The 144179-nt window shown below is 45.3% G+C and overlaps 3 protein-coding genes across 10 annotated transcripts; all 3 read right to left on the reverse strand.

Moving 5' to 3' along the window:
- Positions 1–14498: 14498 nt before the first annotated feature.
- LOC100117267 (zinc finger protein 768) lies at positions 14499–77257 on the reverse strand. 6 transcript variants are annotated; one of them, XM_032596131.1, is made up of 4 exons: positions 56915–57544; positions 47901–47955; positions 37942–37997; positions 14499–22108 (listed from the first exon to the last, which is right to left on the reverse strand). In XM_032596131.1, the coding sequence occupies exon 4, from the start codon at positions 22007–22009 to the stop codon at positions 20348–20350; it is 1662 nt and encodes a 553-aa protein (XP_032452022.1). In that variant the 5' UTR covers positions 22010–22108; positions 37942–37997; positions 47901–47955; positions 56915–57544; the 3' UTR covers positions 14499–20347. The 6 variants fall into 6 exon arrangements, with proteins under 6 accessions (XP_032452022.1, XP_016844419.1, XP_016844420.1 ...); XM_016988930.3 differs by lacking the exon at positions 37942–37997; XM_016988931.3 differs by lacking the exons at positions 37942–37997; positions 47901–47955; positions 56915–57544 and adding an exon at positions 76777–77257.
- A 16372-nt stretch (positions 77258–93629) lies between these two features.
- On the reverse strand, positions 93630–96182 carry LOC107981960. Of its 3 annotated transcripts, none has more exons than XM_016988907.3 (4): positions 96036–96182; positions 94410–94498; positions 94182–94325; positions 93630–94085 (listed from the first exon to the last, which is right to left on the reverse strand). In XM_016988907.3, exons 1-4 carry the CDS (start codon positions 96088–96090, stop codon positions 94083–94085), a joined length of 291 nt encoding a protein of 96 aa, XP_016844396.1. In that variant the 5' UTR covers positions 96091–96182; the 3' UTR covers positions 93630–94082. The 3 variants fall into 3 exon arrangements, with proteins under 3 accessions (XP_016844396.1, XP_016844395.1, XP_016844397.1); XM_016988906.3 differs by having other exon boundaries at positions 93630–94082; positions 96036–96172; XM_016988908.2 differs by lacking the exon at positions 96036–96182 and adding an exon at positions 95767–95806 and having other exon boundaries at positions 93630–94082.
- A 1263-nt stretch (positions 96183–97445) lies between these two features.
- Positions 97446–98268, reverse strand: LOC100302045 (venom protein U). Its single transcript, NM_001161698.1, has 4 exons — positions 98206–98268; positions 98008–98139; positions 97776–97940; positions 97446–97706 (listed from the first exon to the last, which is right to left on the reverse strand). The coding sequence occupies exons 1-4, from the start codon at positions 98266–98268 to the stop codon at positions 97446–97448; spliced, it is 621 nt and encodes a 206-aa protein (NP_001155170.1).
- Between the last annotated feature and the right edge of the window lie 45911 nt (positions 98269–144179).

Consider the following 144179-nt stretch of genomic DNA (forward strand, 5'->3'; position numbering starts at 1 on the left):
TTCTCCAAAATTTGCTCAGCTTTCTCTCGTAAAAAGCGTCCTCGCGGTTATCGTGCACGGCGACACGCTCCAGAATCGCAATAGCGGCGCAGTCTCAACAGCCTGGCGGCGAAGACAGCTCTCGGAGCGCGCGCGCGCGCGCGACCAAATAGAGCACGCGCCAATAGGCCTTAACGCATTAGCGGCGATAACGCGTCGCGTCGTAGGCGGTCGAGCGCGACACATAGGGTCCGGTTTACGCACGCGGAATTATTACCGCACCTCTTCGTTCTTTTCTCTCTCTCTATCGATCTCTCTCGCACTCTCTTCATAGGTATACACATCGACGGCCGAAGCCGTATCTCACTCACGGCTGCCCTTTAAAGTGGCTAATTAGCCTTTTTCTGCGAGAGACTCGGCGCGCGCGCTTGTTCACGACAGCCTTTTAAGGCCGTATAGTTGCGCGAGTTTCTGATACGTTATATATACATTGGGGAAGAAGGAGACGCCACCGCCGCTTTCGGGGACGCACGCGTGTGCAGAGGCCGCGGGTTTTTCCTTTATTTATAGATCTCGCGCCAGGGGGTTTTCGCGGGCTTTTATAACGAGGGCTGGCGATTTACCGATGATCGACGTGTGCCGCTGCGAGGGAAATTTTTATCGCCGTTTTCAGTATCACGTGCGGAGGACGATCTGGTACATTGGGTATAAGCAATGAGGACGTCAGTATGCTGAATGATGAGCGGCCCGATTTATAACTGCTTGTACTTATATTTATGAATTTGAGTTATTAATGCCTTGCTTATTTCTGTCTTCAAACAACTTCAAAAAGATAAGTGATCAAGTTAGCGTAATACTATAAAGAAACAACGCGCGCTTGAGAGTAAGACGAGGGAGAGATCCCGCGCAGGTTCACCGTCCTACACGAGGCTTCGCCGTTTAAAAAAAAGAAAATCAATTTTCCGAACTCGCCGATTCCAACAATAGCTGGAGAGCACTCGTCTGAGCGCAAGCCGGCGATTCTCCGATATTCTCCTCATCCTTAAGTCATAAAGCCTGAGCTCCTCATCCAGAATTCTCGGCGTTTCTCTCTGGTATAACAGCCGCTTCGCCGACCCAGATTCACACGGCGGCAAATTGACGAGCGACGTCCGGTTGATGCTACTCTGCAGCCGCCGCCGCCGCCGTCGCTATCCGATTATCCGTCGCGCGCGGTAAATTTCGGATGACAGATATCGTCGCTCTCGAAGCGCGACCTGATGTAGCTGCCCGCCGTCGCTGCCGCTGCATGCATGATAGGGGTTACTGCGGGACGTCGGCGCTGATCTGCCCCAATGATAATATAGGATGAGCAGAAAGCAATCTATGAGGGTGGTTCTTGGTACTGCTGCGACGTGTTATCGAATATTTCAAAATCCACTCCTGAGTTAGCGTTAAGCGAGAATGGAGTGAAAACTTCCGCGCCGCCATTACATAATTCAGCCGCGATAAAGGTATAAACCGTTACATGGCCAACCACTTTCAATTCAACGAAAATAGCGGCGACAACAACAACAGCGAACAACAAAAAGCTTCCGTCGACGCAAGCGCTTTTTTCCACTTGAAATCAGCAGCACCGGATAATCCCCGAACATAAATATACATTTTCCTCTACACCTCAGCCTACATATCGCGCGAGCGCGAGCGCTGCACCTTTCATTCAACATCAGCTTTAATTATTCCTCGGCGCAGTGGCAGCAGCTCTCCGGAATATAATTTGCCCCCCCCCCCCTAGCTCCCCTAAAATGGGTCGGTGGGCTTTATATTATTCAGCGAGTCGCTCGGTTCGTTATCCTGCGCGCGACACTCGCGAGCGGGGGAGAGACGGAGGAGTAACCGACTGACTCGTCCATGCATTTCGATTATCGAGTTAGGCGGGTGTATTTTTGAACTCGGTCGAACTCGCATCCTGATGGGATTATAGCAGGAGTGAGTAAGATATTTGATTAATTTTTCTTTCGATTTTAATTGGATTTGCTTCGCCTTGCGTTATATATACGTGTGAATGTTCAATATTATATTGATACCGGATGGATATGAATAAATGCATCGCATCGATGATTCTCCATGGATACAAGTATACCTCATGTGAGAAATCACACGATGAATGGTAAATGCAATTAAAGCACTTCATTCAAAAGCAACAACCATATTTCTACAATATCTAAAATTACCATAAAGTTCATTTCGCTCCGAGAGTGTTCTGCGCTTGAACAAAGCTGGGGTAAATCTAGGACCGCAATGGTAATCAACGCAGTTAACTGACGTGAAGTTATATAGCATGAGTGCCTGAAGCAACGGGCCCAACAAGGCAGTTTTGGACTTCAAAATAGCAATCTTAAATGAAATGTCTGATTATATTATGAATTATGGAGTGCGAATCTATAAAATATATTTGCACTCTTATTCGAATTCAATCTAATCATACCAGAATTACGAAGATGCATCTCTTCCGCAAAGGCATTGTGGAGAAAGCCATCGGGACCTCGATCACCTGATATGGGATTGTCCTCTCTTTTCTGATCCCAGAGTCAAATTTGTTGAATGGTGTACATAAAAAATATGAACAATTGTAAAATGGATCTCTAAAGTTCTCCCATTCCAAATAGCTTACTTTCTGTAACTTTTTAACTTTATCTATTCAAAAACTCAAGAATCAAGAGCTCTTTATAGTCACTCGAACCCTGTACGATAGCACGGAGCAGACCATCGAGGATCCACTATTAAGACAGTTTTGACGCAGGTGGCCCACCGCTGTATGATACGCAGTGTGTAAACAGTTAAGGTAGAAGGAGGACCTGTATTCCCTGCAGTAACCTACCTCTCAGCTCAATCGCCCAAACTCAATTAAACCAAAAATTTCTCCCAGTAATACCCTCGCTCACCTCGCTCACTCTCTTTCTCCAATATCATTGCGCGGCTGCATTATCTAATAACGTTCGATCCCCTCGCAGACGCATAAATCACCGAAAGGAAGCAGCCATCCGACTACCGTGCGCGCCTTAAATCAAAGCCGCGTGTATGCGCTAAAATGCGAGTAGCTCGTATATACAGCACAGCCCATCGCAAACCAGCTCCCACCCGAAAAAAGAAGAACCGAACGCGAAAAAGCTCCTCGAGAGCCACTTACAACGCGCACGCCGAGAGGGAGCAGCCTCGCCCGTTCGTATCTCTCCGACCGGCGCGGGCCCGTTGGATAAGAAAGCCGATGTAACGAGCGATTTCGCGCGAGCGCAGTAACGTTAGCACGACGTTATTATCATCGAGAAGCGATAAAGCAGCTGTGCGAGCGCGAGTATAGAGAGGACGACTTAACGCTGTATTTATGTGCATCGCGTGGGCGCGAGACGGCGCGCCAATTATGTGCACGGCCGGACGAGTGTAGTCCGAAAAAGAAAGCGCGGCGTGTCCTCTTGTAAATAAGAGCTGGAGATCGGTTCATTTGAAATCGCTTACGTTTTTAACAAACTTGGCTTTTTAAAAACGGACCGTACGAATAATTTCAATGCGCGCCGCGCAGCATTGAAATAAAAATTGCCCTCGAATCAGAAATACATAAAAGAAGTATCCGAGGCGAATTAAGAAGCCAGAACACGAAAGAGCGGAGAATTTTTATATCCATTAATTTTTACGCGGAAGGAACATCGGCGAGCGAGTTCGCGGTATCTCCGCACGTAAGCGGCGGAGGCGGTGCTCGCTTTTCCCGAGCGCATCCTCGTAAAGTCGCGAAGAAATACCATCCATTCGCCTTGATTATGTTCCTCATTTATTGTCGCTCTCCGTTCGCGCGTCGGCTTCTTTCTCTATCTCTCTCTATCTCTCTTTCTTTTTATTACACGTTTGATGCGATGCGCGTATCTTTTTACTCTCGCTGCTCCGCGTGACGAGGAGGACTCGATCGGACTCGATCGAAAAATATACTCAGCTCGAGAACAGTTAGGAGGAGGATATACGGAATTAATTAAATGGAGCTGATCGTGCCGATGATTGCAGTACGTGTGGTCTCAGCCGAGTTTCGGTCGTTGCTTGTATTTTTTTGCCCGATCGCGCGAGCGCGATTGCCTTTGGATCTTAATTTCGTCATATTTTTTCTATGCGTCATGTACGCGGATAATACAGTCACTCGATATTTGTAGATATGCGTGGCTTTTTATGCTTCTAATTGAAGGCTCTTTAGAATATGGTTTCAGCGGATTCGTGTAATTTGAGTGTTTTTCTTTCTCGTAACGAGGGATCAGTATTGTATAATCGGTTTGATGCTTCAACGGTGAACCCTTATTCTATTGAAATATTCTCGCGTCCGTTTGTATTTTTACGGATTAAAATTTAATCACTGAATTTATGCACTTGCGTGTAAGCGGGTGCGTTGAATTTACGCAGGATTGATTTTTAACGCATAAACCGGCGTGTATACTGCCACCGATTTTTCGACTGCTCGCGCGGCATGTATCAAAGAAGCACAATCAAATAATTTTACGCCTACTACCTTTCACTTTCTCTCTGTATGTACTATTACATAATTTGTGCTTTATGCTCATTGCTCCTACAGGCGTATATAACAGAGAAGCTATAAATAATCGATAATGGATTTATAATTAAATTTATCAAACTGTGTAACCATCGGGGAATAGTGCAACCAGATTGTTGTAAAAATTAAATATTAGTTCATACTACACGGCTATTGCGCATAGACTAATTACATCGCTAATTAAAATAAATGCAATTAGCGCCTGAGTTATGGGCGTGTGTTATATTTTTTATTGCGAAAATTCAAATCAAACTTCTTCGTAGCAATACTGATTTTCATAAAATAACAAATATAGGAAAAACGCCTCGATACGAAGGTCTAATAAATCAATGAATTTCAATAAAATATACCTCGCTCGCGCAGAAATGTACCTTGATTTTATTCACAATTCAAAATATCAATTAGCAGTAGCATTCGCCGCGAGATTTATGATGATTTCTCTTGAGCAAATTTTGAATTCTTGAGTGTATTGATGGTACTAAGCACAAAAATCTCTACGCACCACCTATCGTCGCTAGTCAGAGCCTATAGAGTACTGAGACGAGTTCAAACAGTTCAGTTCAGTTGGTGGGAGAGCGACCAGTCCAAAAGGCTCGGTGCTGGTGTGGTAGTTCAATATTCAACTGCGCATCGATCGTTGGCCGGCAAAACGTACCGAAACCCAGTTGAAAATAAAAATTCATACCGCACCCAAAGCGAAAAAAAGGACCTACACCTACCTGTCCACTCGGCAACATCCCCGACACTTTTCAAGCCGGCACTTACAGGCCGCGCGCCGCAGCGCGTCGTCCCGATAACCATCGATAAATCCTGCTCCAGGCGCAGCGCGTCGCACCCACGCGCTGCTCGGCATTTAATCGCGCTATTACGGCCATTAGCTCTCGGGGCGACGATGATTATATCAATTGCCCCGGCGCATGTACACCGCGTGCATTATTTATAGAACCGCGTCTCTGCTCTCGTTTTTTCTCGCATCCTAGACCTGCTGGCGTGGGTGTGGACTGTCAACCACGCGGCGGATTTCCAATTGCTCGATTTGCAGAGGGCGGCGTGTAGAGAGTAGCAACAGCTTCTCGTGATAAAGGCGAGCAATAATTTCAGTCGTGAGAGAGCGTGGGTGATGTATTTTTGGAACGACGGTCATCGCGCGTGTTTCGCTGCAGCGCGAGAGCGTCGCATAACGAGTTTTTAATAGCGCACCGATGCGTGAGCGCATCGGATCCTCGTTTTTCACTCGCCCGAAGGGGCTGATTAATAATAGCAGGATTAATGTTATCTTTAACGGTCGAGCGTGTAGAGTACGATAAGCCATTTAAGTTCGGTTAGCTTCTATTTATGCGCCGACGAGCTGCGCGCGCGTACTCGCGTCGATTATTCATAACTCGATCGAAGATTCGGAAGAAGGAGCTGTCGTTCACTACGCGCTTCGGGAAATCAAGTAAACACGATCAATCGATGGCTATTGGCTTTGCGTGTATAGGTACATTTTAATTCCCGAAACGCGATTCTCAGCCGCGCAGAAGAATAAATCCATCCCAGAGGCATATCGACGCGCTGCAGCTATAATGCGCGTAAGAACGTCCTCCCGAAAGAATCCACATAATTCTTCATCACCTGCGCGGCCTTATCAGGGATCGCGGCCGACTCGCAGTAGCCGTGAAAAGTGCGGCCGAGATACACACGGACAGTGCGCGCAAAGTGCCGGTGAGTCTCCCTCTCGGCACTTGGCGCGGCATTCGAATCATCTGGCCGCTCCGATATGCCAGGGCCGCGCGCGTATGTGTGCGCACAATCTCGACTGAGGCTTTTCTCTCTCTCTCTCTCTCTCTCTCTCTCTCTCTCTCTCTCTCTCTCTCTCTCTCTCTCTCTCGGGTGTAAGTGTTCGCAGGGACTTGAGCAAGGCTGGCTTTATCTCGGGCGGAGCTGTTCCGGATTTTTAGGGGGATGGTGTGCGCGAAGTATGCGTAATGAGGGTTTCGGAGGAGAGAGAGTGAGTGAGTTATGTTAAAGGTGATTTTTGGGGCAGGATTGTAGTACTGAAATGTTCCGCGGGAGAGCGCACATAATTCACAGGGCGGTAGGGGTTATGCGATTCTCGAGGCGCGAAACAATATTCGAGAAGAATCAATAAGATTTCGAAAGTACTGTTATTACTGCAGCCGGGGCGCGATAATACATTATTAATTCACGGCGATTGCGAGAGATGCAGGATCAGACGGCATTATTAACCCGTAAAAATTATTAATAAATCTTATCGACGATCCGCCGCTCAGCTCGCTGGAGGAAAAAGATACAGCTATTTCTAGCACTCTGCTCTCGCTTCTTGTTTCTCTTGGGTACTTTACACCTTATCGGTTATCCTTTCTGCGCCTCCTTCTGTCATTATTATCTATATACTCCAGAGCGGCTGCTGCTGGCGTTGCATCTCGCGCCTTACAGCTTGATTTTCTCTTCACTCGTGTATTTGAAAAATGACAGCGCTATCCAATAGATTGCCATCGGTTACACTTCCTTCTCTCGGCCTCTTCCTGATGCTGCAATGCGGCCCCGCGCAGAGAGTGCACGGTTCAGACAGTTATATCGCGGGGTCTGGCTTGCCACATCCTTTGTGAAATAGAAGAACAGGATTATCCGCGCTGATGGACTGGGGTATATTTGTAATTTTCGCTCGTAATGTGCGCGCGCAGGCCGTGCACGCGCGAGAGTAAATTACTCGACGTAGAGGCATGTTTCGAACTTTCATCCGAAATGAAGCGATAACGAATAGGTCCGAACAGAAGATCTCTCCCACGCGCATGTAACATATAGCGTATCGACAGGCCATAAAGGCGAGCGAGAAGTGGGTATATCCCTCGTTAATGATTTGTTGCCTCCCGTGTAGAAACATTAAGGGACCTCGCTTATACACCTACCCATCTCTTGCTCTCGCGCGGACACCGCTATCAACAGCCACTATATATGCTCCTCAGCAAAAGGAGCAAATCGCGAGCAGCGTAGCAGCAGCGGCAGCAGCGGCACAGCCTCGGAAGAAAGAGGCTAAACGAAGCAGCTCGGGAGCAGCAGCCTCTGAATGCGCTGCGCGCATATAACCGCGCGATCATAGATCCCTATCTCTACTCTCTCTCTCTCTCTCTCTCTCTCTCTCTCTCTCTCTCTCTCTCTCTCTCTCTCTCTCGCCGCCTACGCCGCGGCGCATTCCGGTTAGGCTGTTATACTCTATCGAGCGATGCCAGTGGAAATCGCAGGAGCTACTACTGCCGTAGCGTATCTATCCCCCTCGGGGGGGGGGGGGGGGGCGAGTTTTTCGTCAATGCGAATTTCAAATGCGACGGCGATTGTTGAATGGCGCAAGTCGTTAGAGAGAGAGAGAGCGAGATGATCGTCCCACTCGTTTCGCGCGCGAGGATCGGCTAACGGCTTCGGCTGGAGGTTTATGGGATTGGCGGCAGCTACTGTTGCTGTCGCTGCAAATTACGAAGGAGGAATTTCTCTGCTTTTGAAGAAGGTAGGTGCTGCCGGTATGGCAGGAAGTGGAGTGTGGCCAAGTGTAGGCGCAATTTTCGAATGTTTTGAATAATGAGTGGAGCCTGGCGCTTACAGATCGCTGAATTCTCGAGGGATAGAGAGAAAGAGAGGAACCGGTTGGATTCCCTCGCAGCTTTCAATTTTCTTTGTTGTGCCTATCCAGTTTCCGTTATATTCTCTCGGGGGGAAATAAAAATTCGATCGAATTAATTATCGAGAGCTGTGTAGCGCGCGAAACCGATCCGGAATACGTCTACGTCTACTTGCCTATCTCGCGATTTCTCTCGTACCAACACATATATACGTATTCCCTGGATATACATCGCTGCGGCGGTCCACTAGACGCGTACACAGATGCCGCAGTAAATCGTCGCGCGAATTCTTCGCTCTCTTCTCTATTGCATCCGATGCCGGATGTGTAACAAGGATATACGTACGGCGGGCAAGAAGCAGGAGCTTCGTTGTTTCCACCAAGCAAAGACGCTCCGAAGAGCGGGTTTTTTTCACTATCGAAGATTAACGTAAAAAATATTTTCATACAGTATAAAGCAAGCTATGCTAATCGCAGCACCCCCACCGTCCAGCGCAAAACTCTCTCTTTTCCGCGAGCGGCCGAGGAATTACCCGATTGCCGATCCTTTTTCCATCGTAATCTTGGCCGTGTACGCTAAACATCCAACCCATTCAGTCCCTTCTTCCTCTCCGCGGCCCCATTCATTGTGCCCGTACTCGCGCGCGCGTAACTCGCTCTCGGCTTCTGCAGCGCGCTGCGCAGTGTCTTATACCGTCTCGCGAGCGCGCGCTCCGCTGATTTATAGCGCGGAGCTATCGGGGAGTCCTTCTCCCTCTCCTTCCCTCCGCATCGTGTGCACTTTTCGCCGTATAGCACGAAGAATGCTAATTTCTCATCGTCGATCGCACCGATCGATCCTCTGCGCATGTATGGAGAGAGAGAGAGAGAGAGAGAGAGAGAGAGAGAGAGAGAGAGAGAGAGAGAGAGAGGATGCGCGCATACGCGCAGCGAAGAGTATAATACGCCCGAGGTATTTCCTGTTTTGCGCGATTCAAGAGTGTGCGGTGGCGGCTTCATTTTTTTCACGGTGTGTGCAAGACCTGCGCTTGTATGTAGATCGATTGGTATATGAGTGATATCGAGACGATTTTTTAGGGGAACGCTCGAGGCCGGGATGTGTATTTTATGCGGTGCTCTCGGAAGCTACTGCGTTCTCCATTTTTAGAAGGCGCGCGTTACAGTTAGTTTTTGATGATTTGATTTCGATACCGATTATCTTTAGTTAAAGAATTAAAAAAAAAAAATGAAATAGACCATACTTACTTACTAGTAAACAGTTACAGTATGAGTGGTCAACTGGTACAAGTTTAAAAAGGTAATTTGGCATACTCGGCACACCGATACATCTATATAGACTCGGCGCGCAGATTGAGATGAGGAAAACGAAAAAGTTCCTATACGCCACCTGTCGTTGCTACCCAGAGACTATACAGCCTGGCAGTTTAAGCTTCAAGACTCAAGCAGTGCGGGATTAGAGATTTCGTACATCGCGCACTTCATTAATTAATAACAATTTTATCCTACTAGACACACGCCGCGGAGATTCTCCAATAAAGAGGCGGCTAACTGTGCTTGCTTCCCATAGAATTTATTAACAATGAAAACTAAATATCTCATAAACAAGCCTAGTATCAAACCAGAATTCGCACAAATCGCGCCACAAAAAAAACAACAGCGCCGCGCAGGATCCCATTCAATCACAAATCGCTCGCTGTGGTATTCCTCGGCTCACAATTTCATTCATTCATAGCGAGCTGCATCCCCGCTCGTAAATCCCCTCTAACAAACCTGGCAATCGTCAGCGCGCGGAAAGAATTTCGTTTTTCCCGCCACGCGCCGCGATCGTATAAACGCGCGCGTACATCAGCCGATCTCCGTTATCGCGACGGCAGCGTCGGCGCGTGCGCGCGCAAACACAAAAGAAAAATCCCCACAGTCGCCGCCGCGGAAAAAGAAGGGAGAACTATCGGCAACCGCTGCTCGTTTTGTAATGGTAATACACTCGCGGCGATTGCGACCGAACCGGATCGATCCGAGTGGCCGGCAAGAAGCTGTATACAGAGTGTAGAGAGGGAAAAAGTAGCCCTCGAGCGCTCGATGGAACGACAGCGCGTCGGCCACTTGATGAGGTAACCACCGTGTGTGCGTGGGCGTCGCTACGAGGCTTTTCGCTTTATCGTACGTGCCGTATGCATTGTTCGAATGTGAAGTAACGGGTATATAGTTGGAATTTTCCGATAATGGCTGCGATGAATCGGGATTTGATTGAGATCCAATTAGATTTTACACCGAAATAGCATTCATAAAACAAATGCGTTTTTCCTCAATATCAGCCGCGGGTTTTTGTGTTTTTTGTGTTTTCAGTTTCAAAGAAACTACGGTCATTATGCTGTACGTTAGCGGGCAATAAAGGAAAGGAAGAGACGCGGAAAAGCACGGGGCTATAACTTATTTCGTGATGCACGTGCGTCGGCGTGGAGAACCTGCCGCTCGTATCCTATACGAGAGATCCGGCTCCGATAAAGAGGATCGGCGGAGAAACCTTCGGAGATCCAGGAAAATCGGGAGGGAGACAGAAAAGAGTTGAGACGAGATGAAATATAGTGGTGGTCGAACGTGCGGAGAGTGTCTTAAAAATGGTCGGATGGTATCTGTTACGCGCGCGTGTGTGTGTTTGATAATAAATTATAATGGTTTTGTGTCTTCATTAGCACGAGCCCGACATAAGCCCACTTTTCGTGTTTAAAAAAAAAATGAGATGGGGCGTGATACGGTCGCAAAAGTATCGAGATATGTCGTCATGTCGAGAACTCTAGACTCATCTATGAACTGAGATCGCAAGACTAATTTGCGAGACAATCGACACGCCAACCATATACATGACGTTAATTCACTCAATGATAGTTTTCAAAACAATTCGACAGTATAGTCTGTTATATTGGCTTCTTTTAGAGTATTTTCTAGAATAGGATCGATCATTTGCTGTTTTACGAATAACCTTTGGAATGTCTGAAAATGGGTTGAAAGGCAATATTTTATTGTTAATAAACGAAACGAAGTGCCGGAGAAGCCACCAGCACATGAAGAACTCTTTTTAAAACGAGCTGTATTAATATTTCTTGAGTGTATCCTGGTTTTGGGCCAATGTTTGACCGACATTTTTACATGAAATCGACCTATTTGAAGATATGAAATCCAGTTATCTCGATTTTGGCGAAAGTGGAGCAATGTGATATTTTAGTTATCGGTCACAGAATCTTGAGAAAAAAGCAGTCGCACAGTCGACTAAAGTGACTATAACATGAGCGGCTCAGCCAGTACGCTTAACAAAATACAGTATTGGCATAGGTATGGACCACCACATATATGCAATGTACAGACCTTATAGTGTCAGGGAAATAAGAAATAGGCTACGCGCCACCTATCTTCGCTAGCCAGAGACTTAGCCAGAAAGTTCTAGCGATGAGGCAATGGACAGTCCAAAACTGTCTTATAATTGCACGGTTATAGGTACTAATAAACTTATGTACAAAAAGCTGCTATGAATAAGTACTAATAGGCGAGTTCAGAGGAAAAAATATTCAGAATCATCAGCAAATCGAAAAAATGCTGAAAAATTAATAAGCCCGATGAGTAAGTCAAGATGAAGAGCATCAAGCGACGAGAAAAAGTCCAAAAAAACAACGACGGTGACTAGAGGCAAACGCGTTCGATAAATCGTCGCTCTCGGGACGACGAGGAGCATACGCAAGCGGCATATACGTGCCCACGCGAGAGATGACGGATAAGCTCGAGCGGATAAAAAAGGAAAATTTAAGGGACAAAAAGACTCCGGCGCAGGGGACACACATAGTTTCTTCAAGCGCTGACCGGTACACAGTGCAGGCGGTGAAAAATTCACGCCGCGATTTGTCGCGAGGATTAAATCGTTCGCCGTCGCTCGATGGAATGCGCGAGTTTTTTCCTCCTTCGATGTATACAGGTATATGGCTCCATATATACTATTCGGAATGAATATTACATCAGCGCGTGTTTGCGCGGGATCGATTCTGCAGCCGAGCGCGCGAGCGCGCGAGAAGCCGAGATGGATATGTACCGCGAAGGTATATATATATATATATATATATATATATATATATATATATATATATATATATATATATATATATAGAGAGAGAGAGAGAGAGAGAGAGAGAGATGGTGGACGCGAGTTATTTATCAAGCTTTCAATCTCCGCGTTGACACATTTGTCGAATCTCCCTTTTGCGCGCGGGGCATCGTATCGGAGGATAAATTATTCGATGGAGCTTTTTAATTCGTTATATCTTCGTGAGTAATTGGTCGCTTTCGAATGTCCCATTACAATAATAGAGTTTCATTATTCAGCGGGATGTGTACAGTATGCTGCATTTTCATTCATCGGTTGAATAATATAAGCCGTTTATTGACGTTTAAATAATATAAAATAACACGATGCGTGACTTCCAACTTGATTGCCCGTAGTTAAAATATTGGGAGAGTGAAAAAATACTCGAGAGCGTCGAGCCCTCCGCGAAAATAGCACACGTTACCTCTCACACAACAACAATAAACGACGAAGGTGGTCGAGCAGCAGCAGCAGCAGCCTCCCGCAGTCAGCTCTTTTTCTGTCTTTCCCTCCGCTGACCAGCTCATCACGTCCTCCGGGCGCACCGCGAGAGAGAGAGAGAGAGATAAGGCCGCGCGCAGATATATCTCCCGACGTGCAGCGCTCTTGCCTCTCCCCCTCTCACGAAGATAAGCGCATCTTGGGAAAGCAGCGTGTGTAGACGCGAGGCATGTTGTTGCCATTGCGAGCATCATCATCATCGAGTGCCACGAGCGCATACTGACACGTTCGCGTAATTACGCGGGCATGAGATATGCACGCGTATTGTGTATGCAGGAGTGGCTGATGCTGCGACGCGCCTGAACAGTAGCGGAGGTGGATTGTAGCCTGTATGTGTGTGTGTGACGATTTTGTAAAACGAGATTGGGGAATCCTGTCACGCGATAGCCGAAGGAATTTTATATTGCACACACGCCGTTCGATATAGAGCGAGTGTGTCACGAGTGCCATCTCGCGCGGCAGCGTAATATTGCTCACTGCACACACCCGATCGGCCACCAGTATGAATCATCGCCGAGTTATTTTTCATCATCCTCGATGAAAATAGTGTAATTGTGCTGTAAACAATGGGAATCAATCACATCCGAGTAGTGATGCAAATCTGAATTTCTCAGCAGCGGCGCATTATTATACTCCCGCGAGATTATCTCGTATCTTGCCATCGCTCGAATTGGAGGTGGATACAGCTCGACGGCACGGGTCGAAAGGTGAGAGGCGAACGCCGCGGCAAGTAGTTGCAGGTAGGAGGAGGTTCGTACCTTATCGAGTTAGTCAATCGTCTATATCTGACTGAGATGTAGGAAGATTATTTTCAGATCGTGTGCGAATGCTCTCTGCACCGCGCACCGGTGAGCGCCGATGACTGTGTGAGTAGAGCAAATTACCGGTAATTTGCCTTAGAGAGGCTTTTTCATAATGCAAAGTGCACAGACCGCGTCTAGCTCAGATGTGATTTGCCATAATTGATGATATTCTTAAATCGATTCGATGCTTTTTCTTTTACCATTAAATCACTGTATTGTAACCGAAGCTTTCCAGCGAGGAGAAGAAAAAATAAAACTAACTCGGCCTTCGATCCGCGTTGCCTTTTCAGTTCTTCAAAGGACGATTCTCGTCAAATCGCGGGCAATAAAATTGATTGAAATTTTCAAGCGTTTTGGAACGTTAATATGCTTTTTGATCGCGAAGGCGCGCGCGACTCCTCCATGAATTAACCACTTGGAAAGGAAATCGATCGTAATAAATCTTTACTTTCAGCGGATAATTTCTGGGACAGTTCACGGAATTTCAAACGACGAGCTTGCCGAGAATTCAATCGACTTTTCAATGCCCCAATATGACGTTACCAGCAAGTTACCGGCCTGGGAGTCGCCAAAAAGTTCACGATACTCCAGACTTTTATGTAGTTTTTAGTATATAAGTTTGGCTTTTTAATTAGACTTCATTTCGACGAGTATACTGTATTTGATTTCACAGCATTCGCGGCAAAGCACAGTACACGAAACTTTAATTAATTTAAACGTCTCCCTTGTCGAGTTTTGAATTCAACCTCCAACTTTGATGTTCATTAAAGTGCATCGATCCAAATTCAGTTTAAGTATAGTGCAATAACAAATTAAAGTACCGCACATGTAACTTTTGGAAACTGAAATAATAATGGCATTATAAAAGTAACGAAGATGAGTAATGAAAGAGACGTATCGCAGTTTTTTAAAATTATATATATTTGCAATATTCATTCCCTTTGGGAAATGTAATACATTTATCTGTTTATTTATACCTCATGGGATAGAACAGGTAAACAAACGTCAACTCTCTTGTAAGAGAGACATCGTTTTACAAGAAACATCATATGTTATTATTTTTCAGCGTTTTACGCATATACGGTATATTATAGTCTAGTTTGTATGTCGCAAAGGAAGAAAGTTAATGCATCTTTAGAAAGGAAGGCTGGAAGAAAGTGATATTGCCAATTCCCGCTTCAACTTTGTGCTAAACTTGTATATAGATTATGGACTAAATTATAAGTAACTTTATGGAAATTTATTTTCCGTAAGTAATATATAGTCTTCAACAAATAGTCAATCCTTCATTTTGATGTTTTTTTTTACTACATAATACGAAGGAACGTTTATTTTTCTAACTCCTGATCAGAAAACTCGTGACTCGACGTCCAATGTTTCTACCCGATACCTGCTATTTCCGAGTAAATCTAACGGTAAAAGTAATTGACACTACGTTTGCTATCATCTCACTTTTTCTGTCTAAAATTTGTCTAATTCCAATAGTATAGACACAGATTGAACGATTTAATCCAAGTTCTAAAATCCTCTATGTTTTCATTCTAAATATGATGGATATCCTACTACTGAAATTCAAGAAGGCTCCCTTGGAACCAAAAACATGAAGCGGAAACTTTCAGTATCAGTTCCTCTCTCTCTCTCTCTTTCTCTCTCACTCGCAAAGAATTCCGTTTCCCTCTCGTTTATTATGCTTATACTCTCGCTTCTCTCGCAGGCAAACAGCGCTTTATACACACCGCATCTACATATGTATCTACAACCACATGCGCGTATGTATGTACACCGACATCCTTTTTGGAAGTTTTGGTGCGTTTACCCCGCGAGCATTTTATTCCGAAATAAATGAGCTGCCCGCGTTTTTACACCTTCTCTCTATACTCCCTCTTTCGGAATGTTCAAATGACGCGCGCAAACGCTCGACTGTCTCCCTTGCTTTATTGTCGATGATCAGTGGGTTTCAAATCGAGTAACGGTACAAGATATTTTGTAATAAACGGTTTTAACGTATGTATATTATATGCTTTTAGCTTTTTTAGTGCAGCTTTCCGCTTGCCATTGTGTGCACAATGTTGTAGGAGAGACTGAGCTTGTAATTGACCCTTAAACCGGGCGCTGCGCTGCGCTTGATTTCGAAAATGGGACACCATCCTCGGGAGAATGTGTTTGGGATGCGAACGTAGCATTCGAAGAAACGTACTTTCGAGATTTACCAAGAGAGCGTTTTTATTTTGTAGTCTACCCTAAACGTTTTTTTCGAACTTCTGCTTTCTCAAAATTACAAAAACATTTGATGACATGGCATCCGTCTTATAAATATTGCTAAGGGCAATTATTTTCTTTCGACATATTGAACAATTGAGCAAACAACGTTACATATATCCAATCAATCACGTTATGAATTTGTTTACATATTTTCCGTTTTGGTAATAATAAGGACAAAGCGTTAAAGTATATCTTCTATCATTGAAGGTAACGTGCTTCTCAGTCTTTCCTACATTATACAGCCTATGTACAACGTGACTTCAATTTCAGTATACACAGATACAGCGAATAATTTAATATATAGTTTCTTAAAAACGACAGAAGCTCGAGTTCGAGTAGTAGGTGTCCAAACGTTGTTTGAATCACGAAGAAGATTCTATATTTGTATTAGACACGTATATTTCTATATTGACTAGGTTTCTTTAATCATTCTTTTTTAAATGGTTACCATTTCCATCATCATCTCATCGATCTATGTATGCAATTGTGTTATACACATTTATCAACAACAAAATGATATGTCCCAAGCGACGGTTCGATGCACCACGTAAGTCCATAATTCGTCATTGTTCAAGGCACGATGTTTCCTTTCCTCGTACATTTTTCTACGTGTAAAGCCAAAATAAATCGATCGTAACTAAATATTAAATGAAGTGGGCATGTGGATGGATGGTGTATGGTGGCGAAACGATAAATAAATAAAATTCAAATAAACAGAAGTTCGTTTAAAAAAATTATATTTTTCAATTCTGGCACATGTTGTAAAAAAACAACATAATTTTTCTTTTATAAATAAACTTACACATTGTAGTCAATATTAATAATTTACAAAGGCATTCGTATCTTCGCTCTCATCTCTCGAGAAATGGCATATGTATTTTTTTGTCTTTCCTCTCATCGACGCCAGTCTCTCTCTCTCTCTCTGTCCACCTTTTCGCAGCAGCTTCGCACTGACTCACGCGCAACGACTTCGAAGTGCATTATTTCATGCGAAGGTTAAGGGAGGAACTTAATATCACGACGAAAAAACGACGTAAATGCATTAACACACAATTTTTTCATTCATTAATTACAAAAAAAGAGTTAACCATGACTCATGCGCGCCGCTGCGAGCTGCGAGGGAAAAAAGAGAGTCAGACTGGCCGTCGACGACAGATTTTACAGTATCGTTTTATTTAATAGTAATCGTAATAATAATAGAAAATAGTAATGATGATCCGTTGGAGGATTAAATGGATGGGCTGCACAAGGTATATTCTTCGGGATGCGGTTTGATTTATAAACGGGATAACAAAATAAATAATAGAAGCATACAACATTGATTAATAACGTTACTAAATAATAATAATAATGATAATATAATAATTGTAATAATAATTAATAATAGTAATAACTAATAATGAAAATAGTAATGATTACGTCACGAAACGTATTCATGGCTAAGTATCGAGATGATAATTACAAAAAAAAACGGATTGTCTGTCACGCTAATCGTTAACTGCTTTATATTCCGCTCGCATGTGTCTCGCATCGTAACTTGTTGAATTCTTCATCTTTTTTGCTCGTTTCGTGAGGGATCGAGGATCGATTGAGAAATATTACAGAAGAAACCTTACAGAATAATAATATTTATACCACAAAACGTCAAATTTAAAAAAGAAAAAACTCAGTTCAAGCGCGCATACTCAACACATCCTCGAGCCTTTTATGATATAATTATAAACACAGCGTAATTTTGCAAACAAAAAACGATATAATTCACAATAATAATAATAATAATAATAATAATAATAATAATAATAATAATAAAGGAAAAACTTGTACAATAAGCGTTCTCGGTATTTCGCTCTCGAATCACACTGTCGGTCGTGTTTCGCTGGCTTTAATCCTCGTTAACGAGTTACGGTGCACTGATGCTGGGATATATAGAAGGGGCAAGTAAAGTGGCAAGCATTTTTTATTTCCATTATTTTACAAAGAGAGAAAGAGCGGAAGTAAGTACTCGGTAAATAAAACAAGCTCTTCTTACCACCTTTGTTTCCTATACTTAAAGAGTCCTCCTTAAAAATCTATCACTCGGCGTCTCTTAAACACTTAGTTAAGGTACGTACTAGAAAAACATTTCTGTACAAAAATATACAGATAGAGATTCGACTCGCTCCCGCGCAATATTAACCAATTGTGTGGTCTTCTTCGATATTAGAAGAGCTCACAACTTTTCTCTATATATAACGACGTCACTGGTTCTGCGGAAACTTTGAGTATACTCGCGGCATTGTTCAACATTTTGTTTTTGTTTCGTTTTCATTCTTCATCATCATTTGTTATCATTATTATAATAATTATGGAACACGCACATCTTACGACGGAGAGGTGGGACACAGTAGTGGTGAAAAGATTACTTTTCATTTCACAGTTAGAAGATCGTTAAGGTCCTTTGGACGCCCTTTGAGGTTTTGTTTTACTTTTGCTTGGTCCGCGGTTACAAATTTTTGTCATGCGTCTCTCGTGGATTTCATCTTCTTTTCATTTACGCTTACGTGGTCATGGCCTGCCTTGACCGAACTACCTAACAAACTTTTTCTTCTATATGATAGGGATTTTTCATAATTTTTTTTTCTGCACTTTTATCGTTTTCTAAATAGGTAACCTTGCTCACTGAATAATTTCGCAAATCCTCTTTTCCGCATCTCCTAATATTGGTATAATAGAGCAACGACAACCTTAAAGTACTAATATTACAAAAAAGTAACTTTCACTCATTAACAAACGCTCGGTCTCTTGAAGTGATTTTTTAAATTGTGTTAGCACAATTTTTTGTTCATTTCGCAGGTACATGTTTTCTCGCAAAGAATAGTTTCGTAAAAGAAAGCAACTTTCAAGTATCGAACTTACGATAAAAAAAGATTTTTTTTAATTTTTACAAAAAAGTAAATAGTATTTATAATAATAATATATCAATAAATAATTTTCAACGTGCATTCGCATTTTTTGTTGCCGAACGCCGGTTAAAAGGCAAACAAATAAATAAATTTTTTAGCGTTTTGAATTTTTCCCCATTAGAGAGCGGCCACTCGCGTACTTAAGTCTTCCAGGTTCATCAAAAGTGAATCGACAGAAAAACGTCTGGAAGAAGACGACATTACACGTTTTTATCGCGCGTGCGTGTATATATATATATATATATATATATATATATATATATATATATATGTGTGTTGTTACATTATATATAAATGACAATCGGAGAGTTGTGGTTAGGTTAGTTCGCCTATAGACTGACCTTCAAAATTTGGCACATAATGGATACTTTCGCGAGATCCGCGATAGGTAGGACTGCGCGCTTCTTTGTGTGTGTCTGCATACGTATATCTTTATACACGTATAATATATAAGTATGTGTATGTATACGTGTGTGTGGAAGGCAAACAGCAGAGAAATGTAACAACGAGTATACAGCGAAGGTGTTTCCCAAGTATCTCGCGAAGCTTCACAAATATTTACATTTCTTGAATTAACACTAAGCCTTTAAGCACCGTTTTTTTACTTTTCACCTTTTCACTTGAGCGGAAATGCCTTTTGCTCTTGCGCAACTTAAATTTAAGTTTTTGCTGTTTTTAGAGAGCTTGACCCTCGTTTTTATAAAGAAATAAGCTACATAAGAAACAACCTACGCGAGTTTTCTACTCTATACGTCAATATAATAATTTCGCAAATTTGCCAATTTAAAATTGCCAATTTTCCTTTTTTGTTTCTTCGTCGATTAAACCTATGTTTCACTCAGTTTCTCGTATGTTTATATAAATAGTATAAAATTCAAAAAATCTAATAAAAGCTTCGACACCCTGTCGAATAATTCCACCTTTTTATTTTGTTCGAAAGGTTACTTTTTATTATTTTCCACAAACGTGTTGATAGAGCGTCACAAAGATCTTTGCCCCATCGGAAGAGCAATCTGTCTTTACAACTAAATAACGCACGTCTTGAAAGAGAAAAAAGTCTACTCGTCTCCTCTCTCTCTCAACGAAATGGCATAGAAGTGAAAAAAAAAACGAACGATAGTCGTGAAGAAACAACGAGTACAAAATAGCAATAGTAATAATGATAATAATGTAGAGAGCAAAAACAAAAACCATTCAGAGAGACAGACTCGTAGGCGTACAGAGATGCGATAATACTGATCGACGCTGCTTCCACGCTGTGTGTGCATGTGTGTACACACGAGTCCGGACCGCGGAAATTCCGGGACCTTCGCGTAAAAAGTATCTCGTGTTCGCAAACTCCTCGCTGCTCAGCCGTCAATCTTGTTCGCAATAAAACCGCGCTCGTCGTCGCGTTGCCCCGCTTCAATCTCGCGCGTATCCGTCGGCGATTCGATCGTGCGGAGACCACAACCAACGTCGTCGTCAGCGACGAGAAAAGAACGTTCTCGATCTTGAAAATTACAGCAGCTGGGACCTCTTTCTAGCGGATCATCCCGCGGGTAAGCGTCATTCGGTCTTGATCATCGGCGACTGCTGCCCGTTGCTGTAGCCGGTCGGGCTCTCGGGCATTTCAGACTTGGCGTCCTGCTGTCGGCCCATCGAGCTGTCGGAGTACTTGCTGTGAATCCTCATGTGCCTGGTGATCATGTCCCTTCGGCAGGCGGCGTAGATGCACTGCGGACACTTGTACGGCTTCTCGCCGGTGTGGGTGCGCTGGTGGGTGCTCAAGTGATCCGACCTGCTGAAGACCTGCCCGCAGGTCTTGCAGGTGTAGGGCTTGTCCCCGGTGTGCAGCCGCGTGTGCCTCGTGAGCATGTCCGACCTGGCGAAGCTGCGATTGCAGACGTTGCAGAGGTAGGCTTTGGCCGTGGAGTCCTGGGTGCCGTGGCGCCGATGCCGCGAGGCCATGTGCTTGGCCAACCGATCGTGAAGGCTGAACATCTGTCCGCAGACCGGGCACACGTAGGCCATGTCCGCGCCCGGCGGCATCTCCTCCACCACCGGTGAGACCTCCAGGTTGTACCGGATGGCCACGCTCTCCTTCGTCGTGGGCGAAGCCACGTCACCCCGTACCACCGGCACGCTCACCGAGCCCCGGGACATGAGACCCGGAGGCAGGAGCTGCAGTGCCGGCGGCCTGGCCATGCTCACGGCCGGGAGATTCTTCATGGACAGGTCGAGGGGCGAGTCCTGGGGACTGGACGTCGTGTCGGACTCGAGGGAGCCGCTGCGCGGTAGGTTTCCGATCAGCGACGATATGGAGATCGAGGAGGGCGGCCTCTGGCTCTGGTGCGTCTGCTGCTGATCCCAGCTGGGCTCGTCGGAGTCCGAATGACTTCGGTTCCGACTCAGGTTGGGCAGGTACTTGGTATGAAGGTAGTGCTCGAAGCTGAAGCTAGATGGCGAGACCGGCGTCGCGAGGGGCGTGAAGCTCAACGGCGTTAACGGCGTCAGAGGCGTCAGCGGAGTCAGCGGCGAGGTGGGCGAGGGCATCATGATGGGCGAGGACGAGCAGTGCATGCAGCTGCAGCCCGAGTAGAGTGGCGGTGGTACGTGACTGTTGCTGCCGTTGTGGTTGTGGTGGTTGTTACGGTGCTCGTGCTGGTGGTTGTGATTGTGATGGTTGTTGTTCTTGTGACTGTGGTTCCGGTGCTTGGTGGGCGGCTCGTCCTCATGGGAGTCGAGTCTGGAGTTGGGTCCGTTGGGCGTCGTCGTCTCGTCCTTGGACCTGACGGAGGGCATGAAGCCACTACTGAGCGGCCCGGGGCTCTCTACGTTCGACCTGGACGACGACCTGGGAGAGGAGCCGAAGACGTCCTCGTCCTCACCTTCGGATGGCAACGTGCTGTTGCTGTCGTACCTCGCGTTGGCCTGGCTGCTGCTAGTGCTGTTGGCGTTGGGAGTCGCGACGCTGGGGGCGCTGTTGGAGTACTTGGCCGTTTCGCTGGGCGAGCCGCCGCGGTGCTGCAGGATGTCGACGACCTGGGAGAGGCACTTGCGCTTCCTGGTCTGGGACGAGCTCGACGAGCTAGAGAGGCTGCGGTGGTGGTGGTTGCGGTTGGCCGTTGCCGCCAGAGTGTTGTTGTTGGTGCAGGAGGGTGGGGGCGGCTTCGCCGGGCCGGGTGGCGCTGCGGCGGCGTCCTCCACGGCGCTCTCGGCCATCGTCATCGAGGTAGCGCGGCACCCGCCGCCTGGGCCCCCTATGACGCCGCCTGCTGCTCCTCCTCTCTCCGCCTCGGCTACCACCGTACTGCCGGCTGCTTCCTCCTGAAATCACAAGAGCAAAGGTAAAGGTTAAAATCTTCGCTGGTAGACAATAATTTGAAAATATTTTTAAAAAGCACGTTGTACAAGCAACGAATATCGCGAGCCGATATAACCTCTACGCGATGTGCGAATACAGATTGCTTTACAGGCTGATTCGTCTCGCGCGAGAGAAAAAGTAGGAAAGTCATAAAACTCTTACGAAGTTGATTGCATCGAGAAGAAAGTAAAACTTTGCAAGCGCGTGTCGATCCATCATCGAGACTCGTGCCGCGGGCGAAGGCTAAACTTTACGTGCGATAGCGAGGAAAAACAAAGTGAACTAATGTCGTGGTGTAGCGCAGTTCACCCACCCACGGCGAATCAGCGAAATAAAGGAGCGACGAATCGGACGGTTACGTGTCTTAATGTCGGATCTCGCGTGTACCGATTTGACTCCTTCATTACGCGACGTACAAAAATCGCAACTCTATACTCTAAATACCGTTATTTTTCAAACGTTCATTCAAAAGACTCATTGAAAAACAATCAGGTAACCTAAAAAATAAGTTTTCGCGCAACGTTTCCGGGAAAATTCATTCGATGTCCAATTGTGAAACCCGCGAAGTGACTAACAGAAATTCAAATTGCAGTGGAGGGCAAAGAACGCGAAATTAATTAGTGCAAAATGAGACGTATTGCAATGCGTATGCGAGCACTGATTCAGTTTTAATCAATACACGCGGAGAGACATTTTTGCCGCCGATATGACACAGACGGAAATTGAAATTGCGAAACAGCCGCGGATTTTCGTTATCAATTTAAACTGCTTGTTATTGGTTTTAAACGAGTGGAAAAACTGAGGGGAAAAATAGACGCGCGAGCTGAGCGAGGCATTGTTATAAATCAACGTTTGAAGTAATATGATTTTTAAATAATTAATCGATAACGCGATGCATTATTTATAACCGCAGCGGAGAGTGCAGCTGTATAATTAACTGATAACAAAGTCATTTAATAATTCATCTGTCTGACGGCGCGTTCGAAAAATCGCTTCTGTCCCGCGCGCTGATCGCTGGGCTCCGGTGTTCGACACGCGCGCAGAATTCGCCGACCCGTCGGTACGCAGTCTAAACTAGTCCTTTGCACTTTTACGCCGCGCCATGTCCATTTATTATTCATTTCAGTCTGTCAATGAGCGCCCGCGAAAAGAACATTGGAAAGGAAACGGCACGTGAGCTGCTGCAGGTGCCGATAAAAACGCAAATACGATACGAGGTAAAAAGACAGTCTCGAAACGCGGCATTAACGCCTTTCAATAATATATTCTGCGTAATCTTATTAATTTCATCAACGATATCGGCGTCCCCCAGAAGACAAATTTTCGTACAAACAAAAAACCACCGATCGCACCTCCATCAATCAGTTCCCTTACGAAATGCTGCTTGACGCTGTGCGAACAGAAAAAGTAAATCCGGCCAACTGTAACAACGCGAAACGATCAAAAAAAGAGCGCCGAATCAAGTCGCGCGCACACGTGTCCAATCGCTTTATAATCCGCGGCGCATACGTGGGAGGCACGTGTGCCGGGGCTTACGTGCACGCGCTCGGCAATTTCCTCCTGTACCTGTGCTCACTGCGCGGCTACCGTACACGCCGGCATTACGAGATCATTGGAGCAGTTAATGAGCGCTCGCCGGTTATTAGACGGAGAGAGAAACAGAAACTATCCGGAGGAAACGCGAGCGAGCGATGCTTTATGGCCGGAAATTGCGGTGAGGTGCGAGTTAAAAAATGCGCGCGTTTTTTCAACTCGGTGGTATATCCATTCGAGAGCTACGCAGAGAGAGAGAGAGAGAGAGAGAGAGAGAGAGAGAGAGAGAGAGAGAGAGAGAGAGAGAGCGAGAGAGAGAGAGAGAGGAAAGTCGAGGTGGGATTGAATTTCTTCTAATGCCCGAGCGTATTCGTAGGTATATACACGCCGATTGATCTGCAGTAGCGAATATTCACTCCGCGTGCGGGAATATGGGGCGAAAGTCCGTTTGGTGGATGCTTGTAAGCCGAGACGGCATAAATAGCTCTCGCGCGACTGCAGGAGTTTCTATGGGAGTGTCGCTGTTGTTCTTTTTCCATGCTTTGCTCTCCGGCGAAATTATATGAGCGCAGAGAGGAGCTATATAGTGTTACCGTTTCGCTGCGAGCGATGATAAATACGTCGGGCGACGGAGAGAGGCCGCGGAAAAAATCGTAAACTGTGTTTCGGTCTCCTGTTACGCCGAGGGAGGGAGCGTTAACATTCACTTTGTATTTCAATGGAGTTTTTACGCCGAATCGACGATTCCACCTCCTCCCCGGCGCACACAACGCGATCGTCCAATCTGAGCCGGCGCTTGGAATTCTCCAGTATGCCGAGGGCAAAAAAGGCCGCGCGCGCTGACTGACGCATCGAGCCGTGAAAATTCATGCGGCTTTTCCTTGATCGATGGATAGGTGCGCGGGCGAGTGAAAAAGCGGAATATGGAAGACGATCTCCTCGGGTGCAGGCCACGTGGAGGAGAAGATCGATCGGCAAGCTCGGCGATTTATCGATCGACCAAACGCCTCCGGTGATCTTCCACGGGATCGTTCTCGCGGAAGGCAGTGCGCGGTCATTTGTATTTGCAGGCAATATCATATGCGAAAGGAAAAAGGGGCGATGGTACAGCTCATTAAGCATTTCTCGTTATCATCGCGGAGCTGAAAAACCGCAGCAGCAGCAACAGAAGCGACGAATGGAGACGAGAGATCGACAAACAAGCAAACAGGTGCCCATACGCAGCGAGTGCAGGCTGCGAGAGTTGAGAAAAAGCTATACGTAGCCAGAAGCGGGAGCTGCGTATAGGTAGAGAAAAACAGAGCTATCGATAGAAGTAATGAGGCGGAATGAGCTACACCGACGTACGCATAACGCAGACCCAGAAATAGAAAGAAGACGACGGAGATAAAAAGCTCGCGAGGAAGGTCGAGGACTCGTTAAAAAAGACATCGCGACCTAATTGGCCGAAGGATGCGCGCAGCGATTTGAAGAAAAAAAAAGCCGGGGCAAAGGGAGCAGCAGCGTCACGTTGCCGATTCGCGATTCACGATCGGATCATTAACGATCGCGAGCGTAAGGACGCAGCGGCGCGGGCGATCGAGAAAGGCGATCGATGCGAACGCCTAAAGATCGACGCCGCCGCCGACAACGACGTAATTGGTAAATGGAGCGCGAGGCCGCGATCGCGGATTAGGAGGATGCGTGCGAGACAAATTTAGACGAATACCGATCTCTCCGCGACTCTCCGTGTAAACAAACCAAGAATACTACATCTGATCGAGTTTTCGAGCATGTAATTATGTACTGAGCGAAGGGAAAAGCGACTCGAATTATATCGTTACGTACGTCGGTTTTTTTACGTAACCGATCGATCGATTTTTTCCCGGGAGCCCGAACGTGCGTTTTCTTTACGTGCGTATGCACACAGGCGTCCGTTTTTTCGCCCGATTGGCCGAGTGTAATAACAGACGGGTAATTCGTAAATTAGATATATGCGCGCCGAGCTACCTGCAGTACGCGCACGCGTTCTCTCTGCATGCATCGTTAATAAAATATGAATGATCGCGCGGCTGCACTGATTCATGCCGTAAGTGCCAACGATTAACGAGTGCCTGACCCAATTACCGATATTTTTGCTCTCGATATACCCGCGGAGTGTCGGCCTTTTTTCGCGGCGGTAACCAATCGGGTATTATGTATCTCGGTGTGTGTATACGCGCTGTTTATGACAACCGTTAGACGCAATTCCTGCAGTCTTTTGTTTTTCACTCTTGAATTCGCGGCTCGATTTGAAAAATTCGTTACATCTTGACAGCAACTACGTACATGCGGAGAGAGCCCGAGGTCTCGAGCAATTTTTCTCTGCCCCCTCACTCCTTAAACGCGGGTCATTCTCTCGATAGCTCTCGTAAAAGTTAAGGAGTCTCTCGCGCGTATAAAGGAAACAGGTCCAGCGCGGCGTGGGCGTCAGTTCACACAGCGGCGGTGCTAGTTCGCAATACCGCGCGCGCACGGCTATACAAGCCAAGAAAGGCTTGTTAACGAGGCGGCTCTAATTTTAAATAATTTCGGGCAATTAAAGCGTATATTTCTGGCGGCATGAGAGTCGCGGGGTATATGGAAGAGGGAGAGAGAGTTAGGCGGGTCTATACCGAATGTTGCGCACTATATATACTCCTTTCCCATTCGCCTGACCTACATGTTGCCGAGCACCTGATTAAGAGCGGTGTGTCTATTCTATATAATGGGCTTTTTTTGCTAGATTTTTTTTGGCTCTCGAGACGAAGTACGTCTTTAGGTTTTCCCAAGATCTCTGACCTCTGGAAGCCCGATATCCCTCGTTCCAGAGGAAATCGCCCGGAGAGCAGTAGAGAGACAAACAGGGACAGCAGTGCAGACCCCCGGAGAGAAATTCGCGTCTGCCTACGGTCTCGCGCGTAAATGTATACACTCGAGGAATGTCTCTCGCGTCGGCCGAGAGCGAGCGCACCTGTAGCCTCGACGCAGGAGAAGCAGAGAACAGGTTGAGGAGCGCGCGTGGGTGGGGCGGTTCATCTCGAGGACGAGAGAGACAGAGAGAGCGTTCGTGTAGAGAAATGATCAACGAGGTACCCTTTTTTGTCCGCTATTTTCGAGAAGGATACTCTTAACGAGATGTATTTTAATTGCCGAGTACAAATGATATTCCCCGCTAATCGAATGATCGTAATTTCCGAATCGCCAATCCCGCGCACTCGAGAAATAAAAAACTCGCAGCTCGCGATTTTTACACTCGAAACCGCAAGAGAAGCCGCGCGCGCCCAATTGAAATGCAAGACAGCGCGTAAGTTCAAAGCCGTCGCTCTCGAGCTGACACCAGCGAGCTACCACACACTCCTACCTTACATTACCTCTCTCTCTCTCTCTCTCTCTCTCTCTCTCTCTCTCTCTCTCTCTCTCTCTCTCTCTCTCTCTTTCTCTCTCTCCTCCCTCGTAAAGCAGCAGCAGCAGCAGCAGCTCCGCCTCGGGGCAAAATATCGCTCGCGCGCCGCTATATACGAAACACTGTGTGCCGCCGCAGACTACCAAAAAAACCAGACGCTGCTGCTGGGCTACCGAAGGGCCGCTCGCGTATATAAACCACGAGAGCGAGAGAGCGAGCTGAGAGGCTTCAATCGCAAACTGCTGCTGCTATATACGCGCGCTTTTTGCGCGGGGAGGCGGCCCCTCGAGCGCAAACGTAACGATCGGCGAACAATGTTGGCGAGAAAAACTGGTCCGGTTGGAATGTTGATTTTTACGTTGTTATTCAATGTTAAGGAGCTGCACGCGCGAGTGCAAGCGACGAGTCGGGCCGAGTCTATACTGCGTCTGCTCCGGTACGTGGGAGTGTACGATTATTAAAAAAAGTAGCGACAATCGTCGACGGTTTTTCGAAAGCTCGCGGATAGTCGGAAACGCGCTCGTTTCACTTCCACGCGTGCGTAGGATCGATAGATCACACGGCGACGAGAGCGAGGAAAAGAAAAGATTTCCGCGAAACGGGCGACGACTGATTTCCGCTACGTGACGCGATGCGACGGGAGGATATAATCGTCGTAGCGGTATATACGTATGCTCGAGACGCCTAATGCGCTTTTTCCGCTGCTGCTGCTCGCTTTTATGGAAATTATTCGCGCGGTAAGTGAGTTATGTGCGACACCGCGGCGAACACGCTTTTTTCGGCCCGACGATCGGACGCATTCACGCGCTTATAAAAATTTCGCGCGCTTTTTTTCGGACGAGGAGGAATTTATAAATCAAGCGGGGTATGCGATCAAGCTCGTTATTGAAGCTTTACGATTGTTTAACGTTTCTCGGAGTCGGCGAGAAAAAACGCGCGGGGGCCTTTATCGCCGCCTCTGTTATGGCAAATAAAAAGGAAAGACGCGACTCGCGCGCGCAGTGTAATAACGAAGGAGTGCACGCTCGCGAAAAATTATTGTCGTCTCCGGACTAATACGACGGCGGCGTCAGCCTACTTTTTATCCGACTGTGTGTGAGCAGAGAGTCGGTCTGCGGGTGCGGCTCATAAATGCCAGTCATAAAGTATAATTCGAGCTATCATTACCTCTGAGTAAATAGACTGAAAAAGGGAAACAGGCGCGAATTATTTTCCCGTCTAATTGCCCGCAGGTGGAAAAAAGATCGATACCGTTTTACCATCCCCGAAATCCCCAGCGCATAAATCTCGTCTCTCGCGTTTTCCGCATAAATCTATCAGAGCCGCAGCCTGCACAGAGAGGACGAGAATAGAAGCAAGCCGCCGGCCGCGGGGCTGCATAATGCCGCAAGTGGGCGTGTTTTCGCAATCGCGGTAAATTCAAAAGAAGCTTCACTCCGCCGCGTGAGACAAGTGGACCGGGCGAAAGTTTTATTACGCACGTGTGTACACGCGCAGCGAGTATATTACGGAGAAGGCGTCTTATTTCGGGATGAGTCATCCCACGATTTATCCGCGGAAAAATTAATTTCAGACAATTAATGGGTGGCGTCGCTCCAACTCGCGGAACTTGGCAAAAAGCGTTAATGGTCCCTCGGTCGCGTCGCCATAAATTTCATTGTACTTAGCCATGCGCCCTGCCGCCGCAACCGCAGTAGGTACGCAGTGTACAGTAGTACGCTTTCTCGCGCTGTCGTGTAGGCACGTCCACGCGCATGCGCGCACGATTTATAATTATAATTTTCCGTGCGGCTGCGTGCGACCTGTGACATAAGACTGCGCGCGCATTCCTGCGTGTTTTGCGCGAAGTTTCGGCCGAACGATTTCTCGCCCATCGCGTATAAATCCTCGCTCGACTTCGAATACGCCCTATAGGATAATTACGCGCGAATTCAAGGTTCGCGTTATATCTTGGAAAACTTTACGCGCGTACTGTATGAACAGTGTGTACGCAGAGACGAGCGCGCAAAAGTTGGGAAACTCTCGGGGATTCAGCGCCGCCGCATCGGAAGAGTCATGGCATCTGCAGTGCGCAGCGGAGTAGCCGGGGGAAGCTCCTCTCTCTGCAGCGGCGGAGGATGAAAACACGCGGGCTTCCTATGCAAATACCGCGGGCGATTAATGCCTTTGGCATTGAATGTTCAGCAAGTTTAGCCCATTTCTATACGAGCGCGCGAGTAGAGGCGTACACTACACGCGCGTATACTGGCGTACAATGCTAAACGAGGCTAAACTGTTTAAATCGTCCGCCAGACAAGGAGGAATCGAATGCGGGACTTTTGCAGAATTTATTGCCCGCGTATTTCAGGTCGGGCGTTTTGCAATTATGCGAGTTCCGCGAGCCCGATAGAAAAATCTCCGATTGACGCTGAATGCGAGCTTTTTTCCGACTTCGGTCTTAGATAACTGTATGTAATACGCAATAATTGGCCGGGCGAATGCTTCTCTATCAGAGTATAGCAGCGGTGACGACGACGACGAGAGAGATCGGCACTCGACGCGTCGTCCTTCTGCGAAATTCGCCGCGATCAAAGCCGAGACACTGCGCAGTCGGCACGACTTTTATACGTTGAGCAATTGCGCCGGGTCAACTCGAGGCAACGACGCGTGGGCGGCGAGCTTTTGAGCTGCGCTTTTTTTCGCACGCGAGCCTTTTCTTCTAGAGGTCCTTCACTCTAGCCTTTTGGGAATTCAATCTTCGCGGATCGATGCATATTATCGCACAGGTCTGTTACGCTTACATTACATAAGCCTAATTACACGCCTCCCGCGCAAAGCGGCCGACATCACGGCTTAATTGAGATTCAGCAAACACACACAGGCTCCCCCGACTCCGATTATGCGGACATCGTAAACACTTCGCTAAGCGCGCGCGGCGCGCGTATGCAAATGAGCCGTATAAGCTCGCGAAGAAGAGGTGGCGCGCGCGCACGCCACTACCTTAAAGAACGTCGAATTTCATCGGTGCAGGCCGCCCTCGCACGCAAGGTGCGCGCCATATCGCCTCCGGGGATCTGCTGTCCGAGCGATGTGTGTGCATTGTTATTCCGGACGCACGTATCCGAGGGGGCGTAAGGGATTTTTTCACGCCTCTTGAATCCTGACGACCTAATAAAGGTCGTTTGTTTTTTCTTACTTCATACTTTTGAAGGGGAACGCAGTAGCGCTTTTTGGGTCGACTCGCGGCGACGTTTCCCACGTGAAGACGTACAACGCGTGCACGGCTCTCGGAGAATATGAGGCGACGACACGCGACGCGTCTTCCAGTTTCCAGCGAATCTCAACAACGCAGGGGCGGTTGATTAACGCGGGGCTTGCGGAAATTCATACGCGTGCGAGGGACACTCTTCATCCGTGAAAGCCTTCTGCAATCGCTCTGCGAGCAAATAGATCATCGCGCGCGAGGAGAGAAATCAATCTAGTTATCCTCAAGGACTATCCGTTTCCGTTCCTCTTCTCTCTCCCTCTAATAACCGACATTCGCTGTAATCCCGTGTCGGATCCGTTGCGAGTGTATAATCCGGCATTGCATGCATATATTTCTGCATGGAGGTGTACTATGCGGTTGACGCACTTTATTTTCGTTTGCGCAAGGGTTAATTCCACGCGAGAGCTTTTAGGCCAAATTTCGCGGAACGATCGATTTGTTATCATGCGAAGCTAGACTTGTCAGGACGATTGCGAAGAGAGAGATTGGCTCAATGCACAAGACGCCGCGATCAGACAGACACACGTGCTCCACGAGACACGTGGTGCGCGCAACATCCCGCCGACGAGAGGCACAGATCTCAGTGCAGCGCGAAGTGCATTCATTCATAAAGCGTTCATTGACGCATGAACTCGTCGGCCGCGCTTTTCGCGCGCCGCCACGTGAATGGGCCACTTTACAATTCAAATCCTGATCGTGACTTGCTCCGGTTCTCTTTTTGTTCGAAAAATGCGCGTATAATACGCTCGCGCGGCTTTTTTCTCTCTTTGTTCAACTCGCATCGCGGCAGATAAATCTCTCGAATTATCCCTCGATGCCCGTGGAAGTGGCCGTTTAATCCTGGATGTAAGAGAGAGAGAGAGAGAGAGAGAGAGAGAGAGAGAGAGAGAGAGAGAGAGAGAAAGAGAGAGAGAGAGAGAGAGAGAGAGAGAGAGAGAGAGAGAGAGAGCATAAACGTTACAGGAGTCACTTTATAATCGAGTCGAGAGAGCGTTTTACGGGAAAAATTATGTAAGATATAATAAATGAATAACGTTTATAATGGAGCGCGAGCGAAAAACTTTCTAAAAAAACTCGAGCGATCGGTGATTGCCACCGCCGTCGGATACTCGCAACAGTTTCAAAGGCCCGCGAGGGGTCCCGATAATATCGCTCAATTTCTCTCTCCCGCGCGCTGTATCGAAATCTTCGTTGTATTCACGGCTGATGGAAACTCTATATTTTACCGGCGAGTCGGCGTAACACGCCGAGGGAAATCAATTTCACGGAAACGATATTTTATTCTTCGAAGCCTTATCGAGCAGTGATACATCGATCCGCATGAAACATAACCGTTCGAAATTCCTCGCAAACAAATCACGCAATCGTTAACAAGCTGTGCGCACTAGTCTCCGAAATAATCCGCGGCGTTATCTCCCACGGAACGATCGTATACTCTTATCCCAACGAACAAAAAAAAAAGAACAACGGAGCTTATTTAATTCATTGTGTGCATCGTGAATTCTTCACGTTATCTCCGCATCACACTCGCATATAATATATAACGGCTGCTCGACTGCGAAAAGAGCGAGTCGAGGGCGAGCGAAATAATTATGGAACAATCGTATTAGCGATAGCCGCTTCTGCGGTGGCACGCGAAAAAGGCAAATGAGACAATGAGTACCGCCGCCCTAACAGCCCACGCGCAGAAGAGTAATATGCGCCGCAGCGCGCGCGCGCGAGAGAGAGAGAGAGAGAGAGAGAGAGAGAGAGAGAGAGAGAGAGAGAGAGAGAGAGAGAGGAATCCCTGAAAAGGGCCCCGCAGCGATACTACAGCAGCAGCGCGGCGGTGTACATAATGGTATACAATCGAGATGAGGGATAGCATTGTACATAATATTATTAGCCGCCGACGCTGTAGCCCGCTTCGGAAAACGTGTCGCCCACTTCCGTTCGGGAGCATTAGTTTTGGCATCGAGCGCGAAAGGAACCGTTACTTATATTCTTATGACTTGGTAAAAACCGTGAGGTTTATATATTCGCGGCTTATTATTGCGCTACAGAAGCGCTCTATATCCAGGCGGATAACTATACACTGCACCAAACGCAGCTAGCAGAGAGCGCCTCGAGGAAAGCCGCATTACGTAAAGGCAGCGCGAGCGACAAGTGCGATTAAACGAGCATGTAAACGCGCCCGCGTATAATATAGACTGGAGAACGCGAGCGAATGTCCGGTAAATCAATCCGCGAGCGCACCGCGTTTGACATCCGATACACGAGTAAGTACACTCGGCGTAAATATGCTTTTGCCGCTATGCTGTCGGACTAGACTGTGCAGCTGTGCTCCCAGGGAAAAGAGATTTCTGCCGGGAGATCGATTCTTACGTCAGCTTTATGTGGCGCAGTATTGAATGATCTATGCACCGCTCGTGCAGCAGCTTCTTTTTATTCTCCGGGAAATGCATATAGGTTATAGTCTTTTCGGTTGCTTTTTGTTCCGCGCGCAACCAGGTAGGCTAATTAAAAATTCAGCGGCGATAAAAATAGGTCTGCCGACGTTAAATAAGTACTCTCGCTACTTTGGAATTCCTCGAAGGAGTTAATTTTAGCCCAGCTGCCGAGCTATATGTTCACGCGTGCATATTGTAACATATTCGTGCCGGTTAAAATAGTCAGAGTCGCAGTTCGAGAGTTTGTATATGATGAGGATCTTAGCGCTCCTCGCACTGGCAATATAAGTAGAGCTCGCGTTCCGAGGGATCGGTCCGCGGAAAAACTTCGCCCGATAAATATTTATGCGAAGCCTCCACCTTTCGAATCCCCTTAAAGCCTCGAATTCATTATGCACCTGAACTAAGCACGCGCAATTATGCGATAAAATAACAATCATCGCCATATACACGCGCGGGTATACAAGGTTAGTACGTGTATATACATCGCGCAGAGCTTTCATTCCGCTAATGACAGGCGCTTTTGCGTTTTCCGCGCGAAACGGAAAAAAGACGAGGGAATATAAAAGGGGGGCACATACTCTGCAGCGCGCGCCGTATAGAAAGTCCCTCTAATGAGATCCAGTTTTAATTAGCTGAATATGGCCGTCTCCTTGTCAACGCATACATGTGTGTGTGCGCCCATATGTGTTCGCGTAAACTTTTGTCACAACGCATGATCGATAAAGCGGTGCGTGTGTATAGGCGATCAGGAAAGCTAGATCTGCAGTGCAGGCGTGTAGGTATAGAGGGAAGTCGAGGGTTTTGCAACGCTGCTCGGTGGAAATTCGCGGATCAGTCCTTTGCGCGATTCCGCCGCTGATTCGAAAGTGTAATATGCGTATAGCTCCCGGGCCCAGCGTGTGTTTCTGCGGCATTACTCTTTTTCGATCGAATTCGGATAATTGCAATCTGTCCGCTCGGATCGTATCATTGCTGCCCGTTCGAAAACCGCTAATGTCTCGTATAGAAACGAGACAATAATGGACTTCTCGGAACCTTGAAATACGCGAGATTTTTTCAAATAAGTACTTCAAAATGCCACCTGTATCTCGAAAAATCATCTCGACCACCTGGAAAAAAGTCCGAGCACTGCAGAAGATGAAACGCGATATAGATATGCGGGAGAAAAAAACGACGCGGAGGGTGGGAGGAACGACGGCACACAGGTATACCATACACTCATATTATACGGCGCGCTGCTGTTGCAGAATAACCGAGAAGAGGAAGACGCTCTATCCTCGCTCTCCTAAGGCAAGTTTTTATCGCGACCGACATCTGCCCAGCCGATCGTCATTACCGTGCTAAGTAATCCTCTGCTCCTCGTTTCTCTCTCTCTCACTCGTCCCTTTTCCCTCTGGGGCTAGCTTTCCGAATTCATCCTGTGCAGTGCGCGCTTCGCGCTGTCGTTTTTCTCCGGAGCCACAGAGATGAGTGGATGAATTTTTGATTTTTTTTCCGCGAGGGGGGAAAACTGGTCGGTAATTAACGTAATATAATGGGTTTTGCGCGCGCGCGAGAGAGTGCAGTTTTGATTAATGAGAGATTGATAGAAGAATATATACGAGCTGCGGAGAGCGTTTTACGAGGAACTCCGGGGCGGTTTTATGGGAGGAAGAAGAAGAAGCGGAACGTTTTTAATAGAAATTGCACACACTCGGAAAATTAAATGTCCCGGTATGCTATACTCTCGAGGAAAAGTTCTTGCCCCGTATGCTGGCTACACGCCTGATCGTAATTAATCGGATTGATTAAAAGTCGAGAGGCGGAATAAAAAGTGCGATATGGACTCGAAAGAGGAGCGCGCACCTGATGAATGCACTTCTAAATCAATCCTAATACACTTATTCCACTCAATTAATCTGCCAAGCCCTCTGCTGCAGCCTCTCGACCGCACAATTAATCCGCGGGGAGAAAAAAGACTCGGCCGCAGAGTGCACTCGATTTCGCTGCAGCAGCAGCTCTCGAAAGAAAGTATAAATATAATAATAATAATGGCAGCCGCTGCGCCGTGGCTCGCGCGCTGCTATATAGCTATATAACGGAAATTGATTTATGCTGCTACGCGCATCATTACGGTCCTCGCTTTACGGCTTCATCGCCTCGATGTGCCGCAGATTAGTGCTACACTCGCCCGCACGCGCGGAAAATCGCGATTATGCCCGCGCCGGAAACGACTCTTATTGCCTTCTCGTCTCTCTCTCTCTCTCTCTCTCTCTCTCTCTCTCTCTCTCTCTCTCTCTCTCTCTCTCTTTCTTGCGCTCACGCACGTGCACGAGAAACTGTCAATTTCATAAAGAGAGGCTACGCGTGCGCGCGGAGTTTTTTTCATATCCGCAGCATTATATGTGAAATGATTCGGTTTGTGATTAGCTCGGAGGATTTTCATGCGCGTATAGAGTCGTAAAGCGATTCTTTTTGGATTTTCATTTTCGCAGATTGTATCTCGTTCTTGTGTAAACACAGCTGAACTTTCTTATGTAATATTCTTTTAGCCCGTGATTACAAGACGCACAAAACGCTTTGAAACTAATAGACAGGTGCTGAGTAAACATGCTAGCAAATCGTATAGTTATTATATAGATAAACCCAATTTACCAAAGTAATAAAGTTTAATGAGCCCCGATATACAGCCATGACTTATACGCCCAACTATGTCCGCCGAGCTAGACCGATTCGTTTCCAAAACAGTTTAAGAATCGAGAATCAGATCCTCCTCTTCTCCGCTGATTGGCTCCGCATCTTTTTCATTATCTCGACTCGGCCACGCATCCGAGTAGAGGGCTCGTTAATTATCGGTAGATTCGATCGAATCGATCATATGCGCGCGGATTGGTCGAGCCTGATTGCACCGCGGAGTGAGAGAGGGCGATTTAAACGAGTCAACAAGCCTCGTTATTGTCGGCTGCCGCTGTGTGTCTCTGCGGCCTTGGCAGATTGAAAATCTATAATTTCGGGCTGCCTTGAGTACAGTTGTGGGAATTACTGTGTATGTGTATCAGGAGAGGGTTCGTTTTATTGCTCCTTTGCTGCTGCGGATGTACGAGAGCATCCGCTGCTTCGGTTTCGAAATCAAGGATAAAAATGATTGCCGTACGTACAGTGGCTTTCGTGGGAAATTCGTTTGACAAACGTTCGGCCAATTAATACTGCTACGTAACGCACGCGAGCTTTCTATGATCGTATATCGGTATACAATGCATAGTCATTTAGATTGATTTACAATTTTTGGACAACTTTTACGAGACACTGGGATTCTTTCCCGAACCGCGGAGTAAAAGTACACAGAGCGTTTTGAAACGCGTCATAAATATTGATTCACTCGAGAAGATATAGCCACGAGCCGTTCGTCGTTGCTTCTTTTTCATCGACAATCGCCGCGCTATGCGGGAGAAAAATCAATGCTTAATTGATCGTTCAATTAGGAATAAAAGGCTCGTCGAGCGATAGCCGAGCTAATCTGATTAGTGATTGGCGGGACAATCAAGTGGTATCGATCGATTTCATCGCCGTTCGCGGGAGGAAAAAAAGGAGTCGCCGCGCGGTGTGTGATGCGAGGCAAGATTGCGCACGCGATAGAGGGAGATCATTGTTCGCTGATAAATTAGTACATTTCGTACGAATTTCGCGCAGCCGCGAGAGTTTCGATCAATTAAGCGTCTAATCGCTCTATTGTACCTTTGACTTATTGCATCGTTGGGCATTAGAATCGATTAATGCGTCGAGAAAGTTTCAATTAAAACGACCCGAGAATATCGCGATTGAGGAATTACATCGAGTGTGGAGGCTGTAAAACTGAGTTACATTTTCGCGAAAACCCTCGATTCGCTCATTTCTTACAAGGCATTGAAAATCCAGCGTTATGTTTACATGCAAAACGAATTTATCGCGAGTCTAAACAATGAGACCTCGCTTTTCCACTCCCGTATTCAACGTCGAGCCAGTATTTTCGTTCTGTCAACGCGCCATTGTCCGCGAAATGTTTATTAATCCTATATGAGCGCCGCAGCCGAGGAGAAAGAGTACAGCTGCGGAAGAGGGGGGGGGGGGAGATGGGGGAGTCGAGAAACCAGTCGCCGCAAATTGAATCCCGAGTCGGGCCTCAAGAAGGTTCTCTCGCCACGTATATAAATATCGAAGAAAGTATATACTCGCACGAAAGCGCTTCGAAATAATCCGAAACCTCCGAGCTGATTACACTCGAATGCACATCGCCGTTAGAACGCGCTTGGGAGCACAGAATCTCTCCGACGCTGCGGCGGCGGCGCAGATCAGTTCTCCGAAAAATTCACTCGCGGATGCTGCGGTATTTATGAACGTAATAACGATTTTTACCCCCGCACATGCACCGGCGATACTTCTCGAGCGTTAACAAGAAAACTTTCGAAAAATTCATTAAACTGTAAATAACATCTAAATACGCCGGCGAAATAACAACTCCGTTAAGTTTCCCTCTCGCGAGCACAGAGGAAAAGCGGCAACAGGTGCTCGCGGCTGCCGGCGTTCGCCGCCACCTTCTTAAGAAGCCGAGTCTCTCTCGCACTCGTCCGTTTAATGGGCCCGCGCCCTTGCGCGCGTCACGACGATAATCGGCGCATAAAATCCGTTGCTAATGGCGCGGGAAAATTCAAAAAGGGAGGCGCCCCGCGATAATAAACGCGAGTCGACCCCACGCAACGGGCTTATCGCGAGATGCATAAACGCGCGTAACCTGGCGATGAGATGCGAGCGAATTTTACGTCGGTATTTACAATTTTCTGTTTCAACGCGGCTGCTGTATCATACGCACGGAGAGTATAACGTACGCGCGATTTTTGCCGAGAGATTCTGCGATTTTACGGTCGGGTGCGGATGCCTCTCGCGCGCCCGAGATGAAATACGATTCAGGCCTTATGAGATAATTAGATTATATTTCGTTTAGCGGCGGAGCTCGCGATTTTTAATGCGCTAACTGGGCTAATTTATTGTTTAGACTATGCCCGAGGATGAGAATGAACTAACCGTAATTTTGCCGAGACGATGCAGCTGGGATTGTGGATCGCGCTTGTTTTAGGGATTATTTACGCTAGTTAACAGTTCACTACTTCCGCGATCGTTTTCTTATTAATTAAAATTATGAGCGTTCGAACTATACGGGCAACGTACAGACTTCTGGTAGAGGCTCCCGTAGCGGTTCAAGGGCGTTTCCCTCGGTAACTTACCTGAAACAGAAAAAAATAAAAGATTATAAATCTATTGCAGAAAAACAAACCTCCTAAGTATATCCCTTCATTGCAAAACAGCTAGCCCATAACGATGCGCGGATATAAAGAGCGTCGCGCTGCTGCTGGCAACGTCATTCCAATTTGTATCTTGTTCTGCACTCAAGTCGCGAGATATTCGCGGCGGGCCCTGCTATACTGAATCTCTCGCGGCGAGTCGAGCCTTTTAAAGGGGCTCACCCCGCGTGCAGTTCTCTCTCTCTCTCTCTCTCTCACTCTCGCGCGCGCGCGAGAATGAGATTCTCGCGTTCCTCACGAGATTCCAGGAGTGTCTCGCCCCGAACAAAGGGCATTAGCGCTTCTCGGCCCTTTTGTATTTTAAAGACTCCATTTCACTAGGTATTTTCATTATGCGTGATCCCCCCCCCCCCGCCGCGTGCGCTCTCCGTCTCTCTGTATATTACGGATTCATTGTCGCACGTTTTTTTTTCGTTTTGTCCTCTCGAGATAATGCACGCATGAGCTGATTCCAATTGCCGACGTGATTTAATTGGATTTTTTTTCTCCCGCTCGCATCGTTATTTATTTTCCGAGCAAGGATTCAATTACGAAGCTTTAATTGAAACGCAGATATGTCCCCTGCCGTGATGTTTGCTTCGAACGCTATTATAATAAAAATCGCCAAGGTGCGAGGGAAAAGAGCCAACTCTGCTGTGTCCTTTCTCTCCTCGAGAAGCATCGAAGACCCCAGCCCGGCAAAAAAGTGCGAGGAGAGGCGAAAAAGTCTCTCCCATCTTATCAGAGAGGGCCGACAGCGCGATTATAACACTCGAGCGAAGTCGAAAGAACTTTCCTCCTCGGCTCGCTCGCACACGCGTGTAAGAAAAATAAAAGGACGAGAGCCCGGCGCACACGCACTTGCTCTCTCTCTCTCTCTCTCTCTCTCTCTCACTCTCTCGAAACAAGCTGCGGTTTTCTTTGAACGCCGAATGGAATCCGCGATAATCCGCGAGAAGTTGCCGCCGCTCGTGGGAGTCGTGTCGCCGGTCCTTTATTTCGGCGCGCGAGAGAGCAACATCACAGGCCACCGCCACAGAGCTTTATCTCGGGAAGATCGCGCCGGTCGTGTATATACCTATATACTGACCGGAGAGGGAGAGAGAAGTGGAGGTGGACAGGCTTTCTAAATCACCGGGTGCCTTCTTTTCTTCTTCTGGGCCGAGCGCGGAGAGAGGCTTTTTTCGGGACTTAAGCTACTGCCGTGCGATGCTGGACCGGAGGCGGCGAGCTTGAGAAAGGGATGCGTGAAAATTAGGGCTGTACTGCGCAACACCGGGGATCCCGTTTTTGCCGAGAAACAACGCTCTGTTTTTAACTCAAAGATGAATTCTGGAGCAGCACTCCGATCGTTTGCTCGAATGTCCATAGTTGCATAAGAGATATCTAACAGGAAAAAATCCTAGAGCCGACATTTACGTAAATCCGAAAGACACACATAGATAGAGATAAAGATCACTTCTACCGCACGAAAGCTGCTGAGCAGCAGCAGCAGCCGGCACAGAAGAGAAATAATTTTCAAAGACAGGAGGAAGCGTGACAATGTCGGTTTAGGCTACACGGAGCGCCGGCCCGGCCCGTTGTATTCCATTATCGAGTTGGTTTTACGAGCCACGACTAACTGGGTTATACGCGCGCGGCGAAGGTATATTCACCGGGCGGCGACACCTTGTTTAACTTATTATACGATTTCTCCGCGAGACGCCGGCCTATTTATTGTCTTTGCTCTCTGCCTTTTCGGCTTGTCGGCTTCAATGATGAGCAAGGCGGCTCTCGACTGGCGGAAAATGTATACGAACGACGGCGATATAAGCTGTACTAAGCGCCGCCGTCGCCGCTGCATCTTTGTGTGTCACTAATTTATTGGCCTTTAAATTCGGTGTTTTCGGGAGAGATTCGAGGAGGCTCGGCGTTTATGGGGATTTTAGTGCGCGGGAGATTGGGAAAATTGGATTTTTCCAGAGATTTCGAAAGGATTAAAATTCTTGATTCTTCCGATGCGGTAACGAATTCTTCGAGAGCTGAATCATTATTTTTTAGAAGAGCAGAAATCGCAGACTTTGCCTAAATACACCACACTCGCCCTCTGCGAAAAAAGCTCCTAAATACCGTATGCAAAACACGAGCGGGTCTTTACCGCGCGCACACACTATACGTATTACGAAACCGGCGCCGGGTTGAGTAACCGAATTACTAAGCTAAGGTCACCCATTTTTTTTTATCTAAGAAGGGCCGCCGACCCTTTTTCGACAACCATCGGAATGTTGTTCTTTTTTCAGAAAAAATTCAGCCATAATACGCTACGTATTATATACATTCTTGCAGGAGAACAGCTATAGATAAACACGCCGAAGTGGGGGTGGAATGAGAGAAGAGCGATAGACTCTCGGGGGAACGTCGCCAACTTTACCGCCGAGCCACTTCGTGTAATTAACAGGGGCCACCGTTTCGAAGCAGGTGAGCTGCCGCCGCCACCGCTGATGATCGTCAGTCCACAGTGTTTCTCAACGCAACAGTTTTCACTGGCTTCGGATTATTTCGATCCTCGCTGAATTATCGTTATTACTCACTCGGAGTATTTGGAATTTTAGGTCAAATCCGCCCATGCAGCTGATGCAGTTTCACACATTGCGCACGTAAACTCCTATGAATAATAACCAACGTCCACGATCGTAATTGCAAGCCAGTCATATGTGCTGCAAGTCCACTGCGCGGAAAGAGGCATTTAAATCGAACGTCTAAGCACGGAGTATCCGGTGTAGGCAAAGGCACGCATGCGCCGCTGGACTTCCGGATCTGGTTAGCCGCATCCTCTCGCGAGATTAACGCGACTCCGGTCCATGCGCAACGAGAAATTGCACACGCTCGCGCTTTTTTTCGCTATCGCGGAAGGACGTGGTTAGAAAGGACGTAACCGAAAAAGCCGCAGAAACTGTATATAGCTGCGCTCTCGACGTATTCCAACGCGCTTTCTGTTTTGATCGGCACCGGCGACCTAAACAGCATCAAATTGGCAACTTCTTTCCGAGTCTCTCCCGAAAGATTGAGAACCGTTACAGAAGCCCCCCGATCCTAGGAAGCCGATAGTCCCAGAAAAAAGAAGACCTGCGCGTAACAGCAGAGCAGTAGGTAGTGGGCGGCGAGGGCGTCCCTCGCACGCACATGCCGCATAGCTGCGCGTCTCGCGGCTCGTCTCTTTCGACTTTTTTCCTATACGAGCAGATTTCTTCCTCGCTTCGCTCGCGCGAGCGCGCAGGTGAGCCGCACAAAACACACGCACTCACAGGCGCGGTGACGCAACGCAAGAAGAAAATGCTACTGCCGCATGAGGCATTCCGCGAGCGGTGTGACGAGCGAGAGACAGATCGGTAGACGTGAGAGCACGGGAAGTGTTTCGTTAGCGCAGTTATACACACACACGCGCGCGGGGGAATGCAGCCGGCTTGGGATCCGCCAGTGTTTTGACGAGAGGGTTGCTGTCGGCTCACTTCGCGCAAGAAGCTGTATATCCGAGAGCCATACACAACACGGGGGAGTCGAGCGCTGCACATCAATGAGATGCGACGTTCTCCCCGGCGCGATGTCATATCGAGAAACTCTCCCGCGCGGTGTGAGTGTCAGCGGCCGCTCTCGCCGTAAATTTCGCAGCCGCGTGAGAAAAAGTGCGCGCGCTCTCTCGAGTTTTATGCGCTGGTATTCGCACGCGCGCACAACGACAAAATGGCGCAAACCAAAATGTTCCGCGGCCACCTCTCGGGAATGTCGCTCTCTCGAGTGCGTGCCGCCGCCGACCAGGACTTATTGCGCGCCTCGGTGTAAAGTGCCGTGTACGCGTGTGTGTATACCAGTCGCGCGAGAAGAGCGCGCGAGTGAAGGGATCCACGGGTTCTGGGGAATTTTTCGCGCAGTTTCTTCTTTTAATTCGCCGGGAGGGCTTGCGAGGACTGTGATTTGTTGTCAGAGAGAGAGAGAGAGAGAGAGAGAGAGAGAGAGAGAGAGAGAGAGAGAGAGAGAGAGAGAGAGAGAGAGAGAGAGAGAGAGAGAGAGAGAGAGAGAGAGAGGGAGCAATAAAAAGACGCACTCAACTCAAGCGAGAGGCTTTTTTTGTGAGACAAAGCGACGATCGTTTCGTAAATCACCAATTTCGACGAGCACACCGCCGACAAGCCGAGCCATTATTGAATTTAGTTATCACCCTTGTCGTCGGGCCCTTTACTCTCGGCGGCTATATATATAGCTTTCGACTCGATAAGAGACGGCTCCATAAATCAGGCTAAAAAGATTTTTCGAATTCCAGCCTCTCGGAAAAGCCTCGGGATATAATACGGCGTGAGCGTGTGTGTGTGAGTGTACGCGCTCGGAGGCAGTAGTCCCTTGCGCAACGCATCCGTCGTTACACCATTTTCAGAGAGTCCGTCTGGAACACCTGCCGCTGCTGCGGCCACGCCGTCGTCGGACGATCAAACAATTTTTTTCGTTTCTTGCGACGCGAGAAAACTCGTACCTGCCTGAGAATTTAACGCGCGCGAAACTTAATTCGAGTTTGATGAGCGAGAGGTCTGTTCTTTCTGCCGAGCGACGCGCGCGAGAGGAAAGAGTCTATCGAACATTGTCGAGGCTTAGAACAGTCGTTGGATATTATTTGAATGAATATTGGCAATGACGCGCGATTACCATAAACGAATGATTCGAATACAAGCCAGGCACGGCTTATCTCTCGAAGTGTGTTTGAGCAAGAGCTGGTCCGACGATCGTTCATCAGGTGCAGCATCTGCATATAAACTGCGTGAGAATCCAGCAAAGCGACGGTAAACAAGAAAAAGCATCGTATCGACACATAAATATGCATGTACGTCCCTCCCGCGTATTAACACCGAAAAGCTAGAAACTTCATAACTCACTCTTCGTTTCTCCATACCCGCGCAGCGATCATCAACGCTGCACCCATATTATATAAAAAAAAAAGACCATTCGTCAACGGAGCGTCTAATGTAGAGAGGTATATCGCCATATCTAAAAAGGATTAAATCCCGAAGAAAAATTCAAGCCGAGAGAAATTTGAATGAAGCCTCTCTCCGGCACAGGCGTGGGTGGACAGCGCACTAACAAATGAGACGAGAGCGACCGCAAAAAGAAGAAGCACCTTGCGCTCGGCGGCTCCTCTCTCTCTCTCTCTCTCTCTCTCTCTCTCTCTCTCTCTCTCTCTCTCTCTCTCTCTCTCTCTAGAAAAAAGAGAAAGCGAGAGATAGGGAAGAGGGACACCCACCAACAGGTGTACACTGTGCGAGCGAACCGCCGCCGTTGAACCTTGGACTCGCTCCTCTCTTTCTCTTTCTCATCGTCCGGAGGCCACGAGGACGATCCGATCGGCCCGATAAGACGAGGGACTTACAAGCCGCGAATGCGCGCTAATGGCGCCGCTGCCGAAGATGAGGGCGACTTCTCTTTCTCTCTCATTCTTTTGTTTTCCTCCTTCGGCTTCTTGCGACTTGCCTGTGTGTAGGTAGGCAGGCCGCTTTTTTATTCACATAATAGCGCGCTTTCGACAAATCTTTACAAATTGATCGAACGCTGCGCGGCGCTGTTTACTTTAGAAGGAGACGACTTCTCGATAATCATTGCGTAATGTAGACTAAAAGCGAAATGACGCATGACTAACACTCGGACTGGAAGAATAAGAAAAAGGAAAAACGTTGGACGAGTCGTATAGAAATAAAGCTATCTCTCGGATTGAAAATAAACGTCATGATCCGCGGATGAGGCGGCCGCGATAAGAGTGACATCAGCGCCAGCGTAATTATGAAAATAAAAAAGATAAGCATCTGGACATGACGACGAGCGTTCTATTTTCGCTTTTGCAAAATAAAACGAGCCGCCGCGACCAGAACGCGTATAATACACAACGCGCGCGTATGGAGGAGCGTAACTCGCGCGATACGTGCATCATTACCACTGCAGCTGACTTCTTATCCGCGCGACTCCGAATGAGGGGGAGAGATAAACTGTCAATCATAGGCGGCTATTTTTACGTGACATTCTCGAAGAAACGATCGACAATCAGCGACGAATCTCAAACATTCGATTTGTGTTTTGCGATCGTCCAGTTGCAGTGACGGTCGTGGAAAAAAGCGAGGGCGTCGCATTCTATGGTCGACGGGTGCGGTGAGTTAAAGCTGGATATGACGAAGGGAAGATCTCGACGGCGCAGCTTTAATACACTGTAACGTAAAATCTGATTCTAAAATGAGCGATACTAAGCCCACTGATATTATTCGTTGCCGAATTGGCCATGAGTCAGCGAATTATTCAGTTGAATACCAAGTGTGCGAACGTGAAAAAAATGTCATAGCATGAGCGGCTCACGACGCTGTTTGGAAAAAAAGGCTATACATACTTTCTGCGCGCAGATAGTGATAAAGAAAATAGGGACAGTGCCTGTGCGCCACCTATCGTCGGTAGTCATAGAGACTGGAGAGCCCGAAAGTTCAAGCAGGGAGAGAAATGTCAGTCCGAAACTGCTTTGTTAGCTACTACAAGTCCGGTCAGGAGTATTTAATAAAGTATATACCTATAAAAAAGAGAGCAATGGAGCAGGTTTATATAAATATTCTACAATTCTACACGATTGCATTCAATTTTATTCATATTTCGTCAAGGTTTCGAACACCTGGTTTTCCAATCAAAATACCAAACAGCATCGCATATCGAGGTTTGTCAATACACAAGAATCGAACGGCAATACGAAGAACGTTTTACGCGTTTCAATAAAAAAAAAGTTAAGCTGCAAGAGCCAGTCTCCTCAACAAACGAGAAGAAAATCCGATCGATAAACCCGAGCACGAATCCCGCAAGCTCAAAAAGCTCCCGCAATTAACCGGGGAAAGAAAAGCAAGCTCGCAACTCTTCCGCGAAAAGTCTCTCTCAACGCAAAAGCGAGAAAAAATATAGCTATAAAATTAAGTAGAAAGCGCGCGACCTCGAACTTGGCTAGTCGCGTCTCGGAAAAGCGAACGTCCAGCCTCGAACTTGGACCAGAGCAGCAGCAGCAATAAAAGCAGTAGCTCGAGGGGTCGATCGATAAAAACCGCCACGCGCGGCGCATCTCTTGTGTGTCTGTGTATATCACTGAGAGAAAAGAATCCTTGTCGTAAAGGATTCGCGACTTAACCACAGCTTATTTTTCATATATTTGTTGCAAACGAAAATTTCTTCATAGTAAGAAAAGAATTCTTAACTATTAAGGATTTAGGAATTTTTGAGCGATTGTAGCGCACTGTCGGTAAAAACTTATCGACCGAGTGCAGCAACAGCGCGACTCGTCGGCACGCGACTACGTGAGGTGTCCAAACGTGTCGGCTGCAATCGGAGACCCGTACATGCGTTTATACTATTTCACGCGTGATATGCTTTTTTACGTACCTGGAAGAAAGCATATTGATGCACAACATTTAAAATATCGTAGAACTTGTTCGATGAAGTCGAAGATTCTGTATGCATAAATACTTTTGTGATAGTTTTATATACACAGAAAAGCGGGGTTATGTGTAAGGTTATATTCGTATGATACCTATTGTGCTATCATTCGAATATATTTTGCAAAAACAAAGAATCTTTCAACATCGAATAGTCTCAGTGCGATACTAAATGATAATGAGAAGTGAAAACAAGTAATTATAAAGTGCTAGTGATTTTACGTCGATGGAAAGAAAGTTACGAAAATTAAAAAATCTGAAAACCTAACTGTTAAGACGCTTGGATTTCTCCATATTTTAATCCAATTTTCTTAACAGTTAAGAATTCTTCTTTGTGTCAAGGATTCTTTTCTCTCAGTATACACACGCGCGCGCTCGCACACACATACACACGTACAGGGAGGGAGAGTGAGAGTGAGTTTCGCCGGGAACGCGCACGTTAAGGGGGGGGGGGTCACCGGGAGAAAGCTCAGAGAGCTTTAAAGCTCTCCCGGAGCGAGAGAGGGAGAGCTTTAAAGTTGCACACGCGCACGTGTAGAGTTGACGCTTTTTATGCTGCACTTTTTTTCTCGCGAGCGCGTATACATCAGGAGATATGGCGATATTTTATTTACGACGCGCGAGGTGAGCGTGTGTCATCCTCGGGATTGTGCTGGATGCCGCAGCCGCGTGATGTGTGCGGCTGAGCTTTTTTATTGGGCTTTTTGCGCCGAGCGCCATGGATTATTTATTGGGCGAAACGCGGAATCGGCTTACGGCGCGAGCTGATTTGACGAAGCTGGAGGCTCACTGTGGTAATTGACGTTAATTAACGCGATTCTAGATCGAGAAAGAAGTTTTGCATAAAGCAAACAACTTTTTGCATTTCTTTTTTTTACTTTGTAGGTGTAGTTTGGAGCGACCTAGTTGGAAGGTTGTTTTGTCAAAGCTAACCTGCGTTCTCTAACGAAACTAATTTGAAGAATTTTTGGTGATTTCGCATTACTTCAAGCATTGTTTATCAACGAACTGTCCCGATTAAAAATAATTCGAGCTGATTTATTTATAGGCAGACTCGCGACGAAGCTACGTCAATAGCTCTTTGCGAGTTTAATAGTGTAGCGTAAAATGTAACAACACACGTGCGACGCGTTTTATAAAAAGCAGTCTGCAAACTTTATTTTGATACGTGGAAAGTGAAATATTGGCACGTGCTTAAAAGGGTGTACATATCGAGAGCGTTAGCAAACAAATAGCTGTGCAAAGTAAGTAATAGCTTTAGAGAGAAAAAAGGCATATGTTACAGGCTTTCTCGGCGCATAAACTGTACACCGAAAGATTTTGACAGTTTCACACATCGATTTGTGGATTAGTCATGCGAGAATGAATTTTTATGCAATGTTGATTAGCGATATATATATATATATATATATATATATATATATATATAATGATGAACGTGTAAAAGTAACGAACTAATAAGTAACCTATCGCAGCAGCCGCTTGCAAAACAAAACACATTAGCCGGAAAGCTCACCTCGGTTAAATTTGCACACTCGGCAGGAAGCGAATAATCACAAGCTCAGCATCCGCCTCGAACTGTACGCCACACACACTCGCTTACACACCAGTACAACTCGGCTCCGTCACTCTCCTCTCGACGACTGGCCGCGCTCTCGGCACCAAGGTCGGAAGATCCTTTGAAGCCACCCACCCCTCGACCCTCTCTCTCTCTCTCTCTCTCTCTCTCTCTCTCTCTCTCTCTCTCTCTCTCTCTCTTCCTCGCGGGATGAAATCAGCTGGTCTCCTCTCTCCCGGAGCGGCGCAAACACTCACAGACACCCGCACGCGCACACACACGAGCGCCCTGTATTAGCCCGTGTCAGTGTGTCCGGGGTTTTCGCACACGCTGCGCGCAACCGCGCTATTGATTTTTACCGGCGGCGACCCCCACGTGCTGCATCTCTCACCCCGTACGTCGAGGGTGGAACGAGATTCACGGTCAAGGTCGCGCGCGAGGCTGTGTACCGCTACTCTCGCTTGGCACGCGCGCGAACTCTGTACCAGATGGGCTGAGAGGTGAAGCTGCTCGGGTTAATAATTTTGTTGCCCTGACGCTGTCGCTGGTATGTACCTGATGAGTTTTATGCGCGCGCGGATGAAAGTCTCTTCGAAGTTGTTATTTATCGGTGAACGCTGGAGTGGAGTAGCTCGTTACGAGATGCGCGGCTTGTTTCAATTTTTACGCTTCTTTCGCTCTGGGCTTTTAGCGCGATTAATTGATTCAATCGAATTTCGCCGCCATGGCCGCGTTATATTCCCCGAAGAAAATTTGTAAGCGAGAAGAGCGCTTCTGTATCGAAAGCCCATTACTCATTTAATTGCTTTAACTTACGTGGGTTGTCAATGCCGTATTAAGTGTCGGTCGATTTTGCGTTTGTCAAACTCACCTGGAACATACAGGAAAAAAAGCACGATTAAAAACGTATAACAATAACAGCTGATATCGTGAAGCAAAAAAGCCCCATTAAAATTCAATTAAAACATCAATTCCACTATCACGATCAAGGCCAGCTCACCCCCCTCGAGCAAAACAGCGGCAGCAGCTCGTCATGCCCTCGGAGCGAAATACTCTCGGAGTATACGCACCCACAAAGAGAGCCAGTCGGACCAGTCTCTATTTCCTCAGACCGGCGTAGGTGGCTCTTCTACAGCCGCAGGTGTAATTCAGCGTAATTAACGGCCCAACCGCTCCGGCTCATATCTCATCCAAGTCGCCGCGTACGTACACGCCGTGTGTGTATGCGTGTGTGGGGAGAACTGACGGAGCAGCGGGCTGTGAATTTTATCGATGACACAAGGATACGAAACTCGTTTTTTTGCGCCTCGCGCTGCGGGATATTATATGCGCGCGCTCGGCTCTTCTTTTTTTCTTCTGGTGGATACGACGAGGATGACTAGCCTATACAGCGCAAGGATTCTCGGATATTCGCTATAGGACCGTTATTTTCCGAATGGACTTTAAATAACGCCGGGATGGTATTATAATTAGCCGATTGTCCTTGCGTCGCTCGATTCTTTATTAGGTAAAAATAGTAAATTGAGCCTATTCTAGGCCGCGCCGTGTAGCCAAAGTCCCCAGTCACGGTATTAATTTTTACGCTGCATCGTTTCGTTTCATGACGAGAGCGTCTGTAAAACTTTTTTTATGAAATCTAAATTATACGTGTGTGTGCATGAGACAGGAGAGCTTCGAAGAGCTGCGTGCGCATAGATCGTGCACGAGGTGTATGGTGTAGAAAGTACGCCGACTTTTAATGGACGACGTTTCTCAATGTTTATACATCTGGAATTTGATTTCTAGCCTCTTCTCTGCATTCGTATTCATCGTTTTTATTATTCAAGACCATCATATTCCAGCTGGGATGATGATTGATTAACGTCGTTCGTTTTGATGGGACTCGAGCGCGGAAGCACACACACACACACACACACACACAGACGCGCGCATACGGCGTTATTAAAATCGTATTTACTCTGACAAATAGCACGTTTAAAAATTTCATAACTTTGTCACGCTTTACTTTTCCTTGCATAATATAAGAGACGCCAACCTGTTCTCAGAGTATGCATAATCGAAGAATTTATCGACGATTTTGTTAATTTGACGAATAAAAATAAAACGAGATTTTATACTGCAGGCCGTGTGTTTTGATTTTGAGGTCGCGACACAAAAGGCCTCTCCCGGACTTTCCATCCTCGTTTCGTGCGTGCATACTTTTTTCGATTCCCGAAGCTTTATTCTCTCAATTATATAAATGTTATCGCTATCTCGATGCAATAACTCAAGACACGCTGAAACGTCCATCCTCCCTCTTTCTCTGTCTTGAGTGAATAAAAGGAAACCCCGTGGTGTGACGCGCCGCGATTTTTTTTCTACACACCGCCTTTTTCCAGGAAACGCTCTTCGGAAACCGATATATTCCACCTGCGTCTTTCTCTCTTCGTCATACATATTCATCGATCTTTATTAAAGTGGCCTGGCTTACAAATTTTCGATTGATTAAGGCCCATAAATAACTCTTTCCCTCTCCGGGGCTAGAATGAGGATGATCATCCTCGCGCGGATTTATTCCGGGTGTATAATATAATGAAAAGGGAAGTCGCCGAGCGAGGGTGGGAAGGAGGAAAGAGAGTGGAAAAAGAAGCAGAAAAACAAGTCGCACCGAATATCACTGAGAGAGGGAGACCAGAGAAGAGCTGGATCCTCTCTATATCTATAAATATTCATTACCGTTACAGGTGTAATAGGCCGTATCTAAAATAAAATACCTGCTGCCGCGCTGCCTTTTTTCTCACGCTGATACGGCATCGCGGAGCGGAGCGGTCCATCTCGAGAGAATTCGAGAAAGCGCCGCGCGGAGGCGTATGTAGAGTGCATCTCTCTCTCTCTTTCTCTCTCTCTCTCTCTCTCTCTCTCTCTCTCTCTCTCTCTCTCTCTCTCTATCTATCTACACATATTATACTCCACTCTCGCATGAAATATGTCACCGATATCAAGGCGGCGGGGCTTTTTTGTTTTTCCCGCGCACGCGCCGGTTAATTATCGCCTCCTTCTGCATCACCAAATTTTTTTCTGGGCGTTATTAAAAAAGCATTCTCGTACTATGAAGAAAGAGAGATTTACATAATGCGACGAGAGAAGCAAAGTGGTTACGAAAGAGACGCACGCGTGCGCGGAGATGCGACGTCGCGATAACGTTCGGCGTGTTCTATCGCGCGAGATTTAAAGGTCGCGATGCGAAATTTCGATAAGTCGGCTGGCGATTTTTTCTAAAACAATCGTCATCAATTTTTATCATCGAAGCAACAGCAGTACACACTTGCAACACACGCGGCAGAGCAGCGGAGCTCTTCTCTCGCTCGTCGCAGATGCCGTTTGATTAAGCACGGTAGCCTCGGCTCTGCACAGCAGCAGCCGGTTATATGCGTTCATTCGCGCAATTACGTCAAATGGATTTCATAATTGCGCCGGAGGCGGCTACTCTACGGCGGCCACCGAGAGATTGCTCACGTTCGATGATCCGCGCAAAAATCCAACATAAAGCCTCTCTCTCTCTCTCTCTCTCTATCTCTCTCTCTCTCTCTCTCTCTCTCTCTCTCTCTCTCTCTCCCTCGTGATTTCCTCCCCGAACGACGACGACGACGAGGAGGGAAGAGGAGGATTGCGGTGTGCACGCACGAAAGTCGATCGATCGGCCCTTTTTGCTTTATTCTGTTTGCTGTGAGCCTCGTGTGCCGCGCGAGCGATATGGGCTGGTTTTATGGTTGAAGCTTCTGGTAGTGGTATAGTAATGACGACGACGATGCACAGAGCCGCGCGCGCGCTCGAATTTCCGCCTTTTTCACGAGTGGTGTAGGTAGTAGTACAGGGGAGAATTATGCCGAGGATGGCGTGTAAGTACGTGGCAATTTTACGCCTTCGACGAGATTTTTATCGTTGTTTGCCTTGCGTATGGTACCTGTACGCGTATGCCAGGAACGATTACGGTGATTAAAAAGTCAAGCCGTAGCAGCGCATCGTCGTCGCAATAAAACAGAAGTACAACTTGTACAGCAGCGATCGAACCGCGCCGTGTGTAGAACCTTGCGAAAGAAATTGTCCGTCGAAGCGGGGGGGATTTTGTTATTATTGCATTTTCGAATTGGCGTAATTATTTCCTCCGCGGTTTTATTAGCTCCTGCACATGTGTACCTTTCATCGGCCTCACGACGTCGCGTCACGTCTCCGCGCTGTGAAATCACTCCGATAAACTCATTATTTTTCCTGCTTCGCGAAGGGACCGTACGCACGTAAATGCGAATCGTGTGCGCTGATTAGCCCAGTTGCGTAAAATCAGCAGCCGAGCGACGAGGCTATCTTTCGAAAATTTCGCGCGCGAATAACAAAACACACGCAGCGGCGGCGGCTATCTTCGTTACTTATATTTGCTGCCATTTTTGTGTCACTGGAATACTGCCAGCGGACGCGGCTTCTATATAATATAACGCGTATACGCCTCCGCCGCGTTGACTGTATCAATGTCCTACTGCCACGAAACTCTGCTCTGCCATATGCGCGTGATTCTCCGAAAATTCGCTGCTTTATCGTATTATCCTTAAAAAAAAATTAAAAGGCCGAGGTATCACAGCGTATGGTGTATATTCGGCATAGCGGCCTTTGAAGCATCGAGAAACCGCAAAGTGACAAATCACACGCGAAAGCCAATCCCAAATGAGCTAATCAATGCGAAACCAAATACTCGTCTGAGAGAATTTCAGCATTTAAAGTTTCGGCTGAATAGCAAAGGAGGAGAGAGAAAAAAGCAAACACCAGTTTCAGTCTCGGAGACTGCGCGGCACACAGGTGTGTCCTACTTCATAATACCGTCCGAACGTGGCGATGGTACAAGGAGAAATTTTCCTTCTATAAAAAAAATGCCGCGTCACTGCGACGCCGAAGCAAATAATTCGCCGATCAAAGTCTACCCTCTCGTATCTCGCCACAACAAAATTCCTCCGCAAACACGTGCAAAAGGTCGTGCACTTGTTTGTTTACTCCTCCTACGACCATATGGATACATCGCCGCTGATAATTTGCCCGCGAGACACCTGCGCGGGTGCCTTTTCACGGTCTCTCACGTACCTATACAACACGCACAGTCAGCAGCGACGTATCAACAGACGACGAAGCGCGCGCTCGAATTAAGAGACAATGGAAGAGAGCCGCTCGTTCGTTCGCACGCCATCGCTCGACGCGGCTGCGAGTATAATGTATCGAATGTGCATATAAGCGGAATAAAGAGAGAGATAGCGATAAGAGACTTATGGCTAACTGGGAATTTGAACTTTGGGATTCGCCGACCTTTTTGAGCGCATACTATTGCGCACTTTGATTGATTAGAATAATTATGGCGGCCGCAACTAAAAGAAGAAATTGCGAATTTGAAAACGCGCGCGGTATTCGAATCTGAAAAGCGCAGCCACGGTATCAGAAGGCACGACGGGCATAAAATATTAATGAACAATCGTATGCGCCTGTAGCGAGAAAAAAATATAAGGACAGATAGCTCGCGCATGAAAAATAGGCGGATAAATAACGATAAAAAGGAGTAGCTCATAGTGAAAAAGCTGCGTGGTTGGCTATTATTTACGCCGCCGCGCGCGTCAATAAACTTGCGGCGAGTCTTTCCGAGACAGCTCCGCGGCTGCTCGCGTACGCGCGGGCGATTGCTCAACCAAACAATATGTATCGCGCGAGCACTACTGCTTTATAGCCGTGCGATTATGATTCCGTCGTCCGGGGAGAGAAACGCGGCACTGCTCTCTTTTCACCTCGCTGAATATTTTGTCGCGCGCGCGAGCTATGACTTCGGGGAAAATCGTCGGGCCGTTTTGTGAGACTGTACTGTACAGTGTTGTATAAACTAGATAGTCGCCGGATCGGATTCTCGTAACGAAGACTATCGCAATTGTCGTCGGAGTGATTATTCGAATCATAGCTGTACCATATAATACCACTACACCGTGTGGATTACAGCTGCTATCGCGCGGCAAAACGATCAAACAAGATTCAATTCGCAACTCGGATGCGAGCAGGTGCACGATTAAATAATAGAGAGAGAGCATAACCTTCTCGAAGTTTCTCGGAGGAAAAAACAGCGCGATCGTGAATAGAATGAAAATTGTCCCGTCACTCCTACGACAACACACGCGTGTACTAATGTGCGCCGCAGCTCTCCCATTCCAAAACACAGAAATAGAGGAGGCGAGAATTCCGGCTATAGAGAGACGCGGAGTCTAGTCGCGCATAATATTATGAAAACCAGTCGAAAAAAGGATTATTAGGCGAGAGCCGCGCACGTGCGAAGGTCTCCTACTCTCTACAGTTGTACGGAGCGCGTTCCCAGAACTTCTGATATTCCGCAATCCCCAATTTAACCTCACGCCCACGCTAGGTCGCGCTAATTATCATACCGCTCGCGACTGTAAGGCTTATAAGTAAGTCGATCGAAAAATTACTGCCTTTTTTGCGCACTCCTCGGTATAATGTATTCGACCCCGCGAGCTGTTTTCTCTTTTTGATTTAGGATGTGTATAATACGCCGCCTGTCTCGCTGCGGATTATGTTATAGGCAGATGCGGGCAGATTATGAGCGGGATGTATTCGCTTTATTTCACACCGCTGACACGAGGTATGGCGTTCGGTCAGAGGATGATTAAGGAATTCTTCTCCCAGATTGTATTGCGCGAAAAGTAATCCGTTAAATTAGCGCCGAAAATATAACTCCGAGTTAACCCTAATGTGGTACGCGGAGCTTCTTCGTTAAGCGTTAATAATCTCGTTCGATTAAAAAAAAAATTTACGACGGAAGCTTGGGAATTCCCGAAAACGGGACTTTCGCGAATCGAACACACGCGAGATACTTTCTATATCCTCCTCGGCGGCGGAGGAAGAAATTTAATGCTCTTATCAAGGTGTAAACTGGCCAAGTGCCGATCATTTCGAATTCAAGCAGTTTTCGTAATTTTACAGCGCGCGAGAGACCTCAAAGCTTCAGCGCAAACAAGAAAACTCAAAGAGATACGCTCGAGTCAATTTTCCAGCTCTGCCGACGGCGGCGTTAAAAGGGGAGGAAACGCGTGTAACGCGCGAGGAGGAGCCGCTGGCGCGGCGCGCACACGCGTCACCTTCGCGTACACGCGTCGCGGAGGCCGTGGAGCGTGAACAAGAGAGACGCCGCCGCCGCCGCCGCCGCGGCACGAGACAGGAAGGACGCGATCGTCGGCCAAGTATAATCGTGGAGGGAGTCGTCGCTTCGTTGTACGCACTGCCGCGCTGATGCTGCAGATGTGCGGCCGCGATATGCGCGCTCGAGCGTTTTGAGGGGAGCGATATACGTCTGTTTGTCTCGAGTGTTTTTACCTTTGATGATCGCGCGCCCGCGCTTATTTCATTGCAGAAATCTGATTTTCATAAACGCGCTCGTATCTCGCACGCGAGCTTTAAATATAACAAAAGGAGTCTTACCGAAGCCAGGGCAGCAGCGTCTAAATATACAGAGCGTGTAAGGGATGCGCGACATAGAGGCTTGTATCATCTCTCCCGACGAGAGTAGCCGTCGCGCAATATACGCGCGACACTTCGACGTGTCCCTGTGTGCGCATGTGTGTGCATATACCGGCGTGTGTTCGCTCCACTTCGCCGACGCTTAGCGCCGCGACGCTTCGTTGAGCAGCCCAGCCGCCGAGCTTTATAGCGTGGCACACAGGTAGGTATATAAACGCCCCCGCGCGAGTAACGAACGCGGAATAGCCTTGCTCCACAAGCGACGCGCGTCATCCCCTGTTTTTGCGCGTTTGCGGAGACGCGGGCTTTGTGATATTATTTTTTGCGACACTCGACGACTCGTGAAAGGGACGCGGTGTTGTCCGTATATACGTATGTGCACTGGACGAGGGAGAGAACGGAAGGTTCTAGGTTGGGGAGACTGTCGATGCACTACTGCTGTGTACCGGATTTTTGGCTACTGTCGATGCACTTTGTTTCGCGCGTAGGAATCGCTAAACAAACTCTCTTATGAACTGATGAAACACTGCGCGTGCAACGCGCATTCATACGCACAACGCGCTGTTTTTCACTTTATGACGTAGGTAGCAGCCTGCGAATAATTTTAATCCTCTGCAGCTCTCGGACAGACGCGTTCTAATTTCGAACCGCGCGCACTTTATATAATAAAATAACTTTATAAAAATCCGATGCGCGAATATAAGCACGTTTTTTTGCGTATTCACGCGCGTGCTATTTTCTCTCTCTCTCTCTCTCTCTCTCTCTCTCTCTCTCTCTCTCTCTCTCTCTCTCTCCGCACCACATACGTGTGTATGCATGCGCGGGTGTGTGCAGCGGCGACGAGACAATCGAGTGCATGGTTGGATGCAGTTTTCGTGTTGCGAGATTTAATCGGGCTTGCAGTGGACGCGCGAAAGCCGAGAGCGCCGAGAGATAATTTTCGATGACGTAAGCGCAAGCTCGCGTGCACATCTCTTTTCGATAATAAAAATAAACGGAATATTTTTAGACGCGCGCGAGACGACTCGAGTGTAATATATCGTAATATAGCAGCGGAGACGCGGCGCTATTGTTTGTTTAAATAAATGGCGTGTGATCGTTATACGAGTTTACGAGCCATCGACGTTTGTCGTCGTGTCTGAAGAGGTGTTTGAAGGGAATTTTTAAAATCTCCTTCTGTTTGATTTATGGTCGCTCGAACTGTCGCGAATCTGTCGCCTATTTCCGTATTGGTTTTAGCTACCGTGCGCGAGCGATATTATTTATGAAGTGTATCGTGTACGATAAATTTGTTTGTGTTGTGTATTTTTTTTATTTTTATGTCATTTTTAACGCTGGCATGACTGATGAACTGTCTGCGGGATCGATTGTGAAAGGCTCAACTTAATGCACAGGAAAGTTTGCAACGTTTATTTATTGAACATTTAGTCGCTATCAGAGACTCATTTAATAATCTCGAGGATTACGCGAAAGTTTTTTTTATATATTCGAGATTTTGAAAACTTTCATGGCGCTATCAAGTCTTTAGTGACACGTATTTCAGATTTACATTTCAGAGGATTCACTCACGCGCCAGACGAGATTAAAATTCACGCTAAAATCCATATAATCTGCGAGATTTATGTACCTTTTTCATTGACTTATACGATGGGGTATAAAACAATTTTAGACGCATTTTGCCGTTAGCGTCCAACTTTAAGAAGTACAAAAGATTAAGCTTCTCGTTGTGTACTTTTCCTCAACGATTTTCAAACTCCGCCTCAGTTAAAACTCTAAGACTTCCGTTTTCAGTAAAGCACTTGCGCCCCACAAACGAATTTCAAACTTTAGCCTCCGAAGGTCTCATACGAAAATTTCATATCGTACATTTTCGATAAGCTTACATCGAGATAAGTCAGCTGACACCGATAGTCCAGTGAACCCAACGTAAATCGTGGATTGTGCATTCCACTCTGATATTCAGCCACGACAGAAAGCTTCGAAACAATTGAAACTCGCGGCTTATCGATCAACCGACTTCCAGCAAGCAATCGAGCCAAGGTCCCGCGGATGCATTCAACAGTTTGCCCCAGGAATCTCCCATACGAGTCGAAATTCAAGCCCGCAAGTTCCGCGCCGGCGCAAAGCTTTTCCACGCGCGCGCTTTTCCGTCGGCCGCCGCTTGCACGCGCAGCAACGCGTCACTGCGCCGGCACACTTGTACAAGCCGCGCACACTGCCTATCTCCGCGTGGCGCGCAAAAACTCTCTCGAAATAACGCATTGCACGAGCGACGAAGACAACACAAGGAGAAAGCTTACCCAGTGCTCTTTAAAATCTCCGGCGCACAAGTCGCATCCGTCCGGCGCTCGGGGCTCGAATCCTTCCACCGCGAGACCCAGCTTCACTCCTCACGTCGGCTCGTTGGCCGCGACACTTGCGCTTTGTTATCTTCCGAGGAAGAGGCTCGCTGCTGACGATTATCTGCGCGACTCGCGCACACGTGTTTCGATCACTGATCTTCTCTTATACCATCAACCGCACACAGTCGTTACATGGATGCGAACAAGTGTATTATCGCGAGCCTCGCGCAGAGTCACGACACTTGTCTGCCAATGCACATCGGGAGATGAGAACACCTCGTCGTCGCACAGTCCTTCGGCGAACACTCTCCTCTCCTCGAGCCGACAGAACGTAGGCGTGTACTTGTTTTTTGCAAACGGGGAGAGGAAAAAACAAAAAACAGTCCGTTCGCTGAATAACAATAACAAGAACGAAACTCGCACGCGAACTCAGTGTTTTTTTTCATCCGGTAAATCCCAAGGGCTGATTTCGGAGTACGATGATATCTCTTCACACAGAAGGGCCAAACAGGCGCTTGCGTAAACGCGCAACACTCCCTTCTCGAGACTTACGGTAGCGCGGTCTCGCGCCGACTGCAGTGCCTGCAGACTCGAGAGCGCGAGACCCGCTGCGGCCGCTGCTGCTGCGGCTGCCGTTCCCCCTCCCCCTCTGCGCGTCCATGTGCGGGAGCGATTCTCTCCCTCTGTCTTTGTCTGGCTGCCCCCACTACTCGCTCGCGCGTGTGTGTACGCGCGAGAGAGAAAGAGAGAGAGAGAGACTTTCTTGGCTCTTCCCCCGGCCGCGGATTTTGCGGCCCGTCCGCCCTCGTACACCCCCTCCCACACTACTGAGGCGCCGCTCGCTGCTGGAGTGGGGATCGCCGCTCCAGAGGTTTTTATTTTGTAAGAGAGAGAGAGAGACTGACTGTGCTTGCATGTGTGTGTGAGAGCGAGAGATACGCCTTTTTTCTCGCGTTGTTGTGCCGCTGCGGCGGCCGCTACTGTGCTGATTTGCTTTTGTTTATCGGGTATCGCTGCGAAGGTCGAGATGATGGGAGGATGATTTCTTTCGATCGACCGCTGACTTTTAAAACCTGCGCTGTATATGAAAGAGTATAACATGTTTTCTTTGGGAGAGAGCACGTTGGTGTTGCCTCGCCTGAAAAACGGCAATGATATACGTTAAACGTAAGAGGCTTTCGTACCTGCATGCGAGAATATCGGCCCGCGGGCTATAATGCTCATGACTTTACGCGCAATTAGTTCGGCAATAAAAGTTTGTCTGATTATCGCCTAAACGCCGTGCCATTAATGCAATCGCCGCTCTATTTGTTGTATTGCGTAACGGTTTTATGGACAGTTATGGCTTATTTAGTCAGTCCGAGCCTCTGTGATTAGGCGGACTGCATACGAAGTCGTACTCCGTAATCGCATTAAATTAAGATTATCTTGTTTTATGACGAATCACGAGCACCGCATTATCTAATATACCTGCTTCCAAATCGTGTTCGTGCTTTTTTCGGGACGATCGCTTTATTATCCCTCGAATGCAATCTTTACGTAGTGCGAAACAACCGAACCGTAACGTTTGCACAATTTCCGATAAGATCCAAACTAAAAAAGCGACCATCAGATCAGCAGATCGTCAGCTTCTCTGTCCGGTAGTCTTCGCAGCCGTGCACTCGGCCACTGCGGCACAGTATTATAGGCGCGAGGTGGGCGCACGAGCGCTATGTGTATCGAGAGACGCAGAGAGCGCGAGAGAGAAGCCAACACACCGGTCGGTCGCCCCCTTTCCTACTCCTCGACAGAACGAGCGCGCGAAACGTATATAAGTACACGTACACGGGGCAGCGCACGCTTGCGCGCGAGCGCGAGGAAGCCGAACCACGCCTACCGGTCCCCTACTTCTGACACCGGAGAGAGAAAGAGAGAAGATGTAGGTGAGAGAGCGAGACGGAGAGAGAGAGAGAGAGAGAGAGAGAGAGAGAGAGAAAGAGAGAGCTGCGTAGGTGAGTAACTTGTTGATTCTTATATATCGCGGAGCTTGGAGTCTGGATTTAGACGTGTTACACAGAGTGGTAGAGTCACTGTTGTTGTGCGGGCAACTTTTGGTTGATTTATTTTACTTTTGCGTTGCGTCATTTTTAGTTAATAATGTGTGATGGCACACCAGGAAGTTTGAATGTTTATTATACATATACTTTTTATGCAAAGACTGTTTTTACCTTATCAGCTGCGTTTCAATGAATGGATGGCCAATAAATCTACTTGCTGCTCTAAGCTGATTTCTTTCGTAACACGTACCTGTAACAGACGAAGAATTTAAAATTATTCTCAACTGCAAAACTATTAATTATCGCATCGCGCACCATATAACTGTACATATTCTGCCACGCCAAGAATTCAAATGCAAAATAACAAAACATTTTCAATCTCCCACAACATACACGCGAATGTATGCCAAAGAAGCAAAGCAAAAAAGTCATCCCGATAAAGTTGCATAATCACCCGCGCACAGTAGCCGAGCGCAGAGTCAGCAGCACCTGCCGTCCGCCTGAAAATCTATTCCGAACCACCTCCACAGCAAAAGCACCAAAACTTCCATCTCTCTTAGCTCGCAACACTTGAATTCATTAAGACTCATCCTCCTCCTCAGTGTAGAAACAGAGCAAAACGCAATCTCTCGCTCTCGCAGCTCTATTAAAGCTCTCGCGTAAGAGAGAGAGGAACACCGGGAGGTGCGTGTCTAAAGTGCGAAAAACGACAAACAGGTCGACGGCACATGAGCGAATGTAAAAGAGGCAGCGCAGATCCTTCCGAGAAGATCGAGTCGTCGTGTGTGCACTATACATATAGAAGTATTAAGTAAGCTGCCCACGCGCCAGCGGCTCCTCGTCGTCGCGCAAGGGTTGCTCGCATCGTCGTTCTTTTCTCGCGCGGTTGCGAGCCGGTTTGGGACCGACGCGCGGCGGCAGCACAGGGGCCTTTTCCACTAGGAGAGGAATTACGAAGCCTCGTCGAGAAAAACATGAAGTGTGCGCGCTGCCACCGGTCGCGTGGAGACTGCGTGTGGAGAGAAGATGCGTATGGGAACAAGTTCTCGCGGATGATGATGGTTAAAAAGAGTTAGTATGAATTAGCTGTCTGTGAGTTATGGAGATTCAGACAATTTTATTACAGGTGATGGATTTTGGTCGACTGTTTTGCTAGTGATTGCTACCACACTACGTTTGTCTTTTACTTTTTGTTAAACGATATGTCAGTTAAGTCAATGACACACCACGCACAAGTCATGAGGGTGGGGTGACCGTGGTTGATACTATTTTCTTAAAACTGCGTTTTTATTTTTTCAAAATCTCTGTTATGAATTTGAATTCACAATTCACATAATTAATCAGATTAAAATGATAATTCATTCATTATATTATGTGATGGCTATTGTTCATCTTCTAACATCGCAGAGTTTGATCATTGAATAACGCTTTGATCCTCATATCTACCCTCAGATTCTTCGCCTTACATTCTCCCAAAATATATATGTATAGAGAATTTTATAAATGATACTGTTTTAAATAATCAAGGTCAATCTTAATAGTAATATATTCTAAACTTATAATAAAAAGCGATCAGAGATTTATAAATAGCGCACGTGTAGGAGACAGCAAGAAAGTGAGCGATACGTTGAGGGACATCATTGGAAGACACGCCGTCCGTATAGTAGTTTCCATGCGCGCGCCGGAGAGAGGGAGAGAGAAAAATGTTAATCGCGATAGAGAAATTTATGATCCTGGATTCCTGAATAATGTCCGATCGTCCGCGTGTCGAGTCCGCGTCTTTCTCTACTCGAAACAAATTGTAACAGTCGGTTCCGACTCTTAAGTCTCTTCCTATACGTATACATGCACGGATTGACGAAGAAGAATTTTGCTAATCGTTTAGGCCAGCTTCGACAGCCAGGAGCGAGCAAGTTGTTTAAGGCTTTTTTTGGAGCTCGCGAATATATTTTCAATAAAAATAAAAATCTTGCAACTTAAATATGCAAATTAATCAGCTAAACCAAACATATAGAGACATTATTAGCACCGCGCTAAATCACCTAATTACATTCTGCATTTAAGCATTTACGACTATAGATAATAGCCTCGTCGTCGAGAGCCGTGTCGTTCCAGAGTCAGTGATAATAATAGGCGCCATAACAGTGTAAACAAAAATCTCGTATACTTTTCTCTTCCTCCTTCGCTCATCACGGCCACACTAATCGGCTGTTACGTGAAGCCTCTCACACACTCGCACGCGCGCGCGCTCACAAAAATGAAAAACTCATCTCTCGTAATATACGCTTTGTATACGTGTACGTATGCATCGTATACGAGAGACGAGTCGAGGACTTGTCTAGTTCTCGGAACCTTTCACAAATGTATGCAGTGCTATATTTCCTGCACAGGTGACACAGCAAATAACGCGCTTTTGGATGATGCCTCGTCGCTGCTGCTGCCGGACGGGCGAGTTCTCATATACGCGACGCGCGCGCCCGAGACTTTCAGAGAAAATGGGCGTTTTCTAACTGCTTTCTTAAGCTATCGGACGTACAATCTCGCCAGTTTATTATTTTGTGGAACATATCGCGCGTACTTCGAACTGATGGCTTCATCTTTCTTCGTATGCTTATACTTAATTAACCGAAAGTGGTAATTAAACAATTTGAAATTCAATTGCAACTTGATGATTATGGTATCGGAGCCGCGTTTCACAATTAATTACAAGCTTCAACTCAACTCGCTCAGAAATTCAAAGCTCGCTCGAAAATGACGTCCAATCACAGAACAAGCGCTTTCTCGGATTAAGAGATTTACTCGAGCTCGAACGCCTCCACCTATTGACACTCGGATTTACCCACACGGCCGCGCGACTGCAGTCCGTCACACTATTATATACGCGGGGGTCGAGAGAAGAGGCCGCTAAGTGGACTCGCGCGCGCGCGCGCGCGACTATTTGAATTTTCAAGAAGCGCGTCGGCGCTGTGTTTGCTCGACTATTTTTCCTCCGCCTGTGCACACGGCCTCGCTTTCTCGTCCATACAGCCGATAAAGCTTTCTCCAAATTTTTACTCCGTGCTTATTCCCTCTGTGATACACTCCTATAAGTTCCCGCATACCATATAGGTATATGCGTTCGTTACATAACGACCGGCTTCGAGATTCGGTGCTTAATTATCACGTCACCCGATGACACTCGATCTGCCTTTCGTAGATCATCGCTCGCTTTACACAGTGTAAACGGATACGTTTAATCTTGATACGCTGGTAAAAGAACTTCTAAATCAACGCCCACGCCACCGCGGCGCTGTTACGAGGAATCTCTCCGTGGCCGATTGATTTTCGGATAAAAGTGCACGGAGCGCCCCCACTTTCGGGGGGAGATAAGGAATCGTCCTCGAGACATCCGATAATTAACTTTACATTGTCTCGTTTCGCTTCCAGCATTATTTTTCTTCGGCCGTACCGTGTGCGCGCCTCGTATCTCTTGCCGATCGTCGGAGAGTTTAGAGGTGATTTCGTATGCGTGATTAGCTCTCGTATACGGCATTTTCCAATGGGTATTAGCCCGAAACTTTATTTCCGAGGTTTATGCGAATAATCCCGTCGACGCGGCGTCTATCAATTATCGCGCTAAACCCGCGGATCAATGTATACCGACGAAATCTCGAGAGTTCAAAAGTATACGCCATAATTTACGCACGTACTCAATTCTTTCACGCTCGTGATACGTACACCAAACGACTCATCTAATACAGTCGCGACAGTCTCGCGCCTCCGATAGACGTATAATTTCTATATCCCCACGTACAAACGCTCTCGCTGGCGGACAATAGCGTTAGACCCCTGTAACTCGCGCCGTGCGTACAATTATAATAAATTGATACGTTGGCTCTCTCTCTCTCTCTCTCTCTCTCTCTTACGCGCGCGCTCGACGCTTATTGGAATAATTACGCGATCTGCGTCATTAGCCTTAATGAGCCGACTCGCCGCGGAGTCTATATATTACTACTACGCGTATAGGAGTGCGTTCCGGGTAGTGTAGATCTGTGTAGTGCCACGACTTTCGAAAGGGGCCCCCTTTTGACTTTCTCGAGCTACCCGGGACAGACGTTGAGCCGCCGCCGTGCGTGGCCTGCTAGCACTTATTATTATTTTTCGAGCCTATTTTTCTGCGCTCGGCGAGCTATTGTTGTCTCTGCATGTGTTTTAATTAAAAAGTGTGGCGCGTTCGAGAATCGTTGGGATTATTTCACTGTACGAGTGCTGCAGTTCGACAGCGGCATAATTATTAATTAAGTGAGTAGCGGGTTGTTTGTACGTCGGACTTTCCTAGTTTCTGGAAGCCGCGGCGGAGAAATAATTTATTGCCGTCCACTCATGAGAAAAGACTCAATTAAACCGAATCGAAACAATTTATTCAAGACCAGCGCTCGCCTAGCTCTTTATCTCGCTCGAATCTTCTCGTAGAGCTGTGTCTCTTAATTTTTTTTTCTTCATCGCGTAGCAGACATCAGGCGTCGTCCCATGAGCCCACGCGTACGCACGTACACGTCTCTAGTTGACCGATCCATTAAAATCCAACGTAATTACACACATATTCATTGGACCAAACGTACAAGCAAGACAGAGAGCGATCATGCACAAGTGCGAACGATATTCACACGGCTATTATTACGAGAGGCCTATTGTTTGCTCTGTCTCTCTATCTCTCTCTTCCGCGCGTTTAGAAATCTCATTAATTTTTATTGTATACGGCCTCTCTTTTACACAAGCTATTTTTAGCGCGATGTAAATGAGCCTGAATCGAAGGAGGAAATTGGAGTCAAAAACAAACGTGTGATTATCGATGAGCGTAAAAATCGCTGATCACAGACTCGAGCTTTTTGTGCCGTATTTTCGCGCGCAATAGGAGAGTTTCTTATTATTGATCGCGGGGAGAGACAGCCGCTCGTTACATCGCCACGCAAGGGGTATCGAGTCTTTATGTCTATACACTTTGCATATAACGCTGCGCTCATACAGTTATACGAATACGATAGTGATGCGGTAATAACGCACAGAATACAAAAGTTTATGGTGACGATCGCACTTTGTTGCAACAAACGCGCTCCGTGTAACAATAACCAATAGGGCGCACGTCCATGCCACCTATTACATACATGTATATTCGCCTTCATTCTAAGCAGCTCTGAGCGCGGTGTCACACTCGGAAAATGACGAATCTCCGTGCGTAACGCGATCTCCCTTTGTAAAGATCTCGTTAAATTTACAGCTGGCTATATATCTCCTCTCCGTGCTCTGCTCGTTCTCCTTTTTAAACAACAAGCGGCTCTCTCTCGGCACGCCGATAATGGGCTTTTTACGGCGTTACGCGCTTAATTTTTTAATGGTGATCGCGCGCTCGCGTCCCGACTTAATTTCTCGAAGATGAATGGACCGAGAGACTGAAGGAGCTCAGCGGCGCTCTCTGCGCTGGGCCGCGCGTGAAATCTGGAAAGAAAACAGTAGTTTTCGTGCTTAGTCTTCGCTTGAATTATTACCTGCCCGCGCGCGCGTCAATTGCGTTACTTTTAATTCTCCCAACGACCGGTCCAAGAGTGCACCGACCGTTGCATAATTCACTTCCCAGTAACGTTTCCTCGCACGCGCAAGGGCTTTTTTGATAGAATAGGTACACACACGCGCGCACGCCCTCGAGTTCCATCAATCAGCTTCCTCTTGCGCCTCCATCAGCAAGAGCCGACAAATTTGAATAATTCACACAGCGAGGCATCCTCTCTCTCTCTCTCTCTCCCTCCCTCTCTCTCTCTCTCTCTCTCTCTCTCTCTCTTTCGTCCATAAAATAACCCGTCGCCGAAAGAAATCCCTCTATTACGTACACTTTGCTTCTCCATCTCTCTCTCTCTCTCTCTCTCTCTCTCTCTCTCTCTCTCTCTCTCTCTCTCTCTCTCTCTTGCATCATCTCACCGCGAGGACATACACACCCCAGACGGACACACACGAGGCATAGTCGCGGCAGAGAGTCGGTCCCCCGGCGAAAAAGGCACCTGGAGAGCCCCTGCACCTTTAGACTACAGCATCGGAAGAAGAAGCGAGGAGAGAAAAAAAGGGACAGCGCAAGGAGCGAGAGTATAAGGCACGCGCCCGGGCGCACGCACGAGATGATCCAGCTGTTTGATCGACCCACGTGCGCCTCCTTCTCGTGTCCGCAGTGGCTCCTTTATGCGAGCATTCGTCGCGCGAAGAAGACGGCGGTGCGGCAGCATCTGCGTCGGGATTAGGCACGAGACTGGCGCGCGACTCGACCTGGTCTATCTGCTTCTCTCTTTTTCTCCAGCGTTTTTTTTCCTTTCGAGGGAGATCGATCGATTCGATGCGGGGTGTGCGTAAGAGGTAGGCCCACAAGATTTCATCGGTGACTGCGCGCGCGGGGCTAAGAGATTCTGGATGCGACGGAGGGAGTTGCTGTATAGAGATGTGACTTTTGAACGGTTTGTTAACCTAGTATTTGCAGTAAATCTAGCTAACAAACTCGTGAATAACGATTCCTGCATACAATATCATCTCGACAATAAAAGTCTCCTCGCTCGTGCATCGCGGACTCGTCGATTCCATCCCAGCTCTCGGCGAACAAATAGAGCCGCGCGCGGAATCATTGAAAACCTCGCCTCCTTCAGAAAACCACCTTCGCTCTCTTCCTCCTTGAGATTTTGAGCAAACACCGCTCGCGCACGTAGGTGGACACGCACATTAGGTCGTCCGCGACTCCGCTCACCTACGTCCTCTCTCATATACTGCAGCGACTTGTAAATTGAAAAGCTCATACGGCACACCGCGCGCGAGCAAGACACGGGCAAAAATGCCAACCTCGCGCGCGCACGTGTGCATATTTATATGCGCCTGCAGTGCGCCGGAGACAGAGCTCACCTTGAGAAGGTCTTCTCTCGAGACGAGAGATCGTCAACCTCTTGCGGGGTTGTGATGGACCTTCGATGACCTTCGGCTCGTATATTTTCTTCGCTTTGAATACGAGCGGACGCGAGTGGTAATGCACCGGCGAGTCTCTTTCGAGGAACGATTCTTTTAAAGGGATTTTTCGTTTGCTTTGTAACGAGGCTTCGAGAGCGAGCTCGCTTCTGCGCTGCGTTAGTGTATCGCCGTTAACCTATTGGCAATCACTGCTCCGCACGCACGAATTAATGGATGTGACTCAACATCCAGTCCCGCACAAAAGATCCGTATCACGTTTCTTAACAATCCGTCCGCATCGTAACCGGTCGATCTCCTTAAGCGAATTTACGACGGCACCCCCGAACGACTCGCTGGAGCGCGAAAAATTGTGTCAATAGTCCTCTCCTCCGTCTTATTGTGGCTTTTCCTCGTGGTCCAACGAACCCGAGAAGCACTGCTCATTGTGTCCCGGCCAACAATGCGGCCGTCATCCTCAGATCCGCGTATTTATTATACATCTTCTCTCCTCGCCGGCGCGGACCCCTTTCGCCTGCAATATCGGTAATTGAAAACGGTCACTTATTCAAGGCTCTACGCGCGCCACTGCTCGTCCCGCTTTTAACAATGAGAGAGTCGCTCCTAAGAATCCGTTGACTTTTTTTTCTTTTCCGTGTATGTTCTACGAAGACGAGTGCGCGTATGCAGGCTAATACAACGGCTGAGAGAAGAGGACGACACGCCCTCGCTTACAGGCTTTGATTATAGAGCTTTGCATAATTTCATTAGAGTATAGGCTATTCCGCTGGCACGAGTTCGGCGCAGAGACGCGCGCGCGCGCCTGCATGGGATGATCTTGCGAAATTGATTGGTAATAGAGGAATCTCTCCGGGCTCTTTTGTATACCCGTGGAATATATGGTTTCTCCAGTGAAAACCCGACGATTGCTAAATGAGAGTCCATAAAATGTAATTAGCCATCCGATTGCGCGATCGCGTGCGTATAAAAATAAACAAACGGGAGAAATCAATCTGGCGTGTCCCTAGGGGCTTTCAACGCTATAGCGAAGTAGTATCGTGCCGCGCACGGCGGAATCGACCTCCGAAAGGCCGTTCTCGAGTGCAGGTGCGCCTCTCTCAGTATGCGCCCCGCCCACGCAAGCTTGCCGATGCGAGACGCCGTTTTTCCCTGCGCGCGACTGCTTACACATCGCTGGTTAATTGCCGAGACTAATGCGGAAAACGCGCGCCTTTCCAAGCCTGATTGACCGGCTTCGTTATACACGGACTAGCCTGTTGCGGGGGGTTCGGAGTTTTTGGTTTGATAGCTGCATAGTTTGAAGTTTCCATAGATGAATCATTTCGTATACACGCATGCTAGTTTGGATATGCTCGACAATGTCGCCAGCGCTAAAAATCTGCGTAATAAGTGTACGTCGCTTTTTCAATCGCGAAACCGACTTCGCCCTGTCAAAGTCAGATTTATCGATCCACAAACTTGAACTTTCTAAGCCGCACGAGAGGACTCAAGTAAATGTATGACTATGTATGCATATGTATGACTGAATAAAAAAAAAAGCGAATCCACAGTCGAGTGAGAGACGATCCAGCTCATTAGGATATATTGACATACGAGAAGCGTTTTGTTACAGTCAATTTGCGCGATTATATCTCTCCGCGCTGCACGTGCGCGCAGCGCACGCGAATGAAGAGAAAACACGCGCATAGAGTCCCTGCGCGCTCACGTCGCGCAACATAATGACCATCGAATCTCTCCAATATATCTCGCGCTAACGCATTCGTACACACAGGCGCGCGTACACATCCCGTATCTTCCGCAATCGACGTTATAAGTACGTTAAAGGTCGATGCCTATCATCCTCTCGAGTGCATGCGCTGTATGGGAGAAACTCTCTCTCTCTCTCTCTCTCTTTCTCTCTCTCTCTCTCTCTCTCTCTCTCTCTCTCTCTCTATCTTTCTCTCTCTTTCTTGACGTGTTCGTGCGCGCAGTGTATGCACGACCGACTGACTTTTACGGCGAAAAATCACGACGCCGGAGAAATGTGCGAGAAGAGATGAATCGCGATACGACCAATTCCGCGAGAGGTGTATGTGTGCGTGAGTAATGAGTCGCTATTGTCTGAGGCGAAAGTCCGCGCTGTTTTGGGGACGATTGGGAGCCGCTGATAAATTAATTGCTGGAATTTTGATTGGACGCGCGTAAGCATCGAATTAGCCGCGAGCGAGGTGAAAGGGAAATTTTGAAAATGCCTATACGAGCGCAAAATTAAGCCTCCCATTTTCCGTAAAAGAGGTGTATTAGAGTCTCTCGCGACCATTAACGCCGAATCACGTCCGAGACATGCCATATATACATACGTGCGTGTATTACAGTGAAAATTTAGCACGTGTGTGTGCGCAGACCCTACGTCCGGCGACACTCGGGTATTGTTTGATTTGCTCGCCTAGGCAAGCTTCCTCGTCTGAAAACGGACACGGCGCTTTTTCCCATTTTTTCAGAAGATAATACGTGATTTCACTACACAAGACCAGCACTGGTGCTGCTGAGACCAACGCTCAAATTCATTAAGCCAACTACACGTGCCTGTCCACGCCTATTATAACCAACAGCAGCAGCAGCACTAAAAGCCTCCCAGCGCATTACATCAGCAGCAGGAGTCTGCGGCGAATTTTTCCTTCTCTCTCTCTCTCTCTCTCTCTCTTTCTCTCTCTCCTGATTTTCCAGAGAGAAAGAAAAAAGCCCGCGAGAAAAAGAGCCTTAAACGCGCCACTCACTTAGCATAATTGGCGCGTCAAGCCGGCAAATTGCCCTTCAAGGAATTTATTCGCTGTGTGGCTGGCGCACGCGAGCGCCTGTAACGACCTTATTAAGCCGACGTAAAACTGCGCGCGCGCGCAGGGGCCCCAATTTTGCATAGAGCTTCTTTCGTTACGCCGATGGACTGCTGTGCTTCCGCTCGAGGTTTAACAATGCGCGAGAAAGAGAGAGAGCAGCCTCAACACCTACGGTGATTTACGAGACGTACGGTAGCAGCAGCCGAGCTACGTAGACGACGCCTAAAGCCGAGAAACTTGGCCGACGACGCCAACGTTCGAACGCAGGTATGCGTTACATAGTAAAAGGACGAGGTGCGGTCGGCTCCTGTCTTTGAAGCCTAATGTAGGCTGAAGTTTCACTCGGTTATGCGCCGGTGCGCGAAGATTGGACTTGAGTGAATTTCCAGTGCGGTTTGTTCACAAAAATCGAAGTATCTTTACGAACGGCGATGGAAATCGAAAATTGGTCTGCACCCTCGACTAACTCGCAACAAAGAGCTTTTCACGTCGCCCGACTCCTCATTGTGTTGCATGATTGATAAAGATAACTCGCACGCGACCACCCCAAAATCGAGTCCCCCACCCATATGTGTGTGCAAGAAAAGCGAGAAAAATCGTCAAAGAAGCACACGCGGCCGATACGAAAAACCCCTGCCTACAAGAAAGCCAAGTCAATCTGGCTGCATCCTGCAGCGCGCAACTCGAGATATGAAAGAGAAAAAGAAAGCCGATCGAGGGGTGGTTCAGATTCGGCCGAGGAAGTATGCGTGTATTAACTGCATACACACATACGCTCAGTGACTGCGTGCAGTCACCCTCCTGGGCGTACGCGAGCGCGCGCCTTTGGCAAAGGGGGGCAGGTATAAGCCAAGATCGACGTCGTAGACTTATAGGTGCGCTCGTACAATACCTCGTGCGCGCATGGTCGCACCCCTCGATCTGTACACTGCAGCTCGTTTTTAACGGGACGACGACCGTTATGCACGTACATATGAGCGTAATTTTTTTCCGGGGAGACTTTGTTGTTTTTTCGAGCTTTTCTTCGCTCTTTGTGGATGTGTGCATGGAAAACGCACTTTTCGATACTCTGGCGGTACATGCGGGCATGGGGTTTTATTTATGTGGGTACGGTTTCTTTGATTGCTAGCTTTGTCGGGATTTTTATTGATGGGTGCACTTATGAATATCGTTGCAAAATGCTGAAGAAAGACGCGCGTTGATTCAATCGTCTAAAAACTCATACGTCTCCAAATATAGAACCGTCTGGCACTTGCATAAATACAGCGACTCCGCATACATCGTTCCTTCTTCTTTCGTCTCTCTCGTTTCTGTATACACCGCACACACAGCGTAAAACGTTACTTGCAGCAGCGTCGAAGGTAGGATTATACGAGTTCTCCCGACGACGCAGAAACCAGTAGTCGATGGAGGGAAGGTCGTAATTTTTAAGGACTTCGATAGGTACATTGTAATTGCCGCTGTGTGCGAGACAGAGCGTGAGCGCATATGTGTACGTGTGCGAGCTCTCGCGATACAGCGACGCGGAGTCAAGCTACTGTTTCTTTTGATACGCGCTGCTGCTGCAGTCGGCTATGAAATGTCTCGCGCGCGATGAGAAATGACACGCGACATTGTAATGGAACTTTATGACGCATTCTTTCTTTCTTTCTTTTCGAGAAACTGCGGCTCGTAGGTTATTGGCATAGGCTGACTTGGGTGAGAAGTTATTAATAGTCTTTTTAACTGCCGATCTCTGTGCGGTGGATAGTTTAAAATTAGCGACGCTATCGCGATTTATTCCTATACGGCTATTTTTTATTTTAGATGAGATACAAGCACAGTTATGCCTTTGGATCTTTTCCTTCGCGATTCGCATTATCTACGCGGACTTTCAACAACCCCCTCTGATAAACAAGGCTCGGAAAGCCGCGCGAACAAAGAACGAAAACTATCCCAACGAAAAAAACTCCACACACGAGTCGCAACAAGTCGCCGCTTTCCCCGGCATCTCCTATCGCGCTCACCACCCCACGATCCTCCCCCCAGAGAAGTCGCAAGGGGTGGAAAGCGCGGTACGCTTCCTTTCTTCATTCCTTCCTTCCTCTGCGGCCCCGCCTCGTCCCCCTGCGCACCCCTGATTACCGTCGGCATCACCCCGCGCAAAATCACGTGTATATAGCCGCGATTCCCATGTTAATAATGCGTCCAGGTGCGCGCCGCGCGTTAAGAGCTACTGCTTCTCACGCTTCGCTGCTCGTATCGCACAAAGACCTGCCGAATTTAATTCCGTCGGATCGCGCGATCGGCTCTTCTCTCTCGGATATATTTATGGTGTGTAGAACGGAGATGGACACACAGCGCGCTTATACGTCCGGCAATGGTTTTATACGGTGCGGAAGAACGTTCGATGGAATTTATCGAGGTTACGGTGGGGAGACGTGCGTTAACTCGGTCGAGCGAAGTTTTGGGTCTGGTTTTACGAGCGTATTTAGGACAGTTTTATTATTTTCTTACAGTGAACGCGGGAGTTTTGCAGTAGTGCTTTTTAAGTTACTTCCGTGCACTGGGGTGCGCGGTTTGGATTCGATGGCTTTCTCTTTGTTGCCTTGCATTGTACGTCTGTTAAGGAGGGCAGTATATTCTTAAAAGTAGTGCGTTGCGGGGTGAAGAAATTCCACGAGATCGTACATTCTTAAATCGAGCACTCAAACATTTTTTTTAACAAGAACATCGAAATAGGCACGAGTAGTCTTCAACTATCTTTTTGAAAAATCGCGGTAGCACTTTGAGACACCGGTTCGTAAATCCATCCCTCAACCCGCGATCGATAGCATCTCTCGAGGGACACAAAGGCAATTAGGCGATAATACCCCGAGAAACTGTTCTACAAGACTGTCCTACAGAGAGCAGCTACCGCAGCCCTCGAAAAGCAGCGGCATCGTTTCTCGAAGTAAATTTATGGCCCGTCGTTACTCCCCCGACCAGCAGAAAATCCAAGACTCCTTGCTGGCGCAAGCATCAGGCGTGCGCTCATTGTTGACGTCCCTCTCCCTCGCTAAACGGGCCAAACATCTCCGACGGGTGGTCGATGATCGTCTTGCTTCTCGTGGCACGCGCCTTCGACTTTTCTTCAACGCCGCCTGCGCGCTCGATTATGTACACGCGTATAGGGGACACGAAGGAGGAGACGAACGACACCTATACTGGGTAAGTATAGGGCAGGCGCTTCTTGCAGACGGCGGGGTGTTGGCTTTCTTGCGAGGCGCGTGCTGAGGAACGTGGTGCTTGCGCTTGTGTGTGCGTGTAGGTTCTATGGGGGAGATGTCGAAAGAGATGATGGTTTATGATTCGCCCGGTGCTTCCGGCTTTGTTGTACAAATAAATAAGGTTTTCGGCCGTTTGAAATCATGCAGGGGTGGATGCGCGCCATAAAAAAAATTTTGACTCGGGGTTTTTTTCTTTCTAATAATTAATTATTGTAACTGTACAAAAGAAGCACAACATTTGAATTTTACACACTTCTAATGCACGCAATAGAAGGTATAAAATATACCGTCACCCTATAGATTTGCGAAAATTAGACACGTCTCAAAGCTGAAAATCGATTCCTCAAACCCCCAACTCCGTTCTCCCATTCAGAAGGCGGTTTTCCGCAGTCACTTTTTCAGCGGCGAACAAGAGCCGTGTCGTTCCTTCTCCTTTTCTTTAAAATCTCGCCCCCTCGGCAAAAGGCGTGTAAACGCTACTGGCTCTCTCTTCCATACACGCATAGGTACACGCGCACCTATTTACGAGGCCCGGAATTTATGTACGTGGGCGGTATTGTCGACTGCTGGGCTTGTTGTACATCTGCGTCCCGCTGACAAATTGGCCGTGGCTTTGACGACGCGGCGACTTTTCCTTCGGGACGAAAATCGGATATCTCGCCCTCCGCTTCCTTCTTCCGCTGCCGATGAGCTCGTATACGCTATTTTATTGCTCTACGTGTGTTTGGCCCGGTCACCATGATTAATTGATTTTACGGCGTGTTTCAGTTGTGAGCTTTTACGAGGCGATAAAACATTCTTTTTTTTTACGTGATAAATTTATAACGAATGTGCTGAATTGCCGGCGTCCTTGAAAATGTTTTTAGTCGTTCGTCTGCGAGTAAGAGAAAAAAACCACTTTCATAACACAGGAAGATCATTGTCGTGGGCGGAACTGCCATTACAAGAGCATTGTAAAAAGCGGAAGAGCGTTTGCGTGAGCTGACTTCCCGCAGAAGATACTTTCTTAACCGCAGTGACGCTGGCGTGGGTGTACTCACGTAAAAAATCATGCGCTGGTAGAGCATTATAACCATATGCGCGCGATTGCGATTCGTAAGAATATCTACATCAATAGCATGTTGAAAACGGCGTAATATAACAAACGAAAATTCAACGATAATTAAAACCTCCAATTACAAAGTGAAAGTTGCGGTCCGGTGTATCCCCGACAACCCATTACACCCACCAAAGCGCATATAATACAATGCATCCTCCGTCTGAAAAAAGACCATTCAGCCGTTCATTATAAAACCGAGACCAATACAAATGGAAGAACGCACGCCTCGCACGCGCCCGCCAGAGGATTCAGAGATCAAATCGCTCTCCTTATAAGCTCCTCGAGTGCGCGCGTCTCCTCGGAGCGCGAATGTCTATAAAAAGGAGCGAGGGAGAGGGAAGACGCGTGTCTCTGGCTAAATCGGACCTTCTTGAATACAAGCTTTCGGCGAGGATCTGGATGAAAGGGACGAAACGAGGGTGGCCACGTGCCGCGCTTTCTTCCCGGTGGGTATACTGTTTCCTTTGCCGAGCGCGCGCTTGTCTAGGACGCGCTGCAGAGTAGCCTACTAAGCATCCGGGTCCTTTTCATTCAGTCGCGTAGGCGCCTTTCGACTTCTCGGTAGTTTGCCGCTTCTCCTTCCTTTTTTTGGAGGGAGAATATGTTGCTGGATCGACTTACCGCAGCGGTGAGGGTATAGTGACCTGTCTTCCTCTGTTTTTTCGGGTTATTTACGTGTGCGTAACGGGGTTTTGTTCGAGCTCGTTGTTTCGAGCGCAAATGCAGTGCTCTACATGTTAATTCAATAATCGCCGAACGCAGAAACGGCGATGTCCATACCAAATCGAGCAGAGACAGCCACGCGCCTCTTCCTTTCTGCAGACTAGATCTGTGTCTTCAGATTACTTTTTTCCCGACCGGCGGTTACATTATTCTCGTCCATTTTTAACCGTCTTTTATTCCGGAGTCGACTCCTTGCGCCGCGTGAGCGTATCCTTTCTAGTGGGCGTTTTAAAGTCTTATCTCCTCTTTCTGCATTCGATCGGCGAATCATTTATTCCTCCGCTCTACGAGTTCTCGTCGTCTGCGCACACTTCGTCATCGGATGGAACAAGACACTGATTTGAAAAAATAATGCCGCACAATTTCTGTACCGTTACGCAGCAGAAAGCATTCAAAACTACGCACGGCAGTAGCTCAGAAAGTCCGAGCAGTCGCCACCTCTTCTTATTCCGAATTAAGCATCCGCGGTGCGTCCCGCCGGACAAAACTAGGCCTGCTAGACGAGGACGACCGGCTTGTCGGCGAGCGCTCGCTATGAGAGCCAAAAGAAATCGCAACGACCGAAGGAGCAGCTGCTAGTCGTCGCGAAGAAGTCGTGAATTTGCAATTCATTCGCGTCGCGCTCGTTTCTATCTCTCTCTCTCTCTCTCTCTCTCTCTCTCTCTCTCTCTCTTCCTAAACGTGCGCGCGCGCGGCTGCGTGTCTGTGGGTGTACGAAGAAGAACGAGCTTACGCGTCTCTCGCCGATGATTGCGACTGATGCAAAAGTAGTCGTTGCCATCCGGAACGGTTCGTCCTCTCTCTCGCTCTATCTCGCTCGAGCTTTCGAATCAAAGATCCATTTTATTGCCGCGCGCTCGCAGCCGAGATGGTGTGGAGATGGGGAGTTGATTTTTACGTTTTAGATTCTTGAATGTAGTCTAATGGGAAGGACGCTTTCGTCTTTACTTTTGGATGTTTGCTTAACAGTATGTGCGATGATATAATTATTTTTCTGTACCTAGTCGCTGCTGTCATTAGGCTTTCCTTTTTGCCAATTAATTCCTGCAGGCCGAGTGCGAAACGTGTTGCTTTTTGCGTTTCGACTTATAATTATCGAAATGCTATTTTTGCTTGAATTTATAATGTCGGGTTTTTGTATGATACACGCACTCGGCTTTATCGGTAATGCATTCAGGATGTTACATTTTGAAACATTTTGCGCGCGACGACGACATATTAGAACGATTCGACGCGCGTATCTGCGCGAGGAAAGTATCTCATCTATCTGCATTTGTAGAATATCGACCAATAATAATTGCAAAATTATTACCGCACGTGATAGATACATAATTTCACTATTATTACTCGCGGAGATATTATAGCATCGAAAAAAGTAAATCAGGAGCAGGCATAACGTGCACATTAGTTTCGAGCTCTTTTATTTTCCGAATCTAACGCCAAACCAGTTCTCTCTCTCTCTCTCTCTCTCTCTCTCTCTCTCTCTCTCTCTCTCTCTTCGTAATATATGTACTAGGACAATTTGTATACGTTTCGTGCGTCAGCAGCAGCGGCAGAAAAAGTAATAAAGCAACATACGTGAATGGAGAAATTGAGATGAATTCACTCTTTGCATACTACGCGTACAATTTTTGAAAAACCGGTGCGCTGTTTACTCCGCTTCGGAGAGTTGCGAGGCGAGGGCGTTTCATAAATGCTTTCATCATATTATACCTACGTATACTTACTCGAGGCGCGGAATTCCGTTTGTTGATACATCAGAGGAGGACGAGGCATATCGATGTTGTGGGTGTTTGCGAGTCTTGTATGAAGCTTGACCTTAGCGGGACTGTTCGATTCGACCGGTTTATGAATGATAAACCAACTGGCGAGTGGCAACAAAATTAATTCGGAATCCATAAACTTGCTGCTCTGGCAAATTCTGTGCTAATAATATCCACGCTGACATGGCTGTTTTATTCAAATTGTGTAACTTTCAGCGTAGATGCGATTCGATCGTACGACATACGCGCATCGTCGAAAAATGATACAAAGCGCGTTATTCGTAAGCCATCTGCATAAATTTCAGCAAATTAATTCAAAAGCACAATCTCTCGATTCCGGGCACACGTGCGGAGTGTGTATACCGATAAACGCTGCGTCGAGAGAGAGAGAGAGAGAGAGAGAGAGAGAGAGAGAGAGAGAGAGAGAGCGTAACACGCCTGTTATTTCGTGCTTTCGCGAACGATACCGACTCGAGACACGCGAGTAAAAGAGCGGCTTCTCGTGAAGCCAAATCACAGGGTTTTGACGTACAAGTATAGCAGATATCCGAAACGCTTTATTCGTTTTGCTCGGCTCGATGTATAATGCGGGCGCAGAGAGACGTTCTTTAATTTTTACTCTGCAACGGATGTTCCGTTTATAGCTCGGCGCGTAACCTTAGCCTACGAATTATCTACGTAAACGTGCGCGCGCGCATGACGCGGCCACTGTGTTTTTGGTATTAGTGCGCTTTTGGCTAATTGGTTACTTAGCGGGGAGGATGAGCGATCGGGTGTGTGGTGTACTTACTCGAGTAATTAGGTAAACTGCGGAGCCATTACTTTCCCATTTTCCGAGGAGCGTTCAGCTCGGTCTTGTCTCGGTTGAAAATGATGTGTTTGGGAAGAATGTCCCGAAAAAGAGCGTTATCTCGACGTTCGATTTCTTAACGTCTTATTTTCGTTAATTCTGTCGCATAATTCGGATACAGTCAAATGGTCAATAAACACTAAAAATAGCGCTCGCGCGATAAAAAAGTATCTTCACCCGTTGCAACACACGACTGCTATAGTAGCGCGTGAGAACCCGATAAGAAATCCAGTTCATTCAGAGTAAAGAAATCTGTCAATACCGATTTCACGCATAACGATGTTTCCTCGAGGTCCAAAGCCCCGGTTCTTACCTTAGCTAAAGACGGCAGCGTGAACAGACTGATGAGCCGAAGGAGATCAATCTTGAATCAGCCTCCGCGGGGAAGGGTGTCACCGATTCGACGCGCTCAACTTCGCCGAACAAAGACGATTCATCGACCGGTGTTCGTATGTTACGCACTTTGTCACCACACTGCGAGCATCTCCGTAGCACTTCGATCTCAATCCTCTGCACAAACGATCGACCGCATCCAGTACACACCTCTGCACTCTCTTTCGAGTTGTCCGACTGTATCACGTTTTCCAAAATCGAAGAACAAGTTCCCGGAGAAAACTGCTAACTGCTGTACGCGACTCCGGCATCAGCAGCGGCAGCAACAGGTGAGGAGGCGTCGTCGCGTACCTCTATACACACGTCCGTATCCGCGCGTAGTAGCGAACACTCGGCGACTAAGCTGCCGGCGAGAGAGCATTTCGCCTCTCTCTCTCTTTCGCGATATTCTCACGTATACGTGTACATACGCGAGCTTGTATATAACTCACGCACGACTCTACTCTTTTGTCCTCCGCGCTGTCTCTCTTCCGTGGAGGTTATGTGTGAGTACGAGCGCGCGCCGGAGGAGTGGGAGGTGGGACACGCGACACGCGCTGACTAGGGGTGGGGGTAGCGTGCCGTGATTCCCGGAGTGGGGCGAAAGATGCGAAAGCTTCCCCCAGGATCATTCCCGCGGCCGTCTTCTATACCCACTTGCGCCTTCCCCTCTTGCGAGCTCCCCGTGCGCCGCGTATGTGTAAGTACACTAGCTCGTACTTTTTTCATACCAATCTGCGGAGAGGGGATGAAGTATCGCCCTTTATTTATTTCTTTGTCAATTTTCCGTTTCGCGCTCTTTAAGCGTGTGTTTGCTCGCGCAATGCTTTTGTCTCGCGCATACCTGTGCGCGCTCGGTGCATTGAATTTTCCTCTTCTATATTCGTTTGCCGATGACGCGCGGGGTGCACTTTTATTACGCTTTTTTTCTTCGCGCGCACTTTGTCCCCGATGTGGCTTTTCCCCGACGAGAGGTGTCGCCGATACGACGGGGCTTTGTCGCGCCGGTGAAAGGCATCAGCCAATTTATATTCGGGGACGAAGTTTCTATCGAAAGCTTCGCTGAAAAAATTACGCTCTTTATTACAGTACGCGCGCGGCGATAACAATGAGCCATCCCTTCCGAACAAAGTAAAGCTGGAAACTGCGTCGAATGTTTTGTCAGGAGCGATCGTTACCATCGGAGACCAGAGTAATATTATGCAAATCGTGAATAATTACACACCGCGGCACATTTACAGCGCGGGTACGCAGAAGAAAGCGCGCGCCGCAAAAAGCTGAATGGACCAGCGCAGAAGCAGCACGCGCGACTCGCATAATACGTCCTTATTCCTTCTTCACCGCGTGGCGACCACTCTCGTGGATTTTTTCTCCCTCACAGACGTTCCTCTCTTTTTCCCTTTCGACGTAAACATCGGCTTCGCGCGCGGGCGACGCTCTCTCTCGATTTTCGTTTTGCCAGTCGAGCCGCCTGCGGCTGAGTATCGCGGCCGAGCTCGAGCACCCCGAGGATAATCGTGGGTTGAGTGACACTTCTCAAGTTCCTCTCTGCATGAGTTTACGCTATTTCTGATCGGCGTCTTCGATACACGCGCGAAATATCGCTCGAGTGAATTTGCCGGGGAGATAAGTACGTTGGATGCGAGAGTGATATTATGGTGTATCGTATTAATCGGATAATTGCCTGTTTTTTGACAGTTTCCTTCTCGCACTTTACGCGCTCGCTAAAACGAACGATTCTCGACCTGATCGAAATGCATTTAATTTTATAATAGTCGCACGAACATGTTGTTTACGTGAGCTCGCGATGCCATTCACGCAAATAACCGTCATTATTGTTGCTGTCATAATGTATTCTAGCTATTTGCGAGAAGCGTCTCCCATTCAGAGTCGAACACAATACTTCCGAATCCGCATCTCACACCGCAGTCGTATATTAAGCACCATCATCGACAATAGTGAAGCGATCGTAAAATTTTTAACAGTCGAGCATCTCTCGCGCACTCATCTGCCGTTCGAAAAATCCAAGGGAGAGGAGATTTAATAAGTACACCGTAGTGACACACATATAGGCACCGCGCCGCACAGTAGAGAATCATCCTTTACGTCGATTCCCACGCGCTGCTCTCTCGGCGCTCGCGCGTTCCGCAGAGAGAGAGAGAGAGAGAGAGAGAGAGAGAGAGAGAGAGAGAGAGAGAGCGCATATCCGACAAGCGCAGTTGTTGTCTCTCTAAAATAATGCCTCCTCCTCCGGGCGATTTTCTCATCTCCGTACACGGATGCACGACGTGCCACCCCTCGAAATTGCGACACAGGCACGTACGGCCAGGGGGGCACCGGGCATTTTCTCACCCCACGTGGCCAGGTGCGCGGTGCTGAAAATTCGTACCTGGCGCGCGCGCGCGCCAGTTCAATCGATAAAATCACGGGGAGCTGTTGCGTATATAGGTATACACTGAGTCGGGCAGGACAGTGTGTGGTCATGCCGGCTTTTATTGTCGGAAGTGATTTTCGAGAGGAGAGGATGGAATGATGATGATGGTGTCGAGGCGATCGGTTTTATGGTGGGAAAAGCGGCGGGTGCGTCGCCCCGTTGTTTTCTCTACGCGTGGGGTGATTTCGTATTTAACGAGGGTGTTGCTGTGAGTTATGAGGTGCGGTGAATCCGGATTTGAGTGCGATGGTATTTGCCGATTTGAGTGTCGTGGAATTCCGTGACAAACGTGGGAGACTGGCGTCGGCTTCTTTTTTCGTTTGACGAATGTATACGATAAATATTCATTGATTGTTGCTCCTTGAAATTATAATAATTATATTGCGTATTTGAAGCATATAACTCGGGATTGTGTTAATAAGCATTACCAACCGAGAACAAACAATTTTTCTCAGCGTTGCAATATCTCGTAGTCACGCAAGCGTAAGCTACTTTGCTCGGGTGCGCAGTGGATCATTTCGTCACCAGCTGTCCTATATATTCATCGGCGCGGGCTGTTGGATGAGGGCGAAGCAAGATGCGCACTCTCCAAGTTTACGATGATTCACGCTTCGTTCGATCTCCCCAGAAATCTCTATACCATCCCTCGAACATCTGCGAGACATCGCACTTTCCAGCACATTTTCGCAACGACAATAATTAATCGAACAAACACACCGCACGGCATCGCGAAAAAGATAATTTATCGTGATTAACGCACCATCACTGCGAAATACAACGCAGTAAGCGTTACGCAACTTTCATACAATTCCTTATATCTTTCTCCGTCCCAAAGGATATAACATCGCTTCAAAAGGGCCCTATAGAGTGTATAAAAATTCCAGATCAGCCATCCCAGCAACTTACATTCCGACTCCGCTGTACCGAATTAATCCTCGGCGACGTTAAGCGCGTCGGCCGCGGATGTGTGTGGGAACTCCCCGCGCGCGAAAAACATCGGTGAAAGGGCGGAGGAGGAGGCGGCCGAATGGACGAGGAACAAAAAAAGTAAGAAGGATAAGAGGAAGAACAAGAACCGCGAACGAAATGAGAAATCACATTTTGGTCGATCAATTCTGGGCGTGAGCGGGCTGTCAGCCGCCGTTGTGAGAGAACTGGCTCGCGATGTTTTAATTAATGTGTCGATATAGGTACAGTGCGCGCAGGACCGCCCTATTTATCGGACCGTTAAGGAGAGATGCGCGCTTCTCGCGATAACAACGCGCCGCCGGGATGTGGGATTGAGGAGGAGACGAATAATGAAGTTGATGAGGCGTGCGTTTGCGGCTGGACAAAGATGAGGCAGTGGAATACGGACAGATGATAACGCGAGTATCGATTTTGACCCTGCGCAAAATAATGTTTGCGCAGTGCTGACCGATTGAAAAAAAAATCTGATGAAGAGTCAGGTCACCTTACACAGCGAGCCGGAATATAGTTCCTTTGTGAGTAAATGTGAAAACTAATCCCCTCGTTAACCCCGTTCTTCCACGTCTGCAGTGTGATTATCGTAAAAGTGAACCTGTGAAAAAAGCAAAGCACCCCTAGTCCTTCACACAGCCGACGACCGTCTCTCGTAATTATCGCTATCGACTAATTTTTTGACTTTCAGTCCGATATTCGATTCGCCGCTCCGCGGAATCCGCCGCAATAATACGAGGGAAGAGAGGAAAAAAGCCGGGGAGATCCGCGGAATCCTCTCGCCGAGCACAAAGCGCCTCGCTCATTATAAATAGAGCGAGATAAGTGGATTATCGCTGAAGCGCGTTTGCGTAACGTACATGCGTGCGTACGTGGGCGTCGCGCGAGTGATTTGATTGATCGCGCCACACTCTTGCGAGGAAGAGCGTTTTTTATGATACATGCGTAAGCGCTTTTTTCACTGCGTTGTGTCTCATTGCTCTGTACTGTAATTGCGTGTATGCGGAAATCGAGCGAGAGTTACTGCATCGCGCGATAAGAAAAGCGGCCTGTCACAGCCTTGAACTCACCGACGACGAAGAGAAGCGCGATGCTGATGCCGGTATATTAAGTACTCTATTTTTATGATGAGGAGCGTATATGTGTGCCTGTGTGTGCATAATACTCGATAACTTTGCTCTCAACGACCTGTGGAGTGTGACGGCTGTTCGACGGTCGCTGGGGATCGTGATGCTTGAAGGTGTATTGGGAGCATTGATCTTTTCGAGCTGTCGCTGGATTGCGATCGAGATTTTTCCATGCGAAGATCGCACGTGACTTGCGCCACCGCCGAGTCGAAGATCGAACGTTGTTCTGAGATACCTATTTATGCAGCAATACTCTGAGTTGAAGCAATAAAATACACCAATGAGCAGTTTAAACTTCGCGCAACATTATATACACGAATTCCTGAGTTGGCAGCATTATTACAATCATCCTCGGAGATCGGCTTTTCATTCTCGCTCAAAGCCACCCACAGCACGTTTTTATCATCTCTGATTGGCCGCAATTGATCAAGCGCGTCACGGTCAATTCTTCCCAGGCCCCGCTGCGTCAAGTCGCTCGCTCTTTCTTTCTTATACACGCTCTACTCGTGCTGTCGCCGCCGCCGCTGCTGCTGCTGAAGATGCCAATGTCGAATTGCGGTCACAAAAATGAGGAGGAAAAAAATAATCTGCTGCTTAAGCTTTTTACTATAGCGGCTGAGTGTATGACTTGTGAAGACGGCGAGCGGGGCTTTTCGTTTGGAGAAACGTTTTCATCAGTTTGAACATTGTTTTTACTATATATTGTTTTATAAGAATGCAAGAGAAAAGATTATTAATCCGCGTTTTATTATTTTAATGAAACCAGGATTATTGAAACATTCTGGGTAAATTCCGAGGATCTTGCGTTAGCATAACTTTCCACGACTTTTTTTCTGTCTGGAAAAAACGTAGCAGAGAAAGCCACGAAGCTTTACTTGTAGATCTGTAATCTTGTGGAACTGGATCGAAAAGAAGCTGCTCTCAGCCGAAGAATCACAAGATTGTCTCTTCGACATCGACGATCCATGGATTATCGCGTGTGGGCGTAACGAAAGTCAAACAGATAAGAGCGATCCCACGCAAGCTGAGCCGGATCGAAGATTAAGCAGACTCGTACGCGGCGCGTCGATGAACGCATGAAAAATGCTTGAATGAAATATTTGTTTCAAATATCACGAACGCGTACATATCATATTTTTATTACTTTTTTAAACTAGATTCGTGCCCATCAAAAGTAAAAAAAAAGACTAATGTAATTGTATATTCTTAACCGATTATTTAAATGCAGTCGTATTAGACCGTTGCACCGGCTAGACAGATGCCTGAGAGGCTCTAGAAAACACAATGATCTCGGCTGCATTCAGCAGACGCGTCGATCGCACACTGTCGAAAAATCCGCATCCTTCCTCAACAGCGGCAACAACAACAATTATCATCCTCTACGCCTTGAGCAATACGTGTAGTGCGTAAGTCAGCATTATTCTCTCCCTCTGCTGAGCGAGAAAAAAAGAAAAAAAATCTTCGGCATCGAAAACTCGCCTTCGTAATTGGGCTCGAAAAGCCCACGAGCGACGTGTCCCTATCCATACTCAGCAGCGCCGTCGCCGCCGCCACCGCATCGAGAGATCTCGAAACTCGACAAAAGCATAAAGCAAAGAGCAGCGCGCTTTTCGAATTTGATAATAATCGTGATCAGCTCTCGGGGAGTGGGCTCGCGCGCAAATAACATGGAATCTAACGATCAGATGCGCCGTCGTTTCTCCACTTCGGGGGAGAGCGCGTCCGATAATTATTGGCCTCAGTGGCGGCGGCGGCGCTGCTGCTCTGCTGCTGCGCGGACTCTGGAATTTCTCTGTCCGGCGACCGAGCTGATCTGCGCTGATATATATTTCTCGGCGCTCTCTGACTGACTGCCCTGAGCGAAATCATCGCAAGCGCGAGCACGCGTTTCGAATAGTTTCGACATGGGTTTTCGGCTGGGACCGGATGCGCTGCTCTGCGGCGATTGTGTGGGCAGGCAATTGGCGTCGATGCAGCTTTGGATTCGGATTTTTTTTCTGTTTGTATTTTTTCTTTCTTATTTTACTGTACAAACAAGCCGGAATCGACGAATAAACGTGGTGGAGTTTATCCTTTCTGAAAAAAAGTTATCATTCGATTCGCAAACGCGCATAAAGCACATGTTTTCTCCCACAGCGAGTTACAGCCCATTCAACGGTTATAAGAACATATCGAGTCAACTATGTTATTTCCATTAAATTCGCTGTTAGGCGCGCGTGTATCCTGGATAATTACTTACAATTTTTCAATACGTCCTGCAATCGCGAACCAGCTCCGCTGAACGAAAAAGAAACCCGTGCTGCACACAGTAGTTTGTACAAATAAATAAGTTCTCTCTCAGCGCTCGCGCCTTTGGCCCGCGCAAAAAAGAGCGCAATAAAGTTAACGATCGCGAATAGTCCAGCCGTTTTTTCGCCTCCTATACGTGTGTATGCCGAACTACTATCATAGTAAAAGGAGAGAAATCCGATGTAATCAGGTAGGCGATATATCATCCGCGAAATTATACGAAAGTGAAAGACGCTTTAAAAATCCTTAAAAGCCCCACGCTCCCGACACCGATAACTTACACAAAACGCTGCGGCAGGCGGCAGCCCAGAGCTGACCGCAAGAGTTCCGTTCGACGCTGTGTATTATAGCCGCGTTTTAATAATAGCCTTTAATTGAATTATTGTCCTAGTTAATGTCGGTGTTAATCACAAAACAGTCGCGGTCATTCCCGCCCGGAATGGATGCAGCTGAACGCGATATGTTGTTCTGGTGTTTATTTCAACGAGTTGAACGATTTTCAAGACTATTTGCGGATGGTTGCCGTTATGTCGATAATGCGAAATCGCTAGCAATTTTCAAATCGTAAAAACGATTCCACAATCGCACCTTTAGGTGCCTAGTAATCTCTCAGTTGTGTAACAATACGTCGCGCGCATAGAGCATCTTCGCATCGATGAAAGATGATATGCGCTGATGGCCGGTTTCTTCGCAACGTTTGATGACTTTCGAGATTTTATAGATAATCACTCACCTGTTGGACGGTTCGTTTGGTGTGTACTGTAGGTGAAGGAAATCTCGTACACACATATAGCCGTTGCACAAAAGCCATGAATCCTAGTTCTCTCCCATATAACACTTGACATTTTACCAACAATCGTAGTTTATTCGCTTCAAAAATTGCGTACATGACATTCGGCGAAGATTGACGCGAGCGTGAATCATCGTAAATGTCCGTAACTCCGAACACTCTCGCCACCCACACACCCGTAGTCATATCGCACATCTCCGGAAAATAAAGCCGCCGCATATCTCTGTAGACTCGGAGAGAGTTCCACATCTCACTCGCCTATAGTCTCTATTTTTTCAGAGCGTGCGCGCGGTGACTCGCGGTCATAAACCACGCCGCGCGCCGGTGCTGGGCCATAACGCATCCCCCATAGAAACGTCAACCTTACACGCTACTTGCAACGCTCCCGGAATATTAATTCCTGCGGAGAGTTGTGCGCGCACGTGCGCGCCTGCTCGCATTGTATATGTGCAAGAGAGAGATCGTCGTCCTTTCGTCTCTCGTGCTCTTTCTTTTTCGAGGGGTCCGTTATTTCGGCAGCTCTTACTTTCGATGCAGCGTTGCTCCAATTTTCGCGGTGAGGAGTCTGCTGATCGAGACCTGTTGCTTGAAAGACTTTATTTATTTTTTTGTAAAAAACGTTTTATCGTACTTAGTTGTTATAAAATTTTTGTCTGTTTTTTTCTACTTACTTACAAGTGATATAACCTTCAGAATACTCTTGTTACAAACAAACATTTTTCGTACGCGTCCTTGATCTTATCAAACTTGACTTCTGATAACGTTGAGATTTCGATAGGCAAATGAACGAGATCGGACGTTTCTATCTGGAAACTAGTCGGACACACAAGCAATGCAGCGTCTTCGTTTATTCCTTCTAAGAATGCGATTCCGACTGATATTTTATCTGCTTAAATATTTAAGCAAAATTTATTTATGAGTCCTTCTTTAATATTTATTGGCTGTTATCTCCGTCGTTTCATATCCTTTTTATTTGTTTCGTCGTACCCAAACACAATCCCAGGGTAATAAAATAGCCATTGAAGTTGCAATCGTAAAATGGTAATCGAAGGAAGTAGACGAGTTGCCAGACATTCAAGGACCCACGTTGACTGAGGCAAATTAGAATATCCGAGAGGTCATTGAATTTTCTCTAGAGCTTAATACCGGTGAGCCACTTTTGCAGTGATGCTTTTAGAGCCTTTCGTTTTGAGCCACCATAAAACCTCACTTGCGCGTGCAGATTTTGTATCAGTTTTATGTGATTACTCAACGTTAATAACGGGTCTTATCTTCTAAAAATTGGCTTCTTAATCTTATATTTTACAAAAGCAATAATAAATCCACCTTGAAAGTAAAAGTGCTGTGGGTATTCAATCACGACGACAGGCCTTTCAATATCTCCACACAACAATGAGGTGAGGCGCCAAATCAAAAATAAAAACTCGCAAAAAATGCACGCACGCACAACCAATTTCTTCATCGCCTCGAAATCTCCATCGAAATTTCACACTCATCCATCATCAATCCCCGTCCTCATCAAAGATTCTATTAACCCACACCTCCGATTGATTCCTCAAACCCCTGCGATAACGAGTAAAAAATCTGAGTCCCAAAAAAGCCGGTTAATTAATCCCGCGTGTAAGCGTCTCGACGCGGGCGGCTCCCATTTCTTTTCTCCCGCATCTCCCGCAAAAATCGCGTAAAGAGAGAAGCCGAGGGCGTTTATATAGTGCAAATACGCGCGCACATGCACGCGCTAATATACCGCGCACTTCACGCTCCGCGAATCATCGCACGCGTGCAGCGCGGCCCGGCAAAAGTCATTAATGAAATGTCCGACTGTCGCGGCGCTGATTAATCGTCGCCTTATCGCTGCGCCGGGATCTCGGTTTAATTTAATTGCTATCATCGCATGGTCCAAGCCTCGCTCTATCTTTCTTCCTTTCTTTCTTACCCCGAGTCTCTCTCTCTCTCTCTCTCTCTCTCTTTCCCGCTTACGTGATTCTCTGTTTTTCGCGCGCGCGAGGCTTTATATCGGCGCAGCAGCTCTCTTCTGCCGTCGCGAGGGGAAGCTTATGGGATGTGCATAAATTTGTGCGGTTTTGTTTATTTATTATCAGCGGGGAGATTAAGTAGCAGTAGCACAGCAAACGAATCGTTGAGGCACGCTTAACGCCGATTTTTAAGCGAAACCAAGTCTCCTTCTGCCAGGGGATTTCTCGGATTCTCAACAATGTTGCAAGCTTTGAGATAATCGTTCCAGATATCAATCAGATTTATTGCTCTTTGCGCGGTTAATTTTAGAGGCACTAGCTGACCAACTAGTGCCTGCATCAAGAATAACTTTCGCCGATCGACATACATTTGGAGAGCCAAGCAAACTAGGAAGCCACGATGTCTAGATTTTTAACGAAATCGACACCACAGCGAAAATAACATCCCCAACCTCCCATATTTTTCGCTAACCCATCGCCTTTAATCTCCCTCGCTATACCCACTTGTATACTCGACCTTCTTTCCCCCTTGGATTCCCAATTTCGCAGCGTTGGTATAGGCTAATTAAGCGGAGGTTACGCGCGAAAAATCAACTCGGCTATCGTCCGGCTCGGATCTACCTGTATATGCGCGTCTCGCGCGATAGAGATCGGCATTTTTATCCACACTGGCTAGCGCGCAGCTGCCACAGTCGTCAGTTCCCTCGATATATCGAGGGCGACTCGCCGGGAATCTAATGCCAGCGATGCACGGGTTGACATTTTTTAACTGATTTCCCGACGATTGCATACGGTCTGCAAGATTTTTCAAATTTGCCGCGGGATGTGTGTCAAGTGGATGCGGCGATTGCGGAGGCTCGTTTCGAACAATCGGAGTCATTCTTTGAAAGTATACCTTGCGTTACGCAACTACTCGCAGAAGCAGAAAAAAAAGAAAATAAAGATCGGAATCCTCGAGGAAGTGGTGAAAAAGTTGATATCTCGAACATTTGCATATGAAAAATCCTTGTCCCTCGTAAAGTCCCCCTTATCCGTTTCGAGAAAAAAGAAACGCCGTGCGGGAGAGTTATTTTATCGGTTCTCTCAACGGGGATGTAATTTACGAATTAAAAACTTATAAAAATACCCTTAATTTATTCGAGATCTTAATTTCAGCGCGGATTAAAATGAAAATTGGTGTACTGCAAAAGTGTAAATTAAGTTTAATTTAAGCTCGCACTGCGCGTATCCAACATCCTGCTAAATTGAAATAAAAGCCGAAGTTTATATAAGAAAAACGGAAAAGCCGAAGGATAAAAATACAATTTTAACTCCGCGGAGATAAGCGGACATCTCGTTACGGGTGTAAATTACGACGGCCAAACGCTTTAACGACAACGGGTGTCATTTCGTGCATTGCTGATGACGTCAGGCTCAAAACCGCATTCTTCCTCGCGTCGGTAAAAATAACGCACCGATACACCACCGATACATAATCCACGATTCGCCCTCTCTGTGGTAAAATCGTCTATTCGGCTTGCAACATCTGCATCGAAAGTTTCGATCTCCGCGCACGCAAATGACTATCGCTTTTTCCTCCGAATCCTGGAATCGATAATCCGTATCCCGATACCCATCTCACTCAAATAAACGACCGCCGATCCCACTTCGAATTTCGGCAGTCTATACTGTTAGTCTGTTACCAGGCGAAACTAGGTCCTGCGCGTGTCCGTCAGATGCACTCTCTCTCCCTCTGTCTCTTGACGAAAGAGCGACACCGCGGAAGCGCGAATCGGGCATTCATTTATTCGAGCCGTCGCAAGCGATGCAAATGTGTGTATGTGTGTCCCGCGACGACGTCACGCACTTTGCAATTGCCTCCCACTTCTCTGCCCGTCTCTCTCTCTCTCTCTCTCTCTCTCTCTCTCTCTCTCTCTCTCTCTCTCTCTCCTCGGCCTCGAAAGCCGATCGCACGGAACAATCGCGCGTGGAAGAGATTTCAACTGCGCGATGCTGCTCGCCGCTGTCCGGCGCTTTCTTCGCCGCGGCGATCGCGGAAACGCGGAATATTGATTTCGCATACGGAGAGACGTGTCTAGGGTGGAAGACTCGTCGAGACCAGTTAGCGATCAGTTGGCCGAGGATAGAGCAGTGTGGGTAACCAGACTCAAGGTTGTGGTCGTGTCCGTGCAATGTACAGCAGTAAGTCGACTTTTCTCGAGTCGAATTCGTACACGAGAACGCAAATTGAGTATAAACAATTTGTCAACTTTATAAGAGCGTAAAAGTTTAAAAGCATGTAGCAGCAGCTAATAACAATAACCCTAATTCAAGCATTACAAATTAAGCGACGCAGGTCCCCTTTAAAAAATCGTCCCCGCTCCCCGTAACTCAGGCTGCGCGTATTGACGAAGCTCGTTTAGCCGCGCTCTCGCGGCGCAGGCGCTTTTTTTAATTAACTTTCATTATCCGAAATTTACTCTCTCGCATATCGCGCTGCGCTGCATCCGGCTGCATCACGGGCGCAAAAAACACAAGCATCGGAGAGGAATCAATTAGATTCGAGAATTTCCGCGTTTACGGCTACTTTATAAGTACCGTAAAATACGGCCGGCGTAAAATCCAGGATCAGGATCCTTAAGCGTCGATACGCGCGCGCGGCGGGCTTTTATCGGCTCGTGCCGATCTCCAGACGATTCGCCGGAATCCGTCGTCGTCGTCGTCGGCGGCGGCGGCATAACGTATTCCAGAAAAGCGAGGGTGAGAAATAGACGCCGCGGATCGAATTCGATTAAGTTTGCTATAATATCCGTCGTACTGAAACGGACGGACTTTCGCGCGTGGTCGCGCAGAGTTGTACTGCTGTTCGATTACCTATTGGCGCTGCACTTTATCGATGTACGAAATTTCTCAATCGATGCAGCTAAATTTATGTATACACGCGCGATTTCGACTACCGATTGCTATGCCAGTATACGTTATAACACACGTCCTGTTGTTCCTACTTCAAACTCATCGTATCTGCGATTCGCCGCTTCAAGCGACATTTACAGTTCGTCGAGTACCTACCGAAAAAAGGAGAAAAAGCGCCGCGTAGACACTCGGCAGCCTTGTGCATCCAGATTCGCGAGCCACTCGATTAGATACAAAAGCCGCGCGTACACACACACACACACACACATCGAGAGTCGTCCGCATCCGTATACGTAATATGCATTCCCCTGCGCGCGACCCCGGCTCGCTGCATAATTCATGTCCGGCCGTACAACTATTCCGCGGCTGCGCGCGGATCGATCTTTAAAATGCAGCCCCGATATTCCGGCAGACAACTACTCCTGCTGACCCAGAATTCTATCCTAGACGTCTGCGAAAAAAAGGAGGAATGGCGGAATCGTGTGTTCACTGCAAAAACTTTCCTTCCGAGAGTACAGCAAAGCCCTCTCGTTCTCTCTCTTTCTCTCTCTCTCTCTCTCTCTCTCTCTCTCTCTATCTCTCTCTCTCTCTGCATTTTTATCAAGATCGCGCGCTCGAATGAACTTTCGGACTTTACGGCTTTCAGCTCGCCGGAGACGCAGTGCCTTTGGTATACGGGCGGAGAACTTTTCGTCTATAATGGCTAAGCCCGCACGAGAGGAGCGGGAATCATCCTTATCGGCGAATCTTGTGTCTCTCGCTGTGTTTTTTGGGACTTTCGTCGAGAAAATGCATGCCGGGCGCGCACGCTATCGCGGTTTCGAATCTCGCACGCGGTATACGTATGTGTATGGAAATTTGTTCGCGGAGCTGTGCGGACGCGATGAATTTGACTTGACAAGCGCGCCGTTTCGTCTCGTAAAACGACGGATTCTCTCGCTCTGCGCGCGTTGATTTTATTCGCATTGCGCGTACTTTTAATTGAACAAATTATCCTCTCTCCGTAAACTCTCCACATTACAAAATAAGGCAGCCAATAAATCCATCAAGGTCTCTCGGCGGCTAATCAAAATAATCGAAAACACACAGCATCCCCCGGGGCAGTGTCGCCAAACTCTCGGCTCTCGCATATTCCCACATACAAGAGACTCTATACGACAATCGGCATATTTTGTCGTGCGGCTACAATGCGCCCGAGAGTGCATACGCACAAAGCGTCAGCGCGCACTGCAAACATCGCCTCGAGCGCACACACACCCTCTGCGCGCGGCTCGTTCGAATAAAACTCTCCTCACAATGCACTGTACGCCCAAAGGAGTCCTACACGCGCTCCGAGTTCGACTTAATAATAATATTTCAATTTGCCTCCTTAATGAAATTCAAACTCCTATGGCCTAGCGCTGCCGGTATACCTACCGCGTATTATGCGCACAAAGACTGCAACAGTATATCAGCGCCAGCTCTTGCCTCCCCTTCTCTCCCCGTGTACGCATACGCGCGCGCGCGTGTGGAGGTATGCCTCCCTCCCCCTGACTCGAAATCAAGGCGCGCCACTCGATTGTCCTCAGGGGTGGCTTTTGGACGCGTGAGAAAATCTCTCGCGAGCGACGCAGCTGCTTGAGTATGCTGGGCTGCGATATTGCGTGGATTCCTCTAGAGTCGGCAAACTCACGTCGCGCTCGGTTTTCTGCTTTTATACGTGTAATGTGTGTTTATGGCGCGAGGGGTTGCGAGAGCCTTTGACGGACCGACTGGTCAACGGGAAATCGGGAGAAATTTGCGAGACTGGAGGAATTTCGCGTAGGAAGGGTGTTTAAGATCGGATGTTGGCAAGGGTGATACATCGATGTGGATTGTAATAAATCAAGGAAATTTGTCGAGAGCAGAAAAATGTTATTTGTCGCTGACAGACCTTCCCGCACTGATCCGAGAAGATAAACAAAACAAGGAGAGCGAAAGGGTGAAAGAGAATGCCGTGCTCTTGCACATGCAAATTAAAACTTGTCGGTCTTCGAGAGCTGTCGGTGGGACACGTACGGAAAGAAAGCAGTCTGAGCCTCGAAACTCGAGGGCTAACAACGTCGCAGTGCGGCTGACGGAGAGAGTCTTAAATTTCTAAAGAGGCCGTTCAAGCGATCGATCGATGAGGCTGACCAGACCTTTCTTCAGTTTGACAACCCTGCTGGAACCAAAATAGCTAAAACTACTCTGTAGTGCTTTAGACGCAATTACTGTAAAAAATTACCTTATCGAAATACGAAAATCCAAACCATCTCCGAAAGCCACATACCCTTACACGCACATCCACGTGTTGCTCTCCGCATACCCACACACGCACCCTGCGCTGTCTCCCACTCCGAACCCCCTCACCCAGCCGATCCACGTGTTGCTCTCTCGCAGCATCTCCCCCCGCCGAAAGCTCCCCACCCCGTCGGCAGTCTCGTCGCACCCCAACGCGCCGACGGTGCACTTCCGTTAACCTGTTTGCCGGGCGCAACAGCGCAGCAAGGAAGGAAGGAAGGAACGAAGGAACGAGCGATAGCGAAGGGGAGTCGAGAAAAGAAGGGGAGCTCAACAACCACAGCGGGAGAAGCGTCTCGAGGGGTGGCATAGGCGTGCTCAGCGCAGCTCCCACGATTACGCAGGCAGGCGTACGCTTACGATCCAGGTGCTTTCTCTCTCTCTCTCTCTCTCTCTGTATCTCTCTCTCTCTCTCTCTCTCTCTCTCTCTCTCTCTCTCTCTCTCTCTCTCGCTCGCTCGCTCGCTTTATCTCGGTCCGCGTCGCGCACACTCGGAGAGAGGGAGAATCCGTGATTGTTGGCCGGGGTATTGTGCCGCGTCATTAGCAAGGGGTGCCTCGACGTATGGGAATTCGCCGGCTTCCCGCCAAAAACTCTTGCGAGTTGATTCTGGTACGGAGTAGCTTCGTTACCCGCGCAAAACGACGAACAATGCCGTTGGGAGGAAGAGGGTGAGTGAGGAGTCGCTCGCACTTTCACTTTGGATGCGGCTGTCTATCCGTTTTGGAGTTTTTGTACGGAGGTGGTGAGAAAGGTTTGTTGCTGAGGAAGAATCCGATGCTTTTCAAGGTTCTCTCTAACGGATGCTCATTGTACCTGCTTGAGAGGCTCTGGAATGAAAAAGCTGCTGGGCTGTGTTTACCTTTGTTTTGAATGCGGACAGACTGTTAAATGGCCGTACTTTGATGATGAAACGGTCTCTTTACTTGCTCATGCTAATTTTCTCATCGAGATAAGCTATTTTTTGTGTGTTTTCGTGCCATTAAGTTCTCAGAAGGAAGCCACGAATAACTATCACCGATATCCGAATTCATAATTTTATTTTATTTTAGATACATCAACGAGACCTGTTTGCGAATACTTTAGTTTTTAGCGCTTCTTTGTTTTCGCGATCGTTAGTATTGATTCAACCATATACGCCACATTTGTCCACATTGCGAGGCTACGTACAAAGACTGCATCAGTTCACGCGGGGTGAAATTTGGGGTGGCACTGATGACAAAAGGTCCGCTAAATCGCTTGCACATCAATTGTACCGAAAAGATCTTCTGGTTTAACGAATTCCGGGATCCCGTTTCTTTTTTCAATATTTTTATTTGTAATGCGATACGCCTTATTGGTAGAAAATGAATGGACTTAAAAAGGTTTGTCTTATAGACATTGCAAAAATAATATCATGTCATTTGTCAGATTATTTCAGCCCATTATTATATTGAAGTTGTTATCTTACATAATGAACGTTAATGCTATTGATTTAACTTTCCTAACTTGGTCAATATTGTGTAATAACGTCTTTTTCCACAATTTTTGTTTGATTTGGTACAATATATTCATGCAAATCTAAATTATACCTTTAAAACTGTTATATAATATTCAAATTAGTTTCAAGCCAAGTGTAAGGAATACTATTCCTAAATTTCATCGACAATGAAATCCACTCATTCAACTTTAATTTCTCATGAACGGTAACCGCCGCAAAGACTCCAAGAGCAAAAACTACAGACGGAACCAGCCTAACTTTTACCTTTTACACTTCAAGCCAAGCAACGAGCAAGTCGACTGGCCATCTGTATTCTACGTCTTCTTTGTCCTTTTGATAGGCGAGTCTAGGTAGGGTCGTTGACATCGCTTTTCTGTGCATATACATATAAAGTAGCAAAGTGTGAATACAAAATTTTTCAAAGGTAATGCTCGCGTGCTCGTAAAACTGGCGCGAGCGTAACTGCAGGGGAAGACGAAGCGTTCCTAAGGGAGAACGCGAGCTCGTGCTTTTGCTTGTCGTCACAAAGGAATTAGACTTCTGCGTACGTTTTTATTACAATAGCAATGTATTTATTGTGAATATTGACGAGTTTTGTTTGTAGTTAAAGCTATTTGTTGATCATTTGTATATGACAATGTCAAAACTATTGTTTCCGTATTTTCGATGACATTAAGATGTAAATGAATCGGAATTTTTAACATTTATTGTCTTTATAAGAATAGTATTTGTTATTAGGATTGTATTCTATATCTATATTTTTTAAGCTTCCAAACAAGCCTTTACTGGGTCAACCACTGCCTTTCCAACCTTTTCAGTGATAACCTGGTTTTGGATTCTGCTTATAACTCCAGTTACGGAATGAGCTGCATTTACTTCAGAAGTGCCGACGATTCCAAAGACATTGTCGGTGAGTTCGATGAAATCTCCGGTAACCTTACACTCGGATCCTTCCGTATTGCAAGCTTCGTTTTCTACATCCAAATTCTTGGTGAGGGCTACTTCGATGATGTGCAATTGTTATACAATAGAATGTTCGAAATTAATTTAAAATCCAATTAATCGTTTGGTAAAATACGAAAAATTCGACGGCCTACCTTGTTAATCAAACCAAGAGTGGATTTCAGAACGGTGATTTGGGTGTCTACGGTTTCTTTCAAGAAGTTTTTCAAAGTTTCGTGCAACTTGGATACGTTGAAGTCGAAAACTTCTTGGCATTTTCCTGATTTAGTGACAACTTCCTAAAACAGTAGACATTGTCAAATTGTTTATTACGTACCAAAATATTTATGGAGCATTTTATTTCAAAGAATTCATTAACGTACCTTCAATTCAGCAACTTTTTCATTTTCAGCTACGATAGCTGGGATTTGCTCGACGGCCTTTTCAGATGTTTTCAGTACTTCTTCTGATACTTTAAAAGCAAGAAAATATCATAATGATTATATAATGTCGTGAATTTGCGCCCAGAAAATGACCACACGTCGTATTTAAATATCGCATTAACTTTATTTCAACAGAACATTGTCGTAAAAGTACATTCTGCACTAATACGGAGGCGACGCGTTTCGTGCTCATTTCCACTCGGCGACCTTCCGGCACGAAAAAAAAACCGCTGCCAATTCATTAGCACGTAGCTACCTCCAACTAAATTTATAAGTCCAATAAATAAAATATTGTTTTAATATATCTATATATCTGCTTGCTAATGTATGAGGTGGTTTTTGATACACAATTTAATAAAAGTTTTGGATAGTTCATTGTCCAAAAGTTTGCAGACCCCTCTGTGTTCTTATTATAGAATACAAACACTGTCGTCATTTTTTTTTTCACAGAAATTCACGCATGTTTACATGTGTTCCTAACCAACCTAACCATCAAAACAGCAGGTTATTCATTAGATAGGTCACTCGCGCAATTTTCAAGAAAACGATTTTTACATTTTAGCTCTTTAGTTGAAAACCGCTTGATGGAATCGTTTAAAATTTTAACAGCAGATAACTTTTTTTATAGTGAATCATCAAATAAAATTTTGAAGCATTTGACTACATTGTTTTAGAGATATAAGAAATCAAAAACTTTTCAAAAAAAAATTGAAACCTTGATATCTTACGAACCATAGGGGTTTGGAAGCTGTGCAATAAACTTAGCCAAAACACATAAAATATCTACTTTTTCCCGAAATCTCAAGTGCAATAAGGCCTTTTTGCGTCCGTAATCGAGGCACAAAAAAACTCATTTTTTTCAGTTTTCGATTTATTACTGAAAAAATAAGTAGTCAAATCACTTGAAATTTTAATGGAGTATAGTTTGACACGTGACCGATTGACATAATTTTTTTTACGAGTTTATGACGTTTAGTTTCAGAGATATGAATTTAAAAAAAAATCGTCTTTTTCATTTTATCTGCCGAACAAAGCGGTCAATCCCGAGCACCAAACGAGGAAAAGTAGATAATTTTATTCTCTTTCAAATGCATTATAGCTGAATTGTTTGTAACAATGGGATGATTGAAAAAACGCAAAATAGTGTTTTTTAAAAATCAAAAAATGCCCATAAAAAATATAGTTATGAAATTAAAAAATAACTGTTTTTCCCGAATTCAGAATCCAAAAATATATATGCATGTCAAATTTTATTGATATCGACAAAGTAGTTCCAGAAATATTACGGTATACATACACACACACATCCATACGGACATTTTCCAAAAACACTTGATTTGAACTTTTAACACACTAAAAAGTATTTTCTAGAAGTTTTGAAGAAACTCAAAATTTTACTATTACAAAGCTTCCTCTAGGAGGAAGCAAAACGAGGCGTCAAAAACCAATAAATTGTCTTTGCGCAGGTGCTAATCTAGCCGTCACCAGCCAAGTCAATAGACAATGGCATCGTATCCCCGCAAGCTCGTAAGAACACAATAGAAAAATCAAAAAGTACACGTGTACCTCGACTACGAGAAAAATCGACGCCGCAACCGCGACTCGGCGAACAATACGCCATGCATACGAGCTCGTGAAACTACGCGCTTGCGACTCATTTCGAAGGTCTTCCCGTGTGCACGTCGATGTCGCAACGAACCGCAGATAGTCGCATTCCACCGTCGGCCTGACTAATAATCCCACCTCGTGGGTGTCGTCGTCGTTGACCGCATATGCGCGTCGAGGTTCGCGCTTGAGACTAGAAAAATTCCGTGCCCACATATCCCAGTATCCCAACGACGACGACAACCGCTACAGCAGCGTTTATAGAGCCCGTCTCAGGCACCGGGATGGATATTGCGAAACGCACGCGGATGCGCGCGTGTGTGACGCGCTTTGTGGCTATGACGAGATGCCTCGGCAGTAGAAAGTTCCGCTGAAAAATGCACTGAGGCTTTTTCTTGGCTCTTTTGGGCTTTTTGCCGGGACAAGGTATACTGTGCACGCGATGTGGTCTTGTACGAATATATGATATGATTTTCAGAGCTTCGACTACTTGCGATAGGAGTTTTCGAGTCTTTCTTTATAATTCGTTAAAAAATAATAACACGAGATGATTCTAAATTAATATAATCTTCTGCTACGACTCAACATATACCCAATATCAAGTCTGTAAAAAGAAGAGTCAATAAATCAAAGGCAGCTATATTGCCGTGCCAATGTTGATTGATGCAGCACGTAATAATAGCCAACAATGACACGTTTTGTCGACGCCATGATTACAGCGCACGCGTACTTTCAAAATTTGAATATTTCCGAAGCTCCCGCGTCGACTCGAATATCTTTGTCGTTGACCGCAAGTAAAGGCCTAATGCAGGCACTATGATGTGGCTAATTTACGGCACGCAGTGTCAGACTTTCTCGCATGTGTTTCGGCTCTGACGAATTTTCGCGGGCACGAGAGAGATAAGAAAGAAGCTGTGCGAGCGCTTTACTCGGTAGAGAAGAGCTAATTTCATTGCGCGAAATTTCGACTACTTGGATAATCGTATAAGTGGTTACTTCCGTTGCACTGTAAATGTTCCGAGTGGAGTATTCTTATGCTATTGAGTCTATAAATGAAACTTATAATTTTTTTTTTCTTAAAAATCAAATCATCGGGCATGCATGTAATTACTTTATACAAGCTTAAAATAATCAGATTAATTTTGTAGCGGAAAAATTTTTTACAACTCTTTTCTTCACCCAAAAGTTTATTTTTTAAATGCAACAAATGCTATTATAACAAGATAATATAAATGTTGAAAATACAGTAGCGATGCGTAATATCGAATGCAGAAATTAAATAATATTTATTTCATGACTATATGACAATACATTTCGTATTAGAGTTTGATTCGATTTGATTTTAAAAAATAAAATATGACTAGATGAAAATTATTCTACTTTAATACAATTAGCAGATGGTGTAACAAAATCATCTTTGACTCGTTTAAGTACATCTTCTGAATCAAAATAAGGTGAAGAACTGATCATATCAAGCACTCTGTATTGTTGGGGATCAACAAATCGGAAAAGTTTCTCTGTTTTATCAAGATATGTTAATATCAGGTTCCTGTTTTCTTCATCATCATTACTGCTTGAAGCTTTATCATCTTTCTGGATTTGCTCAAGACCTTTTTCTATCTCATTTAATTCCTACAAAAAGTTTTGTGTAATTACTAGGACAATCGAGATTAATTAGAAATATTTCTATTAATATCTTACCTTTTGAGTGTTATGAAAAAAGTTAGCATCTTCAGTCACATGTTTTAATACTTCTGGTAAAAGTTCTTCGTTGACTTTTTCAACAAGAATCCTAAAACTATTATCAAGGCTTGTGGTACAATCGGCCGTGATGGATTGTGATTGCAATGCTTTTTCTAATGCAACCTAAATTGTACATTGGAGTTAATTATAGTTTTGTATAAACAAAAACAATTAAATTGAGTATAATGACCTGTATTTTATGAATATCCGGATTTTCTAACAATTTTTTTACACTTAGATATTCCACATCTCGTTGAACACTTGCTATTTCATTCTTCAAATATTTAACTTCATCCAATATCGTAGTGGCTGTTTCCAAATTCTTAAAAATTGAAGATAAAAAAGATAATCATTTTTGTTGGCTTTTTACTGAAATAATTTTACTTACAGACATTCCTAGGCTTCCACAAATAGTAGCCAAAAATCCTAGAGTTGTGAATATTAGTTTCATGATGAAAGAGTATTGATCAAAAGTGTTTCATGAAATATATCGACTGCTTGCAAATGGACAAAGTCGGTCTTTTCTAAACATATGTTTCAGCGTCCTTGAAGCATGACTAAGCCGTAAAATCTATTGCTATTTTTATTAGAACGATGTTTGAAAATTTTAATATTTTCAGAGAAAATAAAAGTGAGTACAAAACACCAGTACAGAAGACAGTGCAGCATTGTCTCTTAAAAAGTAAAGTAGTTTTAGACATTACAGATAGGATGTTACTCATCTATTTTTTACATGTTTTATTTATTATTGTACGGTGAAACAATGTTTAATGCTACAAAATTGATATTATCAAAAATGAATTGTACATTTGAAATTATAGACGAAGGAAATCAAACGATAGATTGGTCTTTAACACAATTAAGTTATTCAAAGATGGGCATCACACCTGTACCGCTTTATGCCCTATATATCTTCACGATTAAATAATGAATTAGACCCCAGTAGGATGTTTCTTTTTGATAAAACATGCGGTGTAACTGTTGTTTTGCAGAAATTAATATTTCAAATTGAATAACAATTTTCAACCTTGCAAACTAATTTACATTCCATTTGTAGTTAGAAAAGTACAATAGTAATAAGGCTTATCTGGAAAGTAATCTCATCCGCGGAGGAAAAACATGCAACTATTTGTCGTTTTTGCATATGGTATTTGATTTTCCTTTAGACCGAGGAAACTTTATTTCTAATAATAGGGGCAAAGCAGTTTTTCGTGAATTTTTTTGAAAAAATGACTAGACTGCAAAAAGTGTTTGCGGGAACAATATTCTACTTTTGCCCCTATTTTCTATTCTATTTTATAAGATGTGGAAGAAAACAAATAAATACACTCATCATCATTTTCGACCCAGCTACCTTTTCGTACGCTTTCGCATTGCATAAACGCTGCCTTGTGAGACCACGTGAATAAAAAAGGGTCTCAAAATTATCTCTATAATTTATTTGTACCGTCTATAAGTTAAATAGCCACGAAAGCCAAGAGGACGACGAGAGTTGCAAGTGCGAACGAAGGAAAAATTGCGAATCAAGAAACATGAGGAGGTAAAAAGGGAAGACGAAGCAATGACAGTGACTCGACGACACGATACGCGGCTGTATGTAATATTCTGAGGTGCTTTCACAATATTACGAATTAACTTAAAATTTCTTTTAAGCGACACGAAACGTTGCCATGATTCAAATACGTGATTGCTTGACGGTATGATCGATTATAGTCTGGTTTTATCCATAATATTGAAATTATATGAATTTTTTTTGCTATATTATCCCTTTGAATATAATTTACCAAATGACCAAACTAGCCAGCAAATAAAAACAGTAAAGAAAACCGCTCGAATAACAAACACCAGTGAATTCCCATTTGTCCACGCCATAACGAATGCTTCCTAATCCTTTGAAGCGTCAGTAGGCACAACGAACAAAGCGAAAAAGAAGCGTATAGAGCAGAGGCTCAGAAAGATAGTGCGTGAGACACGGACAAGAACACAGCGAGTGAAGGGAGTATGAGCATCTCTCGTTAATGCGCGTCCACGTGGAACATAATGCCCTCGTCGTGCTCGCGCTAATAGTCGTTACGTGCGACGCGACGACAAGTCGCGCAAGCTCGTAAAGCACTGGCAAAGCAACTCGTGCTCGCGGGAGACAGACGCGTGTGTGTAGGGTCGAACGCCCACGCAGCCGCTGCTGCGTGGTCTGATGATTCACTCGCGACAACGGATCCCTTCGCGCACCTACACTAAATCACGCCGAGCGATGGTCTTTGCATAAGAGAGGGAGAGAGTGGCCTGTTCCCGGAATATACAAGACCATTTGTCAAAGATCGAATTTATGGTTTATTAATGTGGTTGCTTTTCTGATGCTATTTCGGGGCTTCGTTTTGATCTTGTTAGAAGTCTGATTCAAAGTTGAATTATTTAATCAACACGCGTTGTTTGTGCAGAAGGTGAATGATTGAATTATTTAATTTCATTTTGCCAATCAATTTTGTTTACAATGTGTATGCAGATTTTTCGATAGTAAATTATGAATAATAAATGGATGTTTGCTGGACGGTTATAATAATTTAATAATTCTGATCGATATTCAAACGCAGTATTTAATTTTTTAAGGCTTATAATTTATAAAAAAACAAGCATACTAATAATAGCTCCGCGCCTGAGCATACGCACGCAAAACAATCCACAAGATTGCGCAAAGGCGACTGCGTGTCCCTCGCGATGCACACTCGACGGCTCCCCCGCGACATCCGGTCTTCCATGCATGCATATAAGGTACCCCATACAATACCCATACACGCGTGCTTCATATACCTGTATAGGTTGCCAGCGTCCCCCTTTCTTCATCTCTTTTAATTTCTCCAAAAGAGTAAAAGGCAACAGGGGCGACTCTGCGCACGAGCGCCGAAATGAAAGGTAAAATCAAAGAGAGCGCCCGCAGCAGCAGTGAAAGTTAAGTGCAAGGACATGCATGCGCGTAGAAATTGAATAAAAAGCCCGAAAGGAGAAACAAAGAGCGAGCAAAAGAGTAAGAGAGAAGAGCGTGCTTTTTCGAGGGTGTGTAATTGTGTGCAGGTATACCTACATTTTAAGAATGAGAACGGGAAAGGAGTTCGTGCGTGGGAGGTGTGGTTTATAATGTACAATATACGGCTCGAGATAATTGTAATACGCTCTTGAAGAAAAAATTGGAAGTATGACATTTTTTGTTTTATGATTCTTATTTCCTCTAACTATATCGAAAACAAATTTATATTCATACTCGAATCAATGATCATCAAATAACAATTCGTATAGAGTCATATAAAAGCTTTGAAAAATCATTAATCTTAACGAAAGAAAGAACAAACCACCTTATACCCCGAGAAAGTACTATTTTCACCAACATGAATAATTAATTCAAGCAGAAGTCCTCTGATGTTTTCACCTATATTCACCCTCTCCACGCAGAGACTCAATAAAAAAAGCCACTATATTTGCATTCGATTGATCATTACCACCCTGAAAGCCCAAGTAGCGACAACATAATATTTTCACTTTGAAAATTTTCGAGAGCTCCCCGTAGCTCGAAAAATTTTCTCACCCTGCGCCACCCCTCGTAAATTTCGCGCGCACGTACGTAAGTCCCGTCCGGACCCAACTCCCCCTTGGGACAACGACCGCTCGCAGGAACGAGCCACCCCTCGCTCTCCTGTTGCGCATTTTACAGGAGCGTCCGCGATGACGGGTCCCGTTTTTGCGTCATGGCTATAGGTATTAGAGATATGGGGACGGTTACGAGTGAAAAGATGGAAAGTAAGGTGATGATCCCTCCACTCGGACATGCGAGACAATGCGAAAAGTACGGATGTAGGAATATAGGTTGTGGGACTGTGCGTTACGGGATCATCGAGACTCATGGGGTGCGATGGGGTGATTTTTCTTATAAGCGCGTGGGTATTTCATGGATAGATTTTCTCAAGTTTTCGCACAAGAAAGTAAAATATTCAAATCAAGATTTATTAAACAGCAGTGTCGATACTTCATAATGATTCAAAGAAAGTCTATAAAAAGAGAATCTTTTTAGTTTATCATCAGTAACATATTAAAATCAAGATAAAACTTAATGCAACCTGATAAATCTCGCATTAGTAGGTGACATAACGCGACGCGTGGAAAAGTTAACAGGTCTCCTTATATCGAAAAAGGGAGATGAGCCAGGTGTCCCTTCCTCTCGTTTCGTCTCTCCCACCCTCGTCCGCGGCTCTCTTTAAAATCGGACCTTGCCGGGCGCGCTCGTATATTTATAAACAAACCGATGGGGAGTCAAACCCCCTCTTACAAAGCGGACCATTGTTCCGTCGCGGAGAGTCGGGTCCCCGTCGCGCGACTCCGTATACGTGTACTTTGAGAGCGAGCGCGCGCATGTATCGCAGAGCACTTTGTACTCCACTTTGGAGGATTCCGCGCGTCTGCGGAGATTTCGCTTTCTTTCTTGCCTTTATGGCGTGTGTGTACTCTCCTTTGGAATAGGAAGGTTGGCCTTTTGAGGGGAGATTGCCCGGACGATCAGCTGGAATATCGCAGGGATTGTTAGAACAGATGCGCGTGCTCGTTCGGCTGGGATAATTAGAAATTTCGGATAAACCTAGCTGCTCTACTTATTGTTAGACTATAAGAATTCGGGATAATCTGATCCTGATTAATGATTTTGGTGTGTACTCTAGCGAACGATAATTCGCAAAATATAATACTACTTTTTTGACTGTCGCATGCAATCCTTCTTATGATTTACTTACAACTCAACAAACAAAAAATTTGACAAACGTATTAATTGGCTAAATTCATTATAGTGAATTATTACGATCTCTTAAGTATGGATAACTGCAAAATCAATCGAATTTTCGGTTAACTTACTCTTAACCGTTAAACATCCCCTACACGCATCTGGGAATCCACCGACCTCCCCGAGCAGCATTTCATCATCATAAAACTTCTTCCAAGCTGCGCTTCTATTCGTACCTCTCCGCCAACAATAACTCACCAACCATAACGCTCACCTTCGCCATCTCGCATCAAAAGCGCAGCCCGAGCAACCTCTCCCTCTGAACCTGGCGAAAATACCACCCCATACTCACCCTCCGCGCGTCGGAAGAGAAGAAGAAGAGCCGCCAACCCTCGCAGTTCCTCATCTCGTATACGCGTATACGCATATCCATACACCCTCCTCCCGTATGTAACACACCATCCCGCTCGGAAGTAAAACTGTGGGAACTTTCACGGAACAGCTGATGAGTCCCGCTGCATGTAACGGGGAGGCCGAAATCTCGCCCGCTTACACCGTCTTTCGCCCTTTGTACCCGTAACTTTAAACTCCGTGAGCGAACCCGCCGTCCTACAGGTGAAGCGCGCGCACAACGAGAGAGAGAGAGAGATAGATAGATAGATAGAGAGAGAGAGAGAGAGAGAGAGAGAGAGAGAGAGAGAGAGAGAATTATTTAAATTAAACGGGAGGCGTACTTTTTTTCAACCCCGCGCTTCAGCCCCGCCATTGAAATTCAAATGTCGGTTGTGTGTGTACGCGTCGATTCATTTGAATAATTCCCGCAGGACTGCGAGACACCCTTTTGCGATACTCTACGCAGCGCGAGATGGACTGTGCGCGATAAGCGACGAATTCATTTTCGGGCTTTGGCGTATTAGCGAAGAGATACGGCGGGACGTAGGGGAATGTTTTTGTCGGGTGTTTCCAGGATTTTTTTGCCGTTCGATGCGTAGTTCAGGTGGCGTAGCTGGATTGATGAGAAGAGCGATGGCATAGGGGTTGTTTTTTCTTCAGCCGATGGTTATTAGAGTGGATTTCAGGAAGGAAACAATCCAAAGCTTTATTATTATGCATTAAGTCTATGTAAATGTGCATCGCGTTTCCTAACGGTAAACCCAATTACGTCTCAAGTTCTATATAGTGTTGATACTTTCGGTATTTTCGTGCGGGTAAAATCGCAGCGATTATAATCAATCAGCCAGCAATGATTTACCCGGTATACATAATGAAGGCGATAAAAGCGCGCGATTTTTACGCCAAACGAGCAAAAAAGGAGCGACGCGGGAAAACCGCAAAGAGCCCCTTTCCTCTATGTACTATAACACGCTATACATGTATCCACCGCACCAGGAAAAACTATCCCGCAAGCGTATATATGACGCGTATCAAAGGATTGTACGAGAGCCTCAGTATAGTTCATATATCTCCTAACGAGCAAAACAACGAAATATATCGCTGATTTATGGGCCGCTTGCCACTTTGCTGTGAGCGCGCTTGCGCGCGTTGATGCCTGACACGTGATGAGCGACGGCGGCTTTTGATCTGCGACTGTAACCGCTGCGCTCGGCAGCAGCGCTTACACGTTGAATCAGCAAAAACGCCACTGTCACTCACAAGGACTATCAAAATCTAAAAATAATCGCTTTTCCCGCAGCCGTTTTATGCTACTTACACCGAGTAGCGTCGAGCGGTCGTACAGTGCACCTGTATGCGGTCGTCATATCGCTCGGGGTGTAGGAAAAAGCGACGCGTTTCGCTCATTGATTTCTGCGTGTATAGAAAAGGCAAATTCACTAAGATTCTCTTTGAAAAATCTGAAGATTACCCAGACGCAACGGAACCGCTAAGCCGTCATGTAGTTAGCGATCGTCGAAAATAGCTCGTAAAGTAAAAGCGTCGAAAAGTTTGCAAACTTTACCGCGCGCTAAGAGTCACCGACTCAATAGTCCATACGCAGACACGCAGTCTCACTCGAAAAAAATCCTAACTGTCTATTCAACGCTGTACGGCTCACGTGTGCGCGTTCATGAATGAAACGCAAAATATGTACGGCTTAAACACATTCGGCGGCGTTCTTAGTACCGCCGCGGCAACTTCCGACTAATCAATGGCACGCCTCTGGACTGAATGAACCGGTGCACAAAGCTCGCGAAAACATGAGCGAGACCCGACGGAATATAAGGGACAAACAGCTCGTGCCGAGTAATTAGAGCCTCGTCGCTAATGAAATGCTGAAATATTCCGTGCATCTACGCCGACGCGTTCGCTTTGTGATATTCGCTCGCGCGCGCCATTGAGTTATGCGCGTGTGTATATGCGTTCGAGGAATTTCTTATTTAAACGTAGGCGTCGTTTGCTGTATGCGAGAGAGCGACTAGAAGTCCAGCGTCGCGCATCGCGCGGCGAGAGGTGGAATTGACAAATTGGCAAACAGAGGGGCTGCTGCTGCTGCGCCCCTGTGCAATTTCGAGGACAAGATGTAATGTTATTATGTAATTTGCGAATTCATGAGATTCGAGGAACACCGCATGGTAAAACGTCGAGGGTCGTGCGCCAAGAAGATTTTAGAATCCTGAGGCAGCAGAATTTTCAGTGTTTTTGTTGATAGAACAATCGTGCGGATGCGTTGAAACCGCAAAAACGCTGATTTTGTCCCATTAAATTATAATTTCTTGTTCTCTCTGTATTTTCTATTTTTTAAACTGGGCGTCGACGAAAGTAAGTGCTTATCGAGAAATGTAGATGTTTTGGTAGTATTTTTGTTTCCTTTGTACATTTGAAATTGTATAACTCGAAAAGTATTATCGAATGACGAAGCGATTGAGATCTTATATTTTTTCTATTTTTATCCATTTAAGATGCATTCTATGAAGAGGAGAGGAGCTCCCGTGACAGGGTCGATATTAATACCCGACAACATTGATAATCATAGGTAGATTCAATTGCAGTTCAGTTCAGTTCCAGTATCAGTGCTCTAAAACGGCAGGCCTGACAAGATTTTTTTGGCCTAAGGGATACGCTTCTCTGTTACAATGCCGCTACCCTAAGCGGGTCTTGGGCGTTGTCATCCAGATCGGACGGGTGGGTGCCTATCACCACTACACAGCGCGTCCTTAGGTTGCGAATAGAGGAACAGCCCCTGAGAAAGAGGTTAGCTGCGAACAAATTGACTAAGCAGCCGCGGACAGCCGATAGGAACAGGCGTGGGTGTGATGAGCCCACACTGTCGAACGCATTCATCTAGAAACACTACGCAAGCACCACAACAAAAATACACTTCACATTATCTCTTATCTTTCAATCTATCTCTTTCATCACACATTACAAAAAATAGGCAAAAATCCTGCTGCCGAGGAGGATGCGGGAGCGATGACAACTGCCCCGAAAGGAAATGTGTAGAATGATTCATCACCTGGTCTTACGCGGTAACGATGCCAGAGAAGGCGCGCTGCCTTGCAGGGGGGCGTTAGGATGCGAGAATGAAACCGTAGTGTGTCTGACGACGAATTGACACTGTCCTCGTCAAAGTCGGAAAGCTCTCATACTTAGTTCTAGAGAGGTATGGGGGTTATCACCTCTAGAACGGTGGACTCACCTGCGATCGGAACAGGATCCGAAGCGCGCGGGTTTAACATAACATCATGGCTCAAAAAAATCAAATCCAAACCAAAAGGGACTTAAGGGTCGGAACTTGGAATGTTCGCAGTCTATACAGAGCAGGTGCGTTTAAAGAACTCTTAAGGAAGCTGATAGGTACATTCTAGATTTGGTAGCAATACAGGAATCCCGGTGGCCAGATGGCGGAGTACTAGCATCGGGTAACTTCACGTACCTGTATGGGGCCGGGAGTGGGGGATCTCTAGGCACCGGATTTCTCGTAAGCAAAAGCATCATACATTCGGTTAAAAGTTTCAAATCCGTCAATGATAGGCTCTCGTACATCATTATCAGTGAATGGTATAGATATGTATTTATTAATGTACACTGTCCTACGGAGGACAAAGAAGAAGAAGCTAAGGATCTCTATTACGAAACTTTAGAGCAGGTAATCGACCAGTTCGCGTCTTACGACACAAGAATAGTATTAGGCGATTTCAATGCTAAAATAGGTAGGAAGGAAATGTTTAGGCCTACTATAGGGAAGGAAAGTCTGCACGAAGCCAGCAATGATAACGGTATTAGGGTCATAAATTTCGCGGCGGCAAAAGATCTCATAATCAAAACTACGTGTTTTAAGCACAAGGACATACACAAGGCAACGTGGACATCGCCGGCCGGGCCACACAGAACCAAATTGCTCATTTCCTCATAGAAAAAGACGTCATACTAACGTTCTCGACGTAAGGGCTTACAGAGGGGCAGATAGCGACTCGGACCACTTCCTAGTAGTAGCCAAATTAAGAGCTAGACTAGTAGCGAATCAAAGTAGTAAGCGAGCAAACAAGGTAGAAAGCTTCGATATTGAGAAGCTACGAGAACAGAGCGAATTAGGTACCAGATAGAAATTAATAATAGGTTTCAGGCACTTGAAGAAGCAAACACATCGCCGGAGGGGAATGACGAACCGAATAGCTTATGGGGGGACATCGAAAAAACGGTAAAAGAGGCCGCGAACAAAGTACTGGGTAAAAAGAAAAAGCCAAAGAGCAAACCATGGTTTGACGAAGAGTGCGAACTCTGGTTTGAAAGGTACAAAAAGGCTAAATTAGATAGCTTACAAAATAGAAGCGATAGGACCGTAGAAGAGTATTCTAACGTAAGGAAACAGACGAGCGCGATCTACAGAAATAAGAAGCGGGAGTATCAAAAGAATGTTATTAGGAGAATAGAAACAAACAGTAAAGAAAATAACCCCTGCGAAATATACAGAGAGATTAACGCCATCAGAAAGAGTTGTAGGAGTAGAGCGCAATTGATGAAGGACGAAAACGGAAAAACTATTTCGATAAATTATTAAACGTGCACGAAAATAGCGAAGAATTAGGGGACGAAGTTCACACTGCTGAACTCCACGTGCAGGAACCGAGCTACCATGAAGTAGAGCCGCGATTAAAAAACTAAAAAACAACAAAGCCGCGGGAAATGACTCTATACCAGCTGTAGTATACAGGATTAGAAGTGAGTGAATCAAAAACAAAGTATATGATTGTGGATAAGCTAGGCATCTGCAGAGGGGAGGAAGATCTCAGAGTTGGGAATTTTACTTTTGAAAAGGTTAGCGAATTCAGGTATCTGGGTACGACCATAAATGATAGAAACGAGATTAATATCAAAATAAATAAGAGACTCCATTCGGGTAATGCTTGCTTCTACGCCGTGAGTAATTTACTTAAGTCTAGACTGTTGTCTAAAAACGTTAAAATAAGAATATACAGGACAATAATACTGCCGGTGGTTCTGTACGTGGGCTCTCACTAAGCAGGCGGACAACCGTTTTAGGGTATTTGAAAATGAAGTCTTGCGAAAAATATACGGGCCGAAGAAAGATGAGGAAACCGGGGAATGGAGGAGACTACACAATGATGAGTTACACAATCTGTACCCGTCACCAAATATTAACAGAATAACAAAATCGAGCAGATTGGGATGGGCAGGGCACGTAGCGAGAATGAGAGACGAACGTACGGCAGCGCGTGTCATGAAGGGCAGGCCGGTGGTAACGCGACCTCTAGGTAGACCTAGACGTAGATGGGAGGACAACGTAAAAGCGGATCTAGTAGAAATAGGACGGGTGGGTGTCGATCGAAGAGGTGCATCTTGGGTGGGGTTGACACAAGATAGGGCAGCGTGGAAGGCTTGCGTAGATGAGGCGATGAACTTTCGAGTTCCAAATGCCTCGTAAAAGAAAGGGATACGCTTCTATTTATATACTGAATACCTAATAAGTAGCGATGATAAATATCTCAAACAGCCTTCGCGTCACCTATCTTTGCTAGTCAGACACTACCGACAAGTTTAAGCGTTTGGAGCAAGGGCCAGTCGAAAACTGTTTGGTTTTACGGTCACATTCAGGCCCGGCAAGTATAGGTACGACCGATTTCGCATGCTCGCACACTGTCCTCTGTTTTTCTCTCCCAGTAGGTGTAAAAATGTGGACTGCCAATAAAGTAGATAACTGCAGTCGCATGGAGCAAGGTATGTCCATTTATTCCCTACTAACACCAGTTTTGCCGACCTTTCAACTTCGGAATCTGCACAATACACTACCAGATGCCGGATCAAAAACATCTGCGCGTACGGTATTCTTCTTCCTCAGGGGTCACCTATGCATTCAGTCTACGAAGAGGCGTTTCAAATACTGCTGCTCCCTAGGGAGCGAAGAGAAAAAGTGCAATAAAACTACTTTACCGACCAAAAAAGGACTCTCCGAATCGATAAATAAATATTCTATTCGGCGATTCAATTAAAACAATTGCGCACATCAAGGTTTCGGTGTGTCTTTATTCCAAATATATCAAGATAGGAGAGCAAAAACGAGTGCCACGAAGCAATAGCCACGATTGCAGTCTGAAGTAAATAAAACGAGAATTTAAAATATTCGCGTATGCTCCCATAAAGTACAATAAGAAACTCCAACACGTCGGAGCGGCTATCTCCGAGAAAAACAAAAGGCTCTCTCTCTCACTGCAGTGAGAAACCTCGTCGCAATCTCTCCGCGGCTGTGAGTCAAGTCGTGCACATCGATGCTCGGACTTCGTTTCCTCTCTCTCTCTCTCTCTCTCTCTCTCTCTCTCTCTCTCTCTCTCTCTCTCTCCTCCGCACAGAGAGAAAAGGCCATGCGAGCTAGTCGCGCGCGAGAGAGGATATCAACAGGTGTTGGTTTATGACGGCGCGCGTGGAAACGTGGGCACTAGCGCGAGCGAGCGAGTGCCGACATCGATTCCGATGCAATTTAGATAACCGAAAGCCGATTCGATGTGCACGTACGCGCTATGTATACATAAACATAGGTAGAGAAAGGCTGCATCCACAGTGGAAGAGAGATAGAGAAAGGGACGGAGGCTCCGCGAGAGCAGTAAATATCGACCCGGCAACATACGTCACCGGCGCGTAATACGTACACGAAAACTTAATGAAACTCGCCGGCAGCGGAGAGGCTTTGCTACTAGCTAGCCCTCAGTATACGATTGCTGCCGATCGTGTAGACACTTAATGGCGCAGTATATAAGCGACTTTTTGCACTGGACAGGATCCGCCGTTGAGTGCAGAACTGCTGCTGCTACTGCTGGTGCTGCTGTTGCTGATGCTTCCGAAGAGGTTTCCAAGGCGATTTTCTCGGTCTAATGACAGGCGAATCGCTTTATAATTGAGAAACGCGACTGTATATAGGGCCAGACCATGAGCGCGCGCGCGCGCGCGCGAGAGAGAGAGAGAGAGAGAGAGAGAGAGAGAGAGAGGTGAAGGCAAGAAGTTGAGTTATTATGTGCACTGCTATAAGGAGGATCTTCTGCCGTACGGAGGGTTGGTACAGGGAAAATCGTAAAAGGTTCGGGCTTTTTTAATTGAAACGACGGCGCAGCCTTCATTTGTAGCCGGCATTACGCTGGCTCGCGAGCTTTTTACGCAAAATTGATAGAGCGCATTCTATATTTCTGCGTCTTTTACGCGCGAGCGCGCGCGGCTTTCAAAGCTCTAATGGGATGAGTAAAAATGGATTAGAAAGGCGAGGTTTTTCGCTGGGTATGAATTTAATCGCGGGACAGCAAAAATTAATTGCTGAAGATGGGAAAATGGATCTTGGTTAAGGCGATTCTCACGATGTGCGCGCGCGCGTACGCGATTGATGAGTTACAAGTTCGATGGATGATACACGCCGGAATGCGTCGCACATTCATTCCGGAGTAGAGTAAACTGTGTGTACTAATTTTCCGAGATAATTTGTATATGAAGTTGTCGGGTAGATTTTTATGGACGTAATTAAATTACAAGGATTATCGCGCCGCTGATTGATTAGTTCAATATCGAAAACACAAGCGAGCGTAAATCAGCGAAACAAGACTGAACAATTTAATTCTCTCGTATACAAGCGATGATTCTTCGTTTCTCGTTACGTAAAAAATAAATTCAATATAGTTTTCTAGTCGGTAGTGAGTAACAAAATTGATTAAAACGAAAGCTTAGCCTAGACTCAGCCGAGTAAATTAAATAACGTACATAAACCACGTTCAGTCAATAAAATCCGCGTCCAAGCTCATAAAGCACGAAACCAAAAAATTCTTCCGATGCATTGTTCGTCGTTCTCACTGAGCAGAGACACATCTCCTCAGTCTGCGTGTAATCGAAGTTTCGCCCATCGCGGCCTATCTCGCCTCATGCGCGAAACAAGGGACACGCCAACGCAGAGGCTCCGGATCTTGCGAGAAAGAAAAAACGATATCTCTCGATACGCCGCGATATATCGACATAAATCCGATGGTACTCGACGATGACTCACGCGCAGAGCCAACTCGAATCCGCTCGCGAATCTCAATGACACTCCGGGCAGACTCGATCAAAGGGTACACGAGCCGACTGGAAAAAATTCGCGCGATTATCAGCGCTTTCTCTCGCTCTCGGCTGCAATTAGAAAAGTGACTTTGCTCGCGTACAATGCGAGTTTTCACTCGGGACGCGACAATTGCTACATCGCGGCCAGCAATAATCGCGTTCGTGGGTGGATCGAATTGTCACCCACGCCGCGCTATTCGTATGCGTCTCTGCCCCACCTTCGATTCGTGCGCGCGCTTGCGTATGAAAATATACGCCTTACGCGCGCGAGCCCCAGCGTGATTTGCAATTGACGTTGGTGTGAGCGTGTGTGAGCGGTTGAGGAAGTGTATGGTAATACGCTCTCGCGTGTATGGATTTTTCGAGTGAAAGTTTGTTTTGACTTCGGATGCGATGTAGCGTAAAGCCTCATCACGTCTTCTTTTATCAATTAAGATTTTTCTGGGTGGGTTTGAATTTTTTTCTTATCGGACTTTATACAAAGAACACCGAGTGTTGAAATACTAATTAAGTTTTTATTTTTATAGCGAGAAAAGCAAAATCATCTTGAAGTTTCAATAGCTAATTAATCACCGTCGGCGCAAAAAGTGCAAAATGTTATTTTGCATGAAAATAGCGTGGCTTAGCATCAGTTGCGCGTCTATAATAACTAGCTTTTGTAATGCAATTATGGTTATGATCGATGCGTCAACTTGTATCGTAATTAAATAAAATATTTCTTTAAAACAAGGATAAAAAAACGCCTCTCGAAAGCTTATTTGTATATTTATACCGCGCGTAGCGTAATCGCGATGCTAATGCGACACTTTAGCCGCGAAACTTCTCGCCGGAGACAACATTGGAGACAAAACTCTTGTTAACAATACCACGTGCGTACAATACAGCAATGTCCAGTCGGCGCAGACACACGTAAGCTCTGCAGCCCCGAGGAATATTCATAGCTGTCCCGGTGTAAATTCAGCTGCAATGATTTGCATAAGTAAATAAGTTAAACGACTATGGGTAAAAATTATAAATTACAATAAGTCGTCGCCTGCGCGCGCTCACAAAAGCCACGTCGTTCGTAGCTCCAGCCGCGCAGACACAAACTCGTCGATGGCTTTTGAGAAATGCCTCGGCGTGTAGGTTCATTGAAATCGCGAAGCAGCGGTGGCGGCGGACGAAAAATTCTAAACGAGCATTTTTACCCAGTTGAGGCATGCATATACATATAGTTGTCTCGCAGCAGCGTCGCCCATGGGTACACGTGCGGCATAACATTAAAGGCCAAAAATGCGGCTAGGAGGCTTTCGCGGCGCGCAATCGTCGTCGTCGCCGCGCACGTTTGCACACGCATTGCATATTCATAATGTATACACGATGCTCCACTTAGTCCTCCCCCTCGCGCGGAGGTGTAGGAGGATTTGACCTTTCGAGGAAGCGCGCGTAGGAAATATGCGCCTCTTCGCGACGCGAGCGGGCTCGCATGCGCGCGTGTCTTATATGTGTGTGTATACATATGGATATATTTTTAGCCGGTTGAACATAGTGGTTTTGAAAGTTACGGCCGAGCTCACCGTTAACACGGGAATTGTCTTGCTTATTATATGTGCTTTGACTTTCGAAATTTGAACTTTTTGCTCACTATACGCCGTATGTTACAGGTTGAATTTGTTTTTGCGACTCGACGAAAGAACGATTTAATATATTGTAATTGTGATAAAATTAATAACGTGTACTTCTTTCATCGATATTCTATTTAACGATTTTTTTCCGACTGGGTGAAATCGGCGTCAACTATAAACAGAGAAGCTATTCGCTCTGTGTACAATTTACTATCAGCGCCACTTTTGGCGGCAAAACTGATAACTGTTGGTTTGCTAAAATATATTGGCTTATATGGAGAGTTATACAAAGCAATTTGGTGAGAAATTGGTATTGCTTTAAATCAGCGCAAACTTTTTTGAAAGATAAATATAAGTACCCTTGATGTATACAAAAATTTACAAGCATTTTAAACACCTAGGGATTTCATAAGAAATATTTTTTGTCATTTTCCCATAAAAGCTACACATTTTTGGGGTGGGGAGAAATGTACCGAAAGCTTATTTTGCAGATAAATAAAAATACCAAAAGTTAAAAATACTGAAGAAACAAATGCTATCAAGTAAAGTTGCCGAAAGTTAAAATTGCAGAAAAAAAGTCACGAAAGGTAAAAATGCTGAAAACTAAGATTTGTTCAAAATGATAAAAATTTTGTTCATTTACCGATTAACATAAGTTTCGGCATTTTTACCCGTCGTGAATAATTTTTCGGCACTATTGAAAATCGAATATTCTGACCGTTGACACTTCCATCTTTCGGTAAATTTACCCCTCCGTAAATATATATTCAGCATTAATATTTATCTACAAAATTATCTTTCGTTGCAACGATTCCCACCCACATTTTTGCAACCGTTTAGATACGAGGGCGGTCACCAATTTATGTAGAATACGCGTAAAATACCTCGATGCACAGAGCGAATAGCATGAGCGATCCAAGCAGGCCAGGCAGTGCTGTTTTGACATAGGCGTGAAAACTATTGGAGGAAATCGAAAACCGCTTAGTTGCACCCATCTTCGCTGGCTAGAAACACCAGGATAGATCGAACGGTAGAAACAAGGAAGGCAGTTCAGAACTGTTTAGTTTACAAGACGGCTACTTTTGGAATTGACACTACTATACGGTCATGAGTTCCACATACTCGTGTACCGAAATTTTTACTATAACTGATATCTGTTATAACTGATCATTCAAAAACGCGTACATTTCCCACTTTGTCCTCTATCGCATACAATGGTTCGACTGTATCAGAAAAACAATAAAACAACTCTGACTTCTGCAGCCATTAGCCAGACTCCGTACTGGAGCCAGATGCTTGCACTCGAGAATCGAATCTGAGTCGATGCACTTTCCTTCGAGGAAAGGTCATAAAATCGGCTCGGCATCTCGCAAACTTTTGTATTCATCTTCACAAGGCGAGACCCCTTTTCACTCAACACATGCATCACAAACGCACGCTACTCACCAATAAAATTACAACGCGTTCGCTGTTCTCTCATTCACCAAAGCTAGGTGAAGGTAAGGAGCTTTGCCGATCCACGTTGAGATCAGTGATTACATTTTCAAACTTATTACTAAACTATACGCACGCGAGTGTTGCCGACCAATATCACACTCAGGCCCTCTCTTGACAACAAAAATTTTCTTAAGTATATTGGATGCGCGCGAAGCGGAAATGCGCGGTCAGCACAGCTGATGTCGGCTACCTTCATGTTGACGAACTAAGATGCTATTATGAACGTTGAAAATTATAGAAGGGTAAACAATAATTTTATGATTATAAAAATAGTGAAGACTTGGGTTAACTACGCAAAATTTAGAAGAATAATAATAGGAAAGAAGAAGAAATTTTGACGGTGGTGGAGCAAGCCTCATATAAGAGACGATTCTCGTCTAGGTTAAGGTGCCTTCACGACAGTGTTTCATTATTTTAAAATGCACGATAAAGAAGAGTGAACTAACCAGAATGACTGCAGTGCAGTTTCAATATGTTTTTGAGTTGATTCACCCACAGCTGCAAAATAGAAGCAGAAGAACTCTACCAGCAGAGTTCCGTCTTGTTGCTCTACTAAAGTGCGTTGTCATTTGATTTTTTATTTCTTTGATTATACTAATGGTTTTAAATATTCTCATATTTATTTATAACTTTTCAGCTACCTAGCTCATGGTGACAGCATTCGAAAAAATGCTTGGTTCTTCTCAATTGGTTTCTTGACATTTTACTCCATTGTACCAGAAATATGCCAAGTTTTATGCAATGTGTTAAGACCAATATCTTAGATTCCCAAGTGTGCAAAAAATTTCAGAGAATTGCTGAAGGTTTTCAGGAGAATTTACATTTTTCAAACTGTTTTGGAGCACTTAACGAAAGACATTGCCCACTTAAACAACCTGTGAACCTGATGATTCAGGAAGTTTGTTTTACTGTCACAAAAAGTTCTACAGCGTTGTGCTAATGGCATGCTGCGATTCTGAAATGCGTTTCACTTGGGTCAATATTAGAGATTATGGTACAATAACAATCATTAACTTTCTTAACAATTTATAATTTTTATTAATAATGTATTATTATATTAAACTGTTGCAGGCTCATTTAATGACGCTGGCATTTTGTTTCCTCCTAGAGGAAGCTTTGTCCCTATATAAAAAAGTCATGACCGGATGTTGTGAAGCCAAGATAGAAGATTTGTGATTGGCTCATGTAGTGCGCATGCGTCTAAGTCAGGAAGTCTAAAAGTCTTTTAGGTTAGGGCGCGCGAAGCGCGCTTTTCAAGCTCTAGTAATAGTAAAATTTTAAGTTACGTCAAAACTTGTAGAAAATACTTTTTGGTGTGTTAGAAGTTCAAATCAAGTATTTTTAGAAAATGTCGGTATGGATGTGTGTGTATGTATACCGTAATATTTCTGGAACTACTCCGTCAATGTCAATAAAATTTGACATGCATACACGGAAAAAAAGTGAGCCTGGGAAAGCTGAATTGTGCCGATACAGCGCATACGCGTGCTATTAGGGCACACAATCGTGCCGAATAAAAGCGGTCTGAGCGAAGCAAATGCAGCACAGACCCGGTGCTGTTTTGGCACCAGTTCTTGTGCTGCGCGCTGCCATGTTCGCGGCGCGCTCTCTTCGAAAATAACCGTCCCTGTCGAAAGATACGAGGATTTTGAAATAGGGTAAAAATCTGCAAAAATGCCGCTGAAACGAGAATTATTTGTTTTTTGTCGGATTTTTTCATTCTAGACGATTTGAAATAGGGTACGACGACTACAAGCAATTAAAAATAGGGTAAAAGTTGTATAATATCCTTCGGAGAGAGCGCACTGCGAACGAGGCAGCGCGCAGCACAAGAACTGGTGCCAAAACAGCATCGGGTCTGTACTGCATCGGCTTCGCTCAGACCGCTCTCATTCGCCACGATTCTGTGCCCTAATGGTACGCGTATGCGCTGTATCAGATCAGCATAATTCAGCTTTCCTGATTCTGCACACGAGTGGTGGTGTCCTCCCAGGCTCACTTTTTTTCCGTGTACCTATATTTGGATTCCGAATTCGGGAAAAACATTTAATTTTTATTTTCACAAATATTTGTTCTTTTTATGGTCATTTTTTTCATTTTTGAAAAACACTATTTTGCGTTATTTCAATAAACCCATTGTTACAAACAATTCAGCTATAATACATTTGAAAGAATAAAATTACCTACTTTTCCTCGTTTGGTCCTCGAGATTGACCGCTTTGTTTGGCAGATAAAATAAAAAAAATCGTTTTTTAGAAATTCAACTCTGAAACTAAAAATCATAACCTCACGAAAAATATTATGTCGGTGGACCACGTGTTGAACTATATCCGATTGAAATTTCAAGTAAGTTGACTACTTATTTTTTCAGTAATAAATCGAAAACTGAAAAAACGAGTTTTTTTGTGCCTTGATTACGGACGTAAAAAGTCCTTATTGTACGAGAAAAATTAGATATTTTATGTGTTTTAGCTAAGTTTATTGCGCAGCTTTAAAACTTCTATGGTTCTTGAGATATCAAATTTTTTTTGAAAATTTTTTGATTCCTTATATATCTAAATCCAGAAAAAACCTGACACTTTTGGGTGTTTGAGTGAATTGAAATTTGCGGGCACACCTACGAGACCAACTTTTTTGGGTTCCTCAGGCCACCCAGAACACGAAAAATCTTGGGTTCCCGCGTTTTCGAAATACTTATTTTTATAGCACTGTCTGGCATAAATCCGCATCTATGTCACGCCTATCCGTGGCATAAATAGTTCATTATTGCACCGTGCTGATCGCCCTCGCTACGCTCGGACGCTAACTGCACGGTGCAAAAATGGACTATTTATGCCACTTGTATCGTAATATACTATTTTGCTGGACACTTTAAATTTTCTTATGGGAATTTGACATGGGGAAAATAAACGAAAATTAGCCACGGTTCAATTTTACCCACTCAGTGTCTGAAAGCGCAATCCAAAAATGTGTATTACCAGGATCAAAGTATTAGAAAAGAGCTTTAATTAAAGGGCTGGTGAATCACCCTCGCTTCGCTCGGGCAATATTATTGTCCCCACGAGGGTGAAACTACTTTACCGCACTAGTATCGTAATGTACTATTATTTTCCCGATGTTAAATTCCCATAAGAGAATTTAAAGTGTCCGGCAAAAAATAAGTATTTAAAAAACGCGGGAACTCAAGGTTTTTTGTATTCTGCGTGGCCTAAGGAACCCAAAAAGTAGGTCTGGTAGGTGTGCCTTCAAATTTCAATTTTGCTCACTCAGACCCCCAAAAGTGTCCGGTTTTTTCTGGATTTGCACATATCTCTAAACCAACATAGTCAAATGCTTCAAAATTTTATTTGGCGATTTACCGTAAAAACAGCTATCTGCTGTTAAAATTTTAAATGTAAAGACCGATTTTTCTCAAAATGTTTGCTTCCTCTAAACAATATATTATTAATTAGACCTATAAATTTAGTTGAAGGAAGCTACGTGCCAATCAATTAGCAGCGGTTTTCTAATAGTGACTTAAGTATGGCATTAGAAAATATAGAAATACAGTTACCAGTAGCAAAATCTCTACCACGGTCCAACGTATTTGTGCTCATTTCTTGATAGGTGCCCACGTAAAAAACCGTATAGATTATATATAAGATAAAAAACAAAACGTATAGATTATATATAAGTTATATAAAGAGCTATATATATATATATATATATATATATATATAAACTATATATAATTTATATATAATCAAATAAAAAAAGAATTTGATATATGATTTATATATAAATTATATAAAGTTTATATATAATCAAATAAAAACGTATATATAGTATATAATTTATATATTTTTAATACTTTGATAAAACATATTAGTTTTATGAACCGTTTTTACGTGCATTCAAAAATTACGATTTTTTTCCGAACAAATTAGGTGGTAAAAGGTAAAGTACATGTCGGACGCATTGAAATAAGAATATCGTCTAAATCAGTGTTTATTTGAGGATAAAGTATTAGAGATTCAGTCAAATTACAAATTAATTGGCGCACTAAAAAAAGCACATTGTTATCAACTACAATAAAAAACAAAATCTCTCCATAAAAAGATATTCTATTCTAACTTATGATCAAATTTTTCCTCTTCTTTGCCTTTGATACATTATTTTCGTCTTTTCGGTCTCTCCCGCTAATCGCCTAAAACGCGGCTGAGTGCAACAACAACAGATCAATATGACGAGATTAAATACCGCATGTAAAAGTGATATAAAAAAAATTTGTTAATTCAAATAATAAATATATAAACTTTATATAATTTATATATAAATTATGTATCAAATTCTTTTTTTTTATTTGATTATATATAAATTATATATAGTTAATATAACTCCAATTCTATATATAAATTATATACAGAGCTCTTTATATAACTTATATATAACGTATACATAGGTATTTTACATGGGTGTGTGTGTGTGTGTTCGTTCGGATACGCCTATATCTCAGCTTCTACTCAGTAGATTTAGTAGATAGTGGGAAAGCAGTCTGTTTTTACATTTTGTAGACGCGTTTTTTTATAGTGATTTTTTAGTTTTGAGATTTTATTTTTTTCTCATAAACTTATTGGAAAAGTTAATAAAAGAGAATTGCTTAATATGTACCTGAATAAGAATAAAATTACCTATCTTTTAACCGTCGAAAATTTATACTATCATTCGTCGTTCTTTTGTTATAAACCATAAAGCTTAATTTATTCAAATCGTTTTAACTTGAAAACTTAATGTCAAACCTTTCTCAAAAAAAGCATTATTATTGAAGGTTATTAAGACTATACACCACTTTAATTTAAAGTCATTTCATAAGAAAAACATAAAAAACTGAGAAAAGTCGTTTTTCTAAGTGACGCGATAACTGGAGTAAAAAGGCAATAATCAAGTTTAAATTTTAGATTTAGTTAGCATTATATACTACCTTAATCCCTTTCTTTGGGTTGTTAACGAAATCAGTTAGTTTTAAAGATATTAAAGTCTTTCTGTTTGTTTCTATTTGGCAAATGGCGCGCGTTATCGTAATGAATGTCCCAAAGTACAAAAACTTTAAAAAATTATATATGAAGTAAAAAGAATTCTGACATTAAAACAATACATAATCTTGAAGGAAGTTACGTGGTAAAGAATTAGCAGCCGTTTTTTATCTTGAATTCATGCTTACACCAACTCCATAGCAGCGAGTTTTTGATAGAAAATATTTGCTTCAAAAAAACACCGGCACATCGGCGGGAGACAGAAATAAGTAAAAATCAAATTGCATAAACCCACCCGGGTAGAAAATTTGCCCCATATATGCGCAGAATCTGGCGAATTTTATGCTGGGTGGCCAGAATATCTTGGTTTTACGAATTTTAAACAATCTTATGTTATATAAACTACTGTTATCTCGAGTACTCAGCTCACTTATTGTTATAAATCGTGACTAGGTTAATTATATTTATTATATACAGTTAATAAGATGTCAATGTTGCATAAAGTCATTCTTGCGAAGGGTCACTGTTGTTTCAGGAAAGAGTACATGGACTACGTACAATTTTTTGTGGTGTTTTGGAAGTTATTTATAATTTTTAAAACTAAAAAACAAAATTTATTTCATGCATATAAATCAGATAATTGGACGCGAAAAAATCAACATATTCATAAATTCTTTCTCTCCTAGTTCTTTCCTTATTCTCTTCGAAACCCAAGTAAAACAAAATAAATTTTCCTGGTAGAAACGTTCCCGAACAATTCGTCAACGGCTGGTCAATTTTATGAAGTTTGGCCAACAGTTCCGGCAGCTATTAGCCAATAGACGCGTTTATTTTGTCAGGCTTTTACACTATCCATTGGGCAACGGTTGTTCAATTTCAAAACTCGTACAAAAAGATAATGAATCATCCATGCCTGCTCAAATAATTTATCAATATGACTCTATTATTATTATATAGGCATCAGATCGAACAATAATATGGTTTTGACATCATAGAATTAGATTTTAAGGAAGTATAAACTTTCATTAAATTTTGGGGTTATGTGGAAAGGTGTACGCACGAGTCGCCACGAGTGACTATAGTGCGCATGCACGGCATCAGCTGCAGGAGCCTTTCTACAATAGATTTAATTCAGTTGTTCAGCCGTGTCCTGTTCAAAACGTAGCAAAGAGGAGGTCCACTATCTGTATATTAGACATTCATGACTGTAAAATGGCTTATTAAATCAATTAAATTTCGATTAGAACTTAAAATGTACTATTCTAATGCCAAATTCGATTAATTTAATAGACAAATTAACACTCATGAATATAATCATATAGATAGTGAACCTCTACTTTGCTACGTTTTGAACAAGACACCACTGAACAGCTGAACTACACGAGCGGAACAGCTGAACTATAACCTATTGTAGAAAGGCTCCTGAGCGCATATTTGCTAATACACACAGAGCAGGCGTCTAATAAATAAAGTTGGTTGGGCAGCGGTTAGCCAACGCCGTGGGCCAACCGTTGGTAGGTCATCCTGGTTGGCTTATTCTGGACGTCAAAGTACCCAAAGAAGTATTCTCGATGTCCTTGCACGAAGCTGTAAAGAACAACAACGTGTAGATTACGGAGAAACTGCTGAAGACGAAAGCCGACGTGAATAAGCGGGATGAACAAAAATTGTTGCCTCTTCATGTAGCTTTAATAAACAAATCTCACGAAATGGTAGATCTGTTGCTACAAAACGGAGCCTTGGTTAACCTGAGCAGGGAGTCGCCTGAATCGAAGGCAGCACTATATGCAACGTATACAGTATTAGAATTAGCACAAAATATCGGAACAAGTCGTTGTGGAAGCTACTGGCAGAGTTCGCCATGAAGCAAGTAGGCGCAAATTGTAGGGTGAAAAATCGCTCGGAATGGAGTAAAGTTTAGACGAAAAAGTCTGATTCGCTACTGGTTTCCATATTGAAGAAGAATACGAAAACTATGGCTGAAAAATACGGACTGTTAATAGAAGCTTCAATCCCGGGTGTCAATTGAAGTATATTAGTTATAAATATAAGTTATAAGTCTAAGTTATAGTCTTAGTTATAAAGTCTTACTTATAAGTCTCAATTATTAGTCTTAGTTATAAGTTTTTAATTTCGTAAAAATAATAATAAATAATAATATTTTTCGAAATTCCTTATCTCTCTTTCATTTTTCTTATACCTCAACAAAAATATCGCTGAAAGTTTTTAAAAATAGTACATTATGCATCAAGGGACTAGAGTCGTTGATTATTCCTGCGGGTGGGTTTACTGCCCTCGCTTTGCTCGGGTCAGCAATCAGTCGAGTCAGTAATCAGTAATCACCGAGGGAATACTCGACTTTAGTCCCGTATTGCATATAGAACTTTATTTACGACTTAACTGTGTCTTAACACCTTAAATAGTCAAAAAATGAAAATTCAATTTTTTGTTTATATATTTCCCAAATTGTTTAAAAAATGAATAAACTATTAAATATATTCAGGTATAATGTAAGAAACACAAAACCATGTTTATATGTGCCATATTATGAGGTATGACATTTCTTCGAAGGCCGAAATTCAGAATTTCCATTTTTCAGCTACCGCAAACTTACTTAAGATTTGGGCTTCAATGGGCACTTTTATACTAATAGATATGCTTCAATTATATATAGTTTCCAGATGAGTATGGGGTTTTACAAACAAATATTATTTAAAAAAGTTGTCTGGCTATTAACATAAAATTGGTTACTTTTTCAAGTGTTTAAACAATTTTTGTTGATTATTTTCAGAAAACTTTACATTTCTCTAGGAGGGAGAAAAATTACTCAAAAAATAATAAATGTTGAGGAATTTTATTCAAAATAATATTGCTAAAATGGGATGATATTTAATGACAACTATTTAGGATCTATTTAAAAATAAGAAATGGTTTAGTTATATTAATTCATTAAGAAAAAACCGCTACCAATTCATTGGCACGTAGCTTCCTCCAACTTAATTTATAGGTCTAATAAATAAAATATTGTTTCAATATATAGTATAATCTGCCTGCTAATGTATGAGGCGGTTTTTGATACATAATTTAATAAAAGTTTTGGATAGTTCATTGTCCAAAAGTTTGCAGACCTCTCTGTTTTCTTATTATAGAACACTAACGCTACCGTCAATTTTTGTCACAGAATATATTGTATGACATAAATTCATAGATAGGTACTTTAACGACGTGCAACGACACCCCTATAAGAGAAAGCAAAAGTTTTGTGAAAAATCGGTTTTTACATTTTAGCTCTTTAGTTGAAAACCGCTCGACGAAATCGTTTAAAATTTTAGCAACAGATAGCTTTTTTATGCTAAATCACCAAATAAAATTTTGAAGCATTCGACTACATTGTATTAGAGATATAAGAAATCAAAAAATTTTCAAAAAAAATTGAAACCTTGATATCTTAAGAAATATAGGGGTTTGAAAGCTGCGCAATGAACTTAGCCAAAACCCATAAAATATCTACTTTTTCCCAAAATCTCAAGTGCAATAAGGTCTTTTTACGTCCGTAATCGAGGAATCGAGGCACAAAAAAAACAACTTATTTTTTCAGTTTTTGATTTATTATAGAAAAAAATCGCTTGAAATTTTAATGGAATATAGTTTGACACATGACCCATAGACATAATTTTTTTCGTGATGTTATGATGTTTTGTTTCAGAGATATGATTTTTTTTTAAAATCACCTTTTTTCTGCCGAACAAAGCGGTTGATCCCGAGCACCAAACGAGGGAAAGTATTGTTTGTAACAACAAAATTTTATTTGGTGATTTAGCATAAAAAAGCTATCTGTTGCTAAAATTTTAAACGATTTCGTCGAGCGATTTTCAACTAAAGAGCTAAAATGTAAAAACCGATTTTTCACAAAACTTTTGCTTTCTCTTATAGGGGTGTCGCTGCACGTCGTTAAAGTCCCTATCTATGAATTTATGTCATACTTAATATATTCTGTGACAAAAATTGACGGCAGCGTTAGTATTCTATAATAAGAAAACAGAGAGGTCTGCAAACTTTTGGACAATGAACTATCCAAAACTTTTATTAAATTATGTATCAAAAACCGCCTCATACATTAGCAAGCAGATATATAGATATATTAAAACAATATTTTATTTATTGGACCTATAAATTTAGTTGGAGGAAGCTACGCGCCAATGAATTGGCAGCGGTTTTTTAATTTAAAGTGGTGAGGTCCCCTTAAGAATACTTGGGAAAATTTTTGTTGTAGACAGGGCCTCATGCATATGCGCTGCATTGTACAAATTCATACACGTAGACCGCTATCGAGCGTACCTCTTTTGCGGGTACGACGCAACTGCGGCCCTCTAAATACAAGAGCGATACTTCGTCTTTCTTGCGTTCATGCTACGTGCCCATAGTGATAACTTCTCCTGTTAACAAGTCATTTCAATGACCAAGGAAGAGAAAAGCAGCACTCACGTATACTTGATTACTAAAAATTGAATGAGCTGCAAACTTACACTGTGACTGCTATAGACCTACATTGCGATACGCGTATATCCATACAAAATTAAGCGTTTCAGGAATACACATATTGTCAAAAATTGACAGAAATCTACGGTCTGGATAGTGAAAAAAATCAGCCCGAAGTTTTTTCGTAATTGATAAAGTTGCACAAGCCGAAGCTAAGTCAAATTTACTCGTTTTATTTACTCTCTGGAAAAAAGCTGCACCAAAACTTATCATAAGAACACCGAAGCTAACAACCGAGAACAAAACAAAGCAATCGCGCCTGAGGTAATAAAGTCGAAGCTCAATCGGCAGCGTTTTAGAGTCTTTTTTCCGGCCGCTAAAAGCTTCGCGAAGTTATACTCCCGCGGTCATTTTCCCTGTTTAATTTTTTCGGTCTACACTGCACATCCGTAGAGATGCTCCTCTCCCTCGGTCGCAGAATTTTCAAACAAAGGGACGAGAGATAAAAAAGCGGGTGCGATTCTCGCCTCTCTCTGTATACACACAGCAAGAGTCGGTATGAATACCGTTAGCTGCAGCCGAAGTATACTTCGAGAACGAGATACGATATGCGGAGAAAAGAAGGAACAAGGCATAGCTCTTCGGAAGATTACGCGAGGATATTCAACGTCCGGTTTCCTTCGGCAGGAGTCCTGCAGGTTTACATTGATTCGGAGCCTGCGGTCTTCGGTCGAACTTTGATGCTCCGATAATGAATCTCGAAGAAGTTTAACCTGGCAGCTTCGAATAAAGCAATTTATCAGCGAAGATTGGGACTGCCGAGGCGCGTATAAATTTTTAGCTTTCTTTTTTAATTAAATATTCAGAAAATTGATTGATCAGCCAACGATAAAACATAATTGCGCGCAAAATATATGAGAATCTCTTTGAGTTAATTGTACCGCGGGTGGTTACTCATACACAATCATGTACAAGTAGAACAGCGATCTGATTTAGTTTGCTATATAATAATTTTATCATCGGTCAAAACCAACAAGTCAGCATCGCAAAAGCCTCTTCCAAAAAAAGCTTCAGTAAACAAGAGAGCGAGGGTTGCATTATCTTTCGGCGAAGTGAAATTAAATTTCATACCCGTCGGGCATGTAACAACGAGCGCAACCGCTCCCAGGTCCACCGGCGGCGTTCTCTCTCTCTCTCTCTCTCTCTCTCTCTCTCTCTCTCTCTCTCTCTCTCTCTCTCTCCCGGCACGTATAAAAAATCCTACGCCCTTGCGCGAAATAATTATATTCGGGCTTCCGCGCAAAAAGCGCCTGCGCCCGATTTTTAGAACGCTGGCGTCGAGGCCGGCTCGCGAAAAAAGAAGAAGAAGCAGCAGCAGCGGAGAAAGACTATGAGCGCGATATTCCCTCGATCGCATTATACTTTTATGATTTTTCGACGAGTCCTCGAGGGGGAAAAAGAGCGCGAATTTTCGTTTACGATTCGAGAGCCGCAAGAAAAAAAGCGACCAATGAAGCGTACAATACGCGGGTACACAGCTCGATGAATTAATGGGAAAGCCCGCGGAGGGCAGGAGGGAAAAAAATTCGGAGGCACTTGTTGTTTCGAGAGGAGATGCTATCGATTATAAATATGCGCGGGTTTCATCAACAGGTGAATTTTGCTCTTCCTGTTTCTTTTTTCGTGGACTACGGTGCAAAGAGGCTGGTTATTAATGAGCGCGTACTTTGTGGCTTTTCTGTTTTCAACGTTCCCACGTTTATTAAGATGCTGAGGCAAGATAACTGCGCAGCTTTTAGATATAAACGATTTTTCTCCAATTCGAATCTCTCGGTTGATAGTGTGTGGGTAGAGCGTAATATGCCGGCGTCATTAGTGGGCCGAGACTTCGGGTGATAAAATATAAGTAGATACCCTTAATTCCTGAATAGTCCCGCTCGTGCACCTTAATCTTAAAATGTTCTCCTCGATAATCCGGGAGGACGAGTGTACGTCGTTTTCTCGCAGCGAGCGCAAGTTTTGATATCTATTTCGAATGTTGAATTATTAAATCGATACGACTTTCTTGATTCACTCAGCGCAGAGCGCGTTTTCAAAGCCGATCGCTGCGTAAATTCCCTCCCGCGCTCGACTTCAAAGCGAATAACTGGTTTCCTCGAAATATCGCCCACATTAGCCGAAAGCGAAGCAAACTCGTCGAGGCGGATAAAATCGAAGATTTCGAAATGATAGAAATCTTACGAAATCCAGTTATACAATTGATTTCCCGCTATATGGATCACCTGTAGCGGACTGCGCTCGATGTAAATCGCGACCGTTCGTTACCGCGACGTCCGGCGCCCAGCGTTAATTAAAAGACGAGCGGGCCAAAGAGAGCAGCAAAAGGCCTTCATAATTCATTTGCAGGGAGCCCGAGATGCATACACATGCGAAAGGGCGAAACGTAATCGACCATGACTCCCCCTTCTTTGGTCATACAGACCGTGTGTGGGGCTGTCGATTCGCAGGTGAGAGGGAATAATATACGAACTGAATTACGATCGTGTGAAATTTCGTAGAACAAGAGCGAATTTGAGATTCGCGAACAAGACCAGTCTCCACAATACCATTTCAGCGATGTTCTTCAACAAAGAGAAAGTCGCCTGTCGGATCCCGGCGGAGTGTAAATAAAGCCGCGGACATTCCGGAAAAAGCCACCCAGCTGTTATTTTTTTAAATCACCTTGCGCACCACCGCCGAAGGATCGAGCTTTATAGTCTCTCCCTCGAAACTGCCAATTGACTTGTAAAGCTCGTCCCGTCCCTCGGCTCGATACGTATACTTTCTCCCCGTGAGTCATACCATATAGCTCTTTGTCCGCGTGGTCAGTTCTCTCTCTCTCTCTCTCTCTCTCTCTCTCTCTCTCTCTCTCTCTCTCTCTCTCTCTCTCGATCTCGAGTCGAAGAAAAAAATCAGCATATCGCATTTATGCTGATTGACCAGGAAACCCAGATACACACGCGCGCACTGCACACTCGGACGACGTAGGCGGCGCTCGCTGCGACCTTTATCTTCTCCCTCTGCTTGTTAAAACTTTAGTTAATCAGGCGGCAGGACATCGATCACACTGATTCCCCTTCACTTAATTCTCATCTCCCTCTATCTCCTTTGCTCTCCGTTTGTGTGTACCCTTTTTTATTTTCGAGCGTCCCTTGTCCCCGGGCCTTTGTATCGTGTTCGACGCTTCGATTCTCGCTGCTCCTTTTGGCGCGTTCGCACTTTTTCAGCCGCGCGCGTATCTGCTTCTTCTTCTTCTTCTTCATTCTCTCTGCTGCGCCTCTATTGCGCTGCCGAAGCAGCTGCAGCCATCGAGAGGGTGTGTATCTCGGGCCGTGTATCGCGAGAGCTGAAAACTCAATTACAGCTTAATGAATTGGCGACTCTCGAGTGAGAGCCGCTCAATGCGAGCCTGTGTACGTATATATATATATATATATATATATATATATATATATATATATATATATATATATATATATATATATATATATATATATATATATATATATATATATATATATATATATATATATATATATATATATATATACACACACACACACACACACACACACACACACACACACACATATATATATATATATATATATATATACAGTGGGAAGAACTTTCCATCGGTACGAAAAAAATGCGGGGGCGCCGGTTTAGGAGTCGATGTAGACGTTTACATCTATTTGCATTAACAAAGGTTCGCTATGATTATGGGAGCTGAGATATTCTCAGCTTTCTAATGCATAAATACACGCCCTGCAGGGGCTGCGAGAATATTCAGCAGGGCCGTTGCACTTTTTTTTCGAAAACGATTGTATATAAAACAGAAGTATAAAGTCGTTCGCTGTTATTATCGACAAAAATCACCAACACCCGTTTTTCACCCTCCGCTGATTAAGTTGTCGGACAGCGCGTACAAAAGAACAGCGCAACTTTATCCAACTTTTCAGACGCGCTCAAAACACACAGTCACCCCATCGTTATCCTCCTTTTTGTTACAGATCCAGAGGAACATTGTATAAGTGCAGCCTCGGCTGCCGCGCTACGTATACACGTGCGCACACAGCGATATCTCTCAGTATACCACGGCTGCACGTAATATACCTATAGGAGCGAATCTCGGCATAACGAGTCAGACACGCTATCGCATATATATCCAGCTCTCCCTCCTCCTCTCGGAACGCCGAGCGCTTAATTACGATAAATTCTTTACAATTACCCCGTGGCGCGGTGATTGTGGAATCGTTTTTTCGGCCCTTCGCGCGCATCTCGTTGTTCTTGGAACGCACTTCTCCCGCGAGAGTGTGTAGGGAGTAGATTACGCGCAAGTGGGGGCGTGGTAGATTTTCGCGAGCGACGGGAGCTGCCGAGTGATTACGAGCGTTCGTTCATGAATATTGCGCTAGATTGCCGGCTGCTGGATGCGATGCTTTATTGAGATGAGCTCGTGATTGAGCTGATGCGTTATTTTTATCGAGTCGAAATTTTCTAAAATGTAACTAGTATCCGCGGCAACGCTATTTGATGGCGGTGTTTTTGTTTACAACTACAGTCGAGTCAGCGGAGGATGATGAGGAGGTCGAAAACGAGTTTGGTTATACTGATGAAGTAATAAATATGCGCAACAAATTAAATTTGAAAGTCAAAACAACTTTTGACTTTTAATTCCGAGATACATACCTCAGCTCACGGTTCCGGATCAAAACACGCACACATTTGTCAGAGTGAAAGCTGCGCGATATTTTCATTAATACCTTGTACTCTGTCGATCCTCCTGAAACATGTACACCGGGAGCTCCAAGGAGATTTCAACGCGGGAACAAGAAGCAACGCTCGAAACCCTCGGAGTAAAAAGGTCATAGTCGCTCAGCTACTCGTTACCCCGCAATCGAATTCTGCCGTCGCTTCAATCTCGAGGGCAATTTCTCGCTAGCTAATTTTAATTTAAATTCACTCGCGGGCGTGGGAGAGTACAGCGCGAGGCGGACAGCCGGTAGAAGAGTGGTTCAGCAGGTAGTTTCTGGTGGACGCTCCGCCACACGACACACCCAACGAGTCTGTATGCGCAGTAGCAATTTCGCCTCGTCGAGGAAACGCATTTTTACTGCTGCGAGAATATTAATAAAGTGGGTGGGGAGAGGAGAGATAAAGCGGAGATGGATTTATCAAGGTATAGCAGCTGGCGTATGCACACAAGCTCGCGGATGCCTTTTATTTTTTTCGAGACACACATTTCGATCGGCAGTTTATATGTTTCGCCGAGTGAGCAGATCTTATCAGACATGATTGCCTTCTGTAGTTTTCATGCGGGAGCATGTGCGCGAATCGATTTGTTGCTGGCGGCGTCCGATTGATTTCGCCTTTAGTTGATAACACACACATATATATATATATATATATATATATATATATATATATATATATATATATATATATATATATATATATATATATATATATATACCAGTACGCGGTTATCGATGTTGCTCTCGAATCGGCAGGTCAATATTTATTCGTTCACCGAGATTATTTTGAAATTACGCCTGTTTACTGTAGGAAAGAAGAGTCCCGCAGAAATTGAGAAATTAAAGACTCAGACTTAAGCGTGCGAGCGCCCGGAGCAAAAAGTAGGCAGCGACGTAAAAATTATTGCTTCGCGTATACGCATGCCAACGATCTTGTAAACATATGGGCGATACGTGCGGCGGGGGTAACAAGCTCATTAAAAACCCGTCTATAATTCAGAAGTCGTAAAACCAGCGCACGCTCTACTCTCGTAGTAAATCCTTCGGATTGTGTGCGACGCTGCAGTTGCCGATCTTCGCGAAATGTCAGGCGATGACACCGTACGCGCGTGCACGCGTATAGCCAGGGATTTGCCGTAAAGCCCATGCTCGGATGATCGTTTCAATTGTGAACGACATCTTAAAACGTGTAACTGCGATTTCGATGGCTGAAATGGATACCTCGTTATGTGTCCGGTTTTGTTTTTCGCTGTTGGAAAAACTGGGTACAGGCTATCGTTTTCTTTCAACGCTCAGGGGCTAATAATCTTTCGTTTCTGCAGACGGTACAAATTTCAAATTTTTATCTTTATAAAAAGTAAGAGACTGTACACTTAACGACCGCGAGACTCGAAATTCGTTTTAAAAACCAGTAAAAATGCAGATAAGAGTATATCAGTTGACAAGTACAGTCCGATAGGCGCGATATTGTTTCGGCGCTCCATCCTCGCAAAAAATATTATTCTTCTTTTCGGGCTGGCGGTAGCCTTGATGGGCAGTAAACGCATAAAAATTATCGCGCTACTGTTGCGCGCTGCCGCTGATTAAAAAAATTTAACGTTCATCGCGGAAGTATATAATAAACGCGCTTTTTATTATTATCATCGCATTATTCATTAAATCAGGAGTACACGGGTGTAAAGGTGGACATTCATTAAGTTCAACGCTCGAATCCAGTTAATCTTAATTACTTTACACAACGAAAATCGCCAATAAAAGATCGGGGATATATCGCCGACCGAAAGTTTGGGCTCATCCTCACTTCGCTGTAAAAAAGGAGAACTGACTTTAATACCTCGCGGATCAGGCGTGAATTCTTTACGATACTCTTTTTCCTCGAGGTTATATTACTTTAAATTTAACCGCGCGCGCGAGCGCGAAGCCTTATTTACTGCAGAAAAATTTATACGTTTTCGGCGATTCGCGAGAACCGTGGGCGTGTCGTGTTTTCGGGGTGTCCTCGCGCTCGAGAGCTTAGCCTTACCTTTTTACGCGCTAGTACCGGAGAATTTACTGCTTAATCAGTTGGCACAATTAAAGGACCATTATTCGCTGCCGTTAAAATTCCCGCCCGCTGATCGAGTTTCGAGTCGAGTTTCCTGGACCGATGTCGAGCTGTTTGCTCTTAATTTTGCAACGACGACGAGATAAAAAAAGCAACAATAGGGAGAGACGGTGTAGGCATGCCAAATAAGTAGATGCGCGACGAGTCCGGCCAGACGTGCGAGGTAATTTCAAACGAAGCACACGTGCTTAAACCGATGAATATCCATCGACATCGCGTAGCAAACAAAGCTCTGTTTCTCATGCGTCACGCCAAGCGGCAAAAAGCCAAAGACAGCATCCGTATCTCAGCGGCAGTGCGATCGTGCAGCAGCCTTTTTCTCATAATCCAAATGCGCTCTGGAACACGCGCGCAAATGCAAATCGATCGCGCGCCAGCCCCGTCCCTGAAAGCCGAGTGCGCGAAAAAAAGTCGGACTACAAGCGCGTCTCGTCTCTCGCGGCGCGTATTCCTGCCAAATTAGGCTGCATCTCCGCGTGATCGATTAAAAGAAGCTTCGCACATACCTGATCGGCGCTATTTACATTCTAAAGCAGAGCGCGCGCTCGCGGGCATTTCGCTGTAGGCGCGCAAGAAGCCGCGAGACAAACATAGCTTATCGCCGCGGCATTTTCACGGAAAGCCCTGGAAGGAAGAAGCGCGAGAGACGTCGCGCCTACTGAAGTAGGTGGGAAGCCGCCGCTGTCACGACCGGTGTCTTCTTCTCCTTTTTTCTTTCCATCTCTCTTGCTCTTTCTCTGTCTCTTTCCTTTAATCGGCGCGCGTATAAAAAAATCCCGTACTCGCGCGTCGTCAAACGCGTTTTTAGAGGCGCACATACGCGGCGCAGATAAGAGGATGCGAACGACACCGTAAAATTAGGCGGCGCCCGTAAAGCTGGATTTATCAACGGCTTGGTTAAGTATATGCGCGAGAGTTTTTCGATAGTTTGCTGGAATCCTGCCGCTGGAGAAGAGAAAGGGAGCGGGACGTATGCGCGGGAGATTGATAAAAGCGTAATGCATGCCCGACGATCATCAGCGTGGATCTTAATTAATTGAGATATATTTATTATATTCGGCGGGCTGTTAGCAGGTTCTTGAACTCTCTCCCTCTCTCTCGCTGTGAGGATTGATTTTTCGTATGATAAAAATAAGCTTCGTTAAAAAGAAGGAGCAACGACGCAGCGCGGTAATTTATAAACGAAGCGAAAATATCGCACGCGCGCATGAGAGTTATGCAAAATACATCATTATAGATTGAAATGTCATCGCGGTATTAAATTTTCCGATACCTTCGCTGATGAATAGTATTATGCATAATGGAACTGGCATTTTTCATAATCAGCGAAGCTCCTATCAGTCGCGTTCGCGCAGATATACAAGAATAGCATTGCAAGCCGCAATCAGCGTTTCCTCATTATTCAAAATGATTTTCGATTATTTATTATCATTACAACCTGCGCGCATTGCGCAATTTGTCACCCCGCTTGCGATCAGCGTATTATATTATACCCGCGGCTGCGCATACTCTACGCGAAAAATAAAACCTCGCGATGATGGCGCCATATGGTTTACCGTGACTTTACACCTCGCGCTTGTCCCTGTAGCGCGAAATCTATCATCGAGCAGAGAATACGGCCCGTCGTCGCGCGAGAAGCATCAAAGGGTGATTTTCTTCGACGTAGAATGACACCGCGACACCCGGAAGAAAATAATGGAAGGAGAGAGAGAGAGAGAGAGAGAGAGAGAGAGAGAGAGAGAGAGAGAGAGAGAGAGTCGAGGCGGACGACAGGAGGATGATGATAATGACGCGACATGTCGCCTCGGCTCGATTGAGTTGTACACACTGGATTCCATTCGAGCGCTGTTTATCAATTATAGACGAGGCTGCGGCCACTTTTTCCGGCGGCGGCGAGATGATACACGCGCCTTCATTTTTCTCACGCGCTGCTTATCGCTTAAGACGCTTTTTATACCGCGATGCTCGGAATACTTTCGAGGAAAGTGCTGTCTGTCAGGTAGCGTTCGGAGATACATAACGTGATGGCTGGGACTGAGGATTGCGGTCCTGACAGCAGCTGATATCGCGTTTACCTAGTTATCAATAAACCGTTCACTTATATGGGGGTACCTTTTAGCTATAATTGAGATGTTTCAATCATCCTGAAAGGAGGTCGTTAATTTTGTGAACTAGGTTGGAAAAAATACACCGAGTTGTTAGGGCCTCTTCGATAGGATGTCGTTCAATTCGTATTTATTTATTGAGAAGACAAGAGATTTACAAAGTATGTTTACAGTCGTGATTTAAGAAACACGATTTCGTATTATTTATGTACTCCGATTTTAGTCATCCGTGTTGAATATCGTTAAGATTTAAAGATGTCTCAGTTCGAAACGCATACTGCATGTGCTTTATAATATATTGATTGATAAAATGATCGTTTAGTTTGTAATTTTGAAACTGCGTACGTTTTCAAAAACAGCTATATCAAATATGCGAAGAAAAGAGAACCGCTGTACCCTGATGAAGTGACATCATGTGGAAACGTGGAATAAAAAACAACTATAAGAACCAACTTTTCCGGAAATTTGGTCCGGGAAAAATATTGAATTCTGCCAACAGAACGCGTCAACATAATTATAAAAAAAAACCTTACACGTGCACAGCATTAAAATTCTAGCACGTTTTGTTCCAGTCCGCGCTGATTTACGCCGGATACCCGATTCGCACGAGCGTAAATAACGCACACGCCGCGCCTCTGTAGGTATATTACCAGCGCAGTTAGATCGTGAGCATTATAATAATATCACCGTCCGCAAAAAAGCTTCCTCGCGCGCGCTCGCTTAGCTCTAGATCTCGGAGTCGACTTTACAGCCGGCGGGTGATAAACAGAGAGTCTACTTTTCTAGCTTTCTTCCTGCTCGCGGTAACCAGCTGCTCGTGCCACCGATTCCCGGACCTACGAACGTAGGAAGAACGAGAAGAAGAAGAAGGAGAAGAAGGAGGAGGAGGCAAGAACGTAAAGTCACGACACGGAGGCGTTCGCCTCTTCCTTTTATCTCGCCTCTGATTCTCCATGCGTCTCTCTTTCCTCTTCCGACTTCTGCGGCGTGCCGCGCGGCTTTTCTTTCTGCGCAGCGCAGCAGAAGAACAGGGAAAGAGATATTAAATCCGAGTCGCGCCGTATGGTGTAGGTGCACCTGCGCGCACACACACTTGGACGCAGGTTGCACACTCAGCCGCACATAATCACGGGGGCTCGCGAGGTATACGCTGCAAGTATGAGCGGAGCCAGAAAAAGAGCGAGAGATGATAGAGAAGAAAAGGAGTAGGGACGAGGCCTAAGAATCTCGCTATTCATTAGAGCCGCTCGCGCTATTAAGATAATCGCATCTCGCGCAGGCAAGTGGATCCTCGTGCACACGGCGTATACACTGACGAACCAGATGGTTTTCGTTTAGAGGCCACGCGCGACGGGGAGGCCGCGAACGCAGCTTGACAACGCGCTCGTTTAGCCCGGGATATTTAGTTATTATTTACAGCGCATTAATCATCCCGCGCGCCCGGGAGAGAGAGAGAGAGAGAGAGAGAGAGAGAGAGAGAGAGAGAGAGAGAGAGAGAGCGAACGCGGCTCTTTTAATTAGGGGCGCAAGATCTGCCGTGCAGCGCGGTGCAAAAGAGAGAGAGAGAGAGAGAGAGAGAGAGAGAGAGAGAGAGAGAGACCTACTCTCTGTGCGGAGGAGCAATTTTCGTCGCGCGCGAGAGAGAAGGCGAATAGAAGCTCGCTCTCGCTTCAAAGTGATTTTCTTGCGAGTATAGTGTATGTGCGCGCAGCTAGACGATGACGCGTGATTATGCTGAGTTATTCCTGACTTTTTTCCTTGAAGGGAGGCTACCACGCGACTTTCTTTTCCTATTAGGTGAGGCGGAGGTGTGTTAATTGTGCTGTGGCTTTTGTTGCGCGAATTAATGAGGAGGAGAAGGATTTTTTGTCGATGAAAGTGAATGGCGCATTGCAGAGGATACTGCGCTAGATCTTCTTGGACGAATTATATCAGCTTATAGATCGAGATCTTTTGGGAAAAATAATTTCGTCGATTTTCGCGACTTTCTCGCGATCGCATGCCTCGTTCTGATCGATGAAAGTCCGATGAAAAAATCCCACAGGATTTTGAGCTCTCTCGTTCCTCGAACCGATCCCAGATGCATCATCCGTCAGAATTTCTCGGACTCGCCTCTCCCGGCGCATGTACCTACCTCTAATTTGTCCATACAAACAAGCGTGCTGAATTATCTCCATATTCATTGCTACCGCGCGCAAAAAACCACCTCTCTCTCTCTCTCTCTCTCTCTCTCTCTCTCTCTCTCGTGCGAGTTTTCTCAAAATTACCAAAATGGACCTCTCCCTTTCTGGCAATAAACGGTTCTCACGAGCAGCCCCGCGGCCGAAGAAAAAAAAACATATGCGCATGCATACACCCAGAGCAGCATCTCATCGAGCCGGAATAAAAAACTCGGCGTACATCATCCGCGAACTTCCCCTTTAAGGCGACAAACATTCCGTAAAAACGTCGCAGTCCGCGATATTTCCCCTTATAAAGCATCGGCGTGGCTTCCGTAAGGTAAACGCGAACCATCGCTGTTATGCACCGACAAATTGCGAAAAAGCTCGAGCACATAGTACATCTTTATCGATTAGCATTTCGCTACTTTTATAGCGCGCAGCAAAGACAAACGCGCACACAATACGGGTCTATAAGAGGTATGCGCGCGCACCACACGGCGCAACGGCGGCGGTATCCCTTTGACCGCAGCGCACTCTCGCAGCCATATATACCTGCACGCGCATATCCGTCTTGCGCGCGTGTGCTCTCCCTCAGGATATACGCGACGAGGACAGATAGCTCTGCGCAAGCCGCAGATCGATTATCTGGGAAAAGGATGGGAGGACGCCGCCGCTACGGCTGCTGCTTGTGTATGTGGTGTTTACTCGCGATTCGGAGGTCGTGTAATTTGGCGACATATTTAGAGAATTTTTATAAATGGTGGATAAAAATATCTACCGTGCGCTGAACGATCGCTAAGTATACCCGAGCATTTATCCGGCGCGCTCATCGTACGTCAATTTTTATTAACCATCATAGAAGGAGAGTTTTCCATCGGAGCTATTTCGCTCTCGTGATGAGAGGGAGCGAGAGGGAGAGAAAGCTAAACGACTACATCGACGATGCGCGCTGCCTGACGGAAGGCTTATTTGCATGTGAATGCAGCCGACGTGATAAGGCTACCGCTTGGCAGCCTCTGGTTGAAATTCTTTATGCAGGATTGACTGCCTACTGATTGGTGCACCTGTTTCATGAAGATTTAAGACCCTCCTGACGTATTTTATTTAGTGTTGGATTAGCCGGTATAAAAAAGCTCTCGCGGTTAATCCACGCACACGCATTCGCACACAAGGAGTATTAGCTATAAATATATCAAATACTTTCTCGTATAAGAGCGTAAAAAAGCAGCGACGCGTAGCGACAGTCCGCAATTCGTCTGGAAAAGAATAAAATTCAGAAATTATCAGATTTTGATTGGCGCGCACTTGTATAGAAGTACGCACTTCACTGTAATACTGAAACAAAGCAGTTTTGGACTGGAGTTTCATCCGCCACTTGAACTCTCCGAGTGTATTGCGGCTATCGAAGATATCACTTATCTACGAGTCCAGTATATATTATAACGGTATGCATCTACATGCCAAAACTGCAGTTTGGACTTGTTGAGGCCGCTCATATTATAACTGCATTATTTTATTGAAAAAGTTTTGTTAGATGGTTATCTTTGCTGATACTGCAAACGCGGCATCTGTATGCAATGCCGAAATGTGCTAGCCGTTAGTATGCGACTGGACCTTGCAAAATTCAAATGTGCTCCTTTCCTCTGCTGCTCAGAATAAAATCTGAGTTCGATCTTCGCTTAATTATCCCATTTAATAATTATAAATATATATACTTTTGAACTACTGGAAAGGTGTGGTCCAGGTCAATTTTTGGGAGATTCGCTATTACCAAAAGATTCAATTTTTCTTTGTATCAAACGCACCTAAATATTATGTTTTCGAGAGATTTGGGCGATCCGAATGTTCTATATACTAAAACTTAAAAATTACCCAAATGACAGTTAGTAGGCAATTTCAGTCAGTTTATTTTCCATACCAGGGACTCGAAAGAAAAATAACCATTTTTCCATCTCAAAAAAGATCATCTCTCGCGACTCAGTTATCTTTTCTCCATTACCGTGCATTTTTTTCAATCGCTTAATCACGTCGCGCACGTACGAACAAGCAAAAAAAGCAGCCGCGCTAATCCTATCTTCAATGAGGTGCATCCGGAACGACCGCAGAAAGTGCGCTCACGGAACATCGCCTTTATACGTGTGCCGCAGCCGCGCGCGCGCTCGTCGCAATTACAGAGCTCGTATCATTAGTCCACCGGCTACTTATTAGTATCAGCACTTTGCGCGTCGCGGGCAATCATTTTTTCCAGGACTGCGCGCGCTTTGATTCACGAGCGGAAAATTATTTAGCGTCGCTGTGGCCGCGCGGCATTAAGTGCCATTATACATCCGGCGGGCGCTTTACGATTCGCGCTCGCGCGCTTTAAAGACCGATCCGAGAATGGAGTCAGGTGTGTGCGTCTGTTTGTTAGTGGACTTTTAAGGACGGCTTCTGCGGCAAGGATGTATTTGGTACATACGCGTCGGAAAATAGAAATTTGCTTTATGGATGCAGGGTTATACAAGCCTGCGCGAGGGGATTTATGACTGATTTTTAGCTTTGCCTGATTGGTGGATGATTATTGTTGATGATAACAATTTTTAAATCGGATTGCAGTGATTGTCTGTATAATCGGTCTGTGTCCACTTTGGAGACGTGAACAGAGTCGTTCGGATTAATTTGCAACGCATGCGCTAGATACTTGTCGTGAGCAAGATGTATGAAGTAATTTGAATATACACGAGAAAACGTCTGGCTAATACCGTATTTTTCCACTGGTGCTTTACAAGCCTTCGATTTTCCCATAAAGCGGATGCACCACCAATTATTTAAACTGTATAGATTGAACCGCACGTTTACGTCTATTTAGACATCCAAAGATAGATGCTTGAACGCAGTCTTCACAACGTACCCGATTTGTTGTATTTATACGATCCCTCGCTATGTCCCCCAAACTCGCGGTCAAAATCATAGCAGAAACAAAAACGTCGTTAGCCAACGGTCGTAATGCGATTACCCTCGTAAACGCAAACGGCCTCCTACGATTTTTTCCTCCCAGCCCGCCGTCTCCACCGCCGTTGCCGCCAAGAGCAGTATGAAGAGATTTACGGAAAAGTGGACGTTAATTTACGGGTTATCGTAATTCATTACCTCCAGCAGCATAAACGTCCACATCAAACTCGACTGCAGCGCTACTGCGATCGCGAGCGGCACTTTTCTTCCTTCCCTCGCGCGCGCGCACGTTGCTCCGTGAAAGTCGATCCGTTATTGATGAGCCAGGCGGATTCGCCATTTTTTCCCGGTGGGCGAAACTCAGCTGCTGCTCATTGATACGCGCGCGCGCGCGCGAGAGAGAGAGAGAGAGAGAGAGAGAGAGAGAGAGAGCAGGCTAATTATGGACCGACTTTTTCTCCGGGACCGCTTTTACGAGCAGCCGAGCGTCGTAAAGCACGTACACGAGTGGCTGTATTTTAAAAATCAATTTACGCCCCAGCACCTATAGAGTCATAAGGAAACCAGTTTTCTGCGAATCTTTCCCCGGAGTATGCGGAGCTGTTCGTTTTTTTTTTATTTTTATTTATTTTGTTATACTGGCGTCGTTGCGCGCGAGCACTCGCACGCGAATTTAAAATTCATAAAGATTCCTTATAAAATATTTTAATAATCGATCGCGAGGAGTTTATTACGTACGAGCTCATGGGAAGACGAGCTACCGCACATTGGGAATTCTCGGTAGTGCATAAAGCACGCTCAAACTGCCGGGTTAATTATGTCCGCGTGCATTACCATACAGTGAAAGTTTTAAGAACTTTCTTAACTCTTGCTCCGAGATGTCGTACAACTCTACTGTGAGATATAAATCCGTTTGAAAAATTGAGATAAATTTCGCATCGTGGAACGTGGAATTTTTGCTTATTTCATAAACTTCTTATTACCCATACATCGAAATCCAGCCGCTCGGATGACGTTGTCCATCATCAATTTTTCATCCGGCGAATCAAAAAGTATCATTCGCTTACGCTGCAACGTTTCGGCGGCGCTTCGGGATAAAGAAACTCGAATGATTCATTCATTTTTCGTCGGCGAAGTACATAAGAAGCCTCTGCGCTTTTTTCGTTGCGAAAAAAGGGAGCGTATCGTTAAAGCCCCGGAGTAAATCTGTAATACGCCCAAAAGACTCCGCGAGTCGAGGTAAAACAAGCGCTGACTTTCTTCGGGCCTTTAGCCCCGGTGCGCCTCGTGAGTGTGTGTTTTAAAAGTTTAAAAAGATTCGGCGTGTTATGTGCTTGTTATCCATGGAAACAATCGTCTCGGGTAAGAGAAAGGAGGATCAAATATTGGGGTCTATAGTTATTCTTCCTGACCATCTTTATCATTTTCTTTTTACTTCGTTCCCAATATTTAAAAAAAAAATAATTCATCTAAAATGTATCTTTTATCACTTTATTTATCAGCCTTATAGAAAATTGACGAGTTATTGCCCAGAATCCGACAAATGTTCTGCTCGATGGGTAGAATATATCCTAGATTCTGTCTAGAAACTGCTGAAAAAGGTAGAGAAACGCTAATTTAAAATTAAATGGTTCGTATCACCACCAGTTAATAAATCGATTCGCTTTTATTAATACTTCGATTTTTTACATTTAATGCAGTCCTACTTCACTATCTGTACAAAGTTTATATGGTACGCATACACTACACTTCATTTCACTTAAGCAAACCAAGTCAACTTTTATTTCGTTATTTAACTAAAAGAATTGATAGATATTGTTTATATTAGCATGACAATCGATGGAAATTTCACATTTTACTTGGCATCAGTGTTTAGAGTTAAAATCTGAAATCAACCAATTAGAACGATTACTAATTTTATTTTAAATTGTTCAGCAGCTTTTGGTATTTCCAAAGAGAGCTCCGAAGTTATTCACAGAATTCAAAAGAATTTTATCCGTTGGGTCGTACTTTTAAATTGTATAAGATAATAGTTACCTGATTAACTTTTAAACTATAAATCAAAATGTCATCCGAGCCGTCAAAAATGAAACCCCATCCATAATGACACCCCACCCATCATCTGATGAATATAAATACGGCTGTTCGACACGACTGTAATCAATTAATGTTTGGTTCTTGTTGGGGTACCATCAACTGGACCTTCAACATGAGTTCCACTAACAATCCATTAACTTCGACTAACCCAGTTTTAGACTTGACAAACAATTTAAAGAAAAATATACGTATAAAAACGCCGACACCTACGCAGAAAAATAAACATCAAAAGGCGCCTAAATCAAATATGCGAACAAATATAAAAAATCAAGCTGTCACCACGTCCGCACCAACAGCAAAATCAACAACAGCAGCAAAATATTGACAACCACGCATTAGAGTTCTTCTGCCAAGCCACCACTGTTAAAAAAGGATCAAAACGCACATTGGAACAACCCGAAACTCTTTCTCCTCCTTCCCGAAATGTTCGCCGAAAACTAAACTTTTAGTTTGATGGCTATCAGAGATTTGCTGAAAAATTATTAATGATAATGCTGAATATGAAATATATGCAGACAAACTATAAAAAATAACACCTTAGATAATACTTTAAAATTTATGGTGACAAATTATTTAAAAAATAATGCTTAAGTGAGATTTAATTTTAAATGAAAAAAATCATTTTTACTTTTTTCATGTGTTCTTTTCGTAATTTGAAGAACAACGCCATGATATTAGCTGACAATTAGGAGCTATTTTATAAAAAGTTTGTAAAGATTCATACACTATAAAAGCAGCTACAAATTTGGATTTTTATGATCAAAGACCGATTCACCGTTGCTCTTACCAATGCTGGTGAATATTCCTCGTATCTAAAGAATTCTCCTAATTGCTCTTCTAACCTCGATCCTTGAATCCGCAAATTCCGCAAATTGATGCAAATACTTATTTCGTCGGTGAACAATACCGGCGCGCTTCGGATTAGCATAGAAGCGCGCCGCGGGCAATTAGGAAGGGTGCGAATTTGCAAGGGAAAGAAGCGGCGCACTCAGCTTTGGCATCGAGAGTTCGATCTGCATGAGAATAACGAGAGAGGACTGCGCGCGATATAACGAAAGGATGTGTCGAAACGCCCACGCGCCTGCTCGCGTATCTCTCTCGACGACGTTCTCTTCGTCTGCTCATTCTTGTCTCGCACTCTGGTATGGGGACATCCAGTACCGAGACTGAGCTTGTGGGATTTTCTGTGGACGATAATGTGTGATGTACAGCATTATTTTGTGATGTACATTATTAAAACGACGATGAAACAAGTTACAAATTTCATGCGAGCAACGTTAAAAACTCTTCGAAAGAATTTGTTGGCAACTTAATTTCAATTTACAGCCTACTACTAATCACCACCTAAAGCCGTTAAAATGATTCGCACGATTTACAACCGATCCTCGCCAATTTTCGCGCCCGATTTTTTACCTCGTAATCTCTCCTGACCCCGTTTTCACAAAGATTCGTGGGTGTGTTCTCCTCGCGCCGTTCAGTCGCGTATGGGTGCGACATTGCTAAATGATAAAGAAGCGACTCGCGCACACTTCTCAGTACCTCTTCCAGCAATACGTGCGTACAGTGCATACGTCTGCATTTTAACGAGAACAGCAGCGGCCGATTTATGTCGGCCGTTTATCAATCCCGCAGTGTTGGCTCTCGCGCGGATCTTTTCGAGAAATATGAGCCTCGATTATTATTAGTCGTCGCTTGCGCTGCCTTTTTTCACGAGCAGCTGACGATTATTATCTTTATGAGTTTGTTTGAAACGCTGCGGATGAGATAAAGGGAGGGAGACTGCAAGAGGATAATGCAGAGGCGGCGGCTCCGAAGTACGTCGAGAATTCAATTCGGATTAATGGAGGAAGTGGATTATTGTGCGTTTGCACTCGCGCGCAAGCTAAAGCGTTTCTCTTGTAGCGCTCAGCGGCTTGGCCGCTTAATTTAAAGCTGGGATTTATGTAATTGGATGTTCATTTCTTTTTCTGCGCGCGCGCGTCTTATTGTTTTGCTGCGCTTGACTTCGAGTTTAATTGAGTTCGACTTGATATTGCAAATGCGGCGCGTTTATAATTTATCTCCAAGCGCGAGTGATTTTTGTTGTTTTTTTTCAGGGGATATAATAAGTATGTCTGGTTTATCGAACCACTGCTTCTACTTTTTTCGCAACGGGTGGGTGTACCGAGCTTTGCATTATTGGCATAGGATTTAAAATTCGAGAAACCACTAGAGGTACCAGGCGATAGTATGAGGAGCAATTAAAAATTTGATGAATCTTGTCACAGACGCACACGTCTGCAACGCGAGGAGCGAGACAAGTCAGCGATAAGAGTCGAGCAGCTGAGCCGTACTGCGATGCATGCACTTCGGATGCATCGTAGATGTTAACACTCAGTGGTTAGAGCACAGGCCTCTGGCTCTCCGTTTGTAACAATCGATACATAGAATTTGCACAGCTCCAATAGGGCTCGCGCAACAAGTTGAAGACTCTCCCTTTCTGTGTGTAGCAGTACCCATACACCCGATACACCGCAAAATTTCCCTTTCAAGCTACTCCGCACCGCGAGCTAATGACTCGCTAACACGAAATCATTGTTCTCCTCGCAACTCCATCCTCCTACCTCACAACGCACTTTGCCTCTTCCAAGCCTACCTACATCCACTCTGCAATCTCAACTCAGCACCGATAAGTTCCGCTCCCTCTTCCACAGTGTGCATATACGTACACGCGTGCAAGTAGTGGCCACCACCGCCGCCGCCGCCGCTGCGGATAATTGCGCGCGGGATATTTCGTATTCGCGCCGCGTGGGAACCCGCGGCGCAACCTTGACCCCGCGGGATTTTAGCCTGTGGCTATAAGAGCTGATGCTTCGATCCAGGGGGGCCTCGAGAGAGGTGATGATCGTGGGTAATTAAAGCGCCTGGGCGAGAGTTTGTTTGATCGAGTGCGCATGCGCGAGGTGTGAGGGATTTTTGTTTTCAAAACAAAGACGAGTGCGCGCTTTGTCAAGACGAGAAATTTTCGAGAGAGCTCTTGGATGAGGATGATGATGGATTCAAGGAGGTGAAAGCTCGCGTACTCTGTTAGAGGTAATTTTGGATGTTTGAGGGCGTGCGAGCAGAGCTGGCCTCCTCTAGTATTTGGACAGAGGAATCAATCCCGTTGGAGGGGCATCGCTTGCGAATCGAATAGACTAGGTCAGCGAGCGTGCAATAATTTTTTACAGCGCGGCCAGGAGTGTATTTTATTGATTTCGTAATTAGGGCCACGACGCAAACGACGATGAATGCATTATAAAGTAATAATCCAGCGGTAAAACGTCTGGACCCTCGAAAAGTGCGAAAGTCTTAAAGTAAACAGCCGAGAGAGCGGCAAGCCATCCATTCACAAATCCAGGCCGACGCTCCTGTACGCTTCGCTCAGTCAGTCAGCTGCTCTTATCGAAAGCCAACAAACCGAAAAACTCCATTAAATTAAATCTAATATTCACGGCGAAAAAAGGAACGACGAGGACGAGGACGACGACGAAGTCCAAATAAAACACATCCAATAGCCGAAGCCCGCGGCGTCTTTACTTTGATCCGACTTTTTGTAATGCCTCCGCTCGGCAGCGCAACAGGTCTCTCCACTTCTCTCGCTCTCGCTCTCCCAAAGTCTCATTTGGCTTCTCCTCGCCACGTCTCATCTTCCTCCTCGGCAGAGGCATCCATACGGGCATTCTATCCTTATCTCGGTCGTCCTCTCATCTCTTTCTCTGTCTATCTTGGGTGCGGAGGAGAAGAAGCTTCTGCTGCCGCTGCCCGAGGGAGGGAAAGGGGACGACAGAAGAGAGAGAGAGAGAGAGAGAGAGAGAGAGGGAGAGAGAGAGATAGATAGATAGATAGAGAGAGAGAGAGAGAGAGGGAGAGAGAGAGAGAGAGGAAGGGAGGACGTGTGCTAATGCTGCTACCGCTGCTGCTACTCTGCGCGGGCGTGGGAATATTATCGCTCGCGGGGGCCGCTGACCAGAGAGCCCCGAGCGGATCGTGCAAGCTGTGGGAGTGAGCGTGTGTATGTGTGCGAGAGAGTAGAAGGTTGAAGAGAAGGACGAGGAGGAGATTGTTCGGAGAAGGTGAGTCGAGGCTGATGGCTTCCCTCTCTGTATTGTGAGGGAGAGAGAGAGAGTGTGTGTGTGTGTGTGTGTAGTGGGAGCTACGAGATGAATTATGCTGTGTACTCGCAGTGGTCGGTGTACGTATTCCTGCTGGAATGCATTTGAAATTTGGATTTTACGCTGGAGTTTCGCGATCTCTTGTAGGAGAATCGAA

The sequence above is a fragment of the Nasonia vitripennis genome, chromosome 1 (assembly GCF_009193385.2).
Source record: "Nasonia vitripennis strain AsymCx chromosome 1, Nvit_psr_1.1, whole genome shotgun sequence".
NCBI lineage: Eukaryota > Metazoa > Arthropoda > Insecta > Hymenoptera > Pteromalidae > Nasonia > Nasonia vitripennis.

Bases quoted from the DNA above. Each gene is read 5' to 3' on its own strand.
- LOC100117267 (XM_008214700.4), bottom strand. From the start codon at position 22,364: ATGATGGATCGACACGCGCTTGCAAAGTTTTACTTTCTTCTCGATGCA. The intron at 22,109-22,307 runs GTAAGAGTTTTA...TTGTGATTTCAG, and splicing joins TTCTCGATGCAATCAACTTC to GAGGAAGCAGCCGGCAGTAC.
- LOC107981960 (XM_016988906.3), bottom strand. From the start codon at position 96,090: ATGGCGTATTGTTCGCCGAGTCGCGGTTGCGGCGTCGATTTTTCTCGT. The intron at 94,499-96,035 runs GTACACGTGTAC...TTGCTTTTAAAG, and splicing joins CGATTTTTCTCGTAGTCGAG to TATCAGAAGAAGTACTGAAA. The intron at 94,083-94,181 runs GTAGGCCGTCGA...TCATCGAAGTAG, and splicing joins CTCTTGGTTTGATTAACAAG to CCCTCACCAAGAATTTGGAT.
- LOC100302045 (NM_001161698.1), bottom strand. From the start codon at position 98,268: ATGAAACTAATATTCACAACTCTAGGATTTTTGGCTACTATTTGTGGA. The intron at 98,140-98,205 runs GTAAGTAAAATT...TCAATTTTTAAG, and splicing joins GTGGAAGCCTAGGAATGTCT to AATTTGGAAACAGCCACTAC. The intron at 97,941-98,007 runs GTCATTATACTC...TGTACAATTTAG, and splicing joins CGGATATTCATAAAATACAG to GTTGCATTAGAAAAAGCATT.